Raw genomic sequence first — 111,649 nt, forward strand, 5'->3', positions numbered from 1 at the left:
TACTGCTAAATTCTGTTAATAATAGGACCTTAAAACTCTACTAATGCATGTAATAACCTAGAACACTGTCTAAGACTTGATGGCTGCTCTGTCAATTCTTCGTCATCAGTTAGAAACCTAGGTGTGCTATTTGATAGCAATCTTTCCTTAGAAAGCCACGCTTCTAACATTTGTAAAACTGCATTTTTCCATCTCAAAAAATATATCTAAATTACGGCCTATGCTCTCAATGTCAAATGCAGAAATGTTAATCCATGCATTTATGACCTGTCAAAGGTTTAGACTATTGTAGTGCTTTATTGATTGTTCTGCACACTTAGTAAACAAACTACAGCTATTCAAAAATGCAGCAGCAAGAGTTCTTACTAAAACCAGGAAGTATGACCATATTAGCCCGGTCCTGTCAAAACTGCACTGGCTCCCTATCAAACATAGTATAGATTTTAAAATATTGCTTATTACTTATAAAGCCCTAAATGGTTTAGCACCTCAGTATTTTAATGAGCTCCTGTTACATTATAATCCTCCACGACCGCTGCGTTATCAAAACTCAGGCATATGGATAATACCTAGAATATCCAAATCAACTGCGGGCAGCAAATCCTTTTCTTATTTGGTGCCTAAACTCTGGAATAACCTACCTAACATTGTTCGGGAGGCAGACACACTCTTGCAGTTTAAATCGAGATTTAGGGATCACCTGCGATGCAGAGGGCTTTACGGGTGAGACGGGTTCCATGTCCTCTGATAATCTTAGATTTTCATGTTGCACTGATTCCTTCAAATCCCACCAAATATTTTTTTTATGAGAAATCTGAAAACTGAATAGGCCACTCAAGAATGTTCTGCGATCAATCCCTAAACCAAGCTTCAGTATATTTAAACACATACATTGGGATGGTTGCCCTGCTGGAAAGTTCAGTGATTATCAAACTTCAGTTTATGCACCAAGGGCATTACAATCTCTGCCAAAAAATACATTGTGTCCTTCATACAGTCAAGATTTCCATTTCCTGTAACAGCAAAGCACCTCCATAATAAGACTGGTCCATCTCCATGTTTGACCATGGGGATGGTTTTCTTCTGCTCATAAACATTGCCTTTCTTGGACCAGGCATACCGCTGATCAACGAGTCCACAAAGATCCAATTTGTCACATCAAAAAACATTAGATAGATAGATAGATAGATAGATAGATAGATAGATAGATAGATAGATAGATAGATAGATAGATAGATAGATAGATAGATAGATAGATAGATAGATAGATAGATAGATAGATAGATAGATAGATAGATAGATGTGTGCATAAAACAATGTTAATGTTTTTGTGATCTTTGAAAATGCACATAGTCAGTGAATACCAGGTTATTGTTAAGGTAAGGTGTTGACACAATTCACCACATGGTGTTACTCAGAAGTCAAGTAAAACTCATTTAAGGTGATTGATAAATTTAGAAAGTGCATGTAGATGTTTCTAAATGCTAAATCTGCATATATAAAGAACATAACCAAAACGTATGAAATCAAAGTTTTAATTTAGTATAGTGGCTAGACTGACATGAAACCAGACTATAAAAGAAACATATATTTCTTCAAAGCATAGCAGTTATGCAATTTATGAAGTTTTATTGGAAAATGTAGAACTTTAAGAAAGAAAACTGAAAATTTACAACCAGCTGGTAAAACCTTTTCCCAGTTGGCTCCTAAAACTTTAAATAGCTTTACTTGCAATGTTTAGGACACACTCTCAATTGGGAAAATATTTAAAGACTGTCTTTTTCAGTCTATTGGAATCAAAACAAATTAACTACAGTAGCAAGAAAACCAGGCAACATGACAAGACACGAAAACACAATATAAGTAATTCTCAGACTTGCACTCTCAGACTTGCACTCTCAGACACTTGTGCTTCCGCTAGCGACGTCACTTGCAGTCTTTATTTTTTTATTTTGTTCTATTTATTGACAACTTTTTGTTTGAATCTCTCAACATTTTACAACAGTAGCCAGGTGGTGAAGACAAGAAAAAAGAACTAAATTACAATGTCACTTGCAATCGCCACTTGCACTCCCCGCTACATGCGACGTCACTTGCAATCAACACAAATCGTGCATGTTTCCAATGGAGACAAGACGCTGTGGTGGTGATTAAATGATTAAAACTAAATTAGTAGGCCTACTACAATAATGTACAGGGTCCTGCAAGAAAAAGACAATCCCGGCAAATCAGTGGCCACAGAACAGCAGAATATGAACGCAATGCACAAAGTCTTTCGTTAAGCGTTTTCCTCCTGTAGAAAAAGTGACATTCAGCCAAGTATGGTGACCCATACTCAGAATTTGTGCTCTGCATTTAACCCATCCAAAGTGCACACACACACAGAGCAGTGAACACATACACCCAGAGCAGTGGGCAGCCATTTATGCTGTGGCGCCCAGGGAGCAGCTTGGGGTTTAATGCCTTGCTCAAGGGCACCTAAGTCGTGGTATGGCCGGCCCAAGATTCAAACCCACAAACCTAGGGTTAGGAGTCAAGCTGTCTAACCACTAGGCCATGACTTCTCACTTAAAACAAACACTTAATATGGCATAATGTATTAAGATACATTAAGTTCAATTAAAAGACCAAATTCGATATATAGTTATTATTTAATGTAGTACAAGGCAAGCAGATGGCTATGAACACAATGCACAAACTTTGTCCTCCCATACAGCAAAAAGCTTAATGTGGCCTAATAACAGACTAAAATGATAAAGACAACTCAGTAGGCCTAGCCTATATGCCTTATTGTTGACTCAATGTATATACAGACCAGCAAATATGAACGTGCATTATGAAATGCATTTAGTGATTTTAAATGGATCAACTCTGTACAGGCAAGCAGATGGGTACAGAACGCAGTTCGTTAAATTGTACATTAAACGTTGTCCTCCTATAAAAAATCTTTATAAAGAAAACACATATTGTAGCTTAATGGACAAAGACAGTGATATAAACGAGTTGTAGACAGTTTATTCCATATGGAAAAATGCTTAACACGAAATTTTGCATGTTGCGTTTATTCTGGGTTCACCTGCTTTCCTGTACATATTAGTTATGTATTTTAATAATGTAAAGAAGCATACTGAGTTTGGCCTTTATCATCTTAGTCCATTATGCCACATTTTGCAGTATGTGAGAAAAATACTATATACATATTCATTTAAATAATGAACTCTATATTTAATTTGTTATTTTAATAACATATTAAGCCGTGTTGAGTGTTTATGTTTTTCTACGGGAGGAAAACGCTTAGCGAGAGACTTCAAGCACAAGTGTTCATATTCTGGTGTTCTGGCCACGGATTTGCCGGTCTTCTCTTTTTCGTGCAGGACCCTGTCCGTTACAGTACTAAATTAGGTTTAATCAATTAATCACCACCACAGCGTCTTGTCTCCATTGGCAACACGCACGATTTGTGTCGATTGCAAGTGTCGCAGGTAGCAGAAAGTGCAAGTAGCAATTGCAAGTGACATTGTAATTTAGTTTATTTTTTCTTGTCTTTGCCTCCTGGCTACTGTTATAAAATGTTGGGAAATTAAAAAAAAAGTAATAAAATATTCAATAAAATAAAAAATAAAGACTGCAAGTCAATGTCAATGTCACCTTTATTTATATAGCGCTTTAAACAAAATACATTGCGTCAAAGCAACTGAACAACATTCATTAGGAAAACAGTGTCAATAATGCAAAAATGATAGTTAAAGGCAGTTCATCATTGGATTCAGTTATGTCATCTCTGTTCAGTTAAATAGTGTCTGTGCATTTATTTGCAATCAAGTCAACGATATCGCTGTAGATGAAGTGTCCCCAACTAAGCAAGCCAGAGGCGACAGCGGCAAGGAACCGAAACTCCATAGGTGACAGAATGGAGAAAAAATCCTTGGGAGAAACCAGGCTCAGTTGGGGGGCCAGTTCTCCTCTGACCAGAAGAAAACAGTAGTTCAATTCCAGGCTGCAGCAAAGTCAGATTGTGCAGAAGAATCATCTGTTTCCTGTGGTCTTGTCCTGGTGCTCCTCTGAGACAAGGTCTTTACAGGGGATCTGTATCTGGGGCTCTAGTTGTCCTGGTCTCCACTGTCTTTCAGGGATGTAGAGGTCCTTTCTAGGTGCTGATCCAGCATCTGGTCTGGATACGTACTGGATCCGGGTGACTGCAGTGAGCCTCTGATCTGGACACAGACTGGATCTGGTGGCCACGTTGACCCCGGAACAAGAGAGAAACAGACAAATATTAGCGTAGATGCCATTCTTCTAATGATGTAGCAAGTACATAGGGTGTTATGGGAAGTGTTTCCGGTTCCGGTTTACCTAATTAATGCAGCCTAAAAATCCTTTAACGGATTTGGATAATAAAAGCATATTAGTATGTTATGTGTATGCCAGGTTAAAGAGATTGGTCTTTAATCTAGATTTAAACTGCAAGAGTGTGTCTGCCTCCCGAACAATGTTAGGTAGGTTATTCCAGAGTTTGGGCGCCAAATAGGAAAAGGATCTGCCGCCTGCAGTTGATTTTGATATTCTAGGTATTATCAAATTGCCTGAGTTTTGAGAACGTAGCGGACGTAGAGGATTATAATGTAAAAGGAGCTCATTCAAATACTGAGGTGCTAAACCATTCAGGGCTTTATAAGTAATAAGCAATATTTTAAAATCTATGCGATGCTTGATAGGGAGCCAGTGCAGTGTTGACAGGACCGGGCTAATATGGTCATACTTCCTGGTTCTAGTAAGAACTCTTGCTGCTGCATTTTGGACTAGCTGTAGTTTGTTTACTAAGCGTGCAGAACAACCACCCAATAAAGCATTACAATAATCTAACCTTGAGGTCATAAGTGCATGGATTAACATTTCTGCATTTGACATTGAGAGCATAGGCCGTAATTTAGATATATTTTTGAGATGGAAAAATGCAGTTTTACAAATGCTAGAAACGTGGCTTTCTAAGGAAAGATTGCGATCAAATAGCACACCTAGGTTCCTAACTGATGACGAAGAATTGACAGAGCAACCATCAAGTCTTAGACAGTGTTCTAGTTTATTACAAGCAGAGTTTTTAGGTCCTATAATTAACACCTCTGTTTTTTTCAGAATTTAGCAGTAAGAAATTACTCGTCATCCAGTTTTTTATATCGACTATGCAATCCATTAATTTTTTCAAATTGGTGTGTTTCACCGGGCTGCGAAGAAATATAGAGCTGAGTATCATCAGCATAACAGTGAAAGCTAACACCATGTTTCCTGATGATATCTCCCAAGGGTAACATATAAAGCGTGAAGAGTAGCGGCCCTAGTACTGAGCCTTGAGGTACTCCATACTGCACCTGTGATCGATAGGATACATCTTCATTCACTGCTACGAACTGATGGCGGTCATATAAGTACGATTTAAACTATGCTAATGCACTTCCACTGATGCCAACAAAGTGTTCAAGTCTATGCAAAAGAATGTTGTGGTCAATAAAACTAATAGAGAGATACACCCACGATCAGATGATAAGAGCAGATCATTTGTAACTCTAAGGAGAGCAGTCTCAGTACTATGATACGGTCTAAATCCTGACTGGAAATCCTCACATATACCATTTTTTTTCTAAGAAGGAATATAATTGTGTGGATACCACCTTTTCTAGTATCTTGGACAGAAAAGGGAGATTCGAGATTGGTCTATAATTAACTAGTTCTTTGGGGTCAAGTTGTGGTTTTTTGATGAGAGGCTTAATAACAGCCAGTTTGAAGGTTTTGGGGACATATCCTAATGACAATGAGGAATTAATAATAGTCAGAAGAGGATCTATGACTTCTGGAAGCACCTCTTTTAGGAGCTTAGATGGTATAGTGTCTAACATACATGTTGTTGGTTTAGATGATTTAACAAGTTTATACAATTCTTCCTCTCCTATGGTAGAGAATGAGTGGAACTGTTCCTCAGGGGGTCTATGGTGCACTGTCTGATGTGATACTGTAGCTGACGGCTGAATGGTTGCAATTTTATCTCTAATAGTATCGATTTTAGAAGTAAAGTAGTTCATAAAGTCATTACTGCTGTGGTGTTGGGAAATGTCAACACTTGTTGAGGCTTTATTTTTCGTTAATTTAGCCACTGTATTGAATAAATACCTGGGGTTATGTTTGTTTTCTTCTAAAAGAGAAGAAAAGTAATCGGATCTAGCAGTTTTTAATGCTTTTCTGTAGGATATGTTACTTTCCCGCCAAGCAATACGAAATACCTCTAGTTTTGTTTTCCTCCAGCTGCGCTCCATTTTTCGGGCTGCTCTCTTTAGGGTGCGAGTATGCTCATTATACCATGGTGTCAAACTGTTTTCCTTAACCTTCCTTAAGCGTAAAGGAGCAACTTTATTTAAAGTGCTAGAAAAGAGAGAGTCCATAGTTTCTGTTACATCATCAAGTTGTTCTGAGGTTTTGGATATGCTAAGGAATTTGGATACATCAGGAAGATAACTTAAAAAGCAGTCTTTTGTGTTAGAAGTGATGGTTCTTCCATACTTGTAACAAGAAGTAGAATTTACAATTTTGGCTATATGAATTTTGCAAAGAACTAAATAATGATCTGAGATATCATCACTTGGCTGAATAATTTCAACACCATCAACATCAATTCCATGTGACAGTATTAAATCTAGAGTATGATTTCGACAATGAGTAGGTCCTGAAACGTGTTGTCTAACACCAATAGAGTTCAGAATGTCTATAAATGCTGATCCCAATGCATCGTTTTCATTATCAACATGGATATTAAAATCACCAACTATTAAAACTTCATCTGCAGCCAGCACTAACTTGGATGTAAAATCACCAAACTCTTTAATAAAGTCTGTATGGTGCCCTGGTGGCCTGTATACAGTAGCCAGTACAAACATAACAGGGGATTTATCATTAACATTTGTTTCTTTGGATAATGTTATATGAAGTACCATTACTTCAAACGAGTTATACTTGTAGCCTGCCCTCTGAGAAATCCTGAAAACGTTGTTATAAATTGAAGCAACACCTCCACCTTTGCCTTTTAGACGTGGCTCATGTTTATAACAGTAATCTTGGGGGGTGGACTCATTTAAAATAATGTAATCATCAGGTTTTAGCCAGGTTTCTGTCAAACAGAGTACATCTATATTATGATCAGTGATCATATTATTTACAAAAAGGTTTTTCGTAGAAAGGGATCTGATATTCAATAAGCCAAGCTTTATCATTTGTTTATCCATATTGCTTCTGTTTTTTATTTGTTGAACCTCAATTAAATTGTTAATCTTAACTTGGTTTGGACGTTTTTTGTTTTTTCTAGTTCGGGGAACAGACACAGTCTCTATAGTCTGATATCTAGGTGAAAGAGTCTCTATGTGCTGAGAATTAACTGACCTCTGTGACGGGAGGCAGCTAGCAGACGGTCGGTTTAGCCAGTCTGTCTGCTTCCTGACCTGGGCCCCAGTTAGTCAAGTATAAACACTAAGACTATTTGCCAAATTTCTAGAGAGAAGAGTGGCGCCACCCCAGGAGGGATGAAGACGTGTAATGTTTTGATCGGAACAGAAGAGCGGTGTTTTGACCCACGACTACGCTGCCTCACCGTCACCCAGTTGCCCTGCTGCTGGGGCTCTGTTTCCGGAACCGAACAATGTACAGGAATCCCTGAGCTAGACGCATCCAAACCGTATCTAGAGCCCTAACATTCTTACTGTCCTCAATTAAAGTTTGGATGCGTGTCTCTAATTCTGAAATCTTCTCTGTCAGCCTAACTATTTCCCTGCATTTATCACATGTAAATCCCTCATCAGCGACAGAGATAGATAAACTGTACATGTGGCAAGAGGTGCAAGTAACAATGACGGGAGAAGCCATTACTCACCGTGCTTGATGAAATATTCTTACTGCGGTTGTTTGATGAACTTGTGAAAAACTGGAGCGAGGGAGAGGAGAAAAGAAAACAGGCAAGTGATGTCACTAGCGGAAGTGCAAGTGTCTGAGAGTGCAAGTCTGCAGCCAGACCCTCCTGGAATCATGTGCTTCATCTTTGTGAAACTTTTATCACTACAGGATGAAGACCTAATTTACAAAAGATACTAAACCAAAAATTATTACCAGCCACACAAGTCCATGCTCTACATTATATTCATAGACCATATACGAGAATTATGAAAACAGGTTTTTGATTGACTCGGTTTATGTTTGAATATAATATGTTGTAATTATCATTTATTATCATTATTATCATTATTATTATTGACTGTATAATGACAACAGCAACAGCAGAGATGGAATCACTGAAGAAACTGATTTAAAAATACATTTAAAAATGTATAACTTAGAATCTATTAGTGTGTGCAGTGCAGTGTTGTGTAGTGCATATGTTGTGTAAAGTACTCTTTTATTTGGAGCTAAAAATGGTCACTATATACTTGCATGGAAAGGTGTTTCATGAAGATTCATTCAAGCATACAGGTTTGGAACAAATGTAGTCGAGAAATAATTAGTGAGAGAGAGAGAGAAAGAGGGAGAGAGAGTTCGGGGGGGGGGGGCATAGAGAGAGGGAGGGGAAGGGGGTACAAAATGCCTATCTGAGTCTTATTTAATTCACTTATTCAGCATCACGAAGAATGAAACCAAACCCTGAGTGAGAGCGACAACATTCATGTCTTTGTTCACTAGACTGAGGAGCACATCACCAATCATACAAGGTAAACTCTTACATTTTTCTCATTCTATCAAATTCTATCAGGCTATTTTACTTAGGAATTAAGAATTATTTTACATTTGAAAGTAAAAATAAAGGTTGGATGGTTGTTTGTAGTACAGGTTTATCATCAATAACCTTTTTTGGCTGCCTATATTTCTTTAGAGCCTTAAAGCTTCTTGATGTTAGTTAATAGATTCTTCAGATCTGTTTATCAGTTTATTGTGTTCTTTAAATCTAAAATCTGGGAATGTTCAATGTAAAATACTTTTTAGTTCTGAATGAAACTTTTTTATATTCTTTATATATATATATATATATATATATATATATATATATATATATATATATTCAGAGGATGTCAAACATTATGTTAACTGTGTTTTTAGTGAGAATGATGCAGAGAATTGCCCTGCTATTGTTCTGCTGCCTGTTACTTTCAGCGACATCTTCCCCAGTCTATCCACTGAGGTAAGACAGACCAAAACCAACTTTCATTACATTATTTTTTTTTATTTGATTTGTTTTCTTTTTCATGCATCCCATGCAATTTCATGCAAGCTTTTCCAACAAGGTATTTTAAAGTTTTTGAAGAAGTCTGGTGAACGCAAGGTTGCATGAAGTTTGCCACTGCAAGGACAATCTGCTGTCCTTCCAGCCTCCCTATAGCTCCCTATAGTCTTAGTTGTCTTAAATTATGCACATTGCAGTTTATTGCACTGGCTGCATTCAGTCCTCATGCCCAACCCTGGGCATCTTTCTTCTGGGTTCTGAGTCAGCAAAATGTCTTTGCACTTTCCTAAGTAATTATAACTGTGACCTTTATTGACTACCACCAATACACTTAAGTAAGTGTGTTAATTAATTCTGTAATTCTGTAACTGCTTTAGAAAAGTTATTCCTAAACTTAAGTGGTAACTTGAGCCTTATTAAAATAATGTCAAGTCAAGTCACCTTTATTTTATAGTGTTTTTAACAATACAGACTGCACTTTACAGTATTAGGAAAATAGTGTGTCAATAATGCAAAATGACAATAGTTAACACAAAATTTTCAGTTAAAGGCAGTTCATCATTGAATTCAGTGATGTCATCATCAAGTTTAGTTCAGTTTAAATAATATTGTGCAATCAAGACGACGATATCGCTAGATAGTAAGTGTCGCCAACTAAGCAAGCCAGAGGTGACACGGCAGGGAACCAAAACTCCATCGGTGACAGAATGGAGAAAAAACCTTGGGAGAAACCAGGCTCAGTTGGGGGGCCGGTTCTCCTCTGACCTTGACACAAATGTGTTGTTACATGTCTGAAACTTGCAGTTCTTTGCAGCAAACATAACATATAACAGTTACATCATTCATAATTACAAATCCTCTTAAATGAGAAACTACTTGAAATCATCATCAGTATTATGTAACAGCAAACCATTCTCATAGCATTCGGATTTTCTCAGAACATGACATTTGCAGCACTTGTTGGGATACGATTAACAGTGTATGACTCATTTTTACACTAATATGGTTATACACCTCTAAAAACACACGGGCAGAGAGAAGGCTGTGAATGGTATTAACAAAGAACAGCTGCCTATGAGAAGAGTGAAAGTCTGCGTGCTGCTTCTGAGCGTACGTTCAGAGTCTGTCACACATTGCCATTATTGATAGAGATTGAGCTCTTCTTTTGTTATGCTAGCTAGGGTCAGGGTTTCTCATTATGAACTACAGACACTTGATGTGAGTCCACAGCTTTTTGCAATCATCTTATTTAATTCTCGCTACAAGAAATATGTAGGCTAACAACATTTTTGTTTAAAAACTGTGTTAAGACTGGGACTAGTTGTTGACCCAGTCTTTGGTTATGATGGACACACAGTATCTCATTAACTAATCTTTTTTAATAATGTTCTTTTTTATATATAAATGTCAGGCAGGACATGCTATCAAATAATAAAATTTTCATTTAACAAGATTTCATAGAATTTTCTTGCAGTCAAAACAATGGTTTGATATTTGTCATTTTTGAGTCAAAAATTAATCAGGCTATATCTCATCATAAAGTTATTTTTGAGTGTCAATAAATCACAGATTTGCATTGCGATGGCTTTAACTCATATAATGTGATAATATGCCTCATTGTGCACATGCTTCACTACAATTTAATGTGTATTGAATGCACTGTATCTGTCTTCAAATGTTCAGTGGTGGTTTTGTGTTTGAAAGTGTCCTGTCTGAAAATGTCTCCAAAGCACACTGCATTTTGATTGTTCTATGTTCTACCTAATCCTATGGGTATGTTCACATCTTATAAGTGATAAACAATGCTTGATGTGTTTGTTAGGTTTGGTCAGAGAGCGGCTACGATACTGATGACCTCCTCTATTGAGGATCCAATGCAGTTGCCAGCAGACACTTCATCCAAAACACCAGACGCTGAGTTTAGGTCAGTCATTCATTCATTTATTAATCTAGCACTCCACAATTACACCCTGCCTTGACATTTTCACTGGCCCTACTACAAACGTAGTGAACCCTAATACCATCCTTGGTCAGAAATGGTCTAATCTGACTTAAAATAACGTAATCTAATTCTGACATAATATGATGTTTAAACACCATTTTTAGGTTTGGGAGACATGCTGACGCCATCTTTACCAACAGCTACCGAAAAGTTCTTGGTCAAATATCTGCCAGAAAATTCCTTCAAACTGTTATGGGCAAAAGACTTGGGTATGTCTTTTGTTTAGATATTTTTATACAAATATAACTAAATCATTTAATGTTTTTAATTAAATACTTTAGTTATAGGAACCCCCTCTGATCCACTTTTCCCCACTCATTCTGCTTTAATTGAATAATGGTGTGCCACGATATTTAAATCTCTCTCTCTCTGTCAACAGACCAGAAACTCAAAACTATGTGAAACGCCACTCTGGCATATATGGAGACACCTTCAATCAAGATGTGGATATGGATGTAATTGAAAGAGAACAAAGTTACAGAGAACCACAAAGACTTAAGTTCTCAGTAGTTACACAATGATTAAAGATTAATCATTAGTCAATAAACTGTGAACAATCTTTATACTTACATTTGCCACATTTCACACTGGATTATTAAATCTCAGTTCAGCCTTCATAAAGTTTTCTGTGCACTGTGTATTTTTACAGCCAATGTCCAGAAGGTCTGCCACAGAAATCAGGAGTCCCTACCTAAAAATACACAACTGTTTAAATGTATTTGACATCCACAACTTAGCAAGTACATATGGTTGTATAGTGGTTGTACAATTTCAAAGACTTTAGAAAATACAAGCTCCAAAGTAGAACCTCAAAGCAACAAGATTAAATATTGTGTGTAGTGAATAATTTAGTGAACGCCTGTAATCACTAAAACAAAATTGAGTATCCCTGTGATTTCCAAAGCCTAAACGCCATGAAAACAGAGTTAAAATAGCAAGCAAGCAACCAAAAAATGAACTCTGATTGAACACCAGAACTTTCTAAATTTAGGATCTAAAGACTGTGGGTGCACCTGAAAACTATAAAATGCTGCCTTTGGAGGATGCATTCCAATGTAATAAGGCATCAAGGCAAGTCCGAATCCAATGTCAGTTTCACTTTGTGTCTCTTAAGATATCTTCGTCTGAATGATTTTTGAAGGCAGCATAGTTGCATCCTTCAATTCCTTTGAAATCCCACAATCATGTGTGTTCCATTCCATGAAAGTTCAGCTAAAAAATAAAAATGGCATCTGAGGTTGTGTTTGGTGGACAGTTTGTTTCTGACCAACTTTTTCCATGTTACTTATAGTGAGAGATCAGAATAATAGTAATTAAATATAAGCTTATCACAAATTCTCACTCTATTTCGTTGAGGTGCCTTCTTGTGCAAATGCTGCCTTTAAAGTCATTGTTTGAAAAGGCTCTCTAAAAACCAGTATCAGCCTCTAAAAAACACTAAGCAAGCAAATGTGTTTTTAATGAATTATCAAAAACAAAAAACAAAACACTGTGTTAGCCATCTGTGTGGAGATAACTAGAAGAATTATATTTCTGTTAATTTTATGACAAATAAAATCTCTTGCTAAAAAAAAAAAATCAAACAGGAACATGCTTCACTATTCTTTATAAAAATTTGAGGACAGTCATTTGTATTAAAAAACAATCAATTGAACATCCTTACAAAAACAGAAAACAGGAGTAGAATATCACCAACGTTAATTTGCATTACAACCAAACACAATTCAATGTACAAGCAACAATCATCATATATCCTCAACGTATTCACCTTACAGTGATTTTTTTGTCAAAAAGAAAAATGCATTTTCTTAATTGTCAAATTCAGAATCTGCATCTTTGTTTTTCTATAAACCACCACCTTCTGCTCCCAAATTTTTTAAATAAAGAAAGAAAACATGAACATGAAACATCCATGGTCTTCACAATTTTGCCTGCATCATTTTCCTTCAAGTCTGAAAAAGAGAACATCAAGTACTGATTAAAACCAGATATGTACTTCCTGTAATAAACAGCAGTGATTGCAAGGTTTTAAACTTTGGTTAAACAAATGTAGGAGAAGACAAACAGAATACAAATGTCCAGATGACATCATCTGCTGGTTATACATTAAACGCTATATTCTAATAAAAATAATGTAAGATTTTCAAACCCTTAACAGAAATGTTTGACAAACATAAATACAGTGCTGCACTGTAAGCAAAGTATGTATAATAATTAAAGAAAATTATTTTAAATTATTATTTAAAATCCAATACTGTATAACAATCATGACCAATCCACTGAGAATTCAAAACAATTTTAATAGAAGGAATTCACCAAGAATATATAGCATGCATATAGAGCATTGTTTATTAGCATGCATCATGTCTGCAGTGCTTCAGCAAGGATTGAAAACACATGCAAATCAGGTATTGCAAACACCAGGCACTGTAATTCCCAGGGAACACTCATATTGATAAAAAAAATTATAACCTGAATGCACTGTAAATCGCTTTGGGTAAATGCATAATCTCTAATTTCTGAAAGGTTAAGAAGGATTCAGCAGACTACTATGATCTCCACTAAGAAATTAGTGTAATTTTAATTGTAAAAATGCTACAGTAAACATTTATTAACTGGTTTGTGGCAGGTTCCTTTACCATATACAGAAAAAAAAACTCATAAATCTTAACTTACATGTAATTTTATAGTAAAATACTGTTAAATGTGCCCTTTTTGGAAGTAGAAAAGAAGTGCCAAGCCGTAAACTGCCATTTCCAAAATTACTTGTGGCACTTCACATTTGATTGGATTTCATTTAAACAATTGTTTACTGGTAGTTTTTGCTATCAGATGTGTATATTTTGACTGTATGACACCATGCACTTACTATTCATTAGAATTTACCTCACCTTGTGGAAAGGCTACTTGTGATTAAAATTTTTTCATCATGTGGCTTTTTCTTTACCACCTGTGTAAAGCATAAAACTGATTTAAGAAACAGTATATCCTTGCTAATTAATTTACAGGTTGTACTGTATATTTGTTTAGATTTGTGTTTTTACAGAATTAATGTGATAAGAATTTTTGGTAACACAATTTTAAGCACCAGCTATCACTATTAATTAGTTCCGTATTACTAGCATATTGGCTGTTTATTAGTACTCAAAGCACATATTAATAAGTTTTTCCGCATGATCATATTTAGATACCTTAATCCACCCCGTACCTAAAATTAACAACCTAACTATTAATAAGCAGCAAATTAGGAATTTGTTCGGAAAAAACTCTTTATAATTAATATTGAATATGTGTTTCCTACTCTGAAGTGTTACCGATTTTTTTGTTTGTTAGTAAAAAACAACAGGAAAGTTGTTCCTGTATTTTGGTTGTTGATGTTAAAGGCTGCCGTTCAAACTGTGATATTTTAGTGCAAATTCATTATTATAAATGTAATTACTTTTGCATGATAAAGAAATATTTGTACATAAAGCCAGATGAGAAATTTTTGAACAATAAAAAACAAAAAGGCAATGCTGCAAATGTTATTTGTGCTAGGCAAATATCACTGCCATTTGTGAACCAATAGTGAAGCCCTATGATGCCCCTTATTGTTAGAACATGTTTGTACTGGAAATAATGGTTTAGTGAACTTGCTGCTTGGAGTTTATTGAGTAGTTGTTCACGCAGAACTTTAATCAAGCAACTCCCCAACTGAGAAACACAATCGCAGGGACAAAAAGACTTTGGGGCAAAATAAATATAAAATCTCAGATCAAGCAATTTATCACATAGGGCCTAAACTGTAGTTTGGAGTATGTCACTGCTCACACTAATGAAGTGAAACACAAGCCAACAAAAACAAGTGATCACAACACTCTGATCAATAAAAAGCATGACATGAAAAATATGGCTGGACAGTCACAAATGGCATTATGTTTCAAAGGAAGTTGTGAGCTTCACTCAACTAACACACCAACATAGCCATGCAGTAGGTGTTGTCATGGAAATGTTGATGCCATATTATGGGATGCACAGGTGGCAACATCAAGCCTTACTTCAGCCTGAAGACTGGCCTTTCTTTTTGCAAAACATTCAGGCATTTATCGAAGACTCCTATATTTTGCCAACCTACTACTTTGTTCTGCAGCAATCCTAAATGAAGGGTAAAGAAAGAGAAGGAATGGAAAAAACGCAGAAGGGTTAAAGAAACAAACTGAGAAAAAGTATGTTCACACCAAGAACAATAACGATAATACTAACAAGAATATTTTTTGTTTATGCCATCTGCCCCTTTAAAGTCAGCTGAGTTCTGATGGGATTGTTTTTACTGTTCATCAGTTGGGCAAAAAACGTATATAATAAGAGTCCAATTATATTTTTATTGGTGTAAGAATGATTATTAAAACATTATAGTTATTATAGTTATCATGCTTGGTGTGAACTTACCTTTATGCTCCTTGGTCTGGCTGTCAAAAGGCCGTTGCTAGTAGGGGTTTCTACCACTAGACGACCCAATATTATCAGTGGGCTGTGTAACTGTCTATAACTTTTGAAAATCTGCCAAATAATGACAGTAAAAAAGATCTCATGGTGGATGGATAAGCTCCAATTTACTGACATTAAGTAGTTGTTTAATTTGCAAGTTATACTTTTCTCATCACCAACTGACAATCATGCCGGCGAAAATCACTAATTCTCACTGATAACCACTTTAGGTAGCTTTGCTGTTGATTGCTGTATGTACAAATGGAAAAGAGATGAAACTCTAGGCAAGCAGAAGTCAAAACCTTCTAAGAATGCTTTAAATGAATGTGTCTGTACAGAATTATGCCTGAAAAAAAAAAACACTTCAGGTTAAAACTAAACACTGAATGGACACTTATGTTCTCTCTAAGGTCTTTCTGAAGGCACTACAGTTTAATTAGGTGAGTAATCATTCCTGAAAGCAGGGCATACTCAGGGATATACATGTTAATCTGTGAAATTAATCTAGTCCCAAAAGACAGAAAATGAAGAGAGGAAACCACTTGTGAGTAACCCAAGCACACACAACAGAGCTCAGAGAACGCAACACACCCACAAGTTCAGCAGAAGGTTAAGAGTGAAGACACAAAGGGGACAAAGATCAAATCCAAACCTCTATTTTGTCAAATAGTCCAATTAAAAGCTGCCTTTTTACCACTTCAGAAAAAGGACTGGATGATATATCAAATGTATGTATGTATGTATGGTACATTTTTGCTAAAGGCAAGCTTCATGATACTAACACTGGTCCAATTGGCACTTTCAATCAAAAATGTTTCTACATGCTACTTTTACATAAACTTTCACATACAGTTGCACCTTTTTCACCAGGAAATTTCACTGTGCAAGAGTAAATGCTGTTTATGTCTGAATAGGTTAGTGATAAGATTATCCATTAGCTAGTGTGCTCAAAAACAATTGCAAAAATTCCATTTAGTGGTTACATGCATTGAAAATGTATAGTCTCTCTCTACCACCACTACAGATAAATAATTTTGATGACATCATTCTGCATTTTAGCTTCTCATTAGATTTCCTCTCCAATCAAATGCTTTTTAGAATCTGAATCCGATACTCAGGATCGTTATCGGCTCCGATATTGCAATTTTCTGCTTGATTGGTTATCGGTCAGACAAACCGATCTAAATCCGATTTTGTGCTTATACAACCCGAATTCCGGAAAAGTTGGGACGTTTTTTAAATTTTAATAAAATGAAAACTAAAAGACTTTCAAATCACATGAGCCAATATTTTATTCACAATAGAACATAGATAACATAGCAAATGTTTAAACTGAGAAAGTTTACAATTTTATGCACAAAATGAGCTCATTTCAATTTTGATTTCTCCTACAGGTCTCAAAATAGTTGGGACGGGGCATGTTTACCATGGTGTAGCATCTCCTTTTCTTTTCAAAACAGTTTGAAGACGTCTGGGCATTGAGTCTATGAGTTGCTGGAGTTTTGCTGTTGGAATTTGGTCCCATTCTTGCCTTATATAGATTTCCAGCTGCTGAAGAGTTCGTGGTCGTCTTTGACGTATTTTTCGTTTAATGATGCGCCAAATGTTCTCTATAGGTGAAAGATCTGGACTGCAGGCAGGCCAGGTTAGCACCCGGACTCTTCTACGACGAAGCCATGCTGTTGTTATAGCTGCAGTATGTGGTTTTGCATTGTCCTGCTGAAATAAACAAGGCCTTCCCTGAAATAGACGTTGTTTGGAGGGAAGCATATGTTGCTCTAAAACCTTTATATACCTTTCAGCATTCACAGAGCCTTCCAAAACATGCAAGCTGCCCATACCGTATGCACTTATGCACCCCCATACCATCAGAGATGCTGGCTTTTGAACTGAACGCTGATAACACGCTGGAAGGTCTCCCTCCTCTTTAGCCCGGAGGACACGGCGTCCGTGATTTCAAACAAGAATGTCAAATTTGGACTCGTCTGACCATAAGACACTATTCCACTTTGAAATAGTCCATTTTAAATGAGCCTTGGCCCACAGGACACGACGGCGCTTCTGGACCATGTTCACATATGGCTTCCTTTTTGCATGATAGAGCTTTAGATGGCATCTGCTGATGGCACGGCGGATTGTGTTTACCGACTTGTGTTTACCGTTTCTGAAAGTATTCCTGGGCCCATTTAGTAATGTCATTGACACAATCATGCCGATGAGTGATGCAGTGTCGTCTAAAAGAGGCCGTAGACCACGGGCATCCAATAAAGGTCTCCGGCCTTGTCCCTTACGCACAGAGATTTCTCCAGTTTCTCTGAATCTTTTGATGATGTTATGCACTGTAGATGATGAGATTTGCAAAGCCTTTGCAATTTAACGTTGAGGAACATTGTTTTTAAAGTTTTCCACAATTTTTTTACGCAGTCTTTCACAGATTGGAGAGCCTCTTCCCATCTTTACTTCTGAGAGACTCTGCTTCTCTAAGACAAAGCTTTTATAGCTAATCATGTTACAGACCTGATATCAATTAACTTAATCACTAGATGTTCTCCCAGCTGAATCTTTTCAAAACTGCTTGCTTTTTTAGCCCCCGTGCCAACTTTTTTGAGACCTGTAGCAGGCATTAAATTTTAAATGAGCTAATTAAGTGGATAAAAGTGTAACATTTCTCAGTTTAAACATTTGCTACGTTATCTATGTTCTATTGTGAATAAAATATTGGCTCATGTGATTTGAAATTCCTTTAGTTTTCATTTTATTAAAATTTAAAAAACGTCCCAACTTTTCCGGAATTCGGGTTGTACTATTCTTTGTTATTGTTAAGCCCCGCGAAAGCACAAACACATTTAAAGCACTATAAGGTCAAAGTCCAAGTTTTCTGAAGCTGTTCCATAGTTCTGTGAGGTACAGGTGAATAGTTAAGTAATTAAATTCAAGTTCATGTAAATTCTTCTCTCTGCTAACGATGAAACTTTCTCTAAGAGCACACAATAACTGAGATTTAAAACGGTTAAAAGAAAAGGCTCAATATAATATCGCACAGATTTAATAAACTATGCATCAATATCTCTTTCCTTTGTGCTTTCAACTTCTCTATGTGACTCCGTGTTGCTTCAAGCACAACATTCTGCACACTCTGTATTGGAGCTTTTGGTATTATATAATACTTTTGCGCAATGAAAGATTCGGACAGTCTAAATATGCTTTCCATTCGGGTGCTGGTAAAGGACAGTAGAGGCAATATCAGTTTAAAACAGTCACTGTACCTTTTCACAGCTTTTTGTGCTAGCATGCGGTTCCCAGCCAGGAATGTGAGGCTGCCTATGATAGCCAAATATTTCAGAGTCTGGAACATGTTCAAGTGAGTCCAGTACACATACATTAGACCCAACATAGCTGCAAGTGAAAAAAAGGCATAAAAACTAAGCAAACATTACAATTGTGCATAGTTACATTGCTCAACTCCATTCATGGATAACTGTTTTCTGTGTATCTTAATTTAAGTTAAATATGCCATTGAACATTTTCTATTAGATCGTACATTAATGAATGTGTAAATTAATTAATGTGTAAATCTGGTTATAATAAACTTAAGAAAAAAAAAATCACCAAAAAACAAATTCATTTAGTTAATTCATAGCCTGTTTTGTTCAGAAGATATACTTTTTGTACCGTGCTGGATCTTTACAGAAAAAATAAAATAAAAAATTCTCTATGAAGAAAATGAGATTCATACTTTCTGAACCCTATTGTTGCACTCCATTACGTCTATTGATCACACAAAGTACAGAATGCTGTGTAATAACTGTCAGTCGACTTACCTGCGTGACCTATATGGAAGAGAATAGTGCTGGGTGACAGTGTGAAGTTTGAGATATTGGCTCCGAGTTTAAACCACTGTATAGGAAAAAGAAACATGACCATGGCAGAGTGAATGACAGAATGATAGACCAAATATGTATCTTTTTTTTTTTTTTACTAATGTGACAAGTCACAACATTATTTTACATAGTTTCATTTAATAGCATGTCAGTTTTTACGTGCACCCATAATAAAGTGTCAGACCATTACCAGTATGAGCAGGAGCAGAAACGGAGAGAGGACCAGTGCAGTAAATGCGTTGGACACAACTGTGGGAGGCTTTTTCTCTGGCTCTCTAAATAGATGCTGTAGAGACATAAAAAAAAAAAAAAACCGGAAAGGATGTAACAAATTGGACTGGGCATATTTTGATATTGATAGTTTTAGCCTTTTGATAGACATCTTAGGGCTGCGCGATTATGACAAAAATTTAATTGTTGATTATTCCCTTGAAATTGTAATTGTGATTATTAATTACACTTATCACAATTTACACTGAATGATGTTCTTTTTTTAAATTATAAAGTTAAAATATGAATGTATTACAGTTTTATACTAAACTAAATTTAAAACAATAGAAAAACCCTTAAGATAACATGTAAAATGAAAAAAAGCATCTTAAGCACATAGAATAACGTAAGTGGACTTTGAACGATTAGTTGCTGCTTTGAACAATTACATAATTGTTGCATCCATAACTGTAATTGCGATTAGAAATTATATTAGATTTAAAAAACATAAAAATAGCAATACATAAACAGCAGTACCAGCATAGCTTTATTTGAACAAAAATGTTTCATTACAAAAAAAAGAAAAAAGAGATTGGTTCCAAAACACGATAAATGCCATTAAAAAAAAAAAAGAAAAAGAAGAAAAAAAAAGTTTCATGCCCATCTCATCAATAAATTCTGTGATTAATATTAACGGTAAATCTCCCTCACATGCTTTCAGTTGGAAAATATTCAGATGCATTTAATACACAGAGTCGTAGATCAATGACAAGCTAAGCTATTTTGCATTCATTAGTGTTTTTATTGCCATTTTTGTTTTTGTTAACACAGCATATAGCACTAGTCAACTAAATGAATTTAACATGGCCAAGATGAATGCACTTTTGGATGTTTAATGTAAGGAAAATTTAATTTTGGAACTTCTTTGGTCTAATGTGATGTTGTTGTTCATGTTCTTGTTCATGATGAAATTTTATTTAATTGCTGTAATTAATTTATAGCATTAACAAGATGAACCGTTGAATTCCTTTTGGGAGCGATGACTGATGAATGTATTCTAAGCCTGTATTTTAACATGTATTTAAATTTTAAGCATGTATATAAGCTTAGTATTGACCAAGTTCAGGATGTCATTATGTGGATCAACTGTTGTGCATTTTCATCAGTTTCAATATGAAAAATAACTTTCATTTTGATTCAATGGATTGATTTAATTTTGAGAAAAAAAAGTGTGGAGTGTTTACCTGGATTTCTGGTTTGGGTGTGTACAAAGTTTTAGCCTGAATTGTTGAAGGTGCCTCTTCATCTAAGAACTTCAGCACAACGTCAGCCTTTGAGAAAAATGAAATCCATGTCTTTTTGTAAGGACACCGACAATTCAACATTAACTAACATGTCAGAAAAAAAGGTTCTCTAATGAAAATAACTGCCTTACCACGTTCCACAAAATGGGGTTCTCCAGCGTAGCGTCTCCCACCATCAGATAAAGAGCATAGGTGCCAGAGATGGAGTCAAACTCTGTCTTTCTCTCAGTTGTGTCAAGCTCAAACTTATACAAATTCTTACTGTCAGGTTCAGCCACAAACACAACCTCCTGACCGGTCTTCTGGTTGTGTAACCTCACAAAGGTCTGAAAGCAATAACTTGAATCAGTGAATTTGCTTGGATTGATATTTTTTATGACATGGGTTTAATCAATCAAACATCCCTATCTGAGGTTTTAAGGATCAAAACCTCACAAAAAGGCTCATCTCTCTAATGAAGGCAAAAACATAAAACTATACAATGAAGGCGGAATGTATTCACTTGTCATGCTTTAAGCATAGAAGAAAACCATTTTGGATGGGATAAATCACCTGGTGGGGTGTGAGTTCCACTCCTGTGGTCTCATCAACTAACTGGAATGTCATGGCAAAGTTCTGATGGCTGTCTGCCATAAAAGATGCTTTGGCTTTTGTTGGATATTCCACTCTGAAAAACAGAGATCAAACATATGCTGGCTCAATTATATAAAATGAAAATAAATAAAAATTAGCTTGATAAAAGCTCATCTTACCTGGTAGTTTTGGGGCCAATGCTCTGGTCCTTGTCCACGACAGACAAATCCATGTTGTTGATGGAAACTCGGGTAGAAACCTTTACCTTGAGCTGAGAAAGTAAATCGAACAAGTTTGAATCTAAGACTTTAAAATTATATTAAAAAATTATTTCAATCCATTAAAATGGACACTTGTAAGTGTGAATATGCTGCAAGAAAAAAAAATACAGCATTTACAATAATTGTGCCTTTTTTTTTTTTACTTTGTTCAGTGAAAGAGACCAATGACTTCAGAAAATTTCCACAGCAAATGTGACATGTTCTTGACCTTATAATTGTACACTGAACAGTCAGAGCAATTATTCTTTACATAGCTACGATGTGAATGAACACACTCTTGACCAATTAAACGTGAATGAGGAAATGAATCACAGTTCATTAACAATTAAGAGTTAATCGCTGAGGTCAGCTCACTGAGGTCACAACAAAGCACGACACATAAGATAAACAACTAAACTTTTGATTTTCCTAGCACATTTCAAAGATTCAGTTTAGTACCTCAACATGGTTGGCAACAAATCGGCTGTCACCAGCAATAGCAACAGAGAACTGATAGTAGCCACTCGCTGGTTGGCTGGCCATGAAATTCAGCTCAAAAACCCCACTGTGAAACAAAGGACAGTTTTTTTAAACAAAGGAAATATTTCCAAATTAAATTATCATTGTTGCCAGGCATATTGCACTAATTATCCAGAGTTTGGAAATCTTTTAAAAGTAAAATATTCAATAATAAAATATTCAAGCAATGTGCACACTACATAAAGGGAAAGTTTAAATGCATTATAAATAAACTCAAAGCTCAAACGTACATGATTAATGCGTAAGAATAAAACTCATTAGTTCTTGCTGGTCAAACATGCATTTTTGAACTGTTTAACATTTAATGTGCTCTATGTGTGATGATTAATTTTTATATGAATAAAAACCTAACTTAAACATGTTCGTCATATAAAGTGATTGTGTCTTTTTTCAGAAGAATTAGATCAAACCAATTGATTCATATGGATTACTTTTTCCAATGTAATTATGAAGCTTGAAAACTGATTGCATATTCAATGGATGGTCAAAAATAAAGAGTTTATTTGTGTTCCGCGGATGAATGAAAATCGTATGGGTTTGGAGGATGAGGCATGAGGATGAGTACCTTTTTGGGCAAACTAACTCTAACCTTTTAAGCGAAGTATCTTTAGCAGCATGTTAATTTTTCCTACAGTTAAAAAATTTGTATGGCATTATCCATTATTTTAAAGTTGTCATCAGCAATGCACATACTCTCTGAGGGTGAATGGTGCCTGGCTTAGGATGGCAGATTTTGAGGAAGTAGCACTGGCTGACTCCACCAGCACACTTGCTGAACTGAGGGGCTGGCAAAGGACATCTGTCACCTGAATCTGCAGAAACAAAAAGACATTACAAATTATTTCAGCAGTGTAGACAAAAAAATAAAAAATAAATAAAAATCACAAAAAAAAAAATTAATAAACAATGAAACAAACACACATACACATATATACACATATACATATACATATATATATGAGAGAGAGAGAGAGAGAGAGAGAGAGAGAGAGAGAGAGAGAGAGAGAGAGAGAGAGAGAGAGAGAGAGAGAGAGAAAGAGAGAACACACTCAAAATTGAGGCCTACCCGGAGAAAGGGCTGGCTGTGGGATATGGCAGCAGGCCCCTGGGCACTGACAATGACTGGAACATGGAAGCGATTGTTGGAAAGCGATTCAGCTGCGCTAGCAACACTGAATGCCTCTGAGAGAGAGTCCCAAGACTTCTTACTGAAGATGGAGTTCACTAGCTGGATAACCTGATCCTGTGATGGACAAATGGAGGAGCAATTTATCTTAAAACAGCACTTCAAACACTGAATGAATGTATCTGTTGTACATGCTTATACGTTTGAGTGGGCTAAACTATGAACCTCTTTCAGGGGGGGCTCCATGTCCACATGATCAGACAGGGCATACGCAGCAGAAACAAACAGTGCTGTGGCCTCCAAACCCTCCTCAAACTGAAGATAGACTCCACCCAGATCATCTAAACGGGCAGCGAGATCCTACAATGAAGAAAAATATACATATCACACTAGAATACCAACAAAAAAAATGAAATAAAAAGCGGTTTTCTGGTACACTGCAAATGTGACCAATCAGAAAAGTTTAAAACCCAGTGCAAAAAATATTTGTCTTCAGTTGACTATTAATAACAGCACTTATGTTACTTATTATAGGACCATTAAGGTTTTTTTGGGGGGGGGGGGGTTTGCACATAATTGTTGCAAATAAAAATGATAATGTATTAACTGATATGAAACATGATACTGGATTTACACAAGCAGTTAGTAACAATCATAACATACATTTTTAGATTAATTCACTACACTAAAATAGCCTACGGAAAGTCAAATTGTTATACTAACTGAATTACATTGTAAATAACTGCAGTACTTGCAGGTGGAATGACCTGCCCAACTCCGTCCGAACAGCTGAGCGGCTAAAAAAAACATCTCTACCTTCTACTCTTCACCCTCTAACACTATCACTCTCTATCCTATTTCTGTTATCTACTTGTTTTCTTTTCATTTATAAAAAAATATATATATATATATACATTTGAAAAAAGACCATTTAACTCTAGTGTTCTCAATTCTTTTTTTTAAATTCTTTTCATATTCTTATTTCTATTTATAAAAAATTGACTCTCTAACTCTATTCTATCAAATTGTTTTATTTTTATTTATTTTATATATACCACAGAATACACAATATAGCTTGATCACTTTATTTTGTGGTAACTATATAAAGCGTCATACTGCTCAGCCCTACATTATAATTAGCAAACTATTTTAGTAGAATATTGTGAATTTTTTTTGTGCTTTTGCACCATGTCATTTCATTGTGATCCAACAGAAAGAGAGCATTCACAATGGGAGTCACACATTCTTACTAGCACGTAACTTAAGGTTCATTTGTGCACTCACATAATTCACGTAACTTTGTCTAACACAGTTTTACTGTAAAAACTGAGAAATATCAATGTTTCGATATGGCAACGCGTACCACAGTGGAACTGCAGTAATGTATTTCCCCACTGGGATGTTTTATAGATAGTAGCATCAATTATATGATTGCAGTTATTTTTTTAAATTGTTTAAGTTAAGTGTTTATTTTAGTAAAGTTGTATTTTTTTTATAAATAACAAAATTTCTTCTTTTCAGAAAACGAATACAGCAATAATTTACAGAGAGCCCAGTAGAAAGTGCAGAGTTAACTCTGCCACATGTGATGAAAGTGAGAATGAGTTAACCTTCAGTGAAGGTTAAATGATTGGTATATCATTTAGATCGATCTACTTATTTTTGGTTTGCATGAGTTTTCAAGTATATAAATCTATCAATTTCTAAAAGAAATGTGCATTTAAATAGAAAAGAAAGTCATTTTATAGAAAAGGTTAATTAATTAATCATTTTACTGAGCTTTAAATCCCTAAACTGTTATTTTTATAATTTCAGAAGTCTGGTCTAGACTTACTGTTGACTGTTCTGTGGCTAATAAATCTGAAGTGACGTACTAAACTCTCACCTCAATCTCCTCAAGGATATCTCCAAGTTCAGCTTGCTGAGAGAGACGAGACGCAGTCTGCAGTGCCAAAATGATTCTGTCAGGAGAAGACAATCTGAGTTAGTTTTCAAAATTAAACTTAAAAAAAAGAGAACACAAAGCAAGCCTCAAGTCAAAACAACGTAAGGAAATGTACTTACGTCAAGACATTATCCTCTTTGGAGATGCGAGCTTTCAGGGCACTGACCACTTCCTGTGAGGCGAGAGGTAAGCCAAGAGAGCTGAGAGTACTCACAGACTGATGGATCTGAGAGGCAGTGGAGTCCTCACTGACGGTGGCCAAAAGCAAATCACGAGTGTCATTTGACACAGGAATCTGTCAGGATCAAAATACAGCAACAATTTGTGTATTTGCTAGTAAAAATTACTGTGTGCAATGTGACACGTTAATTCAAAGTGTCTTTTTGGCCACCCAGCTAAACACCAACTTGGCCAAGGAGGTTAGCTTAACCACATCAACTCTGGGGACCCACCGGTGGGTTCAATATTGCATATGCCTAATTCTCAAAAAATCAAAATAACAGCTGAAGTGGTTTTAAACTAGCCAAGTCCACCAAACCATGTTTAAACAGGTTTTTTCATAAGGTTAAGCAAAGAAAGCTCTTTGAATTTAACGTGTTAGTTCACCCTAAAATAATAGATTGGTACAATTTACTCAACTTCATGTCATTCCTTAAGACTTTCATTCAATTATAGAAAAGCAATAAAGATATTCTTTTTATATTTTCTTATCCTTTTTGTTTATCCATTGAAAGTCCAAACAACCAAAATTTCCATGTAGTACAAAAAGACAGTGTAAAATTAATCCACATGGATAAAACATTTTAATTAGTCTTCTGAAGATACAAAATCTCTTCATATAATAATGATACACATTTAATTTAGGCTTATACTAACTTTTATTACTGGAATACTACAGCGGGAATCAAAGTTACTACTTTCTTTGTGTAAACATTTGGCCGGTGTTTTGCAAATCTTCCCACACAGTGATGTAGACATGTGGGGGCATGTTTAAATGAGGCGTTTTAGGAGGGAGTGGACGAGTCTTAACTTTTAAATAGATTATCTCTTTGGGTTTGAGACTTTAATCTTTGCAATGTTAGGGATCTTATCTATTCACAAACAGCTTGTAACACTCCAAAGAGAAAGGGAAACTTTAAATCGCATCATATGTTCCCTTTAACATATTGTTATGTTTAACAGAAAATAATAATACTTATGGATAATACTATATAATTTAATTAATATAACATTGATATTCTGACATCACTGTTCTTTAAAAGTACTGGCAATAGAGGGTTTTATTTTTTGCATTAATTTCTATATATAGTATTATCAAGTATCTGCATTGGTCAACACTGCATTGGCTCCCTATTAAGCATTGATTACGTGTTAAAGTTTTGCTGGTTACATATAAATCCCTGAATAATTTAGCTTCTCAGTACTTGAACGAGTTCCTATCACATTATGGTCCTTCACGTTTCTTCCAGTCCCACATCTTTAGAGCCCAAACTTTGAAACAGTCTACACAACACTGTTCAGGATGCAGACACACTCTGTCAGCTTAAATGTACATTAAAGAGTCATCCCTTTAACCTAGAATACACACAACATTCTTCTATAATTTCTATAATTGAAATGACTGTAATCAAAGAACTGTTAGACTGCATTATTTAGGACAACTGGAATAGGGAACACTTCTCATAACACCCAGTGTACTTGTTACATCAAAAGAAGAATGGCGTCTACACTAATATTAGTCTGCCCGTCTTATTCTTATCCTGAGGTTACCATAGTTGGATCCAGCCTGTATCCAGACCAGATTAAATTAATTAAGATGAATTAATTAACTATGGTTTTCTTAGTCAGGCTGTTGTTCCCAGATTCAAAACTACTACCATCATTCCAGTCCCGAAGAAGCCATCTCCATCCTGCTTCAATGACTACCGCCCTGTTGCACTTACTCCCATCCTCATGAAGTGCTTTGAATGGCTAGTCATGCACCACATCATGTCTGCCCTCCCCCCCTCCCTGGACCCCTTCCAGTTTGCATATCGGTCCAACTGGTCGACCGATGATGCCATCGTCACTGCAGTCAACTCAGCACTCACACATCTGGACAAAAAGGACTCATACATCAGAATGCTGTTCATAGACTTCAGTTAAGCATTCAACACAATCATCCCTCAACAGTTAATTTACAAATTGATCGAGCTGGGGCTCAACACTTCGCTGTGCAACTGGCTGTTGGACTTTCTGACCAGAAGATCTCAGGCAGTACGGGTCGGCAGCAACACATCCAGCACCATCACACTGAACACTGGGGCCCCCCAAGGATGTGTGCTGTGTGCTGACAACACTGCAGCACTGGCCAAGAAATCACAACACCATCTCTACTAGAGCCCCGCCCCCAATCATGTACACCAGGGATAGGCAACTCCGGTCCTGGAGGGCCACTATCCTGCAGAGTTTAGCTTCAGCCCTCATAAAAACTCACCTGCCTGTATCTATCTAGGAATCCCAAAAACACTGAATGCCTTGTTCAGGTGTGTTTAATTAGGGTTGGAGCTAAACTCTGCAGGACAGTGGCCCTCCAGGACCGAAGTTGCCTATCCCTGATGTACACCTTCTACAGAGGCACCATCGAGAGCATCCTGTCAAGCTGCATCACTGAAGATAGCTGTATCTTATATTTTATATTTGATATAGATTTTTAGGCTCTACTGTGCTCTAGTGTTATCTGTATGCACCGGGGGTCTGAAAGTAACGCGATTTCGATTCTCTGTATATATGTACCTTACATAGGGCTGGGTACCGAACTTTGATGCCTTTATGGTATCGAACGAAAAACTTCGATACTATTAGTATCGAAAAATTATTTATCTTTCGGTGCCAAATTTCGGTTCCAAAAGCCAAGCGGCCGTTATTTTTTTATTTTATTTTTTTTGCCAAGCGGCTGTGTCTGTGTGAGCTTGTAGCATACGTGCATGTAAGGACCTAAATTCGCCGTGATTGGCTGTCCACCACCACGTGACGTGACGGGGAGGATTTCTGAAGATACTGCAGTCACACTACACAAGTGTACAGTCGTGGCCAAAAGTTTTGAGAATTACATAAATATTAGTTTTCAAAAAGTTTGCTGCTAAACTGTTTTTAGATCTTCGTTTCAGTTGTTCCTGTGATGTACTGAAATATAATTACAAGCACTTCATACGCTTCAAAGGCTTTTATCGACAATTACATGACATTTATACAAAGAGTCAGTATTTGCAGTGTTGGCCCTTCTTTTTCACACCCTTTTCTTTTTCCTCTGCAATTGGACTGGGCATGCTCTCAATCAACTTCTGGGCCAAATCCTGACTGATAGCAACCCATTCTTTCATAATCACTTCTTGGAGTTTGTCAGAATTAGTGGGTTTTTGTTTGTCCACCCACCTCTTGAGGATTGACCACAAGTTCTCAATGGGATTAAGATCTGGGGAGTTTCAAGGCCATGGACCCAAAATTTCAACATTCTGGTCCCCGAGCCACTTTTGCCTTATGGCACGGTGCTCCATCGTGCTGGAAAATGCATTTTTCTTCACCAAACTGTTGTTGGATTGTTGGAAGAAGTTGCTGTTGGAGGGTGTTTTGGTATCATTCTTTAATCATGGCTGTGTTTTTGGGCAGAATTGTGAGTGAGCCCACTCCCTTGGATGAGAAGCAACCCCACACATGAATGGTGTCAGGATGCTTTACTGTTGGCATGACACAGGACTGATGGTAGCGCTCACCTTTTCTTCTCCGGACAAGCCTTTTTCCAGATGCCCCAAACAATCGGAAAGGGGCTTCATCGGAGAATATGACTTTGCCCCAGTCCTCAGCAGTCCATTCACTATACTTTCTGCAGAAGATCAATCTGTCCCTGATGTTTTTTTTTGGAGAGAAGTGGCTTCTTTGCTGCCCTTCTTGACCCCAGGCCATCTTCCAAAAGTCTTCGCCTCACTGTGCGTGCAGATGCGCTCACACCTGCCTGCTGCCATTCCTGAGCAAGCTCTGCACTGGTAGCAATCCGATCCCGCAGCTGAATCCTCTTTAGGAGACGATCCTGGCGCTTGCTGGACTTTCTTGGACGCCCTGAAGCCTTCTTTACAAGAATTGAACCTCTTTTCTTGAAGTTCTTGATGATCCTATAAATTGTTGATTTAGGTGCAATCTTAGTAAGCACAATGTCCTTGCCTGTGAAGCCATTTTTATGCAACGCAATGATGGCTGCACGCGTTTCTTTGCAGGTCACCATGGTTAACAATGGAAAAACAATGATTTCAAGCATCACCCTCCTTTAAACATGTCAAGTCTGCCATTCTAACCCAATCAGCCTGACATAATGATCTCCTGCCTTGTGCTCATCAACATTCTCACCTGAGTTAACAAGACGATTACTGAAATGATCTCAGCAGGTCCTTTAATGACAGCAATGAAATGCAGTGGAAAGGTTTTTTTGTGATTAAGTAAATTTTCATGGCAAAGAAGGACTACGCAATTCATCTGATCACTCTTCATAACATTCTGGAGTATATGCAAATTGCTATTATAAAAACTTAAGCAGTAACTTTTCCAATTTCCAATATTTATGTAATTCTCAAAACTTTTGGCCATGACTGTAGTTGTTTTTTCTCAAAACATTTCCGTTTTACAATGCCAAAGAGGTCTAAAGTGTCGCTACACTTTATAAAGGTGGATGCCGAGTCAGCAAAGTGCAACATATGCGATAAGAGTATTGCAACCAAAGACATGCCGGCAATACCACCAATTTAATGAAGCATTTGTTTGGATGAGTGTTTTGCCCTTCCTCCCTGTTTAGTTTGGTCTACTCTACTCCATTGCGTATCTTGAAACACGCCCCCCTTTCACGTCGTCTAAAAAACAGAGAGAGAGACAGATTTATCCGGTACAGTGAATTTCTCTAAGCAGCAGGCCACTGTACACGTTGTATACACTGTATAACGCGCGCAAATTGTTTAAAACGCTTGAATCAGTTAGGAATTTTACATCACTATTCACGATAGCCCACTGGACTGGAAAACACAATAGCCCCGGGACGTGGGGCTAACGATTTTGCGAGCCTTGCACCTCAGATCTATCCAGTTTGTGAAACACTGGTTTCCACACTGGTTTTGTTAAACAAAATAAATAATTATTTTAAAAGATTGACTCTAAAGAATCATCGGTTCACTAATCGGATCATGAACTTGTATTACCGAGCCAAAGATTATCTATTATTGAACATCTCGAATGAATAAAGACTTCAAGTTCATCTGTAAAGCACATAAAGCTATCGTTTGAGTTTATAAACTTCTATTCCATGCATGATTTGTATGGATCTGCAAACTGAATGCAAAGTGTGAGTTCTAGAAGAATTTTTTGTGTCTTAATGAGCATGTATCGCTCACTAGGAGTCGATAAATGAACAGCTGCTGTTCTGTTCTGTTTTTTTTTTTTTTTTTTTTTTTTTTTTCAATGGAGGATCAGTTGCCCTATTGGTTAAAATCCCCAAACTGTTTACTTAAATATTAAATTAATAAATGACATCAAAACAGGGGCGTTTGCATTATGATGTGGTGGGCTGCTGTGGGCCAGAAAGTCCAGGGCAACTTTTTGGTCCCAGTCCGCCCCTGAATGGCGCACCCCATCCAAAAAGCACAACCAGTTGTATTAATAATGTTATCCTGGGTGTGAAGTGTTACTAGATTTTGTCTTAATTAAGGTGAAAAATACAAGTTTTGTGTTTAATGTATTTGTGTTGATGTTGAAATGGATTTAAAAACATATGGTATCGAAAAAAAGTATCGTTAGGAACTGGTATCAAAACTGAGGTATTGAAATTGGCATCGGATCAAAAGATTTTGAACAATACTCAGCCTTAACTATACATGTGGAAGAGTTGACAATAAAGCAGACTTGACTTGACTGTAGAGCTGCTTAATAGCTGAATCAAATCTGGCAACATTAATACTTTATCCAAATGAACTGAAACAACACTGAATTGACTCAAGCTGCTTTGAAACAATCTGTGTTGTATAAAGTGCTATGGAAATTAAGGTGACCTGATTCAATGTTCATTTTGTTTTAATTATGGATAAGTAGTCATGAAATGTTTTATTTTGACACCAACAACTTTTTTTTCTGCTTCAAATTCTTTAAAACAGTAAGGCAGACAAAGAACCCTACATCAAATAAAAGCAATTCAAATTCAAGATGAATCATGTGATGAACAGTCAGTGCATATCAGTCAGCTCCCTAGCTTGAGAACCAGCATATTGAGACGTGTTTCCACCGCTGGAACTTTACCTAGGAACTAGGGACTTTGGGCTGGTACTCAGTGTGTTTCCACCGCAGGAACCAGGAACTAAATAAAGATCCAGGGTAAAAAAAATGCCCCTCAGAAAGTCCCTGCTGGCGAGGTAGTACTTTTTCAAAGTTCCGGAACCTTTGAGAGACTTGGGCGCTAAACATCCTGATTGGTTGAGTTCACGCAGTATTGTGATTTCAACCACCATTTATTCAGATCATTTTCAAAATATTACCGTTATTGTGTCATTAAATTTAATTTTAAAAGTATTTCAGGTGAGAATGTAGTTGTTTAAAACTCAGATCTGTGGTTTATTTATAAAGACAGCGCCTATTTAAAAATGTGTTTCGCTGATTTTGGAGACTGTCAGCTCCACGTGATCAGCGGGACCTCAGCGATCATGTATCCGCCGAGAGCAGCCTCACCTCGGCTAGACCTTCTGGTATGTGCCGCTGGCTCTGATGTCTCTTTAGTGGTTAACCATAAAATAAAATTAGTTTTGGGTAAATCTAACAGGTAATCTTCGGTCTGTATTCAATTTATCTATATGTTAAAGTGAAAATAAAAAGAAGCAATTTAATATAATATTTTTTCCATTGTAATGGCTGTATATATATACACATTTCCCTGAACCAAGTACATTTCTGTTGCTATTATTATTTTTAAATGAAAAAACGAAAGGAGGCAGTGGTATTTGATATCCCATTTCGTTTTATTGTAAATATAGAGTGAGGAAAAATTGCAGTAGCCAAGGCGAGCTGACGGATTTTATCAAGTACGCTGCTGTTTGCAAAATTACCAGATTTGCGTCATCGCAGATATCACACTTACGAGAAGAATGCTCAAAGTCCGAACTACCATGGATGCAAGTCCAAAATTTGCGTACTTTGTATTGAGAAACGCGCACAGACCTACATCACCAGTCTATTTGCCTTATCTTCCCGATACTTTAGACCGTGGTAGAAACACAGAAACAACAGGTCTGGGGGGAAATAGTTCCTGGGGGGAAAAGTTCCTGGTACAATTGTTCCGGCTAATTCGGTGGAAGCGCGGCATTGTATACACAACTTTGGACACTAGTAAAGGAACCTGGCATTTTAGTTAAAAGTTTTTGCAATTGAGGTATCCCTTAAATTGGCTGACTCTCAGGTAAGTGGCCTAACACTGATCAAGACAAAAAAGGAGAGTGAAGATGTATTTTACCTCACATCCAGGCAGAGCCTGACTGGCCTCTGCGGCATAAAAGAGTGACTCCACACTAGAGGGGTCCAGGTTTGACTTGATAAACCGGCATGTCTCCTGAGGTAGACAAATAATACTAAATTAGACTCACTAATATTAATTATTTTCAAAAAATTATGTCTTTCACCATAACAAAGGATATTTTTCTTACATCTGCATCCGCAACAAAGATTCCCAACTTGCTAAGTCCAACAACAGAGTAATAAGCAGACTTGAGGTCAGTGAAGGGTTGGCTTAATACAGCCTGAAGTCTGGCCACATCAGTGGTGGTCAGATGATGGGTTGGGGTCAAGGCCTCGGTCTCAAGAACCAGGGACAGGGCCAACAGGCTAAACAAACCTTCAAATGGGTACATGCACAAGGAATACAGTTCAGTTCAAGTATCTTAAGATAATTACACTTAAAGGATGCGTTTGACTCCTAGGAAAGCACAAGCATAAGGATGTGGAAAGACCTGGGATGTTTGAAATCAATTGGAAATATTGAAAGTTTAATGTTTTTATTAAACATTCTATAGACACTGCCCTTACAAAGAACAATTTATTGCTGATTATATATTTTACAGCTGAGCTTAACATGAAAAAAAAAAAAACATTCACTATAGAAATATCATAACTTTTCCAGGCCTACAATATTACAGATTCCCAGCTGGAACCTTGACGTGTCCTTATTAATCCTTATATAACTTTAGAACAGAAGTGAGAAAGAGAAAGGGAAAAAAGGAAACTTTAGGGCCTTATATAAGGTATAAACACCATTATTTGCAAAAGCTATAACATATTGCTAATATAATATGACTTAACGAAACTATAAATTGCACTGTAAATGTTCATCTGACACTGGATAAATACTACGTACAACAATTCTAACTTCTAATATCATAGTAACTAATGTCAGAATAAATGCAGGTAGTGATTGCCTGGATGCTTAAAGGTGCCTGCAAGAACAACTGTTCGGTTAAAATGTGACAAACTGCATTCACAAAATCAGCCTAAACGTGTCAGTAACGCATCCCTGTTTACTCTTACAATGATTTAATGGACAAAAGTCTCAAACAAAAGCATAAAAACCTAGAAAACAGAAATGCCACTTACAAAGATGAGCCATGTCGCCTAATGCACCGTCACCAGAAGCACAGAGAACTTCCGGGTTATGCAGATTAAACTTCTTTAACCAGTGTAGGGTGACATGTGCGTTCATTTGATCTAATAATAGACATCATACATTAAAAATGAATACCCTAAATGATACATATTGTATTAAAAATACAAAACATGTATGTGATGAATAAAACATTCACAAATATGCAAAATGTATGAAATGGACATTGGACAAATTACCCCTACAGACTTAACGTGGTGTGAGCCAAGTCATGTAAAAATGAATGAAGCATGGGAGAAACGGTAATACATGGAGTTCCAAACTAGTTTTTATAATAGTGTACACTGAAATTAAATCACGATTGTACTGTTTGTGTGAGAAATAAAAATGCTCTCGCGCGGTAAAAGGAGGAAGGTATGTGTTGTGCTTTGTGTCTGTTTGTGATTGGTCGTTTCCAGTCCTCGTTTCTCATTTCATTTCGTTCAACGAGATTTGTTCACTGACACTGACCCTTTTCATAATTTAGTTTCATCACTATGTCTTTAGGTGGCGACAAATACTTTTACTTTTACCTTTTGGCCCCAAAAAGTATTTGCATAGGCTGCATTAAAATCTGGAATCACTGTAGCTTTTATTAAAAAAAAAAGAAAGAAAAAGAAATACTATATTATACAAACTATAATAAAATATTTTTATTCCACAAGGATGAATTAAATAGATTAAAAAGACATTTATAAAATGACAAAATATGTATTTCAAATAAATGCTGTTCTTCAAATCCCATGTTCATCTGTGAACAGTAACTGGTGCAATGCCTGTCTGTGAATCCTTAAAGCAGACACTGTATCAAGTTTGCAATTTCATTAAACATTGATAACAATAAGAAACATTCCTTGAAGAGCAATCAGCTTATTAGAATAATTTCTGAAGGATCGTGCCCAAAGACTGGAATAATGGAGCTTGGAATGTGATGCAATTAGATATAAAATGTTAAAATATAATAAAATATAAAACAGTGTTTTAAAATAAAATGTCACAATATTTCAGCATTGTACTATTTTTGATTAAAGAAAGCAACCTAACTGTACAATAACATGAAACTTTTGAATGACAAATGTGTGTATATCAATATATATGGCGATCCTGGTGCTATAAAAGCTTTATGAGGTCATGGTGCGGTCCCTCGGGTAGGTGATGTCTATGCTTGTAGTCCAGGAACACCATCTTTGGGTGGACCTAGCTGAGATGCGAGATGCAGACAACGTTTGCTTTCTTGATGCTCCCAACTCTCAGGCAATTCTTGGCAGTCCAGAAGCAGACAGAGGCCAGAAAGCACATCTTGCCTCAGCATGATTCAGCTGCCACAAAGCCACCAATGTAAGGTTCTTCGCCTGCTTGTTGCCGAGGGCATCCCCCTGCATGGATGGTGACACAGCCTGATTCTCAGGGCACCACTAAGTCTTCTAAAAAGACCACAAAACATCCCTGAGATGGGTGAACCAGGGACAGAGGGAACTTCCCCAGAGGGTGGTGACTTTGTCACTCCCTCTCCCGGAAGAGGGCCAGGGTCTTACATCTGGTGACACAATGGCCAGCAGTAGCAAAACATCACAGAAAGAGCAGTTTTCTCAATACCTGTATCAGACACGTCAGGGTCTGATAGTGAGCAATATTACACTTTCTCAAGTTCAGTCTAGACGCTTTCTTTGGCCACAGGCCAAGAGGTTGCAGTTGCAGGATGTGCTGCTTCCTCACACACCTCCTTCCAACCCTTCCATTGCCAGCTGTTTTATTTCATGACCGAGGTCCACCTTGGTATGGATGTACTGGCACACAGCTGGCCCAGAGGTCTGTGCAAATATGCATTTCTCCCAGCGAGCCTCCTTGCACAGACTCTGTGCAAGATCAAGGAGGACATGGAGCAGGTCTTGTTGGTTGCACCCTACTGGCCCATATGGACCTGTTGGTCTTCGCAACAGCCTCTCCCTGGTGGATTTTCTTGAAGAAGGACCTCCTTTCTCAAGGATGAGGGCATCATTCAGCACCTGTCCAGATCTCTGGAACCTCCATGTGTTCCTGGATGTGATATGTCAGACTTAAGTGGCTTACCACAGGCAGTAATAGATCTATCACTCAGACTAGAACCCCTTTCTGCAGGCGAGGTTGGAGCAGAGGCTGTTCCCCTTCACCTGGAAAGTGTATGTTAACATCATTGCATCACTGAGCTCCTGGACAGCCTGTGGCGCTACTTAGCTGCTTTCGGATGCTCTTATACATAAGTCAAGTCACCTTTATTTATATAGCGCTTTAAACAAAATACATTGTGTCAAAGCAACTGAACAACATTCATTAGGAAAACAGTGTGTCAATAATGCAAAATGACAGTTAAAGGCAGTTCATCATTGAATTCAGTGATGTTCTCTCAGTTCAGTTTAAATAGTGTCTGTGCAATCATTTGCAACCAAGTCAACGATATCGCTGTACATAAAGTGACCCCAACTAAGCAAGCCAGAAGCGACAGCGGCAAGGATAACATCCCAGAGGTTCTAAATTTGATTCAGGTCTAGGGAAACTGCCCCACACACTTTGATCACAAAGTGTCTGCTCTCAGGCAATTCTTTGAAACATGTGTCTGCTTTTTCAGTAAGGGTACAGTTGGCTAGCATGTGGAGGTCTGTGCAGTGATCCAAGAATAATTCTTCCCAGAACATCACTGACTCTCGTGAAGAGACAAACTGCACAGTGCTGGGCTGTGAGCACAGTTCACACTAGGGTTCTTCAACTGCTTGAGGTCCAGTGATGAACCCTCCTCACCAATTTGTACACAAATCAGTGCAGCAGCTGACTTTGAAACATGCAGCACTTATATTTATTTAATGAAATCACAGCTTTTTGAAGTTCAATCATCACATTAAGCTGTGTCACAATTCTTATCTTACATCCCCAAATTTAAGACATCCTGAAACCATAATTAAGACTTTTTATGGCCTTAAATTTAGGACCTGTCATCTTTCTTTATTAGAGAATGCCATTGTATTTTCACTCACAGTTTCATCTCTCCGCTCTCTTTACTGCACGTCTAACTGCAGCAACAGTAACCTGTGGTGCCGTACGACCCAACGGCTCTACTTAGCTGACCTTGATATAAATTTGATTTTATTAGAAAATAGTGTTTGGCATTTATTTTCATTATGTCAAAAGGCAGTCCTGACGCCAACAGTTGGTGACCCCTGCACTACGGGATGTCAGGCCCTCATGGAGTCCGTTTCTAAGTTTTGACCCAAACAATACTCAAAACTAGAGACAAATCAGACAAATTTAATAATTTACCACTGTCCTAGCAGTTCAAGCCCTGAGGTTAAGCTGCTCTACTTTTGCCATGGAAGTAATACTGAATGGCTGTCACATATCGTTTGTCTCTAATTTGGTTTCATGTGATAAAGCAGAAGGTTAAACATTAGAATGTACAAACAAGTCAAATTAATTCCCTGGAGGATCTCAATATTTATGGTCAGAAAAAAAGGGCAAAAAAATAAAATAAAAAAGACATAAGGAAAAAACAATAGAATACAAACTGGCAGAAATAATGAAAAGGTACTAAAATTTAATAATCTTAAAAGCCAGATCATCTTTTGACAGAAAAGCACAAGAGGAAATAGTTGTTTTAGTACAATATATTTCAGTCTCGATAGACATAGAAATCAATAATTCCCCCACTTTTTACACTATAAAAGGCCTGTTTATTTACGGAAGTCTTTATGAAACAGAATGTCATTAGAATATGATATATGAGCTAGGAAAACCAAGTGACTGAATAGAAAATGTCACATTGGGAATGGGGGCAGTACTTTCTGATGATGACTCCATAGTTGTCAGCAAAACATTTACATACGTCATTTATAGACATTTACAAACTGTATCAAGAATGGAAGTACAACTTAAGAGAGAACTAAACTTGACATCATTTACAACATCTAAGATGAACATTAAAGATGCTCATGCTGACTGCTGATATTAAATGCGGTCATCCTTCATGTCTTTGAAAATGCGGTACTGTGCAAATGAATATTGTTAACTCTGATTTCTTGTCCTGCTTCTTCAACAGATGATGAGGCCATTGACAAGCACAGAGTTCAAGAGTTTATGGGGAAGATTTTTAAAAACACAGTTTTTTTCAGTGATTATCTCCTTGACATTGCAGGTCTTCAAGTTCGGAACAGATGTATCCATGGGTTTTTAGAGGAAGTTGAAGGATTTTAAATATTGCCACCGATTTTCAGCATAAAGGGAAATGAAAGATAAATAAATAATCCTGGGGTATTATAATCCTCAGATCCATTTGGTAAAGTAACTGAAACATTATGTTTTTATATGATGTTTAACTTCTTCATCAGCCATGGTCAGTGATGTAAAAAGTCCAGAATGTCCAGGAAATGTTGAGATGTTCTCAGTTCTACTGAAATTGCTTCTTGGAAAATGAGTTTTTCCTCAAATTTTACTGCCAAAATAAAGGGGAGATAAAAGAGTTGTTCTCATTTGCTATGTCCCGTGCTGCTTTGAGTCAGTAAGTCAGCTGTTCCACTGAATCACTCACTGAGTATGGGAATGCTGGCATGATACAAACAAGCTAACAGTTCTTCATTACAGCATTCTGCAGAGAGAAGAGAGAGAGAAAAAAAATCAATAAAAACAAACAAAAACTAATACTGAAGCATTTACCTTAAGTACAACACAAGAACACAGCACAACACATAAGTCTAATTGCTATAGACTGAGCAAATGCTGCCTTCTAGTGGAAAGGTTTAGGTTGGTAAACCAACTTACTGAAGATTTTTATAGAAATTGTACAAATACATGGCTTCACATCATCAGACCTACAATGCTGTACAATACAATACTTTGCTGGAATGTTGATTATTAAAAGCCTATACTGCAAATACTGCACTCATATAATGCCTTTTCAGATGTGTTCATGAAGAAAAAAGGGCACTGCACTGAAACTCAACTTGAACCCACTTGGCAATGCTTCATTTTGTAACCTTCAGAGCACAATAGTTAATATGCTGTTGTTGTGTGTGGTCTTACAGTAGGGCTGCACAATATTATTGAAATTACCAAAATATCAACAATGTGCATATCACAAGGACTTGCGATAACTCAATGATTTTAATAATTTAAGAATAATGGTTTAATAGTTTGAGGATTTAAAAAAAGTATATGCTACATAAAGTAAAAACTTTGACCGGTTAAAAACAGCAGCTGTTCTTCCACATAAATCACTGCCTCAAATCTGATATCCCCAGATTAAAATGAGCAACAATATATAACTAGACATGTGCCGATGTTCGGTAATATATATTACGGTAATGAATATGCACGATATCGTTATCGTGGGCACTTCTAAATACAGTGAATAATGATATATTACAAAATTATTCTGAATTTGGAATGTATTTTATTAATACTTTTCCCATCAACTGGTAAAAATGCACAACACTGCTGTATTCTTCTTAGGACACGTGTGCACTCTGATGTAGGGCTGTGCGATATGGTGAAAATATCTAACTGCAATTTTTTGACATATTGCGATTTGCGATTTTAAATTTGCAAAGTCAAGCTTCAGCTCAATATTTTCAATAATGTGCAGCACAGTATCATTACCCTGCTGAAAAAAAACAAGCAAAACAAAAAAACAGAAATTCTTAGTTTCCATTAAACCATTACAAAATTCCTTTTTGTTTTTAACATTATTCCTATAGGAATTACTGTTGTACTGTTGGTTGCCATCTGCCAGACAGATTACATCCCACCAATAGAATCCATCAAATAGACACCATTAAAGTTTACATTAAAACCAATACAATTCCCATTATAACTCTGAAATCCATAAAATTTTCAATAAAGGTTTGGGAGGGGTTCTCGTGGAGATTTGCGGTGCAGTGCGTGCGCGAATATAACAGAGCGTTACGAAACAGCCTGCGTGAGTGCAGCAAGTGTGAACAGCTCATCCTTCACTCGTGTTTCGCGCCACGTGGGGCAGAGAGGAGCGAGTATGAGAAGCATTCAGAGACATAGGCTGTGTGTGCGGTCTTCTGAATTGTGAATTGCGAACATGCAATAAGGGATGCTCTTGATGCATTGTGACGCAGCTCTTGCAAAATACCTTTTTTATTCGTTGTCTGTTGTTTCGAAGCGTAAGTTACATAACATTTTTCTTTAGTTTAACTTGACGGCTGACCCCGTTTTTTTTTTTTTGGTGGGCGTTTAGCAGTTGGCTAGAGCAGTGCTGATTGGGGAGAACGGAGGTGCCCTCACTCTATTGGTTAATAAGACTGCCACTCAAACCTGCAGTCATGCATATGCTCTGGAACAGAGTAATATTGTGTCCACATCACAGGCTTTTGCGATTAGCAATTCGCAACGTCTCAAATCGCGATTTGATTTAATTTCGATTAATTGCACAGCCCTACTCTGATGTAAACAAGCACGCATGAGAAGCACATGGTGGAACGCATGAGATGCGCTGAATGAAAGTACATTCACTCTCTGACAGGAGATGGCGCTAAAATGCAGAAAATGCAGCAGTTACCCTGAAAACCCAATAAATAAAGCAGCTGCTCTACTTTCTAAAACTTATTTAAATAGCCATTAAGATTTGTGGATTTGCTGTTTTGTTCATCACAGTATGGAGGGATTATTGGGTCAGATTATAAACAAAGTCTAAAACTAAAAGTCTTAAACCAAAACTAAAAATCTAAATTTGAAACAAAGTCCAAGGCGAAAATTAATTTGGTATTTAGGATTGGGCATTTGGTATTTAGGATAGGGCATTTTGTATTTAGGATTGGGCATTTTCTATTTAGGGTTGGGCATTTGGTCATTTAGCCATTTAGGATTGGGCATTTGGGGATTTAGGATTGGGAATTTGATATTTAGGATTGGGCATTTAATCATTTAGCCATTTAGGATTGAAGATTGGGGATTTAGGATTGGGCATTTGAAGATTGAGGATTGGGCATTTGAGGATTGAGGAGTGTATGCAAATTAGGAGGCGTGGCCTAAATACTGGAGGCTGGGTTTGAAATGGCTGGTGCGCAGAGGCACCTTATGGACAGCAGAGGGAGCTCCCAGTGCTAAGGAGCACGCTGTAATGAAACCAAACGGAGTGAGTGAGCAGCTTAAGCGAGGACTGTGTGACAACTTCAACTTAATGACAGCTTTGTAACATTTGTGGCCTCAAACACAAAGTCACCAGGGAAAGAAGTGCTATCAGTCTTACGACGAGAAAGCAGCAGACAGTGCAGCAGGTAAGATGCTAACATTAGCTGCTAGTTATATAAGCTGATATTGCTAACATGCTTTAGTAGGGTATTATTATATTGGGACATGCTGTTTTGTTTTTTAAACTGCAGTCAACCCCCCTGAAAAATTATTCTGAACATTAATTTATCGTAGGTATTCCAATATATAACACATTGTAAAATCGAAAGTTGCAAATGTGTCATTTAATGAGCTAACATGAACTACGAATGTTTTTTTTTTTAACAAAGATTGATAATTTCTGTAGCAAATGTAACTATTTCTCATTGTGAATGTTAATGCATCAACTAAGGTTAACTAATGAGATCTTATTGTAAAGTGATACCTATTGGTCTTTATAGTTATTTTGCACTTGAATCAGTGTAAAACTTTTAACTTCATATATTTTTCTGCATTGCTTTATTGCATAGTTATTTTTGTTATAAGAAAAAAAATGGTAACACTTTTTATGAAGCCCTTATTTATAATACATTATAAGGGTATTTGTAATAATATAACCTACATAATCATCGGGAAGAAGGAGGCGGGAACCGGCGGACAATCAAAATGACATTTTAATAATTCAAAATAAACACAAAACAGCGCATCAGCCCCTCACGGACGACTGATGCGCACAAAGTAAAACCAAAACATAAAATAAAGCCCAGGCCTGGTCCTCTCTCGTCCTTCACTGTCGTCGCTCCAGTTTTATATCCTTCCATCTCCTACGTGGTACTCGAGACCGGTGGTGGGTCGCAGGTGTAGCTCATCTCCAATCACTCCACCGGCCTCACCCCTCGTTCCCACGTCCCTCGGCCCCGCCCCACTCGTCACAGTATTCTTAAGAAATTATAATGAATGCAAAATGTATTATAAAAAACCTTATAATATGTTGTATCATCTCATGAATATTCATAAGAACTGTTTTAATTATAATATTTACTTATTTGTGGTTATAGCTTTTAAGAGTATGATGATTTATAACAATGAACATGTTGCATCAACTTTTACAATGGATTATACTTCTCATAGTTATAATGTATTATAAGTCTCATATCTTCCCACTTTTCTGATGCTACTTAACCCTTGTGCATTATTCAAATTCACTACCCTTTCGTTATGTTCAGGATGAAAACCACTCAATTAAACTGCTGTAAAAATGTATCAGATTCATTTTTTTTTTTTTTGCATAAATCTGTTAATCATCTTCAGTCCTGATCAAAACATTGACTTCCATTATAATGACATTTTTTGATTGCAAAGCCATGACACCATATAATCATGCATTCTTGATTGTTTGTGGTTTTCCCTTTTGGGAAGAGGTAAAATTTGTTATTTTTACAGTTGATCACTAGGTGGGACCATTAACCCTTTAGATAGGCCTGTGCAAAAAAAGGCTTAGTTTCTGGCTTGTATATGTAGTTAAATGGAGTATAACAGCAAATTATAGTGTTTGTGTGTGTGAGATTCTTGATTGTTGGTGGTTTTCCCTGTTGGGAAGAGGTAACATTTGTTATTTTTACAGTTTATCACTAGGTGGGACCATTAACCCTTTAGATAGGCCTGTGCAAAAAAAGCTTAGTTTCTGACTTGTATATGAAGCTATATGGAGTATAACAGCATATTATATTGTGTGTGTATGTGTGTGTGTGAGAGAAATAGAGAGAGAGTGTGTGTGTGTGTGTGTGTGTGTGTGTGAGAGAGACCTTTGCGCACTTACCTTGATGTATTTGAGAAAATCAAAATGTACACCTCAGCTCTCAGAACTACATGTAGTAAACAAAAGTGTATTTATGCACCTGCTGCCTTTTAATGGTGGTGATAAGTATAGACTAAACAAAAGCAAAGTACGTGGATTTAAACACTTGCATGCCATTGTGCTGGTCGTTTAACCCTCTGGAGTCTAAGGGTATTTTTGGGGCCTGGAGAAGTTTTGTCATGCCCTGACATTTGTGCTTTTTTCAGTTTCTCATCAATATCTGATTGGGTAAAGTCTAATCTCACTGTAAACAGCACAAACTGGGCTATACTAATATGTAAAATGCATGTATGTACATGATTGTGTTTTTGAGAAAAAAAATATTATGCGTGGTTAGTGAAAAACTAAAAATGTTAAAACACTTGAAAAAGGCACAAAAAAAAAAAACCCCATAGAGAACATTGGTTCCCGGGATTTTTGAGAAATGGAGCTTGTAGCCTAGAATTTTTCTTTCTAAATTATGTGAAAATCATCTTGTTTACTCACTTACAGAAAACAATATATTGATTTAAATTTTCTAAGACGCTTTTTGTTGGTAAAAGTCATATGCGAGTAGGCGTCAACTATCATGAATATCATTATGATTTACACCAGAGAAGACAAAGGCCCGCATAATGAGCTGCATAATGAGCCGTTCAGTCATCTGTGCCACTGAGAGGAAGGAGTTACAAGAAAGAATGTGAGAACAAAATAAATCTATATAATTTTATGTTTGTAGTTTATTTAGAATATATTTAATTATCCCACAACATACTTTAAAATCCACTTGGGGGAGCAGTTAAACAGTTTATCAGGAACAATCAAAGCTGACTTTCAAACAAATTTTTTGGCATCAATACTCCAGTCACACAATCCTTCAGAAATCCTTTTAACAATCTTATTTTCTACAAAAAAACATTTATTGTTGTTATTATTATCATTATTATTATTATTATTAATGTTGAAAAGAGCTGAGAATATTTTTTAGGTTTTTTAGGGGGAATAAATTGAAAGAACAGCATTGTTTTTACATTTGTTAGCCTACAGTTATTTATTTGTTACATTTATATTATTTACATCAAGCTTTTGAATGGTATAGTATTGTATATTGTTATTGAAACTTCATAATGTTTCACTTGATTATATATTTAGTCAGGAATTATAGTTTGGGAAAAGTCTTTGGAAAAAGTCTAACTAGTAAAATGTTTACAAGTTATGTGAAAACTAGTACAAGTATATAAATAAATAAAAAGAGACTTACTCATGTTTATGATCTCTGCTGAATAAAGTGCTTCATTCTTTTTTTTCTCAAATCCTCAACCACATGACATCTTTTTGGGGTGAATTATGTCTTATTCCTCTCATCGCGAAGCAAACAGTAAAATAAAAACTTGAAGAACAGTCTCGCTGCTTTTTCTTCTGTTATGGGCGTATTCAAGCCGCACGCTTCAGTTTGAATCTGAATAGCTCATTCAGCGCGGGGGCGTGGTCACATTAGATATAATGAAGGGAGACATGAAAAACAGACATCACGTTGTTTTCATATGGATTACTTTATCACAGAAAATCTGTTTTCGGCGGCACTTGTTTAGTTTAAAAGTAGACATGTCAAGCTTTCTATAGATATCTCTCTCATGTCTCTTCGTTGAGTATTCACGGAGTTACAGTTCATTTTAATGACGTGTTTGTAAATAAAGATCAGCGCAGACAAAGGCTGCAGACAGCACACCTTGTTTGTTATCTTTATTTTATAAGTGCACAAAGTTTTGTTGTTATTATGTCTGTATCAAAAAAAAAGTAGACCCTTTACAGATTCGATTGATGTATTGCTCTTATCTGTACGATTAAAACTGAAAGTGTAATTTAAAGGAACACTCCGACTTTTTGGGACTTTAGCTTATACACAGTATCCCCCAGAGTTAGATAAGTCCATACATACCTTTTTCATTTCTGTGCGTACTGTAAGTGTTATTTGACGCACCCACCGCTAGCCTAGCTTAGCACAAAGACTGGATGTAAATGGATACTGGTAGCATAGTAATCCCAATAAGTGACAAAATAATGTAAACATTTTCCTATTTACATGTGATCTGTGTAGTCACAGCGTGTACAAATAACGAGGCTATATGAGACAGAGACCATTTTTAATCGTATAAATACTGGGAACTATATTCTCAATAGGCGTAGGAGCACAGCTAACGTTACTTGGGCGGAGTGATTAGCGCAGCACCCGAGACGCGCCGTGGTGAGAAGAGAGTTCGCTCAGAGTTGGAGTAATAGAGTCAGAAATTACTAGATAGTAGATTTATAGTGTACAATCATGGGTGTTCACTGTATTGTAAAGAACTGCGACAATAAACATGGGAGACCAGGTATTACTATGATGTTTCATAGAATTCCAACCACAATCGCTGACCTGATGAAACGATGGCTACTTGCTCTGGAAATAGATCCAAACACACCTGTAAACACCATCACAAAGTATTTCGTTTGCTCTGAACATTTTAATGTAGACGACTATTTTGAAATGCAAGTTGCCACAGGGACCATGAAACATGTGCTACAGGATACAGCCATCCCATCGATAATAAAGACAGGACAAATTGGATCACCTGTTGCTGTGGTAAGTGTTCCGTTATGTTTTGAGATGACTAACATTAGCCATACTGTAACAGTGCCATGCTAATCTAATATAACCTTAGTAGTGACACTATTACGTGAATAGGGGGGTCCGTGTATCCCCTTTATTGTTATTGTGACACACTGTATGCAATGGCTATACTACAATTTCATTGAACTATGAATGATCATTATAACAAAATCACTTACTTGGTGGACAGCTGACTATTAGGTTCACTCGGCATGGGACGTTTCTTCCAGTTGATCTTGTCACAATGGGGAAAAAAAAAGACAACTGCCGGGTGTATTAGGGCAGAGAAATCTTCTGTGGTAGTGACGCAAATATTTTGATTGTCATCAACATACATGCCAACCCTCCCGATTTTTCCGGGAGACTCCCGAATTTCAAAGCCCCTCCCGAAAATCTCCCGGGCCGACCTTTCTCCTGAATTTCTCCCGATTTCCACCCGGACAACAATATTGCTACACCATCCGTCACTGGGCGCCGTTTCAGACCGAACAATAATAAAGGTTGCACCTCGAAGTCAACCGCGGCAAATTCAGAACGGAAAAAGAAGCAGAAGAAGAAGGGGAAAAGGAAGAAAGAAGAGACATGGCGAATAAAAAGAGAAAATATGCCTGCAAATTCCTAACTGAATGGAAAAAATAATTCACGTTCATCCAGGACAGCTCGAAGGGATATGCTGCTTGCAAATTTTGTAGATCAGACTTCTCCATTGAACACGGTGGCCGAACGGATTTAATTACACACATAGGGTCAGAAAAGCACAAGCCTGCGGCAATGCAGCACCGGTCACAGCCCAGTATTTTGGGCCATCTTTCCAAAGGTAGACCCGATGGTGTTATTTATGCCGAGACAAAGATGGCTATAATATGTATGTATAAATTATGTACAAATAAAGGAATTATATTCTTCTTTACGCTTGTTTGTGTGTGTGATTATATATGATTCTCCCTTCGTCTTACAGCTTCCAAAGTTTGTAACTCCTCGTCTGTGTATTCTGGCTCAAAACTATATGGTTCTGGATCTTGGTTTGATACACAGTAAAATTCCTCTGAGTCTGACAATTCCTCAAAGTCAGCCATGATCACAAGTCACGTCTAGCTAGTTAGTCACGTTTGTTTTGTTTACGGTCTCGTGTGCTGCGCTAATCACTCCGCCCAAGTAGCCACTTCGCCCAAGTAACGTTAGCTGTGCTCCTACGCCTAGTGAGAATATAGTTCCCAGTATTTATATGATTAAAAATGCTCTCTGTCTCATATAGCCTTGTTATTTGTACACGCTGTGACTATAAAGATCACAACATGTAAATAGGAAAATGTTTGCATTATTTTGTCACTCATTGGGATTACTATGCTACCAGTATCCATTGACATCCAGTCTTTGTGCTAAGCTAGGCTAGTGGTGGGTGCGTCAAATTACACTTACAGAACGCACAGAAATGAAAAAGGTATGTATGGACTTATCTAACTCTGGGGGATACTGTGAATAAGCTAAAGTCCCAAAAAGTCGGAGTGTTCCTTTAAGTTCTTTTCGGGGTTATCAGGAGAAAATGACTCAAAACGCGTATCCGCGTTAATCGACTTCAAAGGGTTAATGGTGAGAAGAGCAGCAAGCAACACGAGAAAGGGCTTGACTTGTATTGAAGTTTTAGAAATGATTATGCAGCTTGACCCCTCCAGCGAGCTGCAGCTTATTTGAAGTTGGTATTGCATTTTGGTTCATAATACATTATGTTCATAAATTTGATGCAAAGTAGATTTTGTTTTACAGGATTTTAAGGTTTTAAACTGGCTTTACCATCAAAAAAACAAAGATGAGCATTTCACATATAGGCCATCCGTACTTTTCACCATCAAAAGGCAGCAGGTGCAAAAACACACTTCTTTTTTATTGTTTACTCCATGTAGTTCTGAGAGCATGAGGTGCATATTTGGATTTTTTCAGATACATCAAGGTAAGTGCACAAAGGTCTCTCTCACACCCTCTCTTTCTCTCTCTCTCTCTTTCTCTCTCTCACACACAAACACTATAATTAGCTGTTATACTCCATATAACTCCATATACAAGCCAGAAACTAAGCCTTTTTTTTGCACAGGCCTATCTACAGGGGTTAAAGTGGAAAAAAATCCTGAGCCTGAACTTTTTTTTGGGGGGGCGGGTGTTGGAGAGAAACTTCACAGGCAGACTTAATTCAAATATTGACGATAATAACAAAAATACAGTAACAAGAGCTTAAAGTGCTTAAAGAAATGGTAAACAGAGTGACAACGGTGTGTCAGCTAATAGTTGCTCCCGGCTAGAGACCTGCACTCCTGCATACCCACCGAGTGCGGCGCGGGACAATATTTGATGGGTGAATGCGGACGCGGGCGGCAAGATATTACTGTGTACAGGTTGTGGGAAAATAAAATTATTTGCGGGACTCCTGCAAAGTGGAAATATGTAACAAAACACAATAACTACAAACAAATAGACCTTTATTTCTAATAAAATAAAATAGACTTTGCGGAATGGGAGGATGCGGATGATACCGTAGACAGCGACGTGTAATTTGATTCCGAAATGGCGATATATTTAAATGCCAAGTTGGATGGATTAGAAGCACACAGACCGGATGATGTCCTCCACTGGTGGAAAAGACGAATTTCCGAGATTAAGCAAAGTAACAGGCCATGTACTTTGCATTCCAGCTAGCGCACCATCGGAGAGGGCTTTCAGTATTTGCGGTCACATACTGGAGCAGAGACGGATTAAACTGAAGCTCTCAACACGACATGATATTCCTGCATTGGCACATTAAGTAGTCATACAGTTTTTTTTTTTAGTCAATTCAGTTTTTTTTTAGTTTTTTTTATTTAGCTAAATATTTAAAATTGGTCTATTTTGTTATTGAGGAATAAGGATATTTTTCGTTAAATGTTTGAATTAATTGCTCAGGCCCCATAAACTACTTTTCCTTTGAACATGAAATAAATCCAGGTTTATTATTATTATATAATTTATTAGGCTATATAGCCTAATTATTATAGGTATATATTTTTATTTACATTTCTTACTTTTTTACTGTATTTCTATGTTCTAAGATCCTTGTTCATGTTCATACTTTTAATTAAACGCAAATAAAACGAAACATGTATTTATTTTCCGTTCCTTTTTTAAATTTATATTCAACAGGGGAGCAAGTGAAAAAAATAAAAGAGTAGCAGGCAGAATATGCAATGTATTAAAAAAAAGAAAAACTATACTGATTTTGCGGGCTGGACGAAACTTGATTGTTTGCGGTCGGGAGCGGGAAGGAAAAATCCTCTCTACTCCCGGCAACGTCGTGGTAAGTTTGAGTGCACGGGCAGCGGCTCTATGACCAGAGTCTGGTGCTGCGTTCCAGGCAGGTTTTTGAGCTCGTAAGTCACTATTTCAAACCACGACTAACGACTTTGTACCGTTCCAGGCAAGTCATGCCAAACTTTCTGAGCGCAAGGAAATGTAGCTAGATTATTAATTTTATTGCAACGTTACATTGACCTAAAATCTATTTTTCAATGTGTACCACTTGCATAAATACTGCATCCGTAGGCAGTGTTATTCGTAGGGGCTGTCACTGTTGTTTCGCGTGCTGTGTGACCTCGGAGTACATCGATCTAGTACGAGTTCACGGGTGGGAAGTCACGGGTTTGACTGCCGTTCCAGTGCACTTTCATGGGTTTAAGGTTGGAAAAACAAGGGTTACGGGTTGCCTGGAACGCGACATAAATCATAACGAGCAAGCACTTTCTTCTTACCGCTGCTGGCATAACGTTACAGTAGTTTCCTCGAGCAAAGGTGCCGGAATACTTTAAGCCCTGTATCTAAAGGGTTAATGGTCCCACCTAGTGATCAACTGTAAAAATAAAAAAAATTACCTCTTCCCAAAAGGACAAACCACAAACAATCAAGAATGCATGATTATATGGTGTCATGGCTTTGCAATCAAAAAATGTCATTATAATAGTTCTGGCTGCAGATACAGTTTTAATAGTTGGTGATTTTAATATCCATGTTGATAATGAAAAAGATGCTTTGGGATCAGCATTTATAGACATTCTGAACTCTATTGGGGTTAGACAACACTTTTCAGGACCTACTCATTGTCGAAATCATACTCTAGATTTAATACTGTCACATGGAATTGATGTTGATAGTGTTGAAATTATGCAGCCAAGTGATGATATCTCAGATCATTATTTAGTTTTGTGCAAACTTCATATAGCCAAAATTGTAAATTCTACTTCTTGTTACAAGTTTGGAAGAACCATCACTTCTATCACAAAAGACTGCTTTTTAATTTATCTTCCTGATGTATCCAAATTCCTTAGCATATCCAAAACCTCAGAACAACTTGATGATGTAACAGAAACTATGGACTCTCTCTTTTCTAGCGCTTTAAATACAGTTGCTCCTTTACGCTTAAGGAAGGTTAAGGAAAAGAGTTTGACACCATGGTATAGTGAGCATACTCGCACCCTAAAGAAAGCAAGCCCGAAAAATGGAGCGCAGCTGGAGGAAAACAAAACTAGAGGTATTTCGTATTGCTTGGTGGGAAAGTAACCTATCCTACAGAAAAGCATTAAAAACTGCTAGATCCGAATACTTTTCTTCTCTTTTAGAAGAAAACAATCATAACCCCAGGTATATATTCAATACAGTGGCTAAATTAACGAAAAATAAAGCCTAAACAAGTGTTGACATTTCCCAACACCACAGCAGTAATGACTTTATGAATTACTTTTAGGGCTGGGCGATATATCGAATATTAGCGATAATATCGGAATAATTTTGACGACGATGTACAATTTGAATATATCGGGAATATCGAATATTTCAAATTAAAGCATACTTTCCCAAAAGAACGCGCCGAATGTCCAAAAAAGGAACCTGTAACTGCTGACTGCTACACGCCCCTCTACTACGAGAGCTGTAATGATAGCGGTTGCCAGATAACAAGAGTTTAAATCTCTGAATCAGAGCTCCACTGTTACAAGGATACATTTTCTGCCCGGTGTTTGCTTATTTTAAGCAATCTGGCAACCATGCGCACGTGCTCACTCCTCATTGCGGAAGAGCCAATAAGAGCTCGATAAGAAGAGACGATAATCTGAAAACACTAACAAGCTGGAATTGAGCGATCTAATGAAAGCGTCGTTCAGCCGGTCTGTGTTCTGTCGTGAGATCTCAACTGTATTGTTTGCGTTTGTGATCGCAAAATAAATGCACTTGCTCGACCGCTGATGTTTGAATAGAGAAACATAGGCTATGGCCATTTGGAATTACTATTGGGGAATTTCACTGATATGTTTACCAGTTTCCATAATATAGACAAGAGAAAATGCAAAAGTCTTTGGTATTCATTTATATATATTTATATATAAGAAATAGCTATGTGCTTCAGCAACTAGCTCCCCATCTAAGAGGGGTTTTAGTGTCAGTAGGAACATAGTTTCATGCCATAGAGCTTCTCTTAAAACCACAGACAGTTGACAGACTTGTGTTCTTAGCTTAAAAACTTGTTAAAAAAATTAAAATAAAATACTTATCCCAGTTGCATAGTTAAAATTGTGAATTGCATGCACTAAAAAGTTGACAGAATGCACTTTCTGTAACTGTTACTTAATTTGCACTGCTTCAGTTACATATAGGCCTACATGTATTCATTTAATAAAAAGCAGTAAGTGATCTCTTGGTCTAGATTTTTTAACTGCTTAAATTAGCTGTTTAATCTAAATGGTTTTTATTTTTTTAATGGGCAAAAGAAAATCATGTTTTATTTTTTATTATTTAAATGCAAATGCAAACATATTGAGATATATATCGAATATCGTAAAAAATTTGACAATATCGAGATATCATTTTTTTTGTATATCGCCCAGCCCTAACTACTTTACTTCTAAAATCGATAATATTAGAGATAAAATTGCAACCATTCAGCCGTCAGCTACAGTATCGCATCACACAGTGCACTATAGACCCCCTGAGGAACAGTTCCACTCATTCTCTACTATAGGAGAGGAAGAATTGTATAAACTTGTTAAATCATCTAAACCAACAACATGCATGTTAGACCCTATACCATCTAAGCTCCTAAAAGAGGTGCTTCCAGAAGTCATAGATCCTCTTCTGACTATTATTAATTCCTCATTGTCATTAGGATATGTCCCCAAAACCTTCAAACTGGCTGTTATTAAGCCTCTCATCAAAAAAACACAAAGAACTAGTTAATTATATACCAATCTTGAATCTCCCTTTTCTGTCCAAGATACTAGAAAAGGTGGTATCCTTAGAATTATATTCCTTCCTAGAGAAAAATGGTATATGTGAGGATTTCCAGTCAGGATTTAGACCGTATTATAGTACTGAGACTGCTCTCCTTAGAGTTACAAATGATCTGCTCTTATCATCTGATCGTGGTTGTATCTCTCTATTAGTGCTATTGGATCTTAGTGCTGCGTTTGACACAACTGACCACAACATTCTTTTGCATAGACTTGAACACTTTGTTGGCATTAATGGAAGTGCATTAGCATGTTTTAAATCATACTTATATGACCGCCATCAGTTCGTAGCAGTGAATGAAGATGTATCATATCGATCACAAGTGCAGTATGGAGTACCTCAAGGCTCAGTACTAGGGCCGCTACTCTTCACGCTTTATATGTTACCCTTGGGAGATATCATCAGGAAACATGGTGTTAGCTTTCACTGTTATGCTGATGATACTCAGCTCTATATTTCTTCGCGGCCCAGTGAAACACACCAATTTGAAAAACTAATGGAATGCATTTCTTACTGCTAAATTCTGAAAAAAACATAGGTGTTAATTATAGGACCTAAAAACTCTGCTTGTAATAACCTAGAACACTGTCTAAGACTTTATGGTTGCTCTGTCAATTCTTCGTCATCAGTTAGGCACCTAGGTGTGCTATTTGATCGCAATCTTTCCTTAGAAAGCCACGTTTCTAGCATTTGTAAAACTGCCTATGTACTTGCTACATCATTAGAAGAATGGCATCTACGCTAATATTTGTCTGTTTCTCTCTTATTCCGAGGTCACCGTAGCCACCAGATCCAGTCTGTATCCAGATCAGAGGGTCACTGCAGTCACCCGGATCCAGTACGTATCCAGACCAGATGGTGGATCAGCACCTAGAAAGGACCTATACTGCCCTGAAAGACAGCGGAGACCAGGACAACTAGAGTCCCAGATACAGATCCCCTGTAAAGACCTTGTCTCAGAGGACCAACAGGACAAGACCACAGGAAACAGATGATTCTTCTGCACAATCTGACTTTGCTGGAGCCTGGAATTGAACTACTGGTTTTTGTCTGGTCAGAGGAGAACTAGCCTGGTTCCTCCCAAGGTTTTTTTTTCTCCATTCTGTCACTGATGGAGTTTCGGTTCCTTGCCGCTGTCGCCTCTGGCTTGCTTAGTTGGGGTCATTTCATCTACAGCGATATCGTTGACTTGATTGCAAATAAATGCACACACACTATTTAACTGAACAGAGATGACATCACTGAATTCAATGATGAACTGCCTTTAACTATCATTTTGCATTATTGACACACTGTTTTTCTAATGAATGTTGTTCAGTTGCTTTGACGCAATGTATTTTGTTTAGAGCGCTATATAAATAAAGGTGACTTGACTTGACTTAATGGAAGTCAATGGGGCAAAAACAGCCACCAACAACAAATGAGGGAGAAAAAATTAAAATCTAATTCTGCACAAAAACTAACAATATATCAAAGCCAATCTTGTTACTAATCTTTGACATGCCCAAGACTGTGATAAAAGGTAAAAAATATCCAGTCCACAATCACTTTTTATATTGAAAATATGTAATTTTGTGTGTTTCCCCCCCCCCCCAAATCAGTGACATCATTTATGAACTTGGTAATTAAAGAATTAAAATCTTGGATTTTTTTTAAACATTTGGTAGTTTTGATCAGGAGTGAGGTTGATTAATGGATTTATGCAAAAAAATTTGAAAAAAATATTTTTCTGATACATTTTTACAGCAGTTTAATTTAGTGGACGTTTTCATCCACGAACATAACAAAAGGGTAGTGAATTTGCCCACAGTGTACCGTTGAGTTTTTGAAAAATTTCAAAGCGTTTTCCCAAAATATCGGTCAAAATAAGATTTGTCACCAAAAATCATTCCATTAGCTCAAACGCAGAGAAAGTTGTGGCCAAAATAAGACTCAACTTTACCCCTAGTGGACGAAAGCGTCCTAAACAACACATAATTGTTAAAGCGGTCAGATACTACTTATAAGTAGTAATAATAAATAATAATAATAATAATCATCTCAAATAGCCATAAGATCAGATATAAGATCAGATGAAACTGTAGTATGAGACATTTGCTTTTAACTATTTTTTATTGTAATATTAGTTTGATTATTTTGATGCTACCCTTAAGACAGCTGTTGATATGTAACTCTGCAAATACATGTCGACTAGCGGTCATTAGAGTCTGCAACTGTAAATATGTGCTAACACTTTATTTTTATGGTCAACCAATAGATAAACCGACTATACTTCTGCTTATTCTACCATACTAGATTCTACTATTCTTGAGCATACTAATACTCTAATGAGAGTTAGTTGGCATGCAATTGCAAAGTTGCTTATAGCTGATTGATTAAGGGGACCATGAAAATAAAATGTAACCATTTAAATATTGCACTTTTTTTTCAGTTGTATTAATCTCATATCAATTAATTGATATTAGCTCCACAGGAAACACTCAAACAACACTCAACATCTAACCACTCACAAGCTATAGTACTGTGCAAATCTTAAATAAACAATGTCAAGATATGATACAGCCCATTTTACTCTAACTGAAGTAGATTTAATATGGTGTTCATTTTGTTACAACCCAAATTCCGGAAAAGTTGGGACGTTTTTTAAATTTTAATAAAATGAAAACTAAAAGACTTTCAAATCACATGAGCCAATATTTTATTCACAATAGAACATAGATAACATAGCAAATGTTTAAACTGAGAAAGTTTACAATTTTATGTACAAAATGAGCTCATTTCAATTTTGATTTCTGCTACAGGTCTCAAAATAGTTGGGACGGGGCATGTTTACCATGGTGTAGCATCTCCTTTTCTTTTCAAAACAGTTTGAAGACGTCTGGGCATTGAGGCTATGAGTTGCTGGAGTTTTGCTGTTGGAATTTGGTCCCATTCTTGCCTTATATAGATTTCCAGCTGCTGAAGAGTTCGTGGTCGTCTTTGACGTATTTTTCGTTTAATGATGCGCCAAATGTTCTCTATAGGTGAAAGATCTGGACTGCATGCAGGCCAGGTTAGCACCCGGACTCTTCTACGACGAAGCCATGCTGTTGTTATAGCTGCAGTATGTGGTTTTGCATTGTCCTGCTGAAATAAACAAGGCCTTCCCTGAAATAGACGTTGTTTGGAGGGAAGCATATGTTGCTCTAAAACCTTTATATACCTTTCAGCATTCACAGAGCCTTCCAAAACATGCAAGCTGCCCATACCGTATGCACTTATGCACCCCCATACCATCAGAGATGCTGGCTTTTGAACTGAACGCTGATAACATGCTGGAAGGTCTCCCTCCTCTTTAGCCCGGAGGACACGGCGTCCGTGATTTCCAACAAGAATGTCAAATTTGGACTCGTCTGACCATAAAACACTATTCCACTTTGAAATTGTCCATTTTAAATGAGCCTTGGCCCACAGGACACGACGGCGCTTCTGGACCATGTTCACATATGGCTTTCTTTTTGCATGATAGAGCTTTAGTTGGCATCTGCTGATGGCAAGGCGGATTGTGTTTACCGACAGTGGTTTCTGAAAGTATTCCTGGGCCCATTTAGTAATGTCATTGACACAATCATGCCGATGAGTGATGCAATGTCGTCTGAGAGCCCGAAGACCACGGGCATCCAATAAAGGTTTCCGGCCTTGTCCCTTACGCACAGAGATTTCTCCAGTTTCTCTGAATCTTTTGATGATGTTATGCACTGTAGATGATGAGATTTGCAAAGCCTTTGCAATTTGACGTTGAGGAACATTGTTTTTAAGTTTTCCACAATTTGTTTACGAAGTCTTTCATAGATTGGAGAGCCTCTGTCCATCTTTACTTCTGAGAGACTCTGCTTCTCTAAGACAAAGCTTTTATAGCTAATCATGTTACAGACCTGATATCAATTAACTTAATTAATCACTAGATGTTCTCCCAGCTGAATCTTTTCAAAACTGCTTGCTTTTTTAGCCATTTGTTGCCCCCGTGCCAACTTTTTTGAGACCTGTAGCAGGCATTAAATTTTAAATGAGCTAATTAAGTGGATAAAAGTGTAAAATTTCTCAGTTTAAACATTTGCTACGTTATCTATGTTCTATTGTGAATAAAATATTGGCTCATGTGATTTGAAATTCCTTTAGTTTTCATTTTATTAAAATTTAAAAAACGTCCCAACTTTTCCGGAATTCGGGTTGTATAAATAATCATACTTTTAAATTATAACCACAAATATGTAAGTATTATGATGAATTATAATTGTTGTTATGATTATTCATGAGTTGATATAACATATTATAAAGTTTTTATAATGCATTATGCATTTATTATAATGCTTTAATGATACCCTTATAATGTATCATAAATACGGGCTTCACAGAAAGTGTTACCAAAAAAATTATTAAACAAGTTACACGGTATTATGACCACGTTTTTAAAACTGTACATTAAAAATCATGATAATACTGTATACCTTGATAAAAGCAATTAGCAAATAATTGCAACATAAAAATTTGATACCCACATATCCCTAGACTGATCCGCGTTTTTTTCTCAAAACCAAACAATGCGCCTCACATCCAATAATCACTAAAAGCTTTGTCCTTTGTTACTTGTGATAATAAACGGTTTCATTTTTCAAATTCTGTCATGAAATTCGAACTAAATGCCGTTTTGATGCTTTTAAATGTGCCATGACGGATCAATTGTTTAGCAGCTTCAGTTCAAGCGGCAGTGCGAGTCTCTTCCACTACAAGACAAGTTATAGCGCAAAATAAACATGAATGAACATCAAAAGGTATGTTGAAAGATACAGTACAACTTACCAACATGTATCACATCTCATGTAATCACTCATTTACCTTTAAACCGCAGAAAGACACCAAAAAAACAACTTGTGAACAATGTCACTTCACGTTGCATTTACCTCAGCAAAGTTATCCTATGTTCACAGCCCATTAGTTAGCTACAAAAAAAAACACTAAAGAGGAGCTCATTTATATTTAATTATATATGTATGTTTAAATAAATCTGGCATGATATAATTATTATATCTGACAATTAATAGCAGTTGAATATAATAGCTCTGTTATTAATTTTAACCTTTAATATTACAGTAATGTACCAAATGAGAGGGTTCCCAGTATAGTATCAAACTAATGGTATCGGCAGATATCATTATCATAATAATCGCCCATATATACAGGTCCTTCTCAAAAAATGTGCATATTGTGATAAAGTTCATTATTTTCCACAATATAATGATAAAAATTAAAATTTCATATATTTTAGATTCATTGCACACCAACTGAAATATTTCAGGTCTTTTATTGTTTTAATACTGATGATTTTGGCATACAGCTCATGAAAACCCAAAATTCCTATCTCAAAAAATTAGCATATCATGAAAAGGTTCTCTAAACGAGCTATTAACCTAATCATTTGAATCAACTAATTAACTCTAAACACCTGCAAAAGATTCCTGAGGCTTTTAAAAACTCCCAGTCTGGTTCATTACTCAAAACCGCAATCATGGGTAAGACTGCCGACCTGACTGCTGTCCAGAAGGCCATCATTGACACCCTCAAGCGAGAGTGTAAGACACAGAAAGAAATTTCTGAACGAATAGGCTGTTCCCAGAGTGCTGTATCAAGGCACCTCATTGGGAAGTCTGTGGGGAGGAAAAAGTGTGGCAAAAAACGCTGCACAACGAGAAGAGGTGACCGGACCCTGAGGAAGATTGTGGAGAAGGACCGATTCCAGACCTTGGGGGACCTGCGGAAGCAGTGGACTGAGTCTGGAGTAGAAACATCCAGAGCCACCGTGCACAGGCGTATGCAGGAAATGGGCTACAGAGAAGCAGCACTGGACTGTTGATCAGTGGTCCAAAGTACTTTTTTCGGATGAAAGCAAATTTTGCATGTCATTCGGAAATCAAGGTGCCAGAGTCTGGAGGAAGACTGGGGAGAAGGAAATGTCAAAATGTCTGAAGTCCAGTGTCAATAACCACAGTCAGTGATGGTTTGGGGTGCCATGTCAGCTGCTGGTGTTGGTCCATTGTGTTTAATCAAGGGCAGGGTCAATGCAGCTAGCTATCAGGAGATTTTGGAGCACTTCATGCTTCCATCTGCTGAAAAACTTTATGGAGATGAAGATTTCGTTTTTCAGCACGACCTGGCACCTGCTCACAGTGACAAAACCACTGGTAAATGGTTTACTGACCATGGTATTACTGTGCTCAATTGGCCTGCCAACTCTCCTGACCTGAACCCCATAGAGAATCTGTGGGATATTGTGAAGAGAAAGTTGAGAGACGCAAGACCCAACACTCTGGATGAGCTTAAGGCCGCTATCGAAGCATCCTGGGCCTCCATAACACCTCAGCAGTGCCACAGGCTGATTGCCTCCATGCCACGCCGCATTGAAGCAGTCATTTCTGCAAAAGGATTCCCGACTAAGTATTGAGTGCATAACTGAACATAATTATTTGAAGATTGACTTTTTTTGTATTAAAAACACTTTTCTTTTATTGGTGGGATGAAATATGCTACTTTTTTGAGATAGGAATTTTGGGTTTTCATGAGCTGTATGCCAAAATCATCAGTATTAAAACAATAAAAGACCTGAAATATTTCAGTTGGTGTGCAATGAATCTAAAATATATGAAAGTTGAATTTTTATCATTACATTATGGAAAATAATGAACTTCATCACAATATGCTAATTTTTTGAGAAGGACCTGTATATATATATATATATATATACACACACACACACACACAGTACAGACCAAAAGTTTGGACACACCTTCTCATTTAAAGAGTTTTCTTTATTTTCATGACTATGAAAATTGTAGAGTCACACTGAAGGCATCAAGGGCTATTTGACCAAGAAGGAGAGTGATGGGGTGCTGCGCCAGATGACCTGGCCTCCACAGTCACCGGACCTGAACCCAATCGAGATGGTTTAGGGGTGAGCTAGACCGCAGACTGAAGGCAAAAGGGCCAACAAGTGCTAAGCATCTCTCAGGGAACTCCTTCAAGACTGTTGGAAGACCATTTCAGGTGACTACCTCTTGAAGCTCATCAAGAGAATGCCAAGAGTGTGCAAAGCAGTAATCAAAGCAAAAGGTGGCTACTTTGAAGAACCTAGAATATGACATATTTTCAGTTGTTTCACACTTTTTTGTTTTGTATATAATTCCATATATAATTCCACGTGTTTATCAAAATTAATTTGACATGAACCGAGAGAAATGAACCAATAGAAAACATTACCGTCTACAGCTGCTCAGTGCTCCTGTAGTCTACACTGAATACATAGAGCACCCTCTCGCGGCTGTAGACGGTAATGTTTTCTCTTGGTTCTTGGTTCTAAATAAATGCGACTTATAGTCCAGTTCGACTTATATATGTTTTTCCCCCTCATCATGACGTATTTTTGGACTGATGCGACTAATACTCAGGTGCGACTTATAGTCTGAAAAATACGGTGTGTGTGTGTGTGTATATATATATATATATATATATATATATATATATATATATATATATATATATATACACACACATATACATATATACACACATATATTTTCCAAGTTTTAAATGTTTTAATTATAATTGATTTTTACTTGCATCACATATTGAATATTAGATCACATTTTGTTATATCATGCAGCCCCACCTTACAGTCTCTGTTTCTGAATAATATTGGGACATTATTTGGCCTGATCAATATATCAGTCTAAGAAAAAGAACGTAGATGGAAGAAGTGTTGAATAAATAAGGTATTAATGAATGTTGGATGATGTAACTGTGACATGGTGACAGACCTGGCTCTGAGCAGCATGCTGGCTCTACAGCAGGATACAATTGGATTTCTTTTTCGCTTTCTTCTTTTCCACTGGTGTTTTCCTGTTAATTTGTCTGACCAAGTCATAGAAGATCTGAAACGTGCCAAAAAAATAAATAAAATAAAAATAATAATTATTAAAAGTACTCAATATAAACACAAAACCACACCTGCAAACCTTGAAATTATTTTCTGAGTAACATCAGTGTGATGTGACGGAAAACAGGGGTTGGGGGTCATTTATTCCTAGATTATTATCTTGATCCCAAGAGCACAGGAAACGGATGATTCTTCTGTACAATCTGACTTTGCTGCAGCCTGGAATTGAACTACTGGTTTCGTCTGGTAAGAGGAGAACTGGCCCCCCAACTGAGCCTGGTGTCTCCCAAGGTTTTTTTTTTTCTCCATTCTGTCACCAATGGAGTTTCGGTTCCTTGCCGCTGTCGCCTCTGGCTTGCTTAGTTGGGGACACTTCATCTACAGCGATATCGTTGACTTGATTGCAAATAAATGCACAGACACTATTTAACGGAATTCCCCCTGAATGAATGTTATTAAAGGGTTACTCCACCCCAAAATGAATTTTTTTTTCATTAATGACTTACCTACATGTTGTTCCAAACCCGTAAAAGCTCAATTTGTCTTCGGAACACAATTTAATATATTTGGTTGAAAACCTGGAGGCTTGGGACTGTCCTATAGACTGCCAAGTAAAAAACAGTGTCAAAGTCCATAAAAGGTATAAAAAAGTGTCATCAGAATAATAAAAAAATAACGACTATTCAATTATATGAAAACAAAAATAATGACTTTATTTAATAATTCCTTTGTCAACTATCTCCTCTGTGCCACTCCATATGACCGTGCTGCCTATACACAGAGGAGACCGTGGACAAAGGAATTATTAAATAAAGTCATTATTTTTGTTTTCTTCACTTACAAAAAGTGTTCCCGTCGCTTCATATAACCCAGGTTGCACGTCTGATGGCAGATGGAGTATTCGGACGATGACTTTTCATAACTTTTATGGACCTTCACCTGTTGGTTTTATGGACCTTTGGAGCTGTTATTTACTTGGCATCTATAGGAAAGTTTCAAATTGTGTTCCCAAGATGAACTGAGCTTTGACGAGTTTGGAACAACATGGGGGTAAGTGATTAAATGACAAAATGTCCATTTTAGGGTGACAAATTTTAACGGCATACTTTAACCCTCTGAGGTCTAAAGGTATTTTTGGGGCCCTATAGGAGTTTTGTCATGCCCTAATGTTTGTGCTTTTTTCAGTTGCTTATACACATCTAAACGGCTAAAGTCTAATATCACTGTAATCAGCACAAATTGGGCTATAATAATATGTGAGCAACATGTATGTACATGATTGTGTTTTTTGAGAAAACAATGTTTATGCGTGGTTAGTAAAAAAAAAAACTAAAAATGTTAAATCACTTGAATAAGGCCATAAAACACATACCAAAATTGGTTCCAGGGACTTTTGAGAACAGGAGCTTGTAGCCTAGAATTATTCTTTCAAAATTATGTGAAAATCATCTTGTTTACTCACTCACAGAAAACAATATATTGATTGACATTTTCTAAAGACACTTTTTGTGTTAAAAGGGTCTATGCAAGAGGGCGTGAACTATCAGCATTGTATTGTGATTTACACCTGAGAAGACAAAGACCCGCATAATGAGCTGCATAATGACCTTTCATTCAGGTTTGTGTCCGAGAGGGAAGAGTTACAAGAAAGAATGTAAGGACAAAATAAATGTATATAATTTTATGTTTGTAGTTTATTTAGAATATATTTAATTATTCCACAAAATAATTTAATATCCACTTGTGAGTACAGTTAAACCGTTTATTAGGAACAATCAAAGCTGACTTTCAAAGCTGAATTTTTTGCATCATTACTCCAGTCAAATACTCATTTTCTACAAAAAAAACATTTATTGTTATCATCATTATTATTAATGTTGAAGAGAGCTGAGAATATTTTTTTTCAGGTTTTTTGGGGATAAATTGAAAGAACAGCATTGTGTGTTACTTGGTTACATTTACATTTATTTGTTAAATTTGAATTATTCACATCAAGCTTTTGAATGGTATAGTAGTGTATATTGTTATTGAAACGTCAATGTTTCACTTGATTATACACTTAGTCAGGAATTATAGTTTGGGAAAAAGTCTAACTAGTAAAATGTTTACACGTTATGTGAAAACTAGTACAAGTATATAAATAAATCAAAAAGAGACTTACTCATGTTTATGATCTATACTGAATTAAGCGCTTTATTCTTTTTTTCTAAGGAAATCCAAAACTCAAATCCTGATGTAATCCTCATCACATCTTCTTGGGGTTAATTATGTCTTATTCCTCTCATCGCAAAGCAAAAAGTAAATAAAAAAAAAACTTGAATAGTCTCGCTGCTTTGTTTTCTGCATGGGTGTTTACAAGCCATTAGCTTCAAGTGAAACATTATAATCTCAAAAGCGCTTTCAGCGCGTGGGCGTGGTCACATTAAATATACATTAGATATAATGAAGGGAGATGTGAAAAACAAATTACTTTATCACAGAATATTTATTTTCGGTAGCACTTGTTTGGTTTTAAAAGTAGACATGTCAAGCTTTCTATATATATATATATATATATATATATCTCATGTCTCTTCGTTGAGTATTTACTGATTTAGAGTTCATTTTAATGACACGTTTCTAAATGAAGATCACCACAGACCAAGGCTGCAGACAGCACACCTTGTTTGTTATCTTTATTTTATAAATGCAAAAATGTTTTTATGTCTGTATACAAATAAAAGTAGACCCTTTACAGATTCAATTGATGTATTGATCTTATCTGTACGATCAAAACTGAAAGTGTTAAGTTCTTTTCGGGGTTATCAGAAGAAGATGCCTCATAACGCGTATATGCGTTAATCGACTCCAAAGGGTTAAGGCCAAAATGTGTTCCCGCTTTGCAAGATGCATACAGGTTGCCAGGTCTATGAAACTATTGGAATATATCCTGAATGGGGGAAATGTCAAGTGAGTAAACGTTAAACGCTCACATCAAGGACGTTGATTTTCGATTTGGCGGAGGACTCTAGAAAGGCACAGTTGTTCCACTGCCGGGCAAGATTTTGCCCCTGTTCTTTTCCCACCACCCTCTCGTCCTCCAGATCACATTTATTACCAACCAGGATCATTGGCACCTACAGGAGAAAAAAAAAAATTACACAAAGGTTATTATGTGGATCTACCATTTCACCATGGAAACCAAATGGTTATTCAACATTTATGAACACATTGTAGTTTCATGACATTTTCAGTCGATTAAATAAACCATTGAAGATGAAAAATACCAAAAGTTATTCTCAATTTTAAACCAGAAGCCCTCACCACACCACATGAAATGAGCACAAACATACCACCCACAACTAAAACCTCAGTATGCACCTTTTATGGTAAGAACCAAGCTTTCTAATAATATAAGTTGGTCAGCCATTGTAGTCAAGTCTATAAGCAGGGCTGGACAATATATCGAACAATATGATCACGTGCGTCTTCTCAGTAAAGCCGGTTCCATGATTAGCGGTAAATCCCCATCACCTGCTTTCAAATGGAGTAAGTTAATACACATCTTCAATAATGAACTTGATATAGCGTAGCTTGTCAATGAACTACGGCTCTCTCCATTAAATGCCGCTCCATTTGAAAGCAGGTGATGGGGTTTTACTGCAAATCACGGAACCGGCTTTACTGACGAGATGCACATGATCATATCGTTCAATATATTTTCCAGCCCTATCTATAAGCTGAACAAAACAGTACACATGGACAACTAGGGAAATCACGATGCCGGGAATCACAATGATGGCATCGTAATACATATGTGTGTCTACAGAGTGTAAAATGGTGTGAATGCAGAGGTTATTGATTAAAATCAAAGTCCTTTTAGGCAAGTCATGCCACTTGGCCGCCATCTTGGCAACGGCTCCGTGCAGCTATTTCGGACTAACAAGACCAGGCTCCTATCTAAATGAATGGGCAGAGAGTCAGAACTGCACTTTCACTGGTCACCGGGAGATAAAAACTGCATGTATAGAAACAGCAGTAAAATATGATAAAAATCGCTGAAAAATGTTTTTGACTTTGCCCCAAAATAAGGTTTAAAACGCCTTTTTCCCCACAGGTTATACTTCTACGCATGCGCAAGGGTTACTCAACTGTGCGCATACGTCAGTAGAACCAGACGATAGGCTTAAATGTTTCCCAGCTTGACTGTTAAAAGCAGATGATTGGCTTTCCAGCGGGAGGGGCAGGACATGTGCACACAACCGCCATCTTTGCCGTTACGGGTTTCCTTATATAGTTGTATTGAGGATTGAGGAAGTGGCAGGTCTTTTATAAATTGTCTCTGTTAAAATCCACCAGAAAACATAGGAATGTCATGTTTTAAGCTGAAAGTAAAAGGTACCAAAGCAGGCTTGAGACAAGGAAAGAACCACCAGAGAGTGATATCATAAAAGCAATGCCAAACCAAGCCACAAACCAATCATTAACTATCATTTTTACATAAGATCAGAAAACAGAACCTAAAGAGTTCACTTATACTCTCTTAATGAGAACAGCTGGCCCCGGACTCATACAACTGATGTACCACCATAAGTGGCCCATTCATACCTTTCAGCCTCAAGAGATCTGAACGTTTGCTGGGGACCAGGACTTACAGTGCAGTTCAAACCGCAGAACCAGCATGACAAGAGAGACCGAAAGAGACGCAAACGGTGTAAGGATAATCAAAACACATTCCAGAAATGTTAATTGCTCATGGCTGTAATCCCTTGGGCCAGTGCTTCACACTACACACAGTGTTCTTTCCACAAATCCAAAAAAGGGCATCACACGACTGATATAGAACAGATGCAAGCCAGAAGACTTGGGTTGAGGGTGGGCTGCTGCAGAGATGGCAGTAAACCCATGGGATGGCAGGTTAATTTCATCAGTACTCTTGCTTTGCTTAGGGTTGGGAAATGTACAGAATATTCAAAATATTGCTAGTAATATAAAGTAACATGTCATTAGACTTAATTGCACAATTGTCTAATTTGTATTGTTTAATACAAATAATCAGCAAACCATTATACAAAATGTATATAGGGAGAAAAATCTTTGATTTTCTAAATATTACAGACAGAAAAAGACAGAAAGCGATAATGGTACTTTAACCTGTATAAGCAACTACCAGGTGCATTTGGCTAGGGATAAAATTGTTTTTTTTTTTTTTTAATCAAGGTTTTAGAAAGGCAGGGATTTGGGATAAACTAAGTCTCTAAAGTGCTTTTCTGTGTGTGCATCCATACATCAACGTCCACTCAACAGTAATATCTTCTCTCACACTTACATCCTCTGTGTCCTTTACTCGTAGAATCTGCTCTCTTAAGTCCTGCAAGTCATTAAATGTGGACTGTGCTGTGATTGAGTACACAAGAGCAAAGCCCTGACCGTTCTTCATGTACAGGTCCCTCATAGCTGTGAACTGCTCCTGAAAGAGAGAGAGGGGAAAAATACACAATGAAAAAAGCTGTTAAAGTGATACTTTGGGGAAAAAAAAAATAGTAAAAATAATAAAGATTTGGGTCAACTGACTTTGTGGAGGGACAAACGTTTACATTTTTTAAAGGGGTCATGGACTGCCTCTTTAAAATATTTTGTACTGTTTTCTGAGGTCCACATAAGATTTATAAGATCAAGATTTTTACATTAAAAAATATAAATTAGAAGTAAAATTTAGGAGCTATTTTCTGTCCTGTTTTGACCCCTCATCAGAACACTCTGTTTGAATAGGTGGGGCGGATTGTAGACTTGGGGCCCTTTTTTAAAGGTCTAAACGCAAAGTGTAAAGCGCATGGCGCAGGTGCACTCAAGGCGTGTCCAAATCCACTTTTGCCATTTAAACGATGGAAAAACGGTCCATGCGCCAGGGCGCATTTTTGGAATGGGTTGTCCGTATTCTCTAAATAAGTAATGGGTGTAACGTTCAATAAACCAATCAGAGTGTCATCTCCCATTCCCTTTAAGAGCAAGATGCGCTCGCGCCATGGCGGATCGCTATTTACATGGCGGAATTTGTTGGCGGAAATGTTGAACGCTTCTCAATCGAAGAAACCGCTCATCTGCTCATGCGCGAAGTTAAAGCGTGCGAGCAGATCATCTATGGGACAAGCAGGAATCCACCAAAGCTCTGCGCAATGAGTCCGTTAATATACATGTGTGTGTATTGGCACGATTGTTCAATTAATTAGCCAATTTCATTCATCATTATAAGTAATAGGCTGAATTGCAAATAGGTAGCCTAATTCTAATACAGGCAATGACCATACATCATTACATTTTTATATTTATGTAGCCTCACAATAATATTATTTTACATTATAAAATGCCCTTTACATAAAAAAATGAAATGATCTATGGTGCAGTCTATTTTTCAGCTCCTTAAAATAACAATGCGCTTGAACACACCCCTTTTTTTAGACCAGCACGCCCATGGGCGCACAAATGGGTGCAAATGCATTTGCTAATTAAACGACGTAGCGCTGGTTCTCTTTTAGAAGACAACAAACATAACCCCAGGTATTTATTCAATACAGTGGCTAAATTAATGACAAATAAAGCGTTAACAAGTGCTGACATTTCCCAACATCACAGCAGTAATGACTTTATGAACTACTTTACTTCTAAAATCGATACTATCACTATAGACCTCCTAAAGGGACAGTTCCACTCATTCTCTACTATAGGAGAGGAAGAATTGTATAAACTTGTTAAATCATCTAAACCAACAACATGTATGTTAGACCCTATACCATCTAAGCTCCTAAAAGAGGTGCTTCCAGAAGTCATAGATCCTCTTCTTACTATTATTAATTCCTCATTGTCATTAGGATATGTCCTCAAAACCTTCAAACTGGCTGTTATTAAGCCTCTCGTCAAAAAAACACAACTTGACCCCAAAGAACTAGTTAATCATAGACCGATCTCGAATCTCCCTTTTCTGTCCAAGATACTAGAAAAGGGTAGTATCTAGGGCTGGGATAAACAATTATTTTTGAAACGATTAATCTAGCGATTATTTTTCCGATGCATCGATTAATCTAACGATTAATTTTTCAGACCGATTTGATTTCGATTATCTCCCCATTAATTGACTACTAACAATTTATACATGTTGATTTACATATCTGAATGAAAAAAACATCAATTCCTTAACATTGCAATATATGTTTATTGCTCTTACAATTACAAAATAAAAGACTGACTAAGAATGCATTACTTTACACTTGTATAGAGATAGCATTCAATAAAACCTTGAAACCTTGAAAACACATAGCTTACTGAAACAAGCTTACTGAACACATAGGGCCTAGCTTACTGAAAAAAAGTTCTTCTTTCAGATGAAAATAACAACAACTTGATGTCTAGTATTCAATAAAAAAGGTCACCCAAAATACTTGTTTAGAGCAATTGAAAGAATACAGTAACCAATGTAAACTTGAGGGCTTTAAGCTAATACAGAGAGTGCTTTTACAAAAAAAAAAAAAAAATTAACAGTGGGAGCCAGCAGCCTGTCATGCTCCACGTGAAACTTTGACGTTCCGTCCTTTTTCTATCGTGTCTAATGATTTTGATTAATATGCACAAGGGAGGGAGAGAGCAAGAAGCGCTCGTGTTGTTTGAAGACTGTGAGTGCGCGCGCAGCCGGGGCTCTCTCTCGTACGCGCCCTGTCACTGTCACTCACCGATCAAATAAGGCTTTGACAGCCGCCAAAAAAAAAGATCAATGCAGAAAAACCCCTGGATTGGTTATATAACGTTGGACAGAATGTTGATCCGGCCATCACGTATATTCAGCGCACATAAAGTAAACGTTTTGCAAATGTTTTTTAGAGAAATAAAAACAGGTCGACGAATCGATGCGCACATTTTGCGTCTACGTATTTTTTGTGTCGACGTCATCGATGACCTCGACGCGTTGTCCCAGCCCTAGTAGTATCCTCACAATTATATTCCTTCTAAGAGAAAAATGGTATCTGTGAGGACTTCCAGTCAGGATTTAGACTAGGGCTGAAACGATTCCTCGAGTAACTCGATTACAAAAAATGATCGAGGCAAATGATCCTCTGCCTCGAAGTCTCTTTTAATTTATTTTAAATCTCACGTCAAGTTCCTTCGCAATGATTTTTTTAAATGTGATACAACGCGTTTACGTCACCCATAAAGCGGAAGGTGACACAAGCGCTGTGTCAGACATTGCATACTGCAAGGAGTCAGCAGTGTTTTGATTTGAGGGCGTGGGCAAATGTAAAAAAAAACGTTGTGGCGTGTGTCCATTGCAAGATAGAGCTGGCATTCCACAACTAGGGCCCTATGATTTCCGCGATGCAGAAAATGCGGAGGGAATCGCAGAATCCAGTCATAAAAACGGAATTTACAGTTAAACGCGGAATGGCACGGAATTTGCCAAATTTTGAATTAATTAATAAAAAATATGTCATTGCACTTACATCAAATCACGATATGGACTAATATCTGTAAATATATCAAGCCGGAACAGTCTATTTAAATATTAATCCTGCATGTTCTGAGTGTCTCTGTTAATGAATGGAGCAGAAGCGCGTCTTCCTTTATTAACACACGGAAGCGCGCGTGACGCTCGCGGTGATTTCAGCGTCTGCTGTCTCACTAAATTAGGACGTGAACACATGAACAACATCTGCAGAACTGCTCTGACAGTCTCTTCTTGAGCGTTTGACCGTTTGATTTGAGTAAAACTAGCGTCACATCACATACACAGAACTGTAAGGGTACGTCAACCCGTCAAAATAAAAGTTCGGTTAAAGACTATTGTTCAGCAGAATGTACATAGCCTACTACTAAAAAAAAAAAAACTAAAAAAAAAATTTTTTTAAGGTTTAATCACACACCATTTCTTCCATGTTTTATTTTTAATAGTAAATCCCTTTTACCAAAAAGTTAAGTTAATTTTCAATAATTAAAAGATAAATTAAATTAATGTTTTATGTGTTCAATGTTTAATGTGCATCTCAGAAAATGCTTTATTTAAAACCCCAACTGAATGGCACTTAAATGCACTTAATTCATCTGTCAACTTTCTTGTCATTGTTCACAGTACAAGTACAGACAGAGAAACAATGGGTAATAATTAAATGTTTATTTTTGATGTATGCATTGCATTCTATGCATTTAAAAAATACAAATATTTTTTTTCTAAAAAAGGAAACTTAGTTGTTCATTTTAAGAGACCTTTGACGGTCACGGAGGGGCCGCATGTTCAACATGGACGTTAATACGCACAAACACACACCGAGACTGTTTGGTGATACAAGAGTTTATTGTAATTATTGATCAGAGAGTGAATAAAATACCTGCAACCCTCAGGCCACACTCTCTACTGCAGAAACAAACACAGACTACCTTCCATTACAAAGACATTTAGATTTATACTGGTAGCCAGCACTATTACCACATGTGGAGGGACAAACTCACAGAAAACACTTTACACATGTTCCCTGAAATATACAGAGTCTGAAAGAAACATATTGGCATGATGTTCTACTTAATACATCTACTTTAATTCATTCACATTAAACAGGAAATAACAGCAACAACTCGGGCACGTTGCCCCTGAAACCCCCACGCTCAATTAATACATGGTAGATTCCCACCCTAAGCGGGACCAATAATTCCTGCCATTGTTTCTTACCAGGACTCTAAAAATCACGGGACAAACGCTACACAGGAACAATACACATAGTTTACAGGTATTTCATTCACTCTCTGATCAATAATTAGAATAAACTCTTGTATCTCCAAACAGTCTCGGTGTGTGTTTGTGCGTATGTGTGCGTATTAAAGGCCATGTTGCAGGTTAACCACCACTTTCGATTAATGGGTACATAAATCACTCAAGATATGTATATCATTTTTAAAAGGTCTCAAAAATAGTCTTAAAGACCTATTTTTAAGTTTTTGGTATTAACGTTTTTTTAATGCAACTCGGCGATGACGTCACGTTGGGGAGAAGTCGAGGAAAGGTAGCCTCAGTCTAGTATGATGCCGCGTTCCAGGCAACCCGTAACCCGTGTTTTTCCAACCTTAAACCCGTGAAAGTGCACAGGAACGGCAATCAAACTCGTGACTTCCCACCCGTGAACTCGTGTCTCGTACTAGATCGATGTACTCAGAGTTCCGAGGTCACACAGCACGCGAAACAACAATGACAGCCCCTACGGATAATACTGCCTACGGATGCAGTTTATGCAAGTGGCACACGTTGAAAAAACGATTTTAGGTCAATGTACCGTTGCAATAAAAAAAAATAAACTAGTTACAATTCCTTGCACTCAGAAAGTTTGGCGTAACTTGCCTGGAACGGTACAAAGTCATTAGTCGTGGTATGAAATAGTGATTACAAGCTCAAAAACATGCCTGGAACGCAGCATCAGAACTAACGTTATAGCGACTGGCTGAGGAAGAGGTGGCAAGAGCCAACATGTATGATGACCTGCAGCTGTGTAATTTCAAACCTGCCAGACGTGAGAGGGCAAATGAGGAATTGCCAAGAACTGATGTCCCTCAAAGCTCATTAAATGCATGGTCCGAAGAGAATGAGTGGAGAGTTGGTGAAGTGTCCTGGTGAGTTGCTATCGTTTAGCATCGCAGCAATGAGCACTAGAGCTAGTCTACGAGCAGCAGTGCACAATAACGACACACACACACACACACATATATTATTATTATTTATTTATTTATTTTTTTACTGTCATTGAGTAGCACCGAGTGAAAAATCAAAGTTTTCTTTATATCTAGTGGCAGTGATCATGACGTTAGTTCAGATAAGTACCGGTAACCTTTGTCATAGTGACGTAGAACTGGTAAACGTTGTCTTTGTCATCTAGAAATAGAAGGTATCATGCTAGCTATATGGATGTTTCTAAGCGTTTATCTCTTCCTCCGGTGAAAATGTTGTTGCAAACGTAGCCGTGTGCGTGTCGCCGTGTTTGGCAGCTGCTTGTGTGGGTGCTGTCCCATGGAAACTGCGCTGAAAAGCTTGTGCTGTAGGGAAGTGAGTGCGTTTGGGTCGCTGTTGGTCGATATCTATCTATCTGTCTGTCTGTCTATCTATCTATATATGTAGTCTATCTATCTATATATATCTATGTATTTATCTATAATCTGCGCTATCTGAATACTCTCGTCTACTACTCGTCTCTCTCTAGTCACTCTCAATGCTCTCAAGGCGAGCTTTGGTAAATTCTCTCCCCAACGTGACGTGATGCAATGCATTATGGGGAAAAGGAGACCGCTGTAAGATAGTACCTACTTTTTCGTATTATATTCCGTTTTGTGATACCCAACAACATAAAATACAATGGATAACAGTTTAAATGTTTATTACCATCAAGCAAATTGCACAAATTCGTAAAAGAATTTACCCTGCAACACGGCCTTTAATGTCCATGTTGAACGTGCGGTCCCTCCGTGACCGTCACAAGACCCAGGAGTCTTATTTTCTCTTGCATAATTAATATTGCACTTTAATTAAGCAAAAACACATTTTATCCGATTACTCGATTAATCGATGGAATGTTTGGTAGAATACTCGATTACTAAAATATTTGATAGCTACAGCCCTAATTTAGACCGTATCATAGTACTGGGACTGCTCTCCTTAGAGTTACAAATGACTTGCTCTTATTATCTGATCGTGGTTGTATCTTTCTATTAGTTCTATTGGATCTTAGTGCTGCGTTTGACACAATTGACCACAACATTCTTTTGCATAGACTTGAACACTTTGTTGGCATTAATGGAAGTGCATTAGCATGGTTTAAATCGTACTTGGTTTAAAGCGCTATATAAATGTAAGGAATTATTATAATAATAATTATTATTATAAATTATTAAATTATTATTATTATTATTATTATAATTAGTACTTATATGACTGCCATCAATTCGTAGCAGTGAATGAAGAGGTATCATATCGATCACAAGTGCAGTATTGAGTACCTCAAGGCTCGGTACTAGGGCTGCTACTCTTCACGCTTTATATGTTACCCTTGGGAGATCTCATCAGGAAACATGATGTAAGCTTTCACTGTTATGCTGATGAAACTCAGCTCTATATTTCTTTGCGGCCCGGTTAAACACACCAATTTGAAAAACTAATGGAATGCATAGTTAGGCCTGTCACAATAACAAATTTTGCTGGACGATAAATTGTCCAAAAAATTATCGCGATAAACGATAATATTGTCCTTCTAAGACCAGTGTCAACTAATAAAATGATAAATGGCAAAATAGCATAGGTACACCTTTTCAAAGATCAATAAACTTTTTATTTTATGGCAGATTCTGAAAAAGAAATAACATGTTGACTTTGTGTGGCTTAAAATTAACTAATTTTGTATGTTTGTATGTTATATTATGTTTATATGGCATTAACCGAAAGTAAACATTTTGACGGATGAAGGGCTTCACACATCGTGTCTTTTGGGCGCTCAAGTTCGTTATTTCAAATGCGGTATGCGCACTCATAATAGAAGAGACGTGCTCGCTTTTTCCAGGCGCGTCCGCCCCACATCTAGTTAAAAACATCTCAGCTCTTCAGAATGACGCAAGCGCACCAGGTCATGTGACAAGATCCAAGTCAATCAGCTTCCTTCGGGGTAAAATTCCCCATTGTACCCAAACACTGCAAGAGTTTTTTTTTTTTTTTTTTTTTTACTTTTCGTAGTTAATAAATCTTGTTACAGAGTTACTGCAAGGGTTTTTTCGGTGGCGGAAATCCATTACCGAAATGTCCTTGTTGAAACAGATATCGCGTCTGATGGATGCTTAGCAATGACAGACGCCTCAGGAGCACACCTGCACGAACGCTTTGGAAAGGAGAAAACGACACGTCTAGCGTTTTCCACGCATTTTTAGGCGCGACATGTGAATGGTCCCTAATAGTATCAGTTAAAAGTTTCGTGTGTATGTGTGTGTGTGTGTGTGTAAACTCATTGGGTACGTTCACACATACGTAACCACATGCCTACAGACATATTTAGCTGAGCATGTCAAATGAAGCGAACGAAAAGTAGGCCCATTTCGACAGAAAGGGCAATTAAGTTACTTGCAAAATATGCTACGCGGTATTAAAATAAAGCAGTAGTGCAAGTACAATGCAATATCACTTGAGACGCAAACATCCACAAGCAAATGAAAGGCGCTTCCCAGAGAGACGTTATCTCTTTATTCCCGGAACATCTGTACCATCAGAGAGGGTGTTTTCTACCGCGGGCTGTCAACAGGCTGCGCTCCAGACTAACCCCACATCACATCACATCATGACATGTTACATTTTTTAAATAAAAATTGAAAAAGGAAATTATCGCGGCCGAAAAAAAAGTTAGAGCTAATTTTTTTTTCCGGGCGATTAATTGATTTATCGACTATCGCAACAGGCCTATGCATAGTCGATATAAAAAAAACTGGATGATGAGTAATTTCTTACTGCTAAATTCTGAAAAAACAAGAGGTGTTAATTATAGGACCTAAAAACTCTGCATCTATTAACACAGAACACTGTGACTACTGTCAATTCTTCGTCATCAGTTAGGAACCTAGGTGTGCTATTTGATAGCAACTGTGTTATTTCATCTCAAAAATATATCTAAATTACAGCCAATGCTCTCAATGTCAAATGCAGAAATGTTAATCCATGCATTTATGACCTCAAGGTTAGATTATTGTAATGCTTTATTGGGTTGTTGTTCTGCACGCTTAGTAAACAAACTACAGCTAGTCCAAAATGCAGTAGCAAGAGTTCTTACTAGAACCAGGAAGTATGACCATATTAGCCCGGTCCTGTCAACACTGCACTGGCTCCCTATCAAACATCGTACAGATTTTAAAATATTGCTTATTACTTATAAAGCCCTTAATGGTTTAGCACCATCTTATTTTTTCAGTGTTTTCCATACATTTATTTATTTGTAGCGTTTGACTTTGTTGAATGAACATGAGAAATGCACATTTCAAAATCAAAACGCGTTGCAGGTGTTTTATTTGAATGTATCTCTGAAGGGAACCAACTGTTTTCAGAAAAGTTTCAATGACATTTCCATTATATCTGATAAAGAAGCGTTCATGAGCGGAGCTGCTTTGATTACAGCCGTTACTGGAGAAACCGCTAGTTCTACCCGGTTCTAACATTTTCACAGCGTCTCCTGCTGGTGGAGCATTTTTAAGTCCGTCTCCAGCAACGTGTTGTTTTTTTTCTCTGCAGCAGTTCAGAGCACTTTTAATACTAATTATACTGCTAAAGCACATTTGTTTTAATCAATACGAATAATCAGCTTACACTACCAGTCAAAAGTTTTTGAACAGTAAGATTTTTAATGTTTTTAAAATATTTAATGTTTAAAATGTGACCCGTCACGGAAACCAGTGACACAACTCGGCAGCACAACTTTCGAGCAAAATGAGAAAGAAGCATTTTTTTTTTTTCAAAAGTGTGATTTTCGTTTTTTTTGCAGAATCTGTTAGTTGAGATCACGAAGAAGCCTGTCTGTGTTTGAGATCGCAGTATTGGTATATTCAAAAAGCATACATTTTGAGGTTGAAATCGGCTTGTTTTTCAGAGAGACTAGAGCATGCAGTAGGGGCGTGTCATTGTGTGTATTTCCATACTTGATAAGCCGGCTTTGGTTGCTTTTGTTATTGCCCCCACCCTCCAAGGGAAGCGTGGCAACTTAAATGTATGTCTGTAAATATCCTGATTGGAGCATCACTATAAATAATTCTACATGATAAAAATAAGGCTTCAAAAAGATTGGTGATCTTATCTACAGATACCAAAAATCCTGATCAGAATCCATATCTTCTTTCTTTATGAGCCATCTTTATTTAGACTGTTGACAAAAGAATTGTTGAATAAAGTCGTTATCTTTTGTTTTATTCACATACAAAAAATATTCTTGTCGCTTCATATCATTACGGTTGAACTACTGATGGCAGACTATTCTGACGATGTTTTTTATACTTTTCTGGACCTTGACAGTGTAACTTACTTGGCAGTCTATGGGACAGTCTCAAGCCTCCTGGTTTTCATCCAAAATATCTTAAATTGTGTTCCGAAGACGAATGAAGCTTTTACGGGTTTGTAACAACATGGGGGTTGATAAATGAGTGATTACCGTATTTTTCAGACTATAAGTCTATGCTGCTCAGTGCTCCTGTAGTCTACCACTGAACAACATAGAGCGCCCTCTCGCGGCTGGAGACGGTAATGTTTTCACTTGGTTCATTTCTCTTAGTTCATTTCTCTCGGTTCAGGTCAAATTAATTTTGATAAATAAGTCGCACCTGACTATAAGTCGCAGGACCAGCCAAACTATGAAAAAAAAGTGCGACTTAAAGTCCGGAAAATACGGTAATGACAAAATCTTCATTTTAGGGTGGAGTATACCTTTAAAGTGACCGGACTAATCTGGGCACATAACCAATCTGTAGGAGCCAGAATTCTTTCTGGTTGGTAGGGGATCAAATACTTATTTCACATTTTTTCAGAATTTTTTGGTTGATATTCTGTCTCTATCCATTAAAATAAAAGTACCATAAAAATTACAGACCCTTAATTTCTTTGTGAGTCGGCAAACTAACAAAATCAACAGGGGATCAAATAAATGTTTTCCTTACTGTTTAAGCTGTCTTTAGACTGACAAGAAAGTTTTAAGTTCTGAAACTTACAGGATGTTTTTATAGTACAATGACTTTATGTCAAAAGATCAAGGGGATTTTGATTTCTTAGTTCACACCTCCTTAAAAAATATATTATTTTAAATTCAATATACTGTTCATTCAGTGATTATGCCACAATATTGTAATGTCTTACATTACTTCAGGGCTTTTCTCAGCAAATATTAAAGCACATTATTATGCTATGGGTTTGAGAGAAGGGTCTTTCAAGACCTCTACAGCCTACACTGAGAACTAGAGATCTTCAGGGGTCCACTTGAAACACATGGTCTAACCTGAGAGGATTCTGATTCTAATCTTTGGACACAAGCCGGTTATATTATCTATTGTGTAGTTTTGGGTCTCGGGTGATTAAAGATGGATGTTCTTCTCCCGAATGGTAAATAAATATGCCAACTTTATATTTTTTGATTTGGCCATTAAACAATATTTTATTATTTATAACAAGTACATATCAATAATTTGATATGTTATCGCCTCCTCTTCTGTTTGTAAATTACCAAACCATATGGGATTCTGGCGTGAGCAGCAGCAGTATGAGAACCTTATAAACGGTACTCTGCAACAGCCGAGCCATTCGACAGAATGAAGGCAGGGATTTACTTGCTAATATTAACATAAATATAAATTCCTTGTCATTTGAGGTGCAACATAAGTAGTTTATCTACTTGGAGTTTCTTACAGATAACAAAAAAAACATCTAAATGCAGTTGATGATTCCAAAATTAATAAACTAAATCAAATTAACGAACATTAAAGCATAACTGCATATTTAAAAAAAAAAAAAAAATTCCACAGAAAAAAGGCTATTATCCCACATATTACAAAATAAAGTGTTCTCAATTGGTTCGATTCCCCTGGGAACACATAATAGGTAAAAATTGATAGCCTGAATGCACTGTAAGTCGCTTTGGATAAAAGCGTCTGCTAAATGCAAATATTTAATTTTTATTTTACATTTTTAAAGTTGACATTATCTGGCAACATGGGTTAAAAATATATAGCTAACATAAATGCTGATGATGAAGAAGGATCAGAGAACTGATTTAATCAACAGATAAGTTAGGTTTGTATCATACCCAGCTGTCACCACCCACCACTGCCATGCAGAGCTGCAAGCTGTGCAAATGTCACCACCTTTTGCATTCGGATCCAGATGATTTTTAAAGAAATTGTCAACAAATCAGGTCTAATTTGGTTGGGCCTGTCTCGTTTCAGGTTGTTTTTAAAAAATTAATTTATGCACATCAGGTTTGGATAAGAAGTTATTTGGGTCTATCCAAATCGGTCAAAGAGCTGTGAAATCTTTTTTTGTCCACTAATTTGGTAATTGTATGTTGCCTGCTGTTGCTGGCTGAAGTGTGGAAACGGAGGCCAAAAGGACCTACTGTTCCTGCTGTGTCCAGGATCTCCAACATGCACTGCTGGCTGTCCACTTCCACTTGCTGCATGAGGAGAAGAGAAGAAATTAAACAAATAAGCCTCCATCTTCCACTGGGATATAGAACAAAAGACAGGAAAAGCTACTGAGCATTGAATTGCTACCTTTCTATAGGAGTCTTCTATTGTGGGGTCATATTTCTCCACAAAAATTCCCTGGACAAACTGGACTGTCTGCAAGAGACACAGATATTACATTAGAGCCAGAGAATGTTTAATACACACCTGAAAAAAAAAAAAAAAAAATCAGTCAAAAGTCAGGAAAAAAACAACAACTGCCATATATTCTCAAAGCAGTAAAGGACTGAAGGTGTGGTCACAGTACACTTCCGGTCTCTCTGACGTCCATTCATACATATGCAAATGTGGGAGACCAGAAACACAAATTAGTATTAAAAAAAATCTTTATTTTTATGAATTTCTAAAGTTTGGTGACCTTATATCACATGAGAATGTTTGACCAATAGAAGATCTGTATGTCCTGGGGTCCGTTCTTCATACATCTGAGATGATTTGACAGATAAAGTCAATTTTGCCAAATGAAGCTTACATTTGAAAGCACCAAAACAAAGACGCCCATATCCCAACAGGACCTCAACCCTATTTAGATAACTCCTCCCCTCAACATGATGTAAATGTTAATCAAATCACTTCATGAATATATTTACGGAAAAATGAATGAACTACAACTACATATTGTACAAACTTGTCTTAAACAAATTAAATGTTCTGAAATAATACAAGGAAAATGCTTTAAAAAATTATCTAGTCAAGGTAATTTGAATTCTAAATGACTGAAGGTATAACACCAGTAGACTATTATTAACTATAAATGTTCTGTAAAAACAATGAACAGCAGCTTTCAGCCTGTCAATATGAAATTTCAGACAAAAAAAAACTGCCTAGCCCTAATGTGAGTGAAAGATAACCTTGACCTTGTTCAGCTTTCCAAAGAACCAGCGTTACGTGAACAGTGAATGCGGTTTTTTTTTTTTTTAAAGACATCAGTTATGTTTCGGAAGTGTGTTTGTTTGCTCCCATCATTTCACTGATGAATGTTTTATCAACAAGGCCCAGTTCGAAACAGGATTTGCACAAAACTGGGAGTGGTTCCAGCGATAAAAGATCCCAGTCATGAGTCAGAACCGCAGGCGGTAAGTAAATCTCAATTAAAAGTGTTTTGTTGGCAATCGGCGCATAAGTGATCACGACTCTTTAGCTCCACCCACGGCATGCCTGAAGGAGTTCGGCTGTTTTTGGAGAGAAGCATAAAGCTATATCTTTCTTTTATAAATCTGATAAAACTAAGACTGTTCAGAGCTATGAAGGATGCAATACTATTATATAGTAAGGCTGAAACGGTTAGTGGACATTATCGACAACGTTGATAAAATAAATTGACAACAAATATTTTTTTTTATATATTAAAATTATTAAAATGTTCAAAGAAGCATCTATTATATAATATTCATTTCTAATGTCGCCAATAGTTAGAGACGCCACTATTTATTCAGTACTTTATGAAATAGATAGCCTTAAATCAAGTAGCGTTACAGTACTAAACATAAAAGTCGTCACTTTCAGTTAGAATTACAACTTGATTTTCTGTCATAACACAGCTCTTCAGTGTGGAGGTAGCTAATGATAAAATCTTTTTATTAGTGGGGGAAAAAAAATGTAATTAGTTATAGTTTGTTTTGCAAAAATCAAAGCTTGATCTAGCTCAGGACTGTTTTGATTATCATAACCCTATAAGTTATTTTAAGAGAGATTGTTGTGAATAAAATAGTATCCAAAAATAAAATGTCTACCCTTATGTTTGTTTCTTATCCATATGACTTTAACTACATGGGGAGAAAATTTGAAAAACCATGTTTGGTATTCAGCCCAGTGTTTCATTTTGTTTGGCTTCGCCTTCGGCAAAGAATTTTCATTTCAGTGCATCCCTATTCAGTACACTTTAAATATCTTACTTTGACATTTAACAATATTAATTTTAAGTATTTATTAATATTTGTCAATATTGGTTAATAAAAATGTTCATGGTACATTAATTATAACAGATAAAACAAGGGTTGGACTGATAGACACATTCATCGTCCATTGCCGATGGCTGACAGACATCACAATGTTGAGCCGGTATTGTGATTTTACAGCTATAGAACCAAATGACAATCAGAGAAAACCAAAGCCATGGTTTTCTGATCATCTACTGATCATTACTGTGGATCACATCATTACTTGTAGGGCTGTGCTCAGAATATCGATACAACATTACATCATCATGAACTCCTGATGATGCGTGTATCGATACAGCAGCTGCTGTCATGCTTTTAAATCTAGCCAATTACGTGACGTCAATTGGTGCTAACAATGCAAGCAGCAGAGCGGGACATTCAAAATGGATGAGAGGATTTTTCCACCATCGACAAAAGTAAAATATGGGAGAATTTTAGGATTTACGCTAAGCAGACAGTCAGACAGTAGACATGAGTCATGCGATATGCAAGGACTACAAAACAAAAGTACACCAGGAACACGACGAATCATCCAGACCAGCCAGCCCTGGCCGCAGCAGGTAGACCTTGCACACATCCATCATCCAAGAAGCAGCCAACGATGCCTGATGCTTTCATCTCAAAACTCTTCCCCACGCCTCTGTGATCTCAAAAGATTACAAATGCATTAATGTGATTCATATATGAGGATTTATGGCCATACAGTGTTGTTGAGAATAACGGCTTCATATCAACATGTCAGTTTTTAACAGAAACGGCAATTCCCTGGTTGTATGATGAACTTAAGCGAGATGTTCTGCTGTCACTTTCTTCTACACAGAGAGTTTAAATTTCCTGCGATGCATGGACATCAAGAGCAACCCAATTGAATGTTACGATAACCTGCCACTACATCTCTCCTCATTGGGAACTTGTCTCGCCCGTTCTGCCGGAGCAAACATCGCAGATTTGCTACATGATGCACGAATGGGGAATAAAAGATAAAGATCCAGTGCTTGTGACTGATGATGCATCTAACATGGTAGTACCTGCAAAGCTAGCCAAATTAGTTAAAGTGTAACTAAACCCCTGCTCAGAGCCTGACTCCGCCAACTGACAATTTTTGAAAAATGCTGAAAAGTGGGCAGATCACAGCGGAGATAGAGGGGACGAACCTAGGGCGGGGCTGAGCGAGTGCGGCGTGATCCTGAGACTCGCAGTGATGGATTGATTGACAGCTGCTATCAGAGACGCTAAAATGGAGTGTGACTAATGACGCAAGTAGCTTTAAAACAGAGCGATCATTTGAAGTAGAGGACTTTTCTCCCCCACTTTCACCTGAAGTGGAGGGTGTCGAGGTGTCTGTTCATATCAATTCAAGCTGCTGGCTCAAACTGCGGTCTTAACTCTCGGATTGCGTCGCTTTTCAGCGCGAGCTGTGTGGAGAAGCCCATTTCCACCTCCATTGCGTTGGAGAAGCAATCCCGTGTAAAACGCAGTTTGCACACTCGAGCTCTAGGCGGGAACTTGCGGTCTTCCAGGCCAAGTGCATGCAACCACTGGCGCTTAATTTTAAAGTCTGCTGGTAAACTATGCAGTCAAGCAGTGCTGTCACAACCAGCAACACACCTCCGTACCATCCTGACCACTGTACTAAATACAGATAAATCTACGCTAACTTGAAGATCTAAATAACTATATAATTGCTCTGCTAAATAGATGCTATAATAGTCTATTCTGGTCGTTACCAATACTCGCAATTCCAGCTCCTGACTCACTACAGTGATTTTGATGGTTTTATACTGTCAAGGGCAAGGGCGTGGCAGCTCGTACCAAGGGGCGTGGTGAGCTGGTAACTGCTTACGTCACCTGCCACCGCTTACGTCACTAGCCACCGCAACATCCAATAGGAAAAATCAACTGCAGTAGCCACCGCTCAACCTGAAGAGGGCAGCAGACGTTTTTACACCATATATTGTAGAATTAAAACACTTTATACTCAAATGGCAAAAAAGTTACTCGAATCAATGAACAGCACTAATAAAGCCCCATTCTTACAGATCATTAACTAAAAAAAGTTGGTTTAGGGTTTAGTTACTCTTTAATGTCAGTTCCTTTGCTCACTGTTTGAATCTGGCTGCTCAATGGGTTACCGAAAGTCTCCCATCTTCTCGGAAGAGTTCGAAGCATCACAACATTTTTTAGGAACACTTCAATCGCCTGCCATGTCCTGCACGAGAAGCAAAAGGTACTTGGCCTTCCTGAGCATAAGTTGATGACCAATGTCTGTACAAGGTGGAACAGTGCACATGACTTGTTGGAGCAATTCATAGGACAACAGCCCACAATTTGCGCTGCATTACTGTCAACTGAGGTGTGGAAAAATGCCAAAGATCTGTGGACATTAACAGAAGCAGACATAACCTGTGCTGAAGACATAATAAAGGCAATGAAGCCACTTAAATTGCATGCTCAATTAAGTCATGGCACTCAAATTGAAGCCACCAACTCGGCAGTGACGCGGGATATAAAGATCGCTGTGACTGGAGATCTGGAGAAAGGATATGACCGTAAAATGCCCCTTCTAATTTTGACCTCAGCATTGGATCCACGCTTTAAAGCACTGCCCTTTTCGGAGGAGGAGAACAGACAGGAGCTCTACACCAAAATGGCAAAGGAGGCACCACAGATTTCACTTGCAACGGTAAGCTGACTGTAAGAAACTTAGTTAATTATATCAGCTTTTTTCATCTGTAAAAATGATTTTTTTGGATATCAACTCAACATATGTTTTTATTAATGTACAAATTATTACTGTACAAATTATTTTATTAATCTACAAAATATGGGATACATGAGTTTACAATACACACTTTACAATAAGGTTCATTTATTAAGCATCAGATAATGTATTAACTTACATTATCTAACCATTAACAATAATCAATAACAATAATCTTTGTTAATGTTAGTTAATAAAAATTACAGTTGTTCATTGTTTGTTAATGTTAGTTTACAGTGCATTAACTAATGTTAGCAAGATTTTAATAAAGTAGAAGTAAATGTTATATAACAAAGATTAATAAATGCTGTAGATGTGCAGTTCATGATTAGTTCATTTAACTAATGTAGTTAAATGTTAATTAATTAACCTTTTTGTAAAGTTTTACCAAGTTATTAATTACAAAATGTCATGTTATGATTATTTCAGGACCAGAGTAATGAAGCAGATCAGAACAGAAAGAATGCTGAGAAAGAGAAAAGGACTTGTTTGGAGATGCATTTTCCCCTCCCAAAACACAACAATCACCTCTGACACTGTATAAGGCCATCCTTAAAAATATTCTTGTTTGCCGTAACCCGACCGACCCTGTCAATTTAGCACCGACTCAAAAATTTTATTTTTTTTTGCTTTTAGTCCGACCGACTTGCCGATTGTAAATTTGCGTTAAGACTGACCAATTATTTTTTTACTCTTCAAACAACTAATACAAACGCAATAAAATACTATTAATTATATTTAAGTAAGTATTGTAAATATATAAATTGCCTTGGCCTACATACAAATGAAGACTATCTTCTTTAATAAAAAAAAAAAAAACCTTGACGTCATCTGTGTTTACACGGATGTCACACTGTGGCCTGTGCGTTCGCTTCGTCTCATACTCTCACTCGCTGTCAGAGTCAACGGTCCGCGCTTGGTAATGATGGATGCGGCTGCAGTAAACTAAATGTTCGCGGTCACTGTTCAAAGTCATACGGGTTCGGGCACCATAATACATCTAAAAAAAATTCATTAAAACAGCTCGACACCGCTTTAACTTGGCACAAAGTTCTGTAAAAACTGTGCCCAGATCTTTTCCCATCCCTTCCCCTCTCTAGTCTAAAACCGTGACCGTGTCGACTGTCACTTTATGTTCGAAAATCTACTGCACGAATCAAGCACAAATCAACCAACACAAGTTTCGAAAACAAAAATAAGAAAATGATTTTAGCGACCTTTTCTCGAATGAGTCCAGGTTTTTTTTTTTTTTTTGAACAGGCGTCACACAGCAACTGCAGCTTCGGACAAACACGCATAACAGCAAATAATACTTCTGCACAATGTTTCTCTTTTTACAACAGAAATGTGAATTCAGCCGGTATTCAGTCTCATACAGTTTCGGGCTAGAATCGCCTAGGGCTGTCAAAATAGCTGATAAAACTAAATTCGAATTTTTTAATTAAATATGATCAAAATTCGAATTGTATTCAAATTTTAAATGCATAATTTCAGTTAGGGTGAAGAAAAGCTTTTTGCTTCTCTTCTGAGGCTCAAGATAGCGCATCGAGCAAAATATTACTTCATGTTTATTCAAAGCATTAGAATACTGTGAAAAACACATAATATTTAAAATAATGTTTATGAACCAATTATTATTAATTAAGTTGCTTAAAGAACTATAAACAAAACAGCATCATGTATGCATGCATTTTTAAATAAATAAAAAGGGCGGAAAACCAGTCACACAGGATACATTTTTTCATTTAAAAACATGAGATGCAGTGGGATGGGGAACAAAAACCCAACATAAAGTCTCGAGATATTTTTACAAAATTAAATTAATACATAAATTTTACATGTCTTTCTAAACATGCGGCTCTCTTGTGGTGTCCCTCTAGAAAATGTGAGAAATATGCGTTCTGTGTGAACGGCTTGGTTTCAGTTTTGATGTAAACAAGATCTTCTCCACATTGATGTTCTTTTTTTTTTTTTTTTTTTTTTAAGTGGCTTCAACTGGATAGGCTAACATAACCTTCTAATGCAATGGCACATACATCGTCATCGCATCTCGTGCGCGTACACGGGGTGAAAGATGAGAAAGCAGATACTGCGTGTCGAGCTCGTCCGCCTTTGAAAGTTGTGTAGACACAGCTGTGCGTGCGGCGAGATGGAATGGAACACGTACCGGGGCTCATAAGGCAGCTTCCTTAATGCACACCTAAAATTCGATTTTTTTTTTTGTTGTTGTTGAAATTTAATCGTAAACACAGCCATGTTTGAAGCCTGCAGTAAATGTTTTGCATTATGGCAGTCCACTCTGCTTATTGTTTTTCGAAAATGTTGCGCTCCTGTTTGTCATTGTGCATGTAACTTCACGCCAATAAATAATCAGAAATATTGGTCTTTACCAATATATTGAATCTTTACATTCTTCCTGCCTGTTGTCCGTGGATTTACCTATATTTCGTGTTATTTGCTGTATAAAACTTTAGACATACAAAATCGATTTTACAATCGATTCAATGAACACTCGTCACTCAAATCAAACAGGATTTTTTTCACAAAAGTGACAACCCAAGAAAGCAAAGTAAATGTTCTCTCATTTGTAGGTTGCATTGATACGTAGCGGTGGATGCAAGTAAAACAGTACCTCATTTTATTTCTCACCTGAAATTCATGCAATAAACATGTTTTTGACAAAGATTTAAATTTGTTTGTGGTCTATATAGCCTGCATCAAAATGAGGTTTGCAATGATGCGCCCGAAGGCACGGGTTGAAGACCCAGTCAGTGACGTCACGATATGCTAATTTGTTTAAATTCATACCGACGTCATCACCATCACAAAAATGTACTTTTTTTTTTTTACATTGAAACTTGAAAAAAAAATATAGACCGACCTACCGACCCTTTTTAAAAAAAAAAATACTGTTACTGCAAACCAAAATATTTTTAAGGATGGCCTAATCAGGCAGAGGTTGAAGATGTGCAAGATGTACCCTCTTGCATCCCTGGTACAAGTGTAAATTTAAGTTGTTACAGTTTTTGCTTTTATGGAATATGTTTTAAATTCAGTTTAGTCATTGAGCTTTATTTATTTGCTTCAGTGTCACTATAATTGTCATTTCAGTTACTGAGGCAGTGACTTTAAAAGCAAAAAGGAAGAGTCATTCTAAGCTTTTTTGACAATATTTTATTTCATTTAAACCATCGTTTTTTTTCCAATGACAAAAACAATTGTTTTTCAGTTATCACAACTGTTATAACACTGGTTATTCAATAAACACATATTACTGTAATTAAACTGGTCAATCGAAATTTCGTTTAAATTCCAAATTGAACCATATCGTGATATGTATCGTACCGTGGCTTTAGTATCGTGATGCATATCGTATCGTGACATTGTTGGTGATACATAGCCCTAATTGCTTGGCTAATCACTGTAGTCAAGCTGCTCTGAGGTTTGGTGAAGATGACATGTTATACTGTACTTACCAGGGCTGATTTGCCCACGCCGCCAGAGCCCAACACCACAAGCTTGTATTCACGCATAGTAGGGTCTCTTCACCAGACTCAGTGCTCTAAAAACAAGACAAGATAATTAATAGGTCTCTACATATTGATATATGTTCATTTGTGTGTGTGTGGGGGGGGGGGGGGGGGTATAGACTCCTGGATCATAGCCCAGGTGGGGGGATACTGCAAGCATGACCTCTTAAACACAATTTAGCTGTGGGTTCTGGATGGAAGTGTGCTGAGGCTGGGACTGAGGTCTGCAGAGGCTCTTGGCCTACAAAGATTCAACCCATGCAACCAATTTTTCTGTTTGCGACTAATTTTTGTGAGCAGTCACACTGGCGCGACCACCACGTTGCCCAACTCATTTTTCAACTCATTTTAACTTACTGTTGCATATGAGAAACATCAAATGGCAAAAGAAACTGAAGCGAAACTAAACCACGTTGCACAGTCGAAACCATTTATCAGCTCGGACTACAAAGCAAACAAACATGTTGGAGCTCAGAACAGCTTTTCTCGGGACCCAAAGTTGATTTCTAGACACTGTTATTGCACAGATGCAACAGTGCTGCGAGATCCAGTGAGAAGAGTTTGAATTCACGCACAATGATAAGGTTACTGCGAGATTTAGTGAGAATCATTCAAATTCTGTACAGAAATCGGTTTTAAACAGTGCTGATATGTCAAAAAAACAGAAACTGTAACACTAACTGTAACCATGGTGTTCTGTTAGAAATAGTCGAATGCGTTTTATCATTCAAGAAAATTCAAGCCATTGACTTGCATGCATTTCACACAACTATTTCCAGCACATTGCAGTGAATTCAACATACCAATTTGAAAAACTAATGGAATGCAGTCAATATGCACTCTTTAGTAAGAGTGGAATATATACATTTTCTGTATATAAAAAGTAGATTTTGCACCTGTTACTGTTGTTAATAAAAGTAAATTTTGTAAGCATCTTAACTCAAGCTTAGTGCTTTACTGTCAAATCTGTATAAACAATAAAAAAAATAAAAATAATCAAGAAATGAATATGTTAGTCTGGAGCCCTGTTTATTAGAGGTCGACCGATTTATCGGTTTTGACGATTAATCGGCACGATAGTTGATTGCTGGAACAATCGGTTATCAATAAAAATCCATGCCGATAGTTTTCTGCGTTTCGTCCCTTGCTGGAGCAGCTGATAGTTTCCCGGGTTGGGTCCGTTGCTGGAGCGACTGAGAAGGCTTTGTTTTCATTATACAGTACGAGAGCGGCCTCTAGAGCCTGAAATTACTAACAGCACATGCTGTTTGTTTAGACAGGTGACATTGCATGCTGAACAGAGCGAGAAACTTCAGACAGAAAACTTGCCACGCCACAAAGCACCATTCACAACATTAAATTATATTATACTCGACCCGAATCGTTGTTAATGTACATAATGAATTGTATATTGAGCATTTCCATCGAAACGTTTATGCATACAGGAAAATCCCTTTTGAGTAAAAAGGGGTCACATGGAAACCATTACACTGGTTTTCATATAGTGAAACACACATGCAGCAAAACGTACTCGGTTACTAATGTAACCTCGGTTCTCTCTAGAAGAGGGAACGAGTACTGCGTCTTAGCTAAGACACTACGGGAAAAGTCTCTTTTCACGATACACTGAAGCAAAAAATTATCCTTAACCCTTTAGGCGCCAGAGGTTTTTTCCTAAAACGTTCGATTTTGACATCTTAATTTCAGAAGGCTATATCTTAAAATTTATAAAAGATAGAGACTTTCTGTCAATTATACAAATATTAAGGATGACCCAATGTTTATGTAGGGATTTTATTTTCCCATCTAATTAGCATATTATGACGTCATATGGGGGTGGTCATCTTGAATTATAGAATTTTCATGAAAAGTCACATGTTTAAATAATAAAATGCAGCACTTCTTTCCCCCAAAAAATGTCCCTCGCCTTCTGTGTGCTATATTGCACAATACTGAATGCTCAGGTAAATAGTAAGTAGTAAACAAACTGTGTAAATCATTACTAATAAATGGTAGAAACAAACCGAATGCATGTAGCAGTTGGGATTTTCAATTTACTACATACAGCAGGCACTCTGATTCCATGTATTGGGCACATATATATTATTCATATGACACACAAACACAAGTAGACAAGACCGGTTTAGTTCAAAAGCTATGCCCCGTGTCACATCGCCTCTGCTTCTGCTATGAGCAGCGCGGCCAGATCTGCCTCGCGCACGCGCCGAGTGTGCACAGCTCGGACTACAGTCAGTGTCATTGCGACTCCCCACCTTGCCTCCTAACTGTCCTATGAATAATTCGACCTCGTCTAACATACCCAGTGGCATTAGACAAAGTCTCAACTACAATACTGTCGCCGCGATTGTGGAGAGGCGCGGTCAGAAGACAAATATACATGTCTAGCGCGGTAAAAATCTCCCGCCTCGTCCCTGCGACAATAACACGCCTGCTAATTTCGCGATTGAACACTCTGACCCCGGCAAACATTGTTCACACCTCTGACATTTGGCAAAGGACCATTTACATTAGGCAAAGGATTCACCATTTGTGCTTGGTGAAGGGCTACTTTCACTTTCAGTATCACCGGCATCTTCTGAATGCAGATATTTCCCCTTCAGAATCAGTGTCCGTGAATAGAAGTCCCAACACCTCATTGCGGCTTTATTGAAGCTTTATTGATGCCATTAGATAATAATAATAATGATTATAATAATAATCTAATGCCAATACTCGCTGACGTTGACAATATTGGTCAGATAAAATGGCTCAGTCTCACACTAGCTCCGCTTTTTTTCGCACTGATTCAATACGCTCTAGCTCGAATATTTTGTATAAGAGCATGACGTTTTTTTGAGTCAGAGATGAAGTATTACAGGTCTGCTATCTGGTGCAGGGGAGGTTGCATGAAATTTGACACCCTATTTGACAAAATCGGCCGTTTTATTCAGTGCCGCATCTTGTCGAGTAAACTCGACCGTGGCGCCAAGAGGGTTAATTTTGAATTATTGTAAAGCGCATTTGCAGCAGCACACAGCCATAGGCGAGACGGCTCGCTCGCTCATTGGCTGCTCTGCGGCAACTGCATAAGCCTATCGAGCGCAGGCTGATGCAACATCAGACCAATGAGGGCGCTCGCGCCCTCCATGCCACTTCCCGCCGAAACGGGTGTGGCCTAGCCCTATAAAGGGAGCTCGAAAAGGCTGACTCACCTGATTTTTCATCGCCGAAGCGAACCAGAGTGAATCGTACGCACGGCAGAGAACGCAGTACTCATTCCCTCTTCTAGAGAGAACCGAGGTTACATTAGTAACCGAGTACGTTCTCTTACGAGAGTTCTCTCGTACTGCATCTTAGCTAAGACGCTACGGGAACCCAATGTAAAACGCCGTGCGTGCAGAGATCACACACCAATAAACCTGGAAGCGACGCCCAGGATTTACAGTGCACAATCACCAGAGGGACTCACAGAGAATCCTAGAACAGGAGGGGGAAACCCTCCGTCCCATATCTAGCAGCGTCAGTAGACGCCGGCAATATGACATCACATATTCAAGGCAAGGCCTGACCAATGTGGGAATGTGGGTCTTACGCAATACTACCCATATAACAGTCGGCAGCGCATCGCGCTTGCGATCTCAGAGTTCCAATCAGGACACTGATTCCACTATACCGACAACAGCTTTGCCTGCAGAGCGGGAACCTCTAGGTTATAGAACCTGATAAATGTAGACGGCGAGGCCAATCCTGCCGTTATACATATATCCTGTAAAGAAATCCCACTAGACCACGCCCACGATGAGGCGACGCCTCTTGTGGAGTGTGCTCTGACACCCAGTGGGCACTGAAGGCCCATGGTAATGTAAGCTAACGCTATAGCGTCAACTATCCAACTGGATAGGCTCGGTTTCGAAACAGCCATTCCCTTGGAACGTCCACCGAACGAGACAAACAGCTGCTCAGTCTGTCTGAAGACAGCAGAGCGAGACACATAAGTTCTTAAAACCCTAACGGGGCAAAGAAGACTTGAGTCTCCATCCTCTCCTGACACCGACAGGGCAGACAGGGAAATAACATGAGCTCGAAACGGTGTGTTGAGGGATTTCGGCAGATAACCGTGCCTATGACCCTTGAGTCATTAGGCCCAAACTCCAAGCACGTCGGGCTCACCGAGAGCGCATGCAGGTCACCCACACGCTTCACTGAAGCGAGAGCCAACAAGAACACTGTCTTGAATGACAGATGTTTGAGGCTAATCGTTCGGATAGGCTCGAGAGGGGAACCTTTCATGGCTTCCAAAACCGTCGAGAGGTCCCATACAGGAACTGACGGAGGTCTGGGAGGATTCAGCCTGCTAGCTCCTCTAAGGAAGCGGATGACCAAATCGTTCCTTCCTATTGACTGACCGAGCGTTGTCTCAGAAAACACTGCGATAGCCGCCACGTAAACTTTGAGCGTGGAGGGGGCTCTGCCCTTATCCAACAGCTCCTGTAGGAAGGAGAGAACCTCCGTCACCTCACAACTAAGGGGTGAACGTTCCCGAGCTGTGCACCAGCTGGAGAATACTGACCACTTCGAGGCATATAGCCGTCGAGTAGACGGAGCTCTAGCCTGAGTGATAGTATTTAGCACTCCCACTGAGAGATCAGCGGGTAACAGTTGAGCGCCCACACATGGAGGGACCACAACTCCGGTTGAGGGTGCCAAATCGAGCCCCTGGCCTGAGAGAGGAGGTCCCTCCTCAACGGCACTGGCCACGGGGCAGTGTCTGCTAGCTGCATCAAATCTGGAAACCATGGTTGGTTCTTCCAAAGTGGTGCTACAAGCAGTACTGAGCATCTTGTTTCCCTCACCCGTTCTATCACCTGCGGAAGGAGGGAGACGGGGGGAAAAGCATAGAGTGGGCAGCGCGGCCACCTTTGTGACAGCGCGCTTTCGTTCTTGGAAAAGAACGCGGGGTAGTGAGCGTTTTTGTGGGACGCGAAGAGGTCCACTACCGCCCTGCCAAATCTCTCCCACAGCAGCTGGACTGTCTGTGGGTGTAGAGACCATTCGCCCGTGGGAATGTTGCTTCTGGACAGTCTGTCTGGACCTAGATTCTGTAGCCCGGGCACATGAACTGCTCTCAGCGAGCACAAGTTGCGCTGAGCCCAAACCAGGAGGCGTTCCGCCAACCTGTACAGGTTTCGGGACCTGAGACCGCCCTGGTGATTTATGTAGGACACCACAGACATGTTGTCCGAACGGACTAAGACGTGGTGGTCCTTGATTCGGGGACAAAAGGGCGTCAGCGCGTTCTCCACTGCCAGCATTTCCAGACAGTTGATATGTTGGAGATTTTCCTGTTCTGACCACAGGACAAAGAACGGTCTGCCCTCGAGCAGCGCTCCCCATCCCGAAGTGGAGGCGTCCGTCGACACCACTTTCACTTTCGAGTAAGTCCCCAGGCTTACACCTGATTGGTACCAGTCGTTCGCTGTCCAGGGCTTCAAGGCTGTGACACAGCTCTGATTGACCTTGAGACACAACTGACCGGATATCCACGCTCTGCGCGGTACTCGCGCTTTCAGCCAGAACTGCAAGGGGCGCATGCGGAGCAGGGCCAACTGAAGAACTGGTGATGCTGAGGCCATGAGACCTAGCATCTTCTGAAATTCTCTGAGCGAGAAGGTCGCGCCGCAGCGGAGAGAGCTCACTGCACGCTGAATGCCCAATGCGCGCTGTGGCGACAGCCGCGCCGTCATGGAGCGTGAGTCCAGAGCTATACCCAAAAACAGTATCGTCTGACTGGGGTTCAGCGAACTCTTCGTCCAGTTGACACTGAGACCGAGTTTCTCGAGGTGATCGAGTATAATGGCCCTGTGTTCCACGAGCTCTGATCATGATTGAGCCAGAATCAGCCAGTCGTTCAAATAGTTAAGCACTCGCATGCCTCTGAGTCTGAGAGGAGCAAGCGCTGCATCCATGCATCTCGTAAACGTACGAGGAGCCATGGACAAGCCGAACGGCAGGACTGTATACTGGTATGTCTGGCCCTCGAAGGCGAATCTCAAGTATCGCCTGTGACGTGACGCTATCTGTATTTGAAAATACGCGTCCTTCAGATCTATCGACATGAACCAGTCTCCTCTGCGAATATGCGCAAGGACTTTCCTGGTTGTAAGCATTTTGAAACTGCGTTTCTGTTATGACCGTAGTATCGACGCGCGCTAAAAAGCGTGAATGGAGTTGAAAAAACTGTAGCGAGTAGCCTCTCTTTATAATGTCTAGCACCCAATCCGAAACCCCTGGAAGTGCTGACCATGCGTCTGCATGAATGGCTAAGGGTTGGATGCGAAGCGCGCTCTGTTGGCTGGGCAACGGCAGCGCTTCGATGTGCTGTAACATGGGCGTTATGCCTGTGACAGGCTGAGCGGGTCCCATGGGACTAGTGCTGTCTGTGAGTAATTGTGGGCTGTAAGCGTGCACATTTACTGCTTTCGACTCACTGTCTGCCTGGGCAGAACGAACGTGCACGGGTTTCGTTTTTACAGAAACCAAATGCCGTATGTGACATAGTGTTTGTGGGCACTGAGGAGTGGGCACGTTTACTATGTAGTGCGCGCGATCAACCTGAGTCGCTTTTATGGGCGCGAGCCCTGTGTGAAGGGCTGTGCTTATATGTTGAGATGGGCACTAAGCAGTGGGCATCATCACTACATTTATAGCACCATCGGCCGTGGCCGGGACACCAGAAATTACACTCTTTTCGGGAAATATCTGGGTAGCCGTGATAACGGCTTTTGTGTGCAGGCAAGCGGGCAACTGTACAGGCTTGCGCGTTGCAGAAGATGCTGAGACAGTCACAATTCCTAAAACTGAAACAGCGGCGCACTTGGGTGAGAGTTCGACCGCAGCGGGACTCGTACACCGGCGCTTTCCTAGGAGTGCTAGGATGACTTCGGGGCTTCCGGCCTCACCGTAATCCTCTGCCGTGGTCCCCGCGGCGCGGGGCGACGGCCGGTAGAGCGAGAGCGGGGTCTCGAGCTGCGTTGCTGACGCTGTTGCGATGAAGCAGCAGGAGGCGGGGGGTGTGGCTGAGAGCTTTGCGGGGCCGGTCTAGCATGACTCGCTGCAGAACCGGAGCGCTTCGGGAGGAAGTGCTTGAACGCTTGTGACGCTTTCTGGTCCTCGACGAATCTCTCAACGAACTCGTTGACAGAAGATCCGAAGAGGCCAGCGGGAGTCAGCGGGGCGTCGAGGAACGCGGTGTGTTCAGACTCTGCCATGTCTGATAGCGTCAGCCATAGATTCCTCTCAGCCACAGTAGCGGAAGCCATAACTCGTCCCATGGCCTGTGCAGCGGACTTCTCTGTGTGGAGAATGCTGGTGAAACAGACGAACGAGTTTGCGCTGAGTATGGAGCATTCCAAGCCTTTGCCACCTCTTCGTGAAGCTCAGGAAGAAATGGGGCGGGCTTTGAGTTCGGGGACGTACGCTCATCCGGAAGAAAGCTACCATCCAGCCGGGAAGCGATGCAGGGGAGGCCGGTGAAGCAGGGCCTCTCCTCTCCACTAATTTCACTTGTTCCCACACTCCTCGTACCACTGGGAGGGGTGGAGGTACAGGTCTCCTTATATCAAAAGAATGGAAATTTGATCTTCAGCCATCACCTACAGGTACTGGTTCATTTGAATCACATGCCATTACTGTAACCCACCCTATTAAAATCCACTTTGTGGTCATTTATCGTCCCCCAGGTCAATTGGGAAACTTCTTGGAGGAGTTGGATGTGCTGCTATCAAACTTTTCTGAAGATGGTACTCCTCTGGTACTGCTTGGTGACTTCAACATCCACTTAGATAAGCCACCTAGCACTTACTCCTTAAGTTCCTCACACTCCAACGCAGGTCACCTTTCGACGGAACCGTCGCTCACTCTCTCCATCTCGCCTATCTTCTGTGGTTTCATCCTCACTTCCTGCACTCTCTCAGTTTTCTGCTCTGGACACGAACAGCGATACGGACACTCTTTGCTCCACTTTAACATCTTGCTTGGACAACTTTTGCCCACTGTTGTCTAGACCAGCACGCACCGCCCCATCTGCCCCCTGGCTGTCCGAGGTTCTCCGTGAACATCGCTCTAAACTCAGGGCTGCAGAGAGGAAATGGCAGAAATCCAGAAACTCTATCGACCTCTGTGTGTATCAGTCTCTCTCTTCCTTCTCTGCAAATGTCTTCACGGCTAAAACATCCTACTACCAAAACAAAATTAACAGCTGTTGTGACGCTCGGACACTCTTCAAGACTTTCTCTTCTCTCCTTAATCCACCGCTACCACCTCCTCCATCGACTCTTACAGCGGACGACTTTGCAGTTTTCTTCACAAATAAGACAAGATTCATCAGTGACCAATTCTCCACACTGCAGACTGAGGACAACTTCACAATGACCGACGCACACTCTTTCTCCTCCTTCTCCCCACTCTCAGAGATGGACGACTCCAAACTTCTCCTGTCCAATCATCCTACTACTTGTACACTTGATTCGATCCCCACTCACCTCCTTCAAGCGATCTCTTCTTCAGTCATACCTTCGCTTACTTACATTATCAACTTCTCTCTTCACTCTGGAACATTTCCCTCAGCATTCAAACAGGCTCGGGTAAGCCCACTGCTCAAGAAACCATCTCTAAATCCAGCGCTTCTTGAAAACTACAGACCGATATCCCTTCTTCCATTCATTGCAAAGACACTTGAGCGAGCTGTGTTCAAACAGCTTTCTATGTTCCTTGTACAGAACAACCTCCTGGACAGCAACCAATCTGGCTTCAAAAGTGGCCACTCAACTGAGACTGCTCTGCTCTCGGTTACTGAAGCCCTGCGACTAGCAAGAGCAGCTTCAAAATCCTCGGTACTCATCTTACTGGACCTGTCTGCTGCTTTTGACACTGTTAATCACCAGATTCTCCTGTCCACCCTCAGAAAGATGGGCATCTCTGGAACTGCACTCCTGTGGGTTAAGTCCTACCTCTCTGACAGATCCTTCAGTGTGTCTTGGAGGGGTGATGTTTCAAAGTCACACCACCTTGCTACTGGGGTTCCTCAAGGCTCAGTACTTGGACCACTTCTCTTCTCCATCTACATGACATCATTAGGATCTGTCATTCAGAAGCATGGCTTTTCTTATCACTGCTACGCTGATGACACCCCAACTCTACTTCTCATTCCAGCCAGATGACCCGACGGTAGCTGCTCGCATTTCAGCCTGTCTGAGTGACATTTCTAGCTGGATGAATGACCATCACCTTCAGCTTAACCTTACGAAGACAGAACTCCTGGTGATTCCAGCTAACCCATTGCTTCATCACAACTTCTCTATACAGCTGGGCTCATCAACCATTACTCCTCCTAGGACAGCCAGAAACCTAGGAGTTGTGATGGATCATCAGTTAAGCTTCACAGACCACATTGCTACAACGACCCGGTCCTGCAGGTTTGCCTTATACAACATTAGGAAGATTAGACCCTTCCTGTCAGAGCAAGCAACCCAACTTCTTGTCCAAGCTCTTGTTCTCTCCAGACTGGACTATTGTAATGCTCTCCTGGCGGGCCTTCCTGCATGTACTGTCAAGCCTCTGCAGTTGATCCAGAATGCAGCAGTGAGGGTCGTCTTCAATGAGCAGAAAAAAGCTCACGTTACTCCTCTCCTCATCAGGTTACACTGGCTACCAGTAGCCGCTCGCATCAAGTTTAAGGTACTGATGCTTGCCTACAAGACGACCACTGGCACGGCACCAACTTACCTAAACTCACTGGTTAAATCTTATGTGCCCTCCAGAAGTTTGCGCTCTGCAAGTGAACGACGCCTTGTGGTGCCATCCCAAAGAAGTTCAAAATCACTCTCACGGACCTTTTCCTGGACTGTGCCCAGCTGGTGGAATGACCTCCCAATCTCAATTCGTACAGCTGAGTCTTTACTCATTTTCAAGAAACATCTAAAGACTCATCTTTTTCGCCTGCACTTAACCATCTAACACTAACACTTTTCCTTTTCTTGTCTTTTCATTTATATATATATATATATATATATATATATATATATATAAAAAACCCGGCTATGTGTTCTATACTAGACTAATTGAGACTTGTCAAGGCACTTGTATACTGTAGTTGTTCTCTTGTTGACCTGACTCCTTCTATTGTTCTCATTTGTAAGTCGCTTTGGATAAAAGCATCTGCTAAATGATTAAATGTAAATGTAAAACATATTTACCTTGCCCACTCAAGTATGGCATCATTACTGAATTCACCCAGAAATATTCTTTCCTTCCATGTAAAGGTTGGAGTAGATGGGGAGTTTCCTCCACATAGCATTAACAGCATTTTATCTGCACTATTTGTTCACTTCACTGGTTTGCACTCTATTCGCCATGTGCCTTGCACTGCTTTATTGAACTTTATTTTTATAATTTTTTCACATGCGCTTATTTGTATAGTTGTATTTTATATTTTATATCTGATCTGGATTTTTAGGCTTTACTGTTTTACTGGTCTGAGAGTATTACACAATTTCAATTATCTGGATGTATGTACTGTACATGGAAAAATGTACAATATTAGCAGACTTAACTTGACACAGCTAAACCTCCCAAATTGTCATCAAAGGCAGTCTGAACAATCTGTGGACCATAAAAGCTGCTCTGATGAAAGTCTTTTGAAGTCATAGGATAATACTTCAACTGCCTGATTCGGATGGTAATTGTTTCTCATGTGGATGTCTGTAAAAATAAATTTACATATATCACCTGGGATGGCGATCTATTCACAAAGGAGTGTCACTTTAAGACACAAAGCATGGATCTAATAAAAACTTGGACATCCGATTCTCAACTGTTTAAGAGGCAAGATGGTTATTTATAAAATTTTATTTGTCCGTTCAAATGCAAGGCGACATGAAAAGGATCTATATTCAATCCACACACAGCAAAGAGTACCCTAGTACCCACATGATCCGCAAGTCCAATATTGACAATAAATGTTACATTTAAAACAAATACAAAGAAACAGTTTTTTTTATCCTATTCATAAAAAAAAGGAACTCTGTCATCTTTTCTTGCCTTCTTTGCAAAAAAAGCTGTGATTTTTCCATGACTTGCTTTCATAATTAAGAAAGATAAAATCCTTTTTTGATAGACCTGATAACTATTTTAGTATAATCATATCAATTAAAAATGCAACGTTAAAAGGTGTAATAGTGTATTTTTTTACCATATAAATTTAATAAAATTAGCATCTAGCTATAGCAACAGATCTAGTTTCATCTCACTCCAGTCTAACTTGAAACTAAATTATTTTATAGGTAATTTACTACACATTGTCATAGGCCTATACATACTATGGATTATTAAGGCTAAATTTTACTTAACACTCTTGCTAAATGGGGTAAGCACACTTACTTTCTCATTTCAGATGTGTATGTTCTTTTATAGTGTCCTGCACCTACTAGTAAAAAAATATATTAAAAAAATATATATCTGGTGTCTGAATAATTGCTGGTTTCACTGTGCATTAATTCTTGTTAAAACTACAAATTAATTCAGAAGAGCAGTGTGTGATTTTCTTTCTTTCATTTTCTTGGATTAACATTACAGCAGCTATATAGCTAAATTAGGCGCGGTCACTTTAAGAGACAATGAATCCATCCAATTTTTTTGCCCACCACCGACTGGCCTGTTGTAAGGGCGTGTGACGCCGCTATATTCGCTACGTAGACCTTGAGCGTTGAGGGGGACTGTCCCTTCTCCAAGAGCTCTTGTAAAAATGACAGTATCCCCGATACGTCACAGGAGGTTGGGCTTTCACCATGGTCTGAGCACCATGTGGAGAACACAGACCATTTGGAGCATAGAGGCATCGTGTAGACGGAGCTCTAGCCTGTGAAATTGTGTTTAGCACATGCTCAGGGAGTCCCGTAGGTTCCCGTTGAGCGACCAAAGGTGCAGAGACCACATCTCTGGGTGCGGATGCCAAATCGTTCCGTCTGCATGAGAAAGGAGGAAAAATATGTTGGGCAATGAGAGTTGTCTTTTGAGGTGAAGAGGTCTATTTCCGCTTTGCCAAAGACAGCCCATATTTTCTGAACTGTCTGCAGGTGGAGCCTCCACTCTTCTGAAGAGGCTCCGCTTCTCAACAGCATATCCGTGCCCTTGTTCAGTTTGCCCAGTAGATGCACTGCTCTCAGGGACCCCAAGTTGCTCTAGGTAAATTCCAGCAGTCGCGACGTTAGTCTGAAGAGATGCGTCGATGACAGCCCGCCTTGGTGATTTATGTAAGACACCACTTTCATGCTGTCTGATCTGACCAGCACGTGGTGGCTCTTTAGGTCTGACAGGAAGCTCTGGCAGGGTCGTTGAACTGCAATCATCTCAAGGCAGCTGATGTGAAGCCTGCTCTCCTCCATCGGCCAAAAGCGGGTTTCCCTTCGCACAGCGCGCCCCAACCTCTGTTGGACGCGTCTGTGGAGATTATTTTCCTTCTGCAAACCATACCAAGCGGGGCACGCCGTTTCATCCATTGCTTGTTCCTCCAAGGGGTCAGGGCTGAAATGCAGTCCTGACTCACCTTGATATTCAGGCGTCCGTGACTCCATGCATGAGGTGGAACACGCGGTTTCAGCCAGTATTGGAGGGGGCATACTGCTGCCATAAGGCCCAGCAACTTCTGGAATGTTTTTAGGGCTGAGAAGCCGCGGCGCGCTCCTTCACCATTGTTGTCCTCATCGTAACTGAGTCTAACACTGTTCCCAGAAACGATATCCGTTGGCTGGGAGACAGCGAACTCTTGGCAAAATTCACCCTGAGCCCCAGGCATTCCAGATGGCTGAGGAGCAAAGTTTTGTAACTCGATGCCTCCCCCTCTGACTGAGCTAGAACTAGCCAGTCGTCAGGGTAATTGAGAATGCGGATTCCCTTCTACCTGAGAGGGGAGAGAGCCGCATCTATGCACTTCATAAACGTGCGAGGCGCCAAAGACATCCCAAAGGGAAGGACCTTGTATTGGTAAGCCACGCCCTCGAAGGCAAAATCTCAAGAACGGCCTGTGACAGGGGGCTATCTGGATGTGAAAGTAAGTGTCTTTCAGATCCAGCGAAAAGAACCAATCCCCGGACCGTATTTGTGAAAGGATTTGTTTAAGCGTGATCATTCTGAAGCGCCGTCTCATGAGGGCGCGGTTCAGATGTCTTAAAATCGAGAATGGGGCGCAGCCCGCCATCCTTCTTGGGAACTAGAAAGTAACGGCTGTAAAACCTCAATGCACTGGGGCAAAGACTTCTATAGCTCCCTTCACCAGCAGATTTTCTACTTCGGCCCAATCTGACCCAATCTGACATCCCGGGAATGGCTTCCCATTGTGAGGCCCGGATGGACAGAGGTTGGATTAACTCGAGTGCTTGTCTGCCGCGGGGGGACATAGCACTCGTGAGTGGTATGTGAGGAAAACTGCTCTTTTTGTAAAGGAGTGTGTTTTTTATGTTGTGCAATGTAACAGCGCTTTGCTGTCTGGGCGCTAAAAAGGGGCCATTCTTTGCAGCAAAAACAACTTCTTCGGCACCTGGAGTTGGATGGCAAAACACACGGGGCAGTTTGGGGGGTGGTCCCCCGAGACTTAGCCCCCTCCTCTTTCTTGCCAGTAGATCAGGATGACGGCAGTGGCGCGGGGTCCAGCACTACCTTGGGCCGGGGTCCCATGCGTTTAGGGAACTGAAACCGTCTGGTGGCCGAGCGAGAACAGTGTCGAGGCTCGGATTTCACAGGCTGGGCAGCGGCGGTAGCAGCGGGCGCTAGCTTGGGAGGCTGACGAGTCAGCACCTGTTCGGGGCGACTGGCAGCGGCAGATGAAGCGTGTTTTGGCAGGAAGTGTCGCATTGCCTAGGACGACTTCTGTGCCTCCGTGAAGCATTCAGCGAACCCTTCAAATCACTGGACTGAAGAGGCCGCTGGGGGAGATCGGCGCATCCAGGAACTGGGCTCTATCAGCATCCTTGATTTTCATGAGGTTAAGCCACAAGTGGCGCTCCAGGACGACCAGGTTAGCCATCGAGCGCCCTATGGCCTGGGCAGTGCTCTTGGTAGCACGCAGTGCCAAGTCCGTTGCACTTCCCAGCTCCCCGAGCGTGGCGACATCCGAGCCAGACTCATCAGTGGCGGCAAGAAGTTTGGTTCAACCGCTTTATTGAATCGAACTGTCTGAACTGGTGATCCGAAAACTGATGCAAACTTTTGTTCGTTATCTGGCTCGGCTCTGTGTTCATCTTCAGTTCTCTCTTCACAGCAGTTCAGTCAGTGTACTGTTTGAGTAAATGAATTACTTAACAGCTTAAGTCATTTGAGGATTAATGCGTATTGGAGATGCGAACTGTTTAAAATGATTCAGTTTGATTTGGTGAACTGGTTCAAAAAGATCAGGTTACATCGAATGATTCATTTGCGAACCAGATATCACAAACTGCTTTGTTTTGAACTCTCTCACAACAGACACGGAAGAGAAGTCAATGTTAAATAAAGTCGTAGTTTTTGCTATTTTTGGACCAGATTTTTGATGCTTCAAAATATTCTAACTGTCACATGGACTACTTTGATGATGTTTTTCTTACCTTTCTGGACATGGACAGTATACCATACACACAGTTTCAATGGAGGCACTGAGAGCTCTCGGACTAAATCTAAAATATCTTAAACTGTGTTCCAAAGATAAACTGAGGTCTCACGGGTTTGGAAGGACATGAGGATGAGTTATTAATGACATAATTTAGGATTTTTTTGGGTGAACTATCAATTTAATCCTCTTCCCTGCCTTTTCTTCCTTGCCGGCTCCCGGGAGGAAGAAAACGGGAAAAGAAAGCGATTGGCGAGCACAGAGAGGCGATATTCATGTTCTCGCAATGAGAATTTGCTCTTTCAATCTCTCTCTCTGTCTCGCCGGATGGCCGCACGGAAGTGATGTGTCTGCAGCGGGGACCGGCAGTCGCGTTCCAATGCGAGGCGTGTCAACTTTCGAGCTGTTCAGCGGAGATCAGCGAAGCGATGTGACATTGTCGCTGAAGGAGAAAAATCTGAATTCCTGTGGCGAAGCGGCCAATATATAGCCAGATGCCCTGCCCATTTTGGTGGCTTTTGCAGGCTTCGCTGCCATAGGTTCGTGCAGCACCACTGCCGAGCCATTGGTTTGTTTTAATAACACTGCACGAACCAATGGCCGTGCAGTTTCACTGCGTGATTGAATAAGGCTTCAGTTCAGGAGAAAAAAGGAGTTTTTCCCCATAAGCGTCTTCGACGCAGTACGAGTGAAGTATTGAAAGGGAACTGATCATCCTCTGTACAGTCAAAAACTGATCAAAGAAAAAACAAGAAAAACAAGAAACCACCATGTTCTAGTCAAATTATCCTGCTCATCAGCAACATAAAAAGACCACATCCTTTGTTTTTTGGATTGAAAATGAAACCTAATTATAAAGTCACAAATCTCATTAAGAGACACTCATAGACCTACTACCACCTCTGGACAATACTGCTTCAAGTTTAACCTATGTATGTCCTGTTGAAAAATGATGAGTCAGTCTGCAAAACCGTTAAACGTGCATTTCCTCATTTTCTTCTTCTCATAATTTCAGACAACATCATATCTGGAAATGTGGTTGGACTTCCGTTTTTCAGACTGAAGAGGGGAGAAATATGCTGTTCTTATGTGAATATGACAAACTACCAAATGAAAGATTAGGAGCAGGGCTTCCAGGGCTCCAGACTAACATTTAAGAGCACCAGTGACACTAAGTTCTACAGATGGTGGCGCCAGGAGCAGATTTGGTAGTGCTGGAGGTATTCAAAATAAAGATCATTTAATAAAAAAATTACTATTGTTTTGCATTAATAAGTGCAGTTTCTAATAATATTTCATGTTAATTTCTTGTTTATTTGTTTATACAGATTTGACAGTAAAGCACTAAGCTTGAGTTAAGATGAATACAAAATGCACTTTTACATTATTCTTCTAGCATACGGAACAGACCAACTTCAATTATGTGTGCTTTAGTAGCAAATTAAAGAAAAGTTACAAAAAAAAAAAACAAGAGTTAAATTCTGACAAAATATATTTTTTATGATTTTATTTTTTATAGTGATTTTATAATTTCAAAATAGAGGAAAAAGTAGAAATTAATGACTAATAATACTTATAATTGTGATTTGATGTGTTTTTTACAATTTTACATGAGTTTTTTTTTTTACCACGAATTATATTTTGTTCATCCCATAGCTGTGTGAAATGCTTGAAAGACATAGAAATGTGCTTGAATATCTCTCTCTAAAGGTTGTACAAACCCTGAAATGAATGATGTAATGCATTCAACAATTTCTACCACTACACCATGCTTCCAGTAAGCGTTACCAATGTTCATGACAGATTTCTGTGGAGAATTGTAATGTTTCTCAGTAAATCTTGCAGTAGCCTTATCATTGTGCGGTGAATTCAAATGCTTCTCACTAAATCTTGCTGCACTTTTGTATCTGTGCAGTAACTGTCGCAAAATCAACTTTGGCTCCTGGATAAAGCTGTTCTGAGCTCGAACAAGTTTGTTTGCATCGCGGTCCAAGCTAATAAATGGTCCAGCGCGCAACTGAAACTTAGCGCGATTTAGTTTCACTTTTGTTTTGTTTGCAGTTTGATGTTTATCAAATGCAAAAAAAAAAAAAAAACGGCAGAAACGCGGTGGTCGCACCACTTTTCACACCGGCAGAAAAAATGAGGGGTGCACGATATATGTTGCCCGATGATTAATGCGCATCTCGTCAGTAAAGCCGGTTATCTAATAAGCGGTAAATACCATCACGTGGGTGATTTCACACAGAGCAGCTGTTACTTAGGGATGGGTACCGAAACCCGGTATTAAACTGGCCCCGGGGCTAAATTATGAAAGACCTTAGTATCAGTAAGATCTGACACTATCGGTTCTGCTTTCGGTACTGGAGGGAAAAAAAAATAATGTACTGTGTATTTTTGCTTATTAATGTTATCGTGCACATTTTATCTCACCAAACATTTCTAATGTGCAATCATATTAAGACGTTTGTATGTGAGATCTGCGAGATCTCTCATGCGCGCCGCGGAGGCTGTCTGTCAGTCACACACACACACACACACACAACAAGAATGAGCGCGGCGCACACACATGCATAAGGGGCCGTTCACATATCGCATCTTTTGCGTGCTCAAGTTCATTATTTCAAATGTAGGAGCACGGTATGCACGCTCATAATGGAAGCGATGCGGTCGCGACGCGCACGCGGAGCGACGAGCTTGTTTTTTACAGGCGCGTCCGCACCGCATCGAGTTAAAAACATCTCAACTTTTCAGAATGCCGCAAGCGCACCGCAGGTCATGTAGCTTCCTCACCTTTTCCGTAACAACATTGAATATCAGCCAAGATGAAGGAACAGCTGATAGCTGTATGTGGATTTTTAAATTAATTTAGTAGCAGAGCTACTGCAAACAGTTTTTAGTGCTGCAAATCCATTTATCCATTGCTGAAATTTCCGTGTCTTCATGGAGAGAGCAGGTCATGGTTGCGTAGCAACAGCAGACTCCTCAGGAGCGCAAGTGCCCGAAGGCTTTGGGGAAAAAAATCAGAAAGCGGCGTGCCTAGCGTTTTCCACGTGGTTTTAGACGCGATATGTGAATGGCCCCTTACAGTACGAAAACTCCCGCTTAATACAAAGAGTGACGATGGCGGAGACAGTAAAACGTTCCAAAGTGTGGTTATACTTCACTAGAGTTGATGCAGACAACGCTGGTTGTCATAAGTGCAACAAAATCTTTGCATGTAAGGACGGAAACACAAGCAATCTGTCAAAGCATCTTTCAAAAGAGCATTATGTGCAGACAGAGAAATGCAAAGTTTTCGACTGCCTAACACAACACAAAGTAACACAACACAAAGTACCGATAAGAATACCGTTAAAGTACCGGACCGTTAAGCAGTATCGGTAAGAGTAGTAATACCGTTAAAACCTTAACGATTCCCATCCCTACCGTTACTACACGTAGCCGTTGTTAACTGACAAGCGGCGCAAATCCAAACGGATAGCCCAGATAGAAAGTGTACACAGAAAATCCAACTTACTAAAATTCACAAATATCACATCATTTGCGTAAAATAAAACTATGTGCATCTATTAACAAAGTCCACTTCTGGAAAATTATGAAGATTATATTACTGAGTAAAGACTACATTTTTGGTATTAATCTTTATCCATCCAATTACTATAGCTCGGTAATATTAGGGGTGTGCACGGATAGTCGAACATTCGAATATTCGTTCTGCTCTTATTATTCGATAAATAAAAATGATATTCGAATTTCGCAAAAAAAATAATAATAATAATTCACAATAAAACTTAATTTGGTCACTTTCTGTGACTCTCCACGGCATATTTGAAGATGTATGCAAGCAAAAAATTATTAATGAACGAATAAGGGGACGTTCAGATATTGCGCCTAAAAACGCATGGAAAACGCTATGCGCGCCACTTTCTCCTTTCCAAAGCACTCGGGCAGAAGCGCTCCTGGGGCGTCTGCCAATGACGCGCTCTCTCCATTAAGACGCAGAAATTTCAGCAAAGGATAAATGGATCTGCAGCACAAAAAATTGCTTTCAGTAGCTCTGCTACTAAATTTATTTCAAAATGGCAATCCATATACAGCTATGATCAGCTGTTCCTTCATCTTGGCTGAGCTTTCAACGTTGTTACGGGAAAGGATGAAGCTGATTGGTTAGTTCTTGTCACATGACCTGCTGTGCGCTTGCGGCATTCAGAAAAAGTTGAGATGTTTTTAACTCGATGCAGTGCGGACGCGCCTGGAAAAAACGGGCGCGTCGAACTGCGTGCGCATCGCGACTGCGTCGCTTCCATTATGAGCGCGCATACCATACCGCGCACCTACATTGGAAATAACGAACTTGAGCGTGCAAAAGCACGATATGTGAACGGCCCCTAAGAACTGCGGTCTTCTACAGTACTTCAAATATGCCGTGGAGAATCACAGAAAGTGACCGAATTCATGAACATTGTTGCGGCATCTCTCAAGCAACGAATAAACACCGCTAACTTGGAGAATACAGTGAAAACTCCTCTTCTCGCGTCTGCCCTAGACCCTCGGCACAAACATCTCAGGTTTCTCAATGAAAACATGAGAGAAGTAAGAAAAAAAAACTTTTTTGAACATTATCAGAACATTTTCCTTGATGCGAGTGGTGCGGATGCAGCCGCCGTCACCAACGATGAAGAGGATGCAATGCCCACTCGTCGGAAAAGGCTGAGCCAGTTCTTCAGCGATGATTACAGAGAGTCCAGCCGAGACGAGTGGGAACAGTTCTTGCTGGAGCCATGTATTCCACCAGTTGAGGATCCCATTCAGTGGTGAAACGAAAACACGAAGCGCTTCACAAAACTTATTCGCTTAGCACACCGTTATTTGTGAGTCCCTCCAACGTCTGTGCCGTCAGAGCGCGTTTTCTCCGCGGCCAGCCTTATTGTTAACAGACTAAGGAGCCGACTTTCCCCCGATCATGTTTACATGCCTGTGTTTCTTAACAAGAACATGTGAAACAATAGAAAAAAAAAGCAAAAAATATTTGCTGGCAGTTTAAAAGTTTCAAAGTTAAGTGTAGGCTACGTTCTACAATAGCCTAATTGCCACAGGCTGCTTTACGTTTTTTCTTTGTTCACTTTTTTTTTCTTTGTTCACTTTGTTTTTTTTTTGTTTTTTTGCTTTTAATCTGTACTTTTGTTTGTTTGCACGCATTGTTAAAGGTTTTCAGCTACAAAACACGATGTGTAATGTTCAAGCTTATTGTGTGTAAGCTTATTCAAAATGACGGAAACAATAAATGTTGCTGAAAAATAACGTCTGTCTCATTAAACTTAATTTAAATAAACGAATATTCGTTTTTTGTGAGCTCAAATATTCGAATGTGATATTTGCGGAAAACGCCCATCCCTAGGTAATATGTGTTGATATTCAATAAAAATAACCACTGTTGCACTAAAAAATAATTTCATCAATATATTCTCTACAACAGAAGTACAATGCAAAAAAAAAGCTAACTTTCAAAGTTAACAGACCAAAAAAAAATTATTTGAAAAAGTTATATGCAATTTCAGTCAAAAGCAACAACCGTTGGGAACAGAAACCATTTGGGAAAGACAAGGAAACCCCCAGGCGAGGTCTTATACCAGTAACAGAAACTCTTAAAACTGATAAGATTGGTTTCAAGGGATGCAGTTTACTTTCATAAATATCTTTATCTAGTTAAAAACTATATTGCCCACTTAACATAATAAACTTGATTCATATAAGCTTGCTTATATCCATTTCACGAAATTATTATCTAAAGTATAAAAAATACACATAATAATGATTCACTCACTCAGACATCACTTCACAGTAAAACCAGCAAAGAGAACTGAAAACTGCTTTGCTAAACATTGCTGTCTGGAAAAAAAAGCCAATTTACGTCTATTCAGCAAAACCAGATGATCGGTCCTAGTCATCTATGGATTCTAAACTCCACTCTGAGACAGAATCAAGTAATTTAAGAATGTGGCAATAATAATCAGCTCGCATTTAATTTCTCATCAGATATAGGGAACATTAAAGTGTAATACAACAGGATGCACAACTACTGAACCTTGTGAGAGAGGGCTGGTTTTGAATGATAATGTGGAACAACTGCATCCTACTATGCTGACTGGATTGTTTAGTTTATGCAATAATGTTATTTTAATGTTATATTTTAACCTCACACTTCGATTTAGACTAGTAATGCACACATTTATTTCAAGGTGAGACAGAAGTTACATGTAAGATGTTTATAAAGTGTGTTATAATGACAGTTAGCGCTTATTTTGGTCAGTTTATGATGTGGTGAGATTCAGTCCGTGAGATCTGTGCTAACATGCTAAGACTGCTGGAGCCAGATAAAACTACTCAATATCACTTTATCTTTGTTTAAGGAGCAAAACACTAATGGCACAGTTATGGACTACAAGTGAATAAATAGAGCTGCAACACATACATCTCGTTTATCATCTCTTTGTGAATTTCTGAAGTTAATTAACGGTCCTTATCAATAGTGTCTGTTAGCGCGCTCGTTTAGCCGCCTACCTTCACACACCCGCCGGGGAAAAAAACCCGAACAACTTTAGTGTTCAGCTGCAGTCAACCTCAATCTCTTTTCTCCTCAGCAGACGGGGTCATTCCACGAAATAGCACCTGCGGCTGACGCGAAACGAGCTTTGGTATAAGAAAAACACGGCCGTGCTGCCCTCAATGCGACCCTTTACGACCCGCTCAAGTAACGCGCCTGTCACACTGCCTCACTTCTCAGCGCTCCAGCGCGAGCTAGCACCGCAATGTTAACGCAGAGTCTCATGACAGCTTCCGGTGTTGGCCTGAATCATGGGCCGCCACCCGACAAAACAAAGGTCGCGATTAGACTATTTACTAGTGTAATAAGGTTAAACTCTGATCAAACCCTATTCTTAACACTAACGTCAATCTTAATTTAAACATACACGAGAAATATGCAGCTGTTGGGTTTTACATTTACATTTAGTAATTTAGCAGACGCTTTTATACAAAGCGACTTACAGATGAGGACAATGGAAGCAATTAAAAACAACAGAAGAGCAATGATATAAGTGCTATAACAAGTCTCAGTTAGCTTAAACGCAGTACACGTAGCAAGGGTTTTTAAATAATATAATAAATAAAAAGAAAACATAGAATAGAAAAATAATACAGCAAGCTAGTGTTAGAGGTATTTTTGTTGTTTCTTTTGTTAATTGTACAAAAGTGACTTTGTGCCTCTTTTGTGATGGCACAATCAAGCGACGTTCACTTGCAGAACGCAAGCCTCTAGAGGGCACGTAAGTCTGAAGTAATGAATTTATGAATTTAGGTAAAGGGGTGCAGAGCCAGTGATGGTTTTGTAGGCAAACATCAATGCCTTGAATTTTATGCGAGCGAGCAGCTATAGGTAGCCAGTGCAAACTGATAAACAGAGGTATGACATGTTTTTTTTTTTGGTTCATTAAGAATGTATCTTGCTGCTGTGTTTTGGATTAATTGTAAAATTTGATAGAACTGGCTGGAAGACCTGCCAATTGAGAGCATTGCAATAGTCCAGCCTGGACAGAACAAGAGCTTGAACAAGAAGTTGTGCAGCATGTTCCGAAAGAAAGGTTCAGAGTGCAGCATGTTCCGAGCAGTTACCGTCGGATTGTCAGGATGGAATGAGAGGTAGAGCTGAGTGTCATCAGCATAGCAGTGGTATGTAAAGCCATGTTTCTGAATGACAGAACCTAATGATGTCATGTAGACAGAGAAGAGAAGTGGTCCAAGAACTGAGCCCTGAGGCACCCCAGTAGTTAAATGTTGCGACTTGGACACCTCACCTCTCCAAGATACTTTGAAGGACCTATCTGATAGGTAAGACTCAAACCACTGGAGTGCGGATCCTGAGATGCCCTTTGCCAGTAGGGTTGACAGGAGGATCTGGTGGTTAACAGTGTCAAAAGCAGCGGACAGATCAAGCAGGATAAGTCCTGAAGATTTGGATCCCACTCTTGCCAGTCTTAGGGCTTCAACAACTGAGAGCAAGGCAGTCTCATTGAATGTCCACTCCTGAAGCCAGATTAGTTGCTGTCAAGGAGGTTGTTCTGTGTGAGAAAGGCAGAAACTTGGTTGAAAACAGCTCGTTCAAGTGTTTTTGCAATGAAAGGAAGAAGGGAAACTGATCTGTAGTTCTCTAAAAAAGATGGGTTGAGGGTGGGTTTCTTAAGTAGTGGAGTTATATGAGCCTGTCTAAATGATGAGGGGAAAACAACAGTGTGGAGGGATATGCTAATGATATAAGTGAGTACAGGAACAACTGCATGAGAAATTGCTCGAAGAAGATAAAATAGAATAAGATCAAGCGGTTTTGAATTCAATGCACTAGATGCCAAACCCCCCCCCCCACCCCAAACTAAATTTTAATGCATCATCCACACTAACACAAACATGACACAATTCCTTTTGTATGAATTATGTTTTTTTCCCCTTCATGTCATTGAAAACAGACCTTTAATCAAAATGTAACTTTTCTCTACTGACAAGGCACAGTTAAGACAATCAGTACATAAAGCCCACTGTTCAGAAATGTTTCAACAAGATCATTCATATGTTCCCATGGTCCCCACATTTATACGGCACATGAAGAAGACATGACAAAGGGACCTATGTTCCCAGGGTCTTATGTTCCCTATATTTATATGGCAATTATAAACACATGCTTCAGTGTTCCCAGGGTTAGGGTTATGCTATCATAAGGACATGGGGTAAACCTTGGGAACATACTGAAAGTAGAGCAGACATCTTGATTAAAATACTACAAATGTTATATAGGTTTCAGATAATGGGATAAAGTTTAAAATTTTTATGGTTAGCAACTCATGTGGGAGTAAAAGTAAATGAGGAGTGCAAAGAAACATATTTATAAATATGAAATATATATAGAAAGGCTGAAACAAAGAGTATAGTTAAATGGCAAATAAAGGGTAAAAACAATGGAAGGATGATAGAACAGGTAGATAGTTTTATCATTTAAAGAAATGCAGGATTGGGAACGGAAGAGAAGAAACCATAAACTAAAATTTAGATTCAAACCTGCATCTCTTAAAAGTAGCCTACACTGTACAGAATAGTGAACATGACATAGGGAAATAGACAAAGGGACAGTAGAACTTCTGATGATGCTGTCCCACATATATGAAAGGAAGAATTTGATTTCTAAACTTTAGGGGAAAAAAAATTCATTTTGAGTCAACAAACATTTTAAAGCATAATTCAAAAAACAAATGTTTTATTATTAATATAATTATTATTATTCAATATTTGACAGCATCAGAGTTTGTTTACAAAAAAAAAAAAAAAAGCTTACCAGTTGGCAGTGATGCACTTCATATATGCCAACAACAGCCCCACACACACCCAGTGTTGCCAAGTCCGCTTATTATATGCGACTTTGGGCTTGTTTTTCTGTGAAGTCTCTTACAAATGTTGGTAGTCGCGGGTCGCGTTTTTTTGGGCTTGTTTTTTATGTGTAGTTGCTTATTTTGGCTTGTTCCAAGCTCCATAATATGTTATCAAGCAGATATTTTCTATATGTTATTTAAACGTTGGAGTTCTAGCCTGTTCTCTGTCCCTCCCTTTTAGGAGACAGCAGAGTTTTTTCCCAATCCATATCCTGCTTCTAAATGGCTCTGACCCAGATGGCAGTACTAGCCAATCAGAGGCAGAGCAGGTCAAAGTGTTTTTTTTTGTTTTTTTTTCAGGCGGCAAGGAAGACGACCGGAAGTTGAAGTCGGCCGCGTGCCGCCATCTTGTAGCAGAACTTCACTTGCGTTAGCATTCCCATTGACTCCCATTCATTTTGGTGTCACTATGACAACGAATAACTTTACATCTGAGGCGTTTAAAGACTCCGTTTGTCCATTACTTATTTCTAAAGATACACAACGATGTATAAAGGGCTCCATTACCTTCTATGTTACATTATGGCCTCGTAGAAACAGTTTTTGTAAAAAATAGGCTAACGATTGCGTCATAACCACTCGACTCTCTGTCGCATTACCGTACAGACAGGAGGAGAAGCTCGCAGGCAATTAACTTAATATGGCATACTGGCGTTACATTTTAAAATACTATACAAAATAATTAATCAGAATACTTACTCCTGCTCACTCACGCCAAAGAACTCCCCGCTCAAGCTCGCCGTCTCTGCAAGATTAACGATGGCAGTTTGCACGCACAGCCACTAGAAGATTTATATCTGTCAGACAGGTTCCTGACATCATCAAGCTTAGTTTGAGTCTGCGCGTCAGAAACGGAAGTGCTAAAAAACGCTAAAAATGGGCTTCACTTGTCTCAATTGAGTTCAAATGGGGTCGCTGTGTCCATTTCTTTTACTGTCTATGTTTTTTTCTGGTTAGGAAAATGTCGTCAATGAGTGACGTAATCTTTAAATAAATGCGTGCGAGTTGCGACTGATGGTGACTGACTGGACTGTAGGAGAGTTTTTTTTAAATGCAATAATAAATAAAGAATTTGTGAATTCAGGATAATATTTAGTTGTGTGTGTTTAATGTTTAATTATCAGATGTTTACTGTGTATATAATGTACTCGGTACATCAGTCTATATTTGATATTCCATCAGTTTTCTAATGTTAGAAGGTGGTTTAACTCCCTTTTGTGGTCATTGTCCTGAAGCTCAGTTTACCAATCTGTCCACATGGATGTAAATTGACAATCTGTACCCACAATTTAAAAATCCGTCCCCACAAATTTTATTTATTTTTTATTGGTTGCTTATTTGTCTCGCGAGATCTGGCAACACTGACACACACACACACACACACACACACACACACACACACACACACGCAGAAGAAGAAGAACCCAAGAAGGGAACATAGGACCTAATTAATAACAGCCTGATGACAAAGTCCATATGCCATAAAAAATCATATGCAATCTGATTTGCATTTTTAGTATATTCAGCACGTTTACACAGTTACTAAGAAATGTTGTTTTACCAAAGGTTTTAAATCACTTAAAAACTTTAATGACCAATCAGTTGGTCTAAATATCGCAGTTTATTTATTATTTTTAATTATAATAAACTTATCATCTAAGAGAAAGGCTAAATAATAATTTGCAGATGCACACCACAGACCCCTAGGGGTAACAATACCCTGTTGATGACCCCAATATTGTAAATAACAACTAAAACTACAGAATAATTTTAAACATTTTATATTTAAGTATTTTGAGCAAATGTTATTTACTTAATTATGAGATCAATCAAACTGCAGTTTGGTTGAGTAGATTGTGACAACATGGATTTTCAATGAATTTGTCAATTACCCAC

General features: G+C 38.6%; 3 protein-coding genes across 5 annotated transcripts; 1 reads left to right on the plus strand and 2 right to left on the minus strand.

Moving 5' to 3' along the window:
• The first annotated feature begins 9,127 nt into the window (after window positions 1–9,127).
• Window positions 9,128–11,932, plus strand: ghrh (growth hormone releasing hormone). Its single transcript, XM_059528714.1, has 4 exons — window positions 9,128–9,205; window positions 11,070–11,171; window positions 11,354–11,458; window positions 11,629–11,932. The coding sequence occupies exons 1-4, from the start codon at window positions 9,129–9,131 to the stop codon at window positions 11,768–11,770; spliced, it is 426 nt and encodes a 141-aa protein (XP_059384697.1). The 5' UTR covers window position 9,128; the 3' UTR covers window positions 11,771–11,932.
• A 906-nt stretch (window positions 11,933–12,838) lies between these two features.
• Window positions 12,839–34,312, minus strand: LOC132119237 (dolichyl-diphosphooligosaccharide--protein glycosyltransferase subunit 2-like). Of its 2 annotated transcripts, XM_059529037.1 has the most exons (18): window positions 34,202–34,312; window positions 33,259–33,446; window positions 33,069–33,164; window positions 25,675–25,850; window positions 25,496–25,571; window positions 23,836–23,970; window positions 23,551–23,727; window positions 23,178–23,296; window positions 22,404–22,509; window positions 21,864–21,955; window positions 21,664–21,778; window positions 21,243–21,437; window positions 21,052–21,138; window positions 19,788–19,883; window positions 19,538–19,613; window positions 18,983–19,112; window positions 15,287–15,383; window positions 12,839–13,201 (listed from the first exon to the last, which is right to left on the minus strand). In XM_059529037.1, the coding sequence occupies exons 1-17, from the start codon at window positions 34,305–34,307 to the stop codon at window positions 15,332–15,334; spliced, it is 2,022 nt and encodes a 673-aa protein (XP_059385020.1). In that variant the 5' UTR covers window positions 34,308–34,312; the 3' UTR covers window positions 12,839–13,201; window positions 15,287–15,331. The 2 variants fall into 2 exon arrangements, with proteins under 2 accessions (XP_059385020.1, XP_059385021.1); XM_059529038.1 differs by lacking the exon at window positions 15,287–15,383.
• Window positions 34,313–37,867: 3,555 nt separating this feature from the next.
• Window positions 37,868–107,049, minus strand: LOC132119233 (ras-related protein Rap-1A-like). Of its 2 annotated transcripts, XM_059529033.1 has the most exons (8): window positions 106,842–107,049; window positions 85,589–85,674; window positions 77,439–77,507; window positions 77,282–77,338; window positions 65,470–65,610; window positions 63,134–63,277; window positions 60,043–60,156; window positions 37,868–38,859 (listed from the first exon to the last, which is right to left on the minus strand). In XM_059529033.1, the coding sequence occupies exons 2-7, from the start codon at window positions 85,643–85,645 to the stop codon at window positions 60,067–60,069; spliced, it is 558 nt and encodes a 185-aa protein (XP_059385016.1). In that variant the 5' UTR covers window positions 85,646–85,674; window positions 106,842–107,049; the 3' UTR covers window positions 37,868–38,859; window positions 60,043–60,066. The 2 variants fall into 2 exon arrangements, with proteins under 2 accessions (XP_059385016.1, XP_059385017.1); XM_059529034.1 differs by lacking the exon at window positions 60,043–60,156.
• Window positions 107,050–111,649: the final 4,600 nt, after the last annotated feature.

This window comes from Carassius carassius, chromosome 38, assembly GCF_963082965.1.
Source record: "Carassius carassius chromosome 38, fCarCar2.1, whole genome shotgun sequence".
Taxonomy (NCBI): Eukaryota; Metazoa; Chordata; class Actinopteri; order Cypriniformes; family Cyprinidae; genus Carassius; species Carassius carassius.

Excerpts from the sequence above, each read along its gene's own strand:
- ghrh (XM_059528714.1), top strand. The coding sequence starts at position 9,129 with ATGATGCAGAGAATTGCCCTGCTATTGTTCTGCTGCCTGTTACTTTCA. Across the intron at positions 11,172-11,353 it reads ACACCAGACGCTGAGTTTAG|GTTTGGGAGACATGCTGACG; the intron begins GTCAGTCATTCA and ends CACCATTTTTAG. Across the intron at positions 11,459-11,628 it reads GTTATGGGCAAAAGACTTGG|ACCAGAAACTCAAAACTATG; the intron begins GTATGTCTTTTG and ends CTCTGTCAACAG.
- LOC132119237 (XM_059529037.1), bottom strand. The coding sequence starts at position 34,307 with ATGAACGCACATGTCACCCTACACTGGTTAAAGAAGTTTAATCTGCAT. Across the intron at positions 23,971-25,495 it reads ATATCCTTGAGGAGATTGAG|GATCTCGCTGCCCGTTTAGA; the intron begins GTGAGAGTTTAG and ends TCTTCATTGTAG. Across the intron at positions 19,113-19,537 it reads CTTCCATATAGGTCACGCAG|CTATGTTGGGTCTAATGTAT; the intron begins GTAAGTCGACTG and ends TTTCACTTGCAG.
- LOC132119233 (XM_059529033.1), bottom strand. The coding sequence starts at position 85,645 with ATGCGTGAATACAAGCTTGTGGTGTTGGGCTCTGGCGGCGTGGGCAAA. Across the intron at positions 77,508-85,588 it reads GCGTGGGCAAATCAGCCCTG|ACAGTCCAGTTTGTCCAGGG; the intron begins GTAAGTACAGTA and ends TGTCTCTTGCAG. Across the intron at positions 60,157-63,133 it reads CGAAAATCAACGTCCTTGAT|ATCTTCTATGACTTGGTCAG; the intron begins GTGAGCGTTTAA and ends GGCACGTTTCAG.